Below are 141,581 nucleotides of genomic sequence, written 5' to 3'. Positions count from 1 at the left end.
GCAATATAATGCTTTTATTCCTTCCTCGATCAGTGTATACAGATAGTATCCTATCCACAGGCATACAATTAGCAAAAGGTAGATATGTTAATTCAAAATACACGTAAAATGATTAGTTCAAAATACATAAGCAAAAACTGATATATTTGCAAACAAACATATAAAAGGCGATCAGATCATACCTCCATGGGTAAGTACGTGGTTTAAATAGGGGATAACTAGTGAGAGTCTAATGATGCTACTAAGAGGGATGATACCCTCTTGGAATAAAGAAGAGGGTAAATATATATAAAAGGAGGAGGGTAAATGTACAAATGAGAAAAAGGAAAAGACGAAAGTGAGAAAAAGGGGAGAACAAAGAAAAAAAGGAAAAGATAAAAGGAAAAAGAGAAAAAAAAAAAGAGGACAAAAGGGGGAAAAATGAGAAAAAAAGGAAAAAAGAAAACGGAAGCAGCACAACAAGGACTGTTATGCACAGGAATAGCTACTCTGTAGAAGCTCTCATCGGACTAGCAAAAGCGCAGTCACAGACGCACTTTTCACAAGCCACCACTGCTAGGCAAGTCCTTAAGGGCCGGGATATTTTTCACCCACCTCAAAGGTGAGAGAGGCTTTACAGAGCCCTTCCCAGACTGCTGTCACAGGATAGCTGGCGTCTGGTGACATGGACGATGTGGAGACAGGTACAAGAGTAAAGCCAAAGCTAGTAAAAGGCCCAAATGAAAACCAAAGGTAAACCCAGAACAATAGCTAATACAGAGAAAACGATAATAACCATTAGTAACTACTGAGAAGCAACCAGAGCTCAACCAGGAAGCACTCGCCATACACCTACACAAGGGAACTGAATAAATAGCATTGAACTGAATTAGAGGCAGGATTTAAATAGCCAGCCCAAATCCAAAGACAACAATCAGGTGATGCATTCCTCCCAGTCATGTCCAGGGAGTTACTCCCTGCTCACCTGCACAGAAGGGTGTACACATTCACACCATTGCTAACACTAGGCAAGGCAGCATCCTGCTTTACCTGGCAACCGGGAAATACAGCGTCCCTTGTCTCCCGGGCCGCGAAATCACATCGTTCACCACACGAGGCAACATCATGTGCAATCGCACCACCCTAGCTATGCCCCCAGCGTGGAGAGATCGGCGGAGCAGTCAGGAAACCGGATGAGGAGGATTGCGGCCACGGCAGGTATTCCTAACACAGAGCAGAAATATTAAAGATAAATATGAGAGAGAATCAGATATTTCAGAATAGATAATGAGAAAAGTGCAACTGGAGGTACAATACAGGAACAAAAGCAAAAAGGATAAACAAAGGAGAGACATAGATACAGTATAAAGTGAATATCGGCATGCTAAAAACCGAAGATCCTAGAGGAGAATATCTGTCAGCATCAGTGGTGGTCAGCGTGTCTGGTGCAGAGTGGGATTCGCCACGCAATGTACCAATATGGAGGGCGGAAGCAGAGTAAGAGGCATAGGTGGAAGGGGTCAGTGCACGTCATATAGTTGCTGTGACGTCTGCTTAGTGAACTGTGCATGCGTTGGGCGCCAATAAAAGAGATGTCAAAGGGAACACTCTGCGCATGTGTCCCAACCTAAATGCTGTGGAAAAAGAGAATTATAAATTAAATGGCTTTTCAGTGAGGCCCAGAGGGAACATGAAAGACATAAAAGCACAAGGAAAATGATAGCGGAGGGAAAAGGGGTTATGGAAAGAAAACAAAGAGGATGAAATTGAATGAATGACACTGAATAGGATGTAAATTAAATGGAAGGAATGGAAAGAGAAAAAGGAGAAAAGAAAAAAGAGAAAAGAAGGGCAAAAAGGAAAAACGGGGGAAAGGAGAGAAAAAATTGAGAAAAAGAGAGGGAAAAAAGAAAAATGCATGAAAAGCTGGTACAAAAATGAAAATAAAAATGAAATAAAAGTTAAAGATAAAAGTAAAATGAAATATGTAAATAAAAATAAAATATGGAAAGTAAAAAGGAGAGAACAGAAGCCAGAACAAGGGATGAGGGATAAAAGGGGGGGGGGGGGCGAATGGGACTAGACCTGTACGAGTATATGGAGGGCAAATGAGTTACTATCGGCATGTTCTCTCATGTGATCTGAAAAGGACAAAAAAACCTTTTAGGGTAAGCTGGAAATTAGCGATGAGCGAGCACTAAAATGCACGGGTGTTTGTTGCTCGGATCGAGCAAACTGGAATGCTCTGGTGCTCGACCCTAGCAATGAGCCCAATGTTAGTCTATGGGATACTCAAGCATTTTTCCAGTGGCCCCCCCCCCCCAACCCACCTGAGGTCTGCAAGGGGCCTAAAAATTGTCCAAATCGATGGGAACAGTGCTTAAATGACATAGGAACAGCATGGGGAAGACCCCTGGAAGCATCTTTGACTCCCAGGTCTCTGCTGTCAACAATGTTGTCAGAGGTATTACGCCACTTTTACGGACAATAAAACAAAAACGAAACCAAAATAGATTTTCCAGGGAAAAACTTTTAAGGAACATCCTTTCCAGGGTAATGACTTGTATATAAGGCAAAATAAATAACCAGAAACAAAAATGATCCTCCACACCTTGGGCTATGTTCACACGTAGCATTTTTGATGAGTTTTTGCACTCTTGCATTGCTTTCAATGGTGAAAACTACATTTACCAGTAAATGTCATTTTAACATTTTACTACCTTATCTGCCCATGTGGTGTTTGAGACATGATCACACACATTCTATTTAATTTATGAAGGAGGGACTCTGAAAGTCACAAAGCTTATTTTTATAGGGCCATCAGGAGTTCCTTACTATTGTTAAAGGGCCAGCAGTCGGCGCTCACTATTGTTAGAGGGCCATCAGCTGGCTATTCTTTGTTTTTACTATTATTAAGGAGCAGGTCTCTTATACTGTTATAGTGTATGCAATGACTTCAAGGCCTGCCCAAAATTTGTAAAAACACCAATACCCCTTTAAAGAGACATAGAGGGCCTGATTTTAAAAAATAATTTCCCATTATTAAGGAGCGGATGTGCTGTACTGTTATTGCGTTATTGCTTATGCAGTGACTGCAACGGCTGCCTAAATTTTGGAAAAGCCCCAATACCAATTTGAAAACACATAGAGGAGGGCCTCAGTAAAAAAAATGTTCCCATTATAAAGGAGCGGGTCTCCTATACTGGTAATTCCAATGCAGTTACTGCAAGGGCTGGCAAAAAATTGGACGCACTCCAATATCCCTTTGAAGAGATGTAGAGGAGGTCCTCATTAAAAAAAATTGTTAACATTGTCACGGAATGGGTCTCCTATACTGGTAATGCCCATATGCTAAGTGCATGAGCTAAAAAACATTTACGCCTGGGGGGTATACATGAACATACTGTACAGTACAGGCCAAACGTTTGGACACACCTTCTCATTTAAAGATTTTTCTGTATTTTCATGACTATGAAAATTGTACATTCACACTGAAGGCATCAAAACTATGAATTAACACATGTGGAATTATATACTTAACAAAAAAGTGTGAAACAACTGAAAATATGTCTTATATTCTAGGTTCTTCAAAGTAGCCACCTTTTGCTTTGATGACTGCTTTGCACACTCTTGGCATCCTCTTGATGAGCTTCAAGAGGTAGTCACCGGAAATGGTTTTCACTTCACTTGTGTGCCCTGTCAGGTTCAATAAGTGGGATTTCTTGCCTTATAAATGGGGTTGGGACCATCAGTTGTGTTGTGCAGAAGTCAGTCCTACTGAATAGACTGTTAGAATTTGTATTATGGCAAGAAAAAAGCAGCTAAGTAAAGAAAAACGAGTGGCCATCATTACTTTAAGAAATGAAGATCAGTCAGTCCGAAAAATTGGGCAAACTTTGAAAGTGTCCCCAAGTGCAGTTGCAAAAACCATCAAGCGCTACAAAGAAACTGGCTCACATGAGGACCGCCCCAGGAAAGGAAGACCAAGAGTCACCTCTGCTTCTGAGGATAAGTTTATCCGAGTCACCAGCCTCAGAAATTGCAGGTTAACAGCAGCTCAGATTAGAGACCAGGTCAATGCCACACAGAGTTCTAGCAGCAGACACATGTCTACAACAACTGTTAAGAGGAGACTTTGTGCAGCAAGCCTTCATGGTAAAATAGCTGCTAGGAAACCACTGCTAAGGACAGGCAACAAGCAGAAGAGACTTGTTTGGGATAAAGAACACAAGGAATGGACATTAGACCAGTGGGAATTTGTGCTTTGGTCTGATGAGTTCAAATTTGAGATCTTTGGTTCCAACCACCGTGTCTTTGTGCGACGCAGAAAAGGTGAACGGATGGACTCTACGTGCCTGGTTCCCACTGTGAAGCATGGAGGAGGAGGTGTGATGGTGTGGGGGTGCTTTGCTGGTGACAGTGTTGGGGATTTATTCAAAATTGAAGGCATACTGAACCAGCATGGCTACCACAGCATCTTGCAGCGGCATGCTATTCCATCCGGTTTGCGTTTACTTGGACCATCATTTATTTTTCAACAGGACAATGACGCCAAACACACCTCCAGCCTGTGTAAGGGCTATTTGACCAAGGAGGAGAGTGATGGGGTGCTACGCCAGATGACCTGGCCTCCACAGTCACCAGACCTGAACCCAATCGAGATGGTTTGGGGTGAGCTGGACCACAGAGTGAAGGCAAAAGGGCCAACAAGTGCTAAGCATCTCTGGGAACTCCTTCAAGATTGTTGGAAGACCATTTCCGGTGACTACCTCTTGAAGCTCATCAAGAGAATGCCAAGAGTGTGCAAAGCATTCATCAAAGCAAAAGGTGGCTACTTTGAAGAACCTAGAGTATAAGACATATTTTCAGTTGTTTCACACTTTTTGTTAAGTATATAATTCCACATGTGTTAATTCATAGTTTTGATGCTTTTAGTGTGAATGTACAATTTTCATAGTTATGAAAATACAGAAAAATCTTTAAATGAGAAGGTGTGTCCAAACTTTTGGTCTGTAGTGTATATGAAACAGAATGTTAGAGGTGGGCCTCTAAAAAATAATCCTATTGGCATCAAGAACACCCTTAAAAAATTATGTGAGTGTTGCATCATGGTCACCTTGGTGATATGGTAGTGGAGGGTGAGGAGAAGGACAACAGAAAATAGCCAAAATCAGAAAGTGTATACCCATGTGTGGGTGTGAAGAGGTGCATGGGAATACACCTCCCAAAAAAAGCCACTGGATTTGACTTTATGTTCCGCCGCTATCATCCAGTGGTGTTGAGAAGTCTGGCCCAATCTAGCCCTTGTTAATTTTTATAAGAGTCAGCCTGTCAGCATTTTCAGTTGACAGGCGGGTGCGCCCATCAGTTATAATGCCCCCGGCGGCACTAAAAACCCACTCTGACAAAACATTAGCGGCAGGGTAGGAGAGGACCTCCAAGGCGTAGAGAGACAGTTCTTGCCTCGTGTCCAGCTTGGATACTCAACAATTATAAGGCACAGAGGAATCACGGAGGACGTTGGTATGGTCGGCAAGGTACTCCTTCAGCATCTTCATAAACTTTTTCCTCCTTGTCAAAATCCCCTGTGCATCAGAGTCTGGGCTTTTGAAGGTCTGAGAAAACTGTCCCACACCTTTGACAGTGTTCCCCTGCCTCTGATGTGTCGTATCTGTGTCTCCCTCACATGTACTCCTTGGTTGTCCAAGGAACTGTGACCTCTGCCTCCAGAGTTTTCAGATGGGAATTGCAACATTTTACTAGAACTTTCCGCCACTAGAATGAGAGTTATAAAGTTCTCCTTGTAGCGTGGGTCTAGAAGTGTGACCAACCAGTAATTACTGTCTGCCAAAATGCGTACAACGTGAAGGTCACAGGAAAGGCAGAGGAACATAAAGTCAGCCATGTGTGCAAGGCTGCTACCAGCCAAGTCTTCCCTGTCCTGAACAAGAGTACGACTGTCCATGCTCTCCTCCTCATGCTCCTCCTCCTCATTCTCCCTTTCCTTGGGCCATCCATGCTGAACAGATGGTATGAGTGTGGTGTGGGTAGTACCATCTGTAGCACAGGAAACCAACTCCTGTTCCTCCTCATCCTCTTCCTAGTCCTCCCCATTAGCACCCAATCCGCATTGGGATGAGATGAGGCTGGGCTGTGTGGCATCACAATTCACAGAGCTTGTACCTCTTCAAGACAAATTCTAAAATATAACTTTTAATATCTGTATTAAAATATTGACAACCATAAAATAACAAACCACAACATCAGTGCACAATAAGAGGAGGGGATAGTGCCTCACCCTATTTAGGCCCTATCTCACCCTACCTTGCCGTGGAGGTTGGCACCCTATTTTCCTGTGCAATGGCGTCCCCGCTCAACGATGACTCTCCCTGGGATCCCTATAACACCCTATATTGACGGCCAATGGCGTACAGGGATTCTTAGTGGAGAACACACAGTTTCTTGTGACAAAGAGAAACAATGCAAAAAATACTCAAAAAGTATTTATATATCTGAGGCCTTGATCAGTACAATTTGACCACTGATACAAAAGGGTGCATGAATATAATCAAAGCGCATAACATGGATCAATTCTTAAAATTTTTTTTGTTTGCTCGAAATCATGCCACATAGAAGGATAAATCTTAAAGTGCACTACTTATTTTCATGACATGGACAGAGGATCCATTTCAAGATAATACTCATGCCCGATCAGTTTATATATAACTCATGATCTCAGTTAATAAATTGTCCTTTACCAGGGATCCATTTAATACAAATAAATATTGCTTAGTAGATGTAACCACAATTAAATGCCAAAATAGCTCAAGGTAATTCATATGTAGCTCATGACCACTGTTTTCATGTCATGAATCAAAATATATTACCAAATCTATACATATATGACTTAATGCCTGCACAACTAAGATTACATCTCATGAATGAAAATATATTGTGCATATATGACTCAATGCCTGTATAACTCATTGTACATAATTGTGGTTACATCTACTAAGCCATATTTATTTGTATTAAATGGATCCCTGGTCCATCTCATCGTACTGTGCCTGCAATTCCTCCTCTTTAATTATGAGCAGCGAGTGTTTCAAAAGACAGAGAAGTGGGATGGTGATGCTAATTATTGCGTCAACAAAGATGTCTGACATCCACGCCCACTCATCAGTTCTTATGTGCGGAGGCTGACCTGAATGCCAAAGGGCGTGTTCAAGCTGGTACTCAACAACTGCCCACTGCTGCTCACAAATCCTTCCCAACGTCTGCAACGTTGAGTTCCAACGCGTGGTGACATCGCACACCAGTCTGTGAGCTGGAAGCTGCAAACACTGCTGAAGAACGGCGAGGGCTGCAGAAGCTGTAGGTGACTTTCCGAAATGGGCACACACGCGGTGTACTTTGACAAGCAGATTAGGCAGATCCGGGTAGGTTTTGAGAAACCGCTGAACCACTAGGTTGAGCACATGGGCCAGGCATGGTACGTATGTGAGGTTGCCTAGCTTCAGAGCCGCCACCAGGTTCCAGTCATTGTCACACACGACCATGCCTGGCTGTAGGTTCAGCGGTGACAGCCACAGATCTTCCTGCTCTGTTACAGCTGTTAACATCTCTTCAGAGGTGTGCGGTTTGTCCCCTTAGCTTCAACATTGCCTGTTGCCGCTTTGCTGAGGCAGTGCTTCAAGTGTCCAACTGATGTGGTCATTTCGGAGATGGAGGCTGAAGAGGAGGAGGTGCAGGAGCTGCAGAAAGTGGAGGCAACCCTGACTGACCCAGGGCCTGCAATCCTCGGTGTCGGGAGGACATGTTCCGTCCCAAGGTCCGACTGGGTCCCAGCTTCCACTATATTAACCTAGTGTGCCATCAGCGAGATCTACTTTTCCTCCCCACAAGCACTTGTCCACGTGGTTAGGTGGGCCTTTCCAATAACTGCATTGCACGGCTAATGTTCTGGGACACGTGCTTGTGTAATGCGGAGACGGCACACCGGGAGAAATAGTGGTGGCTGGAGACCGAGTACCGAGGGACAGCCGCTGCCATCAGGTTGCGGAAAGCCTCCGTCTCCACAAGCCTAAAAGGCAACATTTTGAGTCCAAGCATTCGAGAAATGTGTGAGTTTAGTAGTGTGTCCTGTGGGACGTTGGCAGCGTATTTGTGCTTGCGTTCCAAGGACTGGGGTAGGGACAACTAAACGCTGGGACAAGGATGTGGATGGTTGCTGATGGTGGTAGTTGCGAGGGTGTAATGACAGGTGCAGGGCGGGAGGCATCTTTGCATGCATCATGGACAGGGGATTGGCGTGCACGCACAAGAGCGGAACAAGCAGTGGTGTCACTCGCAGACACTGTTTCTGGACCCTGGCGTTTGACCCACCTAGTCGGATGCTTTGCTGTCATGTGCCTGAGCATGCTGATGGTGGTCAGGCTGGTAGTTTTGCTGCCCCTGCTGATGCTGGCCTGGCAGATGTTGCAAATGGCCTTTTGGGGGTTATCTGGACAGTCTTCAAAAAAGAGCCAGACTCAGGAAGACCTAACAGTTGTACTGGCAACTTCCGTTGTGTTGGTGTTCCAGGGAACAGTTGCCCACCTTGTGTCTGCTTGTTCCTGCCTGTTGTGGTGCTATGCCTCCCTCCCTCTGTGTGCAGCTGTCCTCGCTCTGCATGTCACCTTAGCAGGTTGGGTCAGTGACTTCATCGTCCACCACCTCGTCTTCCACTTCCGCACCCTGGTCCTCTTCCTGACTTTCTGGCAATTGTGTCTCATCATCATAATCCACCTTTTGCGACATTAATTGCACTTTCCCACCGTTACCTTTGTGTGACCGTGGTGCTCAAATATTTGGGCATCACTACATGGAATCTCCTCTTGCCCTGCTTGAAGCTGGCTGTGTGAGAGGCCCGAATCTATAAATGGAAAAGTGAACAGCTCTTTGGAGTGTCCAAGTGAGGGATCAGTTGTCTCCGGGCACTCGGCATGGTAGGAGGAACTAGGGTCAGGGTGAGGAATATGTGGTTCAGACTCACGGCTACTGAGACTGGACCGTGTGGAAGACAGGGTGGTGGTGGTGGCAAAGTGACTGGAAGCATTATCTGCTATCCAAAGAACAACCTTTTCCCACTGCTCTGGCTTCAAGAGTGGTGCTCCGCGGCCCCCTAGTAATTGGGACAGGAAGGTAGTGTGATATGATGTGGGTGTTTGTTGTGCTCCCTCAGTAGGCACAGTTTCATCATGCCCACGGCCTCGGTCTCTGCATGCAGTATCACGTCCGCTTCACCGTCCCTTGCCACGCGCCTTTACCATTTTAAATGGAGTGTAATATTTGGCACACTCCAAAAAATTTCTGAATTATTACCGCAGTAATATGTGATCGCGTGTGACGACCACGGTGTTTTAGGCTGTGGCCTTGTAGTATAGTATTGGTCAGCAACCAAGTGTGAATAGGTTCAATAAAACACAGATGGCTAACTTTAAATGGAGTGGAAAATTTGGCACGCTCCAAAAAATGTCACGATTATTACCGCAGTAATATGCGATCATGTGTGATGTGTTGTAAAAGTTTCTCTGCTTACACAGTACAGCAATGTGAATAAAATAAAAAAAAAATCTGCCTGTATTCTGCTAACAAGCAGATGGAGAAGTAAAATGGAGTACTGTATCGCTTTTGAAGAAATAATCAGGATTAAGAGCAAAAAAAAAATTGCCATAATATGTAGGGCTATGTAAATATGTAACAACAGCAGACAGAACCCTATTGTGCTGCATACACTGCCACAAACCCTGCCTAACTCTTGCCATCACCAGTAATAAATGCAGCTGGATTAGTCCTCAGAGGGACTGTTAGTTCATATATATATATATATATATATATATATATATATATATATATATATATATATATATGTATTGTGACAGAGTCACTGGTATGATTTATGAGGGGAGGTACAGTACAGACCAAAAGTTTGGACACACCTTTTCATTTAAAGATTTTTCTGCATTTTCATGACTATGAAATTTGTACATTCACACTGAAGGCATCAAAACTATGAATTAACACATGTGGAATTATATACTTAACAAAAAAGTGTGAAACAGCTGAAAATATGTCTTATATTCTAGGTTCTTCAAAGTAGCCACCTTTTGCTTTGATGACTGCTTTGCACACTCTTGGCATTCTCTTTATGAGCTTCAAGAGGTAGTCACCGGAAATGGTTTTCACTTCACAGGTGTGCCCTGTCAGGTTTAATAAGTGGGATTTCTTTAAAACGTCCAAGGCATGTTTATTATGCCTGCATAAACTGCACTTTTAGAAGTAAACAAAAGACAGCCTTGTCTGGCACGGTGTAACAAAACAAAAAATAAACAGTCCATACAATATGGCGGGTTCGCCCGCTCGCGGTCAGTATCCTGTAGCACAGACACGCTGGAGGTCTCCACACCTTCAGCCACAGACACTGAATGAGACACTCGGTCTCCATTTTATATACACACCCTGGGGTGGGGATATGTGAGCAGCCAATCCCCCCCGTCTCTTATGACTGCTCGAAAAAAATGGCCCTGATACGCCCTATTAACCCTCTCAGCATGATGTGTGCTGGAGCATGCTTTCCTGGTTTTACATCACTGAAGCTGCCAACCTTAGCGATACATATCTCCCCTCAAGGACATGTACGGCGGCCATCTTACATACCCCCCCCTCTGCCCAAAGGCGGGGGGCTTGGCACCTTCCGCTAACATACAGTGGACCCTTGACAATGCGTCAGCATTGCCATGCAGTTTCCCAGGCCTATGCTCTACCTGGAAGCTGAACTCCTGAAGAACTAGGAACAACCTGGTCACTCGAGCATTGTTCCCCTTCTTCTCGCACATCCACCTTAGTGTGGCATGGTCTGAAACCAGCCTGAACTTCCTGCCTAAGAGATAGTGTCTTAGAGTGTCTAGCACCCACTTGATGGCCAAACATTCCTTCTCCACTATGGAGTAATTTCACTCACAAGACGTCAGCTTCCGGCTTAAATAAATTATGGGTTGCTCCTCGCCGTTCATCTTTTGTGAAAGGACAGCACCCAGCCCGACATCTGACGCGTCTGTCTGGACCACAAACTCCTTTGAGAAAACCAGTGCCACCAACACCGGCTGTTTACACAGGGCTTGCTTGAGTTCCTGGAAGGCCGTCTCGGTTTCTGGAGACCACTTAGCAATAGTCATTTTGTCCCCTTAAGGAGGTCTGTCAAAGGGGCGGCTGTCATGGCGAAGTTAGGGATGAACCGGTGGTAGTAGCTCACGATGCCCAGGAACGCTCTGAACTGCTTTTCCGTGAGAGGTTGTGGCCAACCCCGGATCGTGTCAATTTTATTTGTTTGGGGCTTTATCACGCCTACGACATAGCCCAAAAACTGGCCTCCTTCATGCCCATGGCACATTTCTTCGTGTTGATGGAAAACCACGCCTTCCGTAGAGCATCGAATATCGCCTGGACTTTGCTCAGATGGATACCCCAATCCTGGCTGTAGATCATGATATCATCCAGGTAGGCTGTTGCATACTTCTTGTGGGGAGCTAGAATCCGGTCCATGGCTCTCTAGAAGGTAGCTGGAGCTCCTTGCAATCCAAACGGCATTCTGGTGTATTGGAAACACCCCTCTGGCGTTGAAAAGGCCGTCTTCTCTTTGGCCTCTTCGGACATAGGGATCTGCCAATACCCTTTTGTGAGGTCAAGGGTGATAATGTACCTGGCCAGCCCAATTCTCTCAATTAGTTTATCTTCCCGGGCATTGGGTATGAATCAAACTTAGAGACCTCATGTTACACGTACGCTGCCTAAATTCAGATAGGGCGAGACCAGTTACATGAATTCGTTGGAATCCTGAGAGAACAGTTACTCAGGGCGACCATAGGCTGCAGTTTCTCTCAGGCACAGGATAGATTCAATTGCTGACCAGACACATTTGACAAGAGTCCTCAGAAACGGTAGAACAGTAACATTTAATGAAGCACGGTCAGTGTAATTTAAGTGTCTCTTTGAGCAACAGGCTCCAGTAACAAAATACAATCTCCTTTGCAGCACAGTAGTACACAGTCTATCCAGTAGCACAGTACAGCACAATTTTAATGCATACACAACCACAGGCTTTTCCTTCACAAGGACTCAATAGTACACAGCATTCTTTATCCTGCATGGAGATGGAGGGGGGGGGGCTCCGATGAGGGAGATGATCCCTATGACAGGATTCCTTCCAGTCCTTATCTTTCTGCCCAATAATACTCCGCACTGTTAGATCAGGAAGTCTATCTGACCTGTGTTTAGCTTCCCTCCTGACCTGAATTCTGTTCCCCTGCCTTCTGTGAGATGCAGATCATACACCATCTTTCTCTTCGCCTCAAGCCAGACAGTAAACAACTTCCCCACAATCCCCCTGGGGCTCTGCTAAAACACTCCCTGTCTCCTGTAATTGTGTTAATCTCTCTAGTTGCTGGATGCTTCTGGAGCACAACACTTCCTGTCTCCTGTGCTTGTGTTACTTCTAATAGTTGCTGGATGCTTTTGAAGCAACAGCACTACTTCTGTATGTCACATTCTTCCCTCCTTTTTGAATGTCGTCCTCGACATTCGTCTTAATTGGTCAATCTGACCAATTCTGAGACAGTGGAGAAAGTTGAATAACTTCATATACAGATTGGCATTGTGAAATTGGTATAATGTTCATAAACATTGATAACAACCTATTCTTTTACATGTAGGACGCCTGTAAGAAATAAACAATTAACACAATTAAAACAATCAGCATCTCTTCAGCTGGAGCTTTTCGTACGTCTTCAACCAGCTCTCTTTCACAAGGCTTTAACAGTTCTTTGTTTCTGCAAAATCTTTTAAGGGAAATCAAAGCATGAAAACAAGTCTTTCCAGTAGGCAACATCTTCCATACTGCCTCTCGATGGTGAATACCACTCCAGTGGGCTTACCTGGTCCGTAGGCAGAGATACCTGTTTCCTGTCAACAGTCCTTGGTGTTAGAACCCTCCTGTTTGTTTTTTCCATCTTGTGTTTTGCGCTCACGTGACCATCTGCCTTTATATTCCAGCTCCACCCTTTTGGCTGTGCTGGACTTCAGTGTTGTTTGACTGTTTTGCTAGCCAGGTGCTTCTGTGCCTTTCTCTGTCAGTTTGCTTGGTCCTTCTGGGACCTCTAGTACCTTTTTGTCAGTTTATCTTTTTGTGTTCCGCAACAACTTCTCTGTTTAGGAGGTGTCCCATTTTTGTTCCAGTCCTTAGTTCTTTTAGGGACCCCTCCCCTCGTTCAGACTAGCTGAGGACTAAGGCGGGTCTGTTCACTAGGAACAGGCAGCCCGCTACATCGTAAGGATTCAGCTTAGCCTTACTGTAGGGAGAGCTTTCCCCTCTCTTTCCTTAGTACTTGTTGCCTTGTTGCAGATCAGAACAGTAAGTCCACCCCAAAAAAACAAAAGGAAATAAATTCGGGGATCAGTATGGCTTCCGTCCAAGTTTTGGCTCAACGCTTGCAGGGATTGTCTCTGGAGGTGGCCGAGCTCCAGCAGCACGTGAGTAGCTGTTCTGGAGCGCATTTTGTGGAACCTAAGGTAGGACTGCCTGATGTTTTTATGGTAAACAGCAAGATTTTTTTTCTTTTAAAAATGCTTGTTTGTTATATTTTTGTTTGAGACCAAGGTCCTCTGGGAATGAATCACAGCGCATTGGGTTTATTATGTCACTATTGCGCAATGAACCACAGGGGTGGGCCTTTTCTCTCCAACCTAATGATCCATGCTTAAGGTCTGTAGAAGAATTTTTTTCTGCTATGGGTCTATTATATGACGATCCTGATTGAATCTCATCTGCTGATGCAGAACTCAGGCGTTTGAATCAGGGGTCAGATGATGTTGAAAATTATTACACACACTTTAGAAGATTGGCTTCAGAAGTCAAATGGAATGATCCTGCTCTGAAATGTCTATTTCTTCCTGGTCTGAGTGAAAGGGTTAAGGATTTGCTAATTGCATTCCCCGCACCTGAGACTCTGCAGGATGCCATGCAATTAGCTGTTCGTGTGGATAGGAGGCTGAGATTTAGGCAGAATGAGGTAAAGACTCCTGTAATGCCAAGTCCTAGTCCCCAGAAAATCTGCTCAGACGGCGGAGAACCAATGGAGGTTGGGGTGAAGTCGCTCCCCTCTCAGGAAAGAGATCGGAGGTTCACCGAGGGATTGTGTCTTTATTGTGGTAAAGCTGACCATTTGATTAAGTATTGTGAGCTTCGTTTAAGTAAAGAAAAAAAAAAAGGTCAGGTACGCCCGTATAGCTTGTTTACACTTTGCAGGAGTATTTCTTTCAGGGAGTACTACTTTGCAGGAAAATTTGATTGAATGTCAGGTATTTGTGGATTGTGGTTCAACACTTAATGTGATTGATAAAGGGTTTTTGGAAAAACTTAAATTGAAATCCAAACCTTTGTCATCACCTATTTCTGTGATTGCAATTGATAACACTCCCTTGAAATGTATTACTCACAAGGTTGCTGCATTTCTTCTCACTATCAATGGACTTCACCAACAAATTTTGGACTTGGTTGTATTAGATAATTTACCCTCTCCGGTCGTTCTAAGATTGCCTTGGTTAAAACTGCACAATCCTTTGCTGGACTGGTCTACTAATATGATAAAGTCTTGGAGTCCGAAGTGCTATGATAAATGTTGTAATGGTCGCATTGCGGCAGTGGTAAAAGGGGAATTACCTGTACCTATTCAAGATTTTTGGAGGGTTTTTCGGAGGAGGAGTCACAAGTTTTATTTCCTCATAGGGATTATGATTGCGCCATTGAGTTTGTTCCAGGAGCTACTTTTTCCAAGAGTCGCTTGTTTAATCTGACCATCCCTGAAAGAAAGGGCTTGGAGGAGTACATACAGACTAGCCTGGCTGCTGGTCACATTAGACCTTCTAAGTCGTCTGTGGCAGTTGGATTTTTCTTTGTTAAGAAAAAGGACGGGGGTTTACGTCCATGTCTGGATTTTCGTGAAATTAATAAGATTACCGTACGCAATTCCTACCCATTGCCGTTAATTCCTGACTTGTTTAACCAGTTAGTGGGGGCCAAGTGGTTCTCCAAAATTGATCTCCGGGGGGCATACAATTTGTTACGAGTGAAGCAGGGTGATGAATGGAAAACTACTCTTAACACTCCGGTAGGTCATTTTGAGAATCTGGTGATGCCTTTTGGTCTTACCAATGCACCTGCATTTTTTTCAGAACCTTATTAATGACATCCTGAGACCTTTGATTGGTAAGAATGTGGTTGTGTATTTGGATGACATTTTGATTTATTCACCAGATCTAGAGTCCCATTGGCAGAGTGTACGTGAAGTTTTGCAGTTATTGAGTGATAATTCACTCTTTGCTAAGCTGGAGAAATGTGAGTTCGCTGTGCAGAAAATTAGTTATCCTTATGCAGCCTCATGAGACCAAGCCTTTTTTGGTCGAGGTCGATGCTTCATCGGTGAGCAATCCGACTGCCACAGGTGACTTAGAAGGTCTAATGTGACCAGTAGCCAACCTAGTCTCTATGTACTCCTCCAAGGCCTTTCGTTCAGGGATAGTCAGATTAAACAAGCGACTTTTGGGAAGAGTAGCACCCGGAACAAACTCAATGGCGCAATCATAATCCCTATGAGTAGGTAAAACTTGCGACTCCTCCTCCGAAAAAACCCTCCTAAAATCTTGAATAGGTACTGGTAATTCCCCTTTTTCCACAGTCGCAATGCGACCATTACAACATTTATCATAGCACTTCAGACTCCAAGACTTAATCACATTAGTAGACCAGTCCAATAAAGGATTGTGCAGTTTTAACCAAGGCAATCCTAGAACAACTGGAGAGGGCAAATTATCTAAAACAACCAAGTCCAAAATTTCTTGGTGAACACCATTGATAGTGAGAGGAAATGCAGCAGTCTTGTGAGTTATACATTTCAAAGGAGTGTTATCAATTGCAACCACAGAAATAGGAGATGACAAAGGTTTGGATTTCAATTTAAGTTTTTCCAAAAACCCTTTATCAATCACATTAAGTGTTGAACCACAATCCACAAAAGAATAGTCTATTCTCATCAGATCTATATCCACAGGTGTACACCACCAAAGTAGTCATATGAGATAGGGAAAGGGGAGAGTTGGAAAAGTGTGGATATAAGAAAATTAAATTAAAATACATAAACTTTATTGATTAGTTAAAATCCTATAAATGTGAAATTACTCATGCATCTATAGATGCATATAAGGTAACCACTTACTAGTTGAAAAAGTGGTACCCACTAATAGATCTGGCTGGATGTAGTGTAGGGCAAATTATGGGACACCTCAGTCAAGTCCCTCTAATGTAGGACCGAGGTTATATATATATGTTAACCCCATATATTGGAATAGCCTAAATATGAATGTCAGGTGGAACAACTAAAGACACATATAGTTGCTATAATAGCAAAATGTACATGTATCAATCTGCCATAGGCAGATTGATACAGCAATCTGCCTATGGCAGCAACTATAGGCAGCAACTATATGTGTCTTTAGTTGTTCCACCTGACATTCATATTTAGGCTATTCCAATATATGGGGTTAACATATATATATAACCTCGGTCCTACATTAGAGGGACTTGACTGAGGTGTCCCATAATTTGCCCTACACTACATCCAGCCAGATCTATTAGTGGGTACCACTTTTTCAACTAGTAAGTGGTTACCTTATATGCATCTATAGATGCATGAGTAATTTCACATTTATAGGATTTTAACTAATCAATAAAGTTTATGTATTTTAATTTAATTTTCTTATATCCACACTTTTCCAACTCTCCCCTTTCCCTATCTCATATGAACCACAATCCACAAATACCTGAAATTCAATCAAATCTCCCTGCAGAGCAGTACTCCCAGAAAGGAACACTCCTGCAGAGCGTAAACAAGCTATACGGGCGTAACTGACCTTTTTTTTTTCTTTACTTAAACGACGTTCACAATACTTAATTAAATGATCAGCTTTACCACAATAAAGACACAAACCTTCGGCGAATCTCCGATCTCTTTCTTGAGAGCGGAGTGACATCGCCCCAACCGCCATTGGTTCTCCGCTGTCAGAGCAGATTTTCTGGAAACTAGGACCTGAACTTACAGCAGTTTTTACATCATTGACGACCCTGGACCATATTCTCCTGTCCACACGAACAGCTAACTGCATAGCTTCCTGCAGAGTCTCAGGTGCAGGGAATGCAATTAGCAAATCCTTAACCCTTTCACTCAGACCAGCAAGAAATAAACATTTCAACGCTGAATCATTCCATTTAGCTTCTGAGGCCCATCTCCTGAAGTGTGTGCAATAAATTTCAACATCATCTGACCCCTGATTCAAACGTCTAAGTTCTGATTCAGCAGATGAGATTTGATCAGGATCGTCATATAATAGCCCCATAGCAGAAAAAAATTCTTCAACAGAACTTAAACACGGATCATTAGGTTGGAGAGAAAAGGCCAACCCCTGTGGTTCATTGCGCAAAAGTGACATAATAAAACCAATGCGCTGTGATTCATTCCCAGAGGACCTTGGTCTCAAACGAAAATATAACAAACAAGCATTTTTAAAGGAAAAAAAATCTTGCTGTTTACCATAAAAAACATCAGGCAGTCCTACCTTTGGTTCGACAAAATGCGCTCCAGGACAGCTACTCACGTGTTGCTGAAGCTCGGCCACCTCCAGAGACAATCCCTGCTGGCATTGAGCCAAATCCTGGATGGAAACCATACTGATCCCCGAATTTCTTTCCTTTTAGTTTTTTTTTTGGACTGGACTTACTGTTATGATCTGCAACATAAACTAAGGAAAGAAAGGGGAAGGCTGTCCCTACCGTAAGACTAAGCTGAATCCCTATGATGTAGCGGGCAGCCTGTTCCTTGTGAACAGACCCGCCTTCGTCCTTGGCTAGTCTGAACGGAGACCTATAGAATAAAGGAAGGGGTCCCTAAAAGAACTAAGGACTGGGACAAAAATGGGACACCTCCTAACAGAAGTTGTTGCAGAGCAAAAGACAAACAGACAAAAAGTACTAGAGGTCCCAGAGGACCAAGCAAACTAGACAGAGATAGGCACCGAAGCACCTGGCTAGAGAGACAGGCAAAAAACACTGAAGTCCAGCAAAGCCAGAAGGGCGGAGCCGGAATATATAGGCAGCTGGTCACGTGACCGCAAAACACAAGATAGCAAAAACTAACAGGCGGGTTCTAACACCTTGGATGCATCTCACAATGGATTTTATTATCGATCTGCCTGTGTCTGAGGGTTTTACTGTCATCTGGGTGGTCGTGGACCGTTTTAGTAAGATGTGTCATTTGGTTCCATTCATTAAGTTGCCCTGCGCCAAGACTCTCGCTAAGGCGTTTGTTAAGGAGATTGTCAAGCTTCATGGCGTTCCCACAGATATTGTTTCTGATAGAGGACCTCAGTTTGTGGCTCGCTTTTGGCATGCTTTTTGTGACAGGTTGGGAGTCCATTTGTCATTTTCGTCTGGGTATCATCCTGAGTCTAATGGACAGACTGAAAGAAAGAACCAGGATGTAGAGCAGTTTTTGCGTTGTTTTGTGGCGGATAATCCTGAGGTGTGGTCTGAGTTTCTGCCTATTGCAGAATTTGCTCTTAACAATCATGCATCCTCCTCAGCTGGGTGTTCTCCTTTTTTTGTTGTACTGGGAGACATCCGTCTTTTGGTTCGTTCTCCAAATTGGGGTCAGCGACGCCGGAGGAGGAGAATTTTTCCGGTGATTTGGAGAGAGTTTGGACTAATGTACGTTGCAACCTTCAAGAGGCTAACAAGAAGTCCAAGAAGTATTTTGACAGGAAACGTAAGGAGGTTTTGTTTACTGTGGGTGACATGGTTTGGTTGTCCTCAAGGAACTTGCAGTTGAGGATTCTCTCTAAAAAACTGGGTCCTAAGTTTGTGGGTCCATTTAAAGTGCTTCAGGTTATTAACCTGTCTGCGGTTAGGTTAGATGTCTCTACTTCCCGGAAGATTAATCCTGTGTTTCATGTTTCCTTGTTGAAAAAAGCTGATGTATCTGATAGGGATGCCACTGTCACAGTTCCTCCTGTGGTGGAAGACGGCGAATATGAAATTTCTCGTATCTTGAATTCTAGATGGCATAGAGGGAGATTACAGTATCTCGTCTCCTGGAAGGGTTTCGGTCCCAAAGATAACTCCTGGGTAAGGACGGATGATGTCTCTGCTCCTAGGCTTGTTAGAGCTTTCCACAAGAGGTTTCCAGATAGGCCTGGCCGTGGAGGATCCAGAGGATCCTCATAAAAGAGGGGGTACTGTTAGAACCCTCCTGTTTGTTTTTTCCATCTTGTGTTTTGCGCTCACGTGACCATCTGCCTTTATATTCCAGCTCCGCCCTTTTGGCTGTGCTGGACTTCAGTGTTGTTTGACTGTTTTGCTAGCCAGGTGCTTCTGTGCCTTTCTCTGTCAGTTCGCTTGGTCCTTCTGGGACCTCTAGTACCTTTTTGTCAGTTTATCTTTTTGTGTTCTGCAACAACTTCTCTGTTTAGGAGGTGTCCCATTTTGTTCCAGTCCTTAGTTCTTTTAGCGACCCCTCCCCTTATGCTATAGGTCTTCGTTCAGACTAGCCGAGGACTAAGGTGGGTCTGTTCGCTAGGAACAGACAGCCCGCTACATCGTAGGGATTCAGCTTAGTCATACTGTAGGGATAGCTTTCCCCTCTCTTTCCTTAGTACTTGTTGCAGATCATAACACTTGGCACTTGACTCGGTTCACCAAGTATCTCATACGTCAGCATCACGGGCCTCCTCACTTCTCAAGTCAACATCCTCCTGGTGGGTTGCTCCTCAGTTACCACGGGATCTTTGGTCATAGGAGTTTCTTCCGTCGCACTCATTTCCCCTGCTTCCTCAGATGCTCCTGGAACTGCCTCTGTAAGTTCCTGTACTTCTCCGGAATCGCCTGGTTCCACATGGTCTGGTAATTCCGCTTCTCCTGAGTGTCGATCGGTCTCTCCAGTGACCGGTGTTTGATCATCCAGTGACCGGTGTTTGGACTTCATCTGTACTCCTGGGTACAAACTCTGGAGCCTCGGGACTTAGTTCACTCTCATGAGGATGATACATCCCTCTCCTTGCCGGTCCGAGAAATACAACGATGTGCTCTTCTTTATCGGAACTTTCAAGGTCACTATCCACCACCAGAGTTTCAATCTGTTGTGGTCTCTTAGTCGATCTCAGTCTGCTTCTGGGAAGTCTTGTTGTGGTGGGAGATAATCACAGGGTAGTAATAAACTCTGATGGACTATTCTGGTTTTCTTGTCCCCTCTTTCCTATCGGATTTCATACACTGGACTGTCATCGGCTTTCCTCTTTACGTCCACATACACCTTGTCTTCCCAGTACGAACAAAGTTTTCCTGGACCCCCTTTCTCACGTACGTTCTTGACTAGCAGCCGGCATTCCGATGCCAATTCTGCTCCATAACATTTTCGATCATAGTGCTCCTTACTTTTGCTCTGTCCTTGCGTAACCACTTTGGACGCTATGTTGTATGCCTCTGCCATCCGTTCCTTCCATTTCCGAACGTACTCCGGATACGTTCTCTAAGTCTCTGACACCGGAGTATCGAACATGATGTCGATTGGCAGTCTTGGCGATTGTCCATACAATAGGAAAAAGGGTGAGTATCCCGTAGTATCGCTCTTTGTACAGTTATAGGCATGTACCACTTTTGACAGAGAACTCTTCCAGTCTTTCTTCTCATCAGCTGTTAAAGTGTGCAACATCGAAAATAATGTCCGGTTAAAAAGTTCCACTTGTCCATTACCCTCTGGTTGATAGGGTGTTGTGTGGGATCTCTGAATTCTACAGTACTTTCCTAGCTTTGCAAAGAGCTGGTTCTCAAATTCTTTTCCTTGGTCGTGGTGTAACCTCATAGGGAACCCAAACCTTAAAGCAAAATCATTGAAGATCTTCTCTGCCACTATTCGACTAGCTTTACTGGTGGTGGCATATGCTTGGGCAAATCGAGTAAAATGGTCCATCACCACCAATATGTATTCATAACCACCCTAGCACGTCTCGAGATGTAGAAAGTCTATTGAGACCATCTCAAACGGATACGTAGTTTGGATGTTACCCATAGGTGCCCGGGTTGATGTGTTGGGATGTTTATCTTTCAGATACCCAAACTCCCTGGTCACGAACCTCTCAATATCTCTCTGCATATACGGCCAGAAGAAACGTTCACGGATCAAGTTGGTTGTCCTTTCCACTCCCAGGTGTCCCATGTTTTCATGGAGTTCTTTGAAGACCAACCTACGGAATATTCTGGGTAGTACCAACTGCCGGTTTTGTCCTCCTTTACGATACAGGATACCGTCTTCACTGAGGTAGAGCTTAGTCCATTCTTTGACTTAAACAGATACTGCTGGTGACTCATTATCTCTCTCCCGTTTACTTGGAAACCGATATTGGTCCACATAAAGTAGTATTCTACTAATTATTTGATCTTCCCGCTGTGCTCTATGGATTTTTCCTTTTGGTAGTTGTTGAATGGACAGGGGGTGATCTTGTTCTCTCGCTTTTATGGTGTTTTCCACTGTCAATGGACACCAGAATAGTGTGTCTTCCTCTTGATAAGCTTGCGCTGCTTGGGTAGTGCTCTCAATTGCTTCAGGACTGACTTCCTCTGAGCATTCTTGCATGAACTCCTCTGGCTCTAGTGTCATTCTCGACAATCTGTCAGCATCAGCATTGCGTTTTCCTGGCCTTTACTTGATGCTGAAATTGAAGTCAGCTAGTTCAGCGACCCATCTCTGACCCGCTGCATTCAGTTTGACTGTAGTGAGGACATAGGTCAAAGGGCTGTATTTAGTGTATACCTCAAACTCTTTGCTGTAGTAGAGATAATCTCTAAATCGTTCACAGATAGCCCATTTCAATGCCAGGAACTCCAATTTTCCGGAACGTACAGTACAGACCAAAAGTTTGGACACACCTTCTCGTTTAAAGATTTTTCTGTATTTTCATGACTTTGAAAATTGTACATTCACACTGAAGGCATCAAAACTATGAATTAACACATGTGGAATTATATACTTAACAAAAAAGTGTGAAACAACTGAAAGTATGTCTTATATTCTAGGTTCTTCAAAGTAGCCACCTTTTGCTTTGATGACTGCTTTGCACACTCTTGGCATTCTCTTGATGAGCTTCAAGAGGTAGTCACCGGAAATGGTCTTCCAACAATCTTGAAGGAGTTCCCAGAGATGCTTAGCACTTGTTGGCCCTTTTGCCTTCACTCTGTGGTCCAGCTCACCCCAAACCATCTCGATTGGGTTCAGGTCTGGTGACTGTGGAGGCCAGGTCATCTGGCGTAGCACCCCATCACTCTTGTTCTTGGTCAAATAGCCCTTACACAGCCTGGAGGTGTGTTTGGGGTCATTGTCCTGTTGAAAAATAAATGATGGTCCAAGTAAACGAAAACCGGATGGAATAGCATGCCGCTGCAAGATGCTGTGGTAGCCATGCTGGTTCAGTAGCCTTCAATTTTGAATAAATACCCAACAGTGTCACCAGCAAAGCACCCCCACACCATCACACCTCCTCCTCCATGCTTCACGGTGGGAACCAGGCATGTAGAATCCATCCGTTCACCTTTTCTGCGCCGCACAAAGACACGGTGGTTGGAACCAAAGATCTCAAATTTGGACTCATCAGACCAAAGCACAGATTTCAACTGGTCTAATATCCATTCCTTGTGTTCTTTAGCCCAAACAAGTCTCATGCTTGTTGCCTGTCCTTAGCAGTGGCTTCCTAGCAGCTATTTTACCTTGAAGGCATGCTGCACAAAGTCTCCTCTTAACAGTTGTTATAGACATGTGTCTGCTGCTAGAACTCTGTGTGGCATTGACCTGGTCGCTGATCTGAGCTGCTGTTAACCTGCGATTTCTGAGGCTTGGATAAACTAATCCTCAGAAGCAGAGGTGACTCTTGGTCTTCCTTTCCTGGGGCGGTCCTCATGTGAGCCAGTTTCTTTGTAGCACTTGATGGTTTTTGCAACTGCACTTGGGGACACTTTCAGAGTTTTCCCAATTTTTCGGACTGACTGACCTTCATTTCTTAAATTAATGATGGCCACTCGTTTTTCTTTACTTAGCTGCTTTTTTCTTGCCATAATACAAATTCTAACAGTCTATTCAGTAGGACTATCAGCTGTGCATCCACCAGACTTCTGCACAACACAACTGATGGTCCCAACCCCATTTATAAGGCAAGAAATCACACTTATTAAACCTGACAGGGCACACCTGTGAAGTGAAAACCATTTCCGGTGACTACCTCTTGAAGCTCATCAAGAGAATGCCAAGGGTGTGCAAAGCAGTCATCAAAGCAAAAGCTGGCTGCTTTGAAGAACCTAGAATATAAGACATATTTTCAGTTATTTCACACGTTTTTAAGTATATAATTCCACATGTGTTAATTCATAGTTTTGATGCCTTCAGTGTGAATGTACAATTTTCAAAGTCATGAAAATACAGAAAAATCTTTAAATGAGAAGGTGTGTCCAAACTTTTGGTCTGTACTGTAGATGGTAATTCTTCTCAGCATCTGTCAGCGTTCTAGAACCGTAACCGATGACTCTCAATTTTCCATCTTGATGCTGATAAAGGGCAGCACCCAGTCCAACTTGAGAAGCGTCATAATGAAAAACAAATGGTAAGTTGAAATTTGGATATCCCAAGATGGGTGGTTTTACCAGGTAGTCTACTAGTTCTTCCATACCTCCTGGTGGTCTGCTTTCCAGAGAATGGGCTGTTTGGACGAAACGGCATTGTTTCTTTTAAGCCCGGTCCTACCCGTGTTCTTCTTTTTCTCCGTGAGTGTTGATGACTCTTTCGCCACCCCTCCCCCAAGAGGAGGTATAGCGGGGTGGCAATCCTGGAGAAGTTCTGAATGTAAGTACGATAGTAGGAGAGGAATCCTAAGATCAGCCTCAACTCCCCGACAGTAGAGGGCCGCTTGTCTTTTAAGGCCAGTACCAGAGCGATTTCTGCTGGGTCCATGGTATATCCTTCTCCGGACACAATTTTCCCTATGAATCGGACTTGCCTTTTGAACAGTTCACACTTCTTTGGGGACAACTTAACTCTGTGTTGTTGATACCGCTGTAATGCGGTCCTCCCGTGTTCAACATGCTCGCGGAAGGTTTTGCTGTGTACCACATTGTCATCCAAGTACGGCTGGCAGATATCGTCCCTCAATCCTTCCAAACAGGTCTCCATGCTCCTCTGATATTCTGCTTGAGCTGAACTGAGCCCAAATGGTATGTGGATCCACTCATATAATCCCCACGGTGTGATGAATGCTGTCAAGGGTCTACTGGACTCTTCAACAAACCCTTGATGGCATGCTTTACCCTGATCGAGAACAGAGAACTAGGTACTTCCTGATAGGCTATCCAGCATATCTTGAATCTTTGGTATCGGGTGTCAATCAGGTACTGACTTTCGGTTTAGTTCCCGGTAATCACAGCAGAGTCTCAACGTACCGTCCTTCTTCCTAACACAAACAATAGGAGAGGAATGAGACGACTTTGACTTTTAGACCCAACCTCTGTTGATTAGATCTTGTAAATACTCTTTCACTTCACGGTATAATGGTTTTGGCACAGACATGTAACTTCTGGTTACTGGGGTCGTGTCTTTCAAACTGATTTTCAATTGCAACAACGGGATACAGCCTATATCAGAGTCATCTTTAGAGAATGCATGACACTCTTCTCTCAGCATCTGTTTTGCTATCACTATATCTTCAGTACACAAGTGTTCCAGGGATACTGGGGGATCCTAGGACTCTGAGGTGGGTCATGCAATTTCCTCCCTTGGGCAACTCCTGTTCCTTGGTGGGGAGACTGAATTCACGGTAGACCTTTGGGCGGGTCTCACACTGGCTGAATATACCATTTTAACGGTTTCAATGTGACCTAACACAGTCTTTGGATCCAGTCTAATTTCGTGTATCGCAGGATTCATCACCCGTACTGTCACTCGAGCAAACCCACCAGTAGGAATCGTAAGCACAATTTCACCTTGGACTTGGCCTTCTGGAAGTTCTGAGGAGTCTTTTGGCATGAACAGTCTTTTCTGGGCTTTTCTTCCCGGTTCTACCTGGACTCCATTTGGTTTGCAGGGATGATGGTTGGGCGCCAGCCTACCTTGACTTCTTTTAGGTCCATTGTATTCTGTGCTTTCTTTGATCAATGAATCACATTATCCACCACGGCGTTGGGTATGGCAAGCGATGTGGAAATTGCATCTACCACCAGTGTTCCTGACTTGTGTGGACTTTTAAACTCATCTTCAGCTGTTGCAAGGTCAATTGACTCTTCATCTATAGGATACTACGGAGGTTCAGTCCTGGGCTGATCACTTTCACCACCCCCTCAGCTATCTCATCTGGTTGGTAGCCTTTCTGTAAGCCTGCATCAATCTGGTGCAACAAGTTCATATAAGATAGTTTCTCTTTCTGTTCACACTCTCCAATCTCTCCCAGGATCTTGAATTCTTTCCTTATGGTGATTTTTGTTGTTAGAGAGCACTGTCTCCCTGATTTATCTAACCCAAGCAGGTTAAAGGTTGTGTCTGAGTCTATCATCCATTCAGAAGTTTTGGTCAATTCCTGCAGGGCTGTTGTTAGGGCTTTGAATTGTTCTTTCAATTCCTGTAGTTCTGTCTGCGGACAGAGATTCCCACTTTTGGTAATTGGTGCCGTCCCTCTATCCTCCAACTTCAACCTGGTTAGAAACTGTGTTAGCTCCTGGAGGAACGTCCCTATAACGTCTTCAGCTTCTTTCTCCCCCAGCTTATCCATTTTTGCATTAATGGCAGCTAACAGTTGCCTGCAGTTGTGTGCTGTAGAAACAGCACAGATGTCTGTTCTTCTGACATCTTTATATGTTCTGCTACTGTTCTCAATTCTTCACAGGTTAACTGAAACTGTCCATTTGTATTTCCACATCCATTGCTGCTAGTGAGTTTTCTTTAGGGCTGGTCCCCTTTAACTGGTGTAGCAGAGTTGAATCGAGGTGCTGTGCTGCTGTGTTTTTCCAGACACTTTTTCTCTTCTCTCTCTACACGCTAATTCCCGCTCAGGACTCCCCATATGGGCCACGAATGTTACTCGTACGCCGCCTAAATTCAGATAGGGGCGAAACCGGTTACATGGAATCCTGGAGGAACCATTACTCAGGGCGACCATAGGCTGCAGCTTCTCTCAGGCACAGGATAGATTCAATTGCTGACCTGACACATTTGACAAGAGTCCTCAGAAACGGTAAAACAGTAACATTTAATGAGGCACGGCCAGTACAATTTAAGTGTCTCTTTGAGCAACAGGCTCCAGTAACAAAATACAATCTCCTTCGCAGCACAGTAGTACACAGTCTATCCAGTAGCACAGTACAGCACAGTTTTAATGCATACACAACCACAGGCTTTTCCTTCACAAGGACTCAATAGTACACAGCATTCTTTATCCTGCATGGAGATGGAGGGGGAGGAGGGTCTGATGAGGGACATGATCCCTATGACAAGATTCCTACCCGTCCTTATCTTTCTGCCCAATAATACACCGCACTGTTAGCTCAGGGAGTCTATCTGACCTGTGTTTAGCTTCCCTCCTGACCTGAATTCTGTTCCCTTGCGTTCTGTGAGATGCAGATCATACACCACCTTTCTCTTCGTCTCTAGCCAGACAGTAAACAACTTCTCCACAATCCCCCTGGGGTTCTGCTAAAGCACTCCCTGTCTCCTGTGACTGTGTTAACCCCTCTAGTTGCTGGATGCTTCTGCAGCACAACACTTCCTGTCTCCTGTGCTTGTGTTACTTCTAATAGTTGCTGGATGCTTTTGAAGCAACAGCACTACTTCTGCATGTCACACTCATTCAGTTTCCTATAGTCATTGCAGAACCGCCATTCTCCATCTGGTTTTGGCACTAAGACTATGGGACTCGACCAGCCACTTTTGGACTCCTCGATGACCCCCAGATTCAGCATGCACTTCACCTCCTTCGAGATTACCTCTCGGCAGGCTTCATGAATCCTATATGGCTTTAGGTTCCCTCGGACATGAGGCTCCGTTCTCATCTCATGTTCCACGATCTGAGTACACCCTGGTAGATCCGAGAACAGGTCCTTGTTCCGTTGCAGCAACTCTTGGCATTGTTGCTTCTGAGCACATGACAGCGATTCTGCCACCTTTACGTCTCCCATGTCAGCTTCCGACTTCGCCACCAAGCACAGAGCTTCAACGGGCTCCCTATCTCGCCATGTCTCTCGCCATGTCTTTATCAGGTTGACGTGGTACACCTGGTAGGGCTTCCTTCTTCCAGGTTGGTGGACCCTATAGTTGACATCGCCAACCTTTTCAACCACTTCATAGGGGCCCTACTACTTGGCCAGGAATTTGCTCTCCACCATATGTACCAGCACCCGATCCCCAGGGTTGAAGTTGTTGAAGTATCTCACCCTCGCCGACCTGTTGTATACCCTCGACTGCGCTTCTTGTGCTTTAAGGAAGTGTTCTTTCACAATGGGCATCACCTCTGCAATCCTCTCTTGCATCTGGTCCACATGTTCGATTACACTCCTGTAGGGTGTGGATTCCGCCTCCCAGGTCTCCTTTGCCAAGTCCAGGAGTCCACGGGGGTGTCGGGCCACACAAGAGTTCATAAGGGGAGAATCCAGTAGAGGCCTGTGGGACTTCTCTGATGGAAAATAGAAGGTACAGAAGTAGGCAGTCCCAGTCCTGGCCGTCTTTCTCTACGTCCTTCTTCAACATGGCCTTCAAGGTTTTATTAAACCTTTCCACCAAGCCATCTGTCTGTGGGTGGTAGACTGAGGTCCTGAGTTGTGTGATCTGCAGGATCTTGCACAACTCCCTCATTACCTTTCACATAAACTGAGTCTCTTGGTCCGTTAGGATCTCTTTAGGGAACCCTGTCCTGGAAAAGATATGGACCAACTCCCGGGCTATACACTTGGAGGAGGAGTTTCGGAGTGGTACAGGTTCCAGATACCATGTAGCATAGTTCAGTACCACCAGGATGTACTGATGTCCTCTGGCGGACTTGACCAGGGTTCCCACTAAATCCATGGCGATGCGATCAAACGGGACCTCACTGATAGGTAGAGGCACTAAAGGGCTACAGAAGTGAGCCACCGGGGAGGTCAGTTGACAGGTGGGACAGGACCTACAATAATTCACTATCTCTTGGTGACACCCAGGCCAGTAGAGCCTCTGAAGGATCCTTTCTTGGGTTTTTTCAACCCCTAGATGACCACTTAAGACACGTGCATGAGCCATATCTAACACCTTGCATCTGTACGGCATTGGCACTAGTAACTGCTCGAGAACCACCCCTCTGAGTTTGGTGACCCGATATAACAGCTCCCCATTTACGGCAAAGTGTGGATATGGGGTGTCAGCCCCGGCTCTTGAGCAACACCAAGTCCCTGAGCTGAGCGGTTCCAAAGTTTACTCCAGACACCTCCAGTTCAGGGGTGGGGTCTCAGATATGCTGGGTAGTCACCCCAAAATATCTGAGACTGCAAGGGCATTTAAAAAGGTAGATGACAAAGGACGGATAATATGTAAAAAAAGTTTTTAATTGGGAACCATTTACCTTCCGGGGATGAGTAAAGGAGTCACCCTTTGTCACGTTAGAGCATTGTAAGCAATGTAAACAGGGGAATGTACCGTTGCATTGGGGCAGCTGCCAATCATAAAAACCCGATATAAGTCTGGTATTCAGATAAAGTTGTCTAATCACTTATAACGCACGAGGGTCGTCGTAAAAAGTAAATAAAACTAATTCTTCACCTTCTGTTGATTTGTTCATTCTGCCTCCGAAAGATCGCAGTAAGACTCAGCTTAAATTTATCCTGCACTCTGCGCTGAACGTATACCGGGGTTTCCGTGTAAATCTCTGAAATACGTGATTCAGACAGAAACTCCGGCAGAAGATTCCCTATAATGAGGCAGATGGAGACACTGTGGACGCCATCTGGCCTATGATCCGGCGGTGTCTGTGTTTTTATTAGGTGTGCATAAAAGTGCCGTTGGCCACAGTTTTGTGCACTTCTGAAGAGAAGGATGACGCTGAACAGAGGCCAGACGGAGTCCAGAGTAACTCTGCTGCCTCATTATAGTGAATGTATCCCTCTGGGGTTTCATCTGAATCACGTCACTTGGAGATTTAGATGGAAACCCCCAGCATGGATTGCATGATAAGGCTGTGTGCCCACGATGCATTTTTTAAGCGTTTCCGTAGCGGCAAAAATGCTGCAGAAATGCTTAAAAAACGCATGGTAGAAGACCTGCCATGTCCCCCAATGATAATCCCCATGTGCTGTGCACATGCTGCGGAAATTTCCGCTGCGGATTATCATTGCGGAAAAAACGCTGCACTACCAATTATTTTGCGGAAGTGTTGCGTTTTCGCCGCCATTGACTTGCATTAGAACGCGCCAATTCCGCAAGACTGCATCTGTACTTGCGTAATTGACGCGTTCTAATGTGCTGATGGTACCCGGGTGTGGAGGAGAGGAGAGTCTCATCCACACCCAGGTACCATTAAAAAAGCTGTAAAAAAAGGAATAAAAGAAAAAATAAATGTATACTTACCTTCTGGCGGCCCGCGGTGCGCTCCTCTTTGCTTCCCGGCACTTCGCGATGGAATGAAGGTCCTGCGCTGACGTCAGAGTCAAATTGTATTGTGCAATTTCTCCTGCCACCCTAGTGAAAATGCAAAATTTGGGGCTAAAAAAAGACATTTTTGTGGAAAAATGTGATTTTTCTATTTTCACGACTCAACGTTACAAACTGCTGTGAAGCAACTGGGAGTTCAAGGTGCTCACCAGACATCTAGATAAGTTCCCTGGCGGGTCTAGTTTCCAAAATGGTGTCACTTGTGGGGGTTTCCACTGTTTAGGCATATCAGGGGCTCTCCAAATGCAACATGGCACCCGCTAATTATTCCAGCAAATTTTACAATCAAAAACTCAAATGGCGCTCGTTTTCTTCTGAGCCCTGCCGTGTTCCCAAACAGTAGTTGTCCCCCACATATGGGGTATCAGTGTACTCAAGAGAAATCGCACAACAATTTGCATGGTACAATTGCTCCTATTACCCTTGTGAAAGTAAAAAAAATTGGGTCTAAAGTGAATTTTTTGTGAAAAAAAGTTAATTGTTTATTTTTTTCTTCCACATTCCAAAAATTCCTGTGAAGCACCTGAAAGGTTAATAAACTTATTGAATGTGATTTTGAGCACCTTGAGGGATGCAGTTTTTAGAATGGTGTCACTTTTGGGTATTTTCTGTCATATAGACTCCTCAAAGTCACTTCAAATGTGATGTAGCCCCTAAAAAATGGTTTTGTAAATTTTGTTGGAAAAATTAGAAATCGCTGGTCATCTTTTAACCCTTATAACTTCCCAACAAAAAAAAATAGTTTCCAAAATTGTGCTGATGTAACGTAGACATGTGGTAAATGGTATTTATTAATTAAAAAGAAAAGTTTGAAAATTGCAACATTTTCTAAATTTTTCCCAAATTTCCATTTTTTTCACAAAGTAAGTAAGTCATATCAAATAAATTTTACCACCATCAATATGTCACAAACAATCTCAGAATCACCGGGATCCGTTGAAGAGTTCCAGAGTTATTACCTCATAAAGTGACACTGGTCAGAATTGAAAAAATTGGTCCGGTCAGGAAGATGAAAACAGGCTTCGGGGTGAAGAGGTTAATATGCAAATTGCCTCTTCAGAGAGGAAGAGGACTTGAACTATAGAACCACCTGTTGGAAGCAGCAATCCTACAAGTCACAATCAAACCTTTAATAAGTCTTTCAATATTACTTAGGATAATAGCCAAATCAGAATCTCAATTTGCAGATACAATGTTTCGGGCTATTGGCCCTCGTCAGTGCAAAGTTTGGGAACTGATTTGGCTAGGTGAGAGGCTCTGGACTGAGGTCTAAGGGGTAATGTTTCTCCATGTGGAGAGTGACATACCGACTGGCATGCCAAGGTAAGGGGGCTTATTCTCCGTTTGATGCTCCTCTGGGAAACTTAATATGCAAATTGCCTCTTCAGAGTGGACGAGTACTTGAACTCTATAGTGCCACCTGTTGGAAGCAGCAATGCTACAAGTCACAATCGACCCTTTTAATGAGTCTTGCTATATGACTTAGAATAAAAACCAAATCAGAATCTCAATTTGCAGACATGTTTTTTTCGGGCTATTGGCCCTTGTCAGTGAAAAGCATGAGAACTGATTAGGCTAGATGAGAGGCTCTGGGCTGAGACTCTATAGTGCACATGGTGCTGTTTTTTTTCTCATGTCAATTATTGAGGCAATTCTGTCTGGAAAAATCTGCAACATTTACCACTGAGTAAATTAAAAGCAGATACAACCCCCTTACACAAAAACAGCATGAAAGAAAACTTTAAAATAGTTTCAGGATTATGAAGCCAATGAAGCCAGTTTTTCTGTTAAAAAAAACCATATCTTCATAAAAGAAAACCCATCCATATGAAAATACCGTTATGTGCCCCAATTGATTTTCATAAATCAACGATATATGCAGCACAACACAATCACATAAGGCGGCTTTCATATGCCACGTTGTGGGGAGTTATGACATTGAACTTCGTGTTGGTAGCTGAGATCACTGACATTTGGAAGTTGCTTTGTATATTTTATTTATTTCTAATAATTTGGTAGCGGTTAAAGTTCTTTAACCAGACACATGTAAACTATCTTGATAATGGGATGCAGCTCATTCTACGTTAACCCTATATCTACTTCTGTATGTGATAGAAAATATTATTTTCTGTAGCCCACTCATAATTATACTTACACCCCCTCAATATTGCTGTAGAAAGTACTCAAACTGCAGATTGTCAATACTTTTCTAATAGAATCTCTATGAAGATTATCTACAAGTCATCTCTGATACTGATACATTATATCACATCATTCCCAGTTTCCTTTCATTAGTTACTTTGTGTGCATTGGCTGCACTGGTCGAAGTAAGGGAACAGCATAGTCTCAACCAACAGCCCAAATCCATTATTTCTAAAAAGCATCACAGACAGCTTCCCAAACAAGGGAGGTAGGAGCAGCCAGTGCCCATAGCTCCAGCATAGCCCTACATGGAGAGGGACCTACAATTTATCAATGAGCAGAGGGAACAACTGCTCAGCTCCAGGCTGAGGGCTGCAACCACACACAACTCATCTCAGAAGACTCCGAAGAGTGAGGAGAAGGCAGCTAATCTAGGAGATATGACGTCAGGAGGACCTCAAGGGGAGGAGGAGGTGTGGAGAGGAAGGATGAAGCAGAGCAGGGTTCTACACAGAGCAGGACACAGGCAGGGGGAGGCAGATCCCATCACTTGTGAGGAGTTCAGCACAGAAGTCTTCTCCAAGTCTCTGCTCTCTGTGGACTTTGTGGAGCCCCTGGATCAGTCCAGCTCAGAAGTTTCCTCCAGAGGACTAGGTGACATCCGAGCTGATGAGGCTTTCAGGAAGAGTTGCTGTAGGACCCACCACTCTGTGGACTGTGCTTCTGGTGGTCTTCTCTGGATGTCTCCTGATAGAAGCCACCCCACAACTCACCTACCACCGTCCTGCACAGAGGGGAAAGTAAGTGCTGCTCTCATGCCACTGTATTGTTACTGAGGAACGAGATATATAATGTCTCAGTCCTATAGGTCTTTCTACATTCTGTATGGGTCCTATAACTCACCCTGGGAAGCTTAGAACTGGATCGTTTTCTGTCTCTACCGCCCACAGAATCACTGGCTGCAGCTGAGAGCATTGTGAGGTGGAGTTCTGAGAAATATCACATGAAGGACACTGTATGACAGGATCACAAATGGGGCTGTGATATCGTTTCTTGGCATGATTCGCACATGTCCTATTATGTGACTGCAGATGATGAGTGGGAGATTTTTGTTAAAGTTTATTGACAGATGTAGGAAATATCTACATTTATCTATCTATCGATCATACATATATTTATGTTCTAGATTCAGTAGAAGCCTGTACATTACCTTTGCATGAGATTGAGATGTTAGAACTGTAGTCTATTTCATATTTCTGCCTAAATGTAACCTAGATTGCTCAGATAAAGGACCTCACTAATGAGGTATAGACTACCTTCATAAAATCTGTTAGATAGTTGACTGCACAAAGGTGTTTAATTCTGTTTAATAAGGTGTATTCCAACTTTAGACACTTGTAGACTATGCACAGGTAAGGTCCTCATCTCTGTTTTACAAGCTAAGGTGGTCATCAACAGTCATTGGAGAGGAAGTAAGTGCTTGTTCATGTGCGCAGCTCTTTCTATTGAAGTCTATAGCTTTTACAAAACAGCCAAGAAAGCACATTCTGTGTTTCTTTTTCTCCTCCTTTGGGCAGTCAGGTAAGGAACTTCAACTGTGCATATGCCAAACATATCTGGAACACACTTTTAACTTGAAAAAGACTACTAGTTTTCTTGTTCTATTTCACCAATCTCTAATAACTCCTAATGCCTCCTATTGCAGACATTGAACAGAAAAGGCAGCTCCATGGATAGATGTGCTGTCAAATATAAAGGAACTACAATAGGATGCATGTATGGGAATATTGAGCTACACAAAGCAGATTGTACTGTCAGACCATCCTAGAGAATGAAAACGATTAGTGGTTGCTAGCACATTTGCCAGTTGGTGACCTCCTTCGCATTATTTTTCCAGTCCGTGATAATAGTTGTTCATATTGTCCTGCTGAGGAGTTACATTATTTCTCCAGACTAGCCTCTTATGGAAGGTTCACCAGATCTATTAAGAAGGGCAGCACATTTGACTGTAGAATATGCAGGAGGTTAGGAGAACAATGAACTTGGTAAATTACTAATTGACTGCTCTTCAATAGTCGTGTTTGACAATGACTTTACAATGGAAGAATGTAGAAATGACGTCTATTGTTCACTGGCTGATCTCCTGCCTTTTTTTGGTTCTTTTCCATAGAAACTGGTGCGCTTACATCGTGAACAAGAATGTCAGCTGTACTGTCATGGACGGGAGTGAGAGCTTTATCCAGACTCAGTACAGATGTAGCTGGAACCAGATCCACTGTCAACCAATACTGGCGTAAGTGACCAGATCTTGGAATGGCTGATGACCAGTTCAGCTGATTTAAAATGTCTATAATAGATGATGGCGCAAAGTAGTCACACATAATCCGACAAGTGTGCAAATAAACGTGTAGAAGATACCAACTCCTGTATGGAGAGTACATTATGTAGCATTCTTAGTTCTGGTTGAAATACTGGAAGTTGTAAGTTACAGTGAAGACCTTAAGTTTCAGATATTTATAATTCTCTTGTCCAAAGTTTATCACTTATAATTATCGGGATCCTGACAAGGTGGTCCTGCTACTAAGGTAGCCATTGACCACAGAAGCTTCATGTACACAGGAGATTCTCCTTAATTGAGGTTTCTCATGGCTATAATTTGCTACTTTATTTGTCATAACTTCATAAATAATTATGTAAAATAATGATGTATATTCTCCAGTCCTTGGCAGCTAAAGTACATTAGATTATCTTCCTGATTTTACATATTGGTTATTCCCAAAAAAGTGACCAATTCAACGTAGACACTATTAGAAGCTATTAAACAAGGAGGGTCTTATGTTCTGGGCGGAGTACTATGATCATGAGTACAGTGCCTCTGAGCCCCTTATCTCTGATAGCCAAAGGGTGGTGAAATTTGCATATGACATATTTGCTTTGGGAACTGGAGAAATAAGGAAGGACTTTGACTACAAGTTCTGGGTAGATATTAGGAAGTATTATTCATCAGGCTTAATTACAGCCAGACTGAAAATATTTTTAGAATATGAAATGTCTTAATTCATTGCTATACATGAGGGCTTGTAATATATTGTTTACAGCGTGAGTACACGGCTTGCAATATATTATCAAAGTATTGAAATGGTTCATTCATCATCATTTTAAATGCTTTATCTCCTAAGGTCCCAAGTGTCACTTGAATCTTTGATATAATTCTTAGAAATATATGGCCATTCACATGACTTGTACTTTACAGGGAGGCACACTGAGGTTTTTTTTGCTTGCGGATTTTCTAATCATCCATGAAAAATCATGTGTGGCTTTGTTGATTGCATGATGTATTATAGAAGTATGTTCCCCTGGAAGCATTGCATGTAGGGGGGGAATATGTGCTGCATTAGACCGCAGCATACAGATTACATGTAGACCTATAAGTATTACTGTCCATAATCACACACACGCTTACTTAGTAGTAGGGAAGTAACTCATCACTTCCAATCTGAGGCTGAAATGTCACAACATTTTTCTTTTTGTCTTTTGTTAGTGTTTTGCGAGTCAGTAACTTTAGATATTGCTTTTCCAAAGTTTTTCATATAGGCTTCTGTACAAAAAATGGTCCCAAAACTACGAGTAGAAAATAGGCAATTATTGATGATTGTTATCCGGAGACAAGGACAATATAGAAATTATAGAAACGTCTGAATATAATATTAACCTGTTTCCCATAAGATGACTGTTAAGGGGATTCTCTTTCCAGGTATTGTTTGTTGCGGTGGAAATTCTCTTTCAACCACAATTCTTAAACATCCCAAAATAAGTTTAACAACTGGATATGATAGCCCTGTGGTACACACCAATCTGTAATACTGCTATCAGCTGTGCTATTTCCCAAGTTCAGGAAATGGTTAACATAGATTGTAAATGTAGTCTCACCACTTTGGCATGCTACAAGATATGTCTTTGTTTCCATGGATCTGGAGGGCGCTAGTCTCATATGGTCCTTTTTAAACACTCTTACAACATACTTGAAGGAGAAGATCCTGGGAGTCTTGTGAATGCTGCTCTGATTACTGGCTCTGCTGGGTTGAGCAATGTGATAATACTCTGCCAGCTATGCGTTAACCTACATTCATGCTCATAGAAATTCTACATCATGAAAGCCCCTCTCAATGGTAATTAGTGGGGGTTGTCTGTGTTTACCATGGCTGAAAAGTAAATTCACAAACACTTTACAGCCCTCATCAAGCAGGCACCATAAGCCATTGAAGAACTGCTATACAAGCGCTGTGTGTAACCCATATACAGCCCAAACATAACCCTCCATTAATCAATTACCAGCAGTTCCTTTATTTTTTTCTTTCCCTCTGTTTTTCAATGTTTCCATCTGGAGGAAATTAAAGCCATGTTCTATAGCTACATATACTTTAGAGAGCCACATCCCATACCTACATGTGCTATTAGGGAGCCATATCCCAGACCTACACGTCCTATTAGGGAGTCATATCCCAGACCTACACGTGCTATTAGGGAGTCATATCCCAGACCTACACGTGCTATTAGGGAGCCATATCCCAGACCTACACGTACTATTAGGAAGCCATATCCTAGACCTACACGTGCTATTAGGGAGTCATATCCCAGACCTACACATGCTATTAGGGAGCCATATCCCAGACCTACACGTGCTACTAGGGAGCCATAACCCAGACCTACACGCGCTATTAGGGAGCCATATCCCAGACCTACACGTGCTATTAGGGAGCCATATCCCAGACCTACATGTGCTATTAGGGAGCCATATCCCAGACCTACACGTGCTATTAGGGAGCCATATCCCAGACCTACATGTGCTATTAGGGAGCCATATCCCAGACCTACATGTGCTATTAGGGAGCCATATCCCAGACCTACACGTGCTATTAGGGAGTCATATCCCAGACCTACACGTACTATTAGGGAGCCATATCCCAGACCTACATGTACTATTAGGGAGCCATATCCCAGACCTACACGTGCTATTAGGGAGCCATATCCCAGACCTACATGTGCTATTAGGGAGCCATATCCCAGACCTATACACACTGTTAGGGAGCCATATCCCAGACCTACACGTGCTATTAGGGAGTCATATCCCAGACCTACACGTACTATTAGGGAGTCATATCCCAGACCTACACGTACTATTAGGGAGCCATATCCCAGACCTACATGTACTATTAGGGAGCCATATCCCAGACCTACACGTGCTATTAGGGAGCCATATCCCAGACCTACATGTGCTATTAGGGAGCCATATCCCAGACCTATACACACTGTTAGGGAGCCATATCCCAGACCTACACGTGCTATTAGGGAGCCATATCCCATACCTACACGTGCTATTAGGGAGCCATATCCCATACCTACACGTGCTATTAGAGAGCCATATCCCATATCTGTATGTGCTGTTGATAAGCAGGAATAGACTTTGTGGATTTTGTTTCTTTCATTGATCTATTCTGTATCACCATAACTGTTACGAGACACCATCTTTATGAATTTTTTGCTTGTATTTTCGTTACAATATGTTCCAGAATTCTAAACCTGAATATTATGTCTGCGGCGCAAACGTCAGAGGAGTTGTCACCAGATCTTTTATCATAGTTCACACTGACCTTTGCAATAAGCCTCAATTAAAGGCCCATTTTCACTTGGCAATTATCATCCTGATTCACTCTTTTCTGAGCAATCAACATAATCACTGGTCACTCTAATAAATAGAAGGCATCGTATATGCACCGTGAAATACACCCTTCTAAACCCGACGAAAGACCAAACTTTTATATCCAATGACTCACAAGACATTTCCTGATTGGAGATGTTAAATTTCCAGAATTTCTCCATCTGACCCAAACCCATATCACAACTTCTTTCAGCTATTACTCGGGTCTGCATAGTTCATAGGATTGTTCGTTGATGAAGTACGTAGAGAAAGGTGCATGAGGCCAATAACATGTAAGCATTGTATGGCAGTAATATCAGGACTCTTTATTTCAATATATACATTATATCCTGGTGTAATTTAGAAATGGGGTCTATTTATTGTAAGTGTGTGGTTAGGAGGGTTAAAGAGTAAGAAAAAGCATCACTGGCTGCAAAATATGCCCACTGTACAATGACTGTTCCAGCAAAGGGGACATCTCATCTGTGACATCATTGCTGTAGCCACTTCTCAGGTAACTTCTGGGAACTTTGCCATGACAGTTACTTTCCCGTCTTCCAGGGAAAGACACAGTTAAGGCCACCTCAGGCCTGGCGTCTCTGGTCAGCCTCAGCCAGATGTATAGCAGGGTACAGAAAAAAATCACAGTGTGAGCCATAAGATAGTGACATCCAGCAGCAAGGACAAGCGAGGCAAACTGGGCAATTGTCCAGGACTTCCATCCACAAAAGGGCCTCCAACCTTTTCAAGCCTGAAACTGCACTAAAATATGCAGACCTGTATTGTCAGTGCCAATTCTGAGGTTAGGAATGTAGAAGGACCTTTGATGACCTTATGGTCATGTGACCAAAGGTTCTTCATCAGGTGGGAATATTGTGGAACTGAAGAGAAGGAGAGAGCCTGAAGAAACTGAGGAGGAGGAGAGAGCCTAGTATGTCCTCCATGCTGTATATGTGAGTAACATGCAGCATATGTGAGCATTTAAAGGAAACTTGAGGGTATGATTTAACCCCATAATCAGTCGTATCGGCCTCTTAATAATGATTTTAATGATTTATTTGTCATAAATTAAAGTTCACACAGTTATTGAAAATTTTAAATGTAATCTCTGAGCAACTGTCCCGGGTGCACAGTCCGGGAGCACCGTCACTCATCCCTGTACTTTGCTGGTATCTCTCCCAAAGCATGGTGATTGACAAACTAGTGGGTGCAGGTAGGAGGAGAACAAGTTGTTTCTCTTCTCCTCATCCCTGCTCTCCCTGCACACGATGGTTTGTCAATCACGCCACATTGGGAGTAATATCAGCGAAGTACAGAGATGAGGGACAGCTCTATCAAACTAGTCCATGCAATAGGAGTGCCAAGATTGAACGTCAGTTTTGCAGTAAATAAACAATTACTTAGAATAAAGACACAGGAGGGTTATACAACACTGAAAACACATTATGAGGTACATCATGCTGTAATTGCTATGTGTATGTCTGTAGAATAGGGTGCGTGACTAACATACAGTGTGTATTATACAGATTTAAAAATCCTGGCAGCAAAACAAGTTTGTAGATGTAAACATGACAGCACAGTAGCTTAGCAGTGCTGGGGTCCTGAGTTCATAAATCCCAGCAACGACAGCATCTGCAAGGAGTTTATATGTTCTCCCCATGTTTGCGTAGGTTTCCTTTGGGTTCTCCAGTTTCCTTCCACGCTTCAAAAACATACTGATAGGGAATCTAGATTGTTAGCCCCAATGGGGAAAGTGATGATGTAAAGTGCTGGGAATTAATGGTGCTATATAAGTGAGTAAAATAAATAAGTCGCCCAACTAACGAGCAAAACGCTAATTCATCAGGTGATTCAATCGTTTATGCCGGAACAAAAATAATAGTTCTTGGTGGCACTTCACCCCTTGTAAACAGGAGATGTTCTGCAGATAACATGATTCTCTATGGGGACAAAACCATCAATCCAGCCATCGTTCTGTTCCCATCCTTCTTCATCAGCCTGTGTAAAATACCAGCAAACAAGTGCTGAATGACTTGAATATAGTTGGTCGGCTCTCTTTTAACAGTCTGAAATCGAATTGTATAAATGCAGTCTAAATATCTGTGTGATGGTGCAATATGTCATGTGTTCAGAGTTGGGGCCCGTTTTTTAAGTTATGTCCAACTATCATTGCGTTCATTACAAAAGCGGGACTCATCACTGAAAAGAATGGACCTCAGTTGTTCTATTACTGCCTTCCGTCTCCATCTGGAGACCATGTGGACGATACCATGAAGAGTCCTCACAAGCGAACATGACACTGGTCCAACTCTCAGTATTATGGTGTGGGATGGATTAGTGTACAGTAGCCAGACTCCTATAGTATTTATTCCAGGTACACTTATTAGCTTGATGTTACAAAGATTATTTGATTGTGGAATCATTGGTACGGCCACTTCTCCAAGGTGTCCTATGAGTAGTTGTTCAGCAAGACAATACCAGTCCACATTTATCTTGTGCTGTGAGCAAGCTGCATGGCCTAAATCTGCTACCATGGCCTGTAGCATCTCTGTGCTTGTCTCTCATTGAGCACATCAGGGATGTTACTGGTCAGCAATTGTAAAAGAGCTGCCAGCAGCAGATCTTGATGATTTTTGTGCCCAAGTGCATTCAGCGTGGTAGAACATTCTTTAGACAACCAATGGTACCAATCTCAAGATCGGGCTTATCATGCTTTACTGTCAGTGGAGAGATGGTTAGAATTATAATAGATGACCAACTTTGCAGCATGCCTCCAGGCTCCCGTCCTTGAGATTGGTGCATTTGGTGGGATCCGTGCCTAATAAACATTCTGTGGATATGCGATTATGTACAAGTTTTGGATATTGACCAAAGTTGAGAAAAGAGGATGTTTTTAGACATCTCCACGTTTCAGATATTGATTTGGTGGCTATGATCATGGTATTGTGGCAAATCTTGGAGAAAAGCTGAAACTTTAACCTGTATAGCAATGATTATAGTGATTTATTTTATTTTATATTTTAAGAAAAAAAAGTAAAGAAATTGCACAATGTACTTGGCATATTATCATCCAGACATGTTACTGTACTGCTCATAGTATGTGAGGAAGGATAGGGTCAGCCAGCCCAAACAGTCCAAAAGTAGCCTACAAAAATAGTCAGCACCCATTCATATACTAACAATAGTATCACACAAAATTACATAGATAAAACAATAACCTCATAAACTGCTTGACAATCTCCGCTCTCTATAATTTTCTAGAGGATTTCTCATCTCTCCTGATGTGTTTATTTTAGTAATTACTTGCATTCACATTAAAATAATTCTGGAACATCTCAACTTGGAACTTTTCATTGTGCTTTTCCTCTGTTAGTCCTCCTCAAAATGTCTGGATAAATTAACAACAAGGTGTTAGGGTGCATTTACATTAAATGAGCGCTATGTGACGGTTATGTGTAAGCCAGTTAGTGGTCATTTAATAGCCAGTTTACACAGGCTGACCACACTTCACATGCTCACAGAGCAATCGTTAAACCGATCGTTCTGTGCCTATAAAATACCTTTGTTCTCGGCAGCACTTCCTATTTACACACGACAATATGCTTCCAAGAACAGTGATTTTTTAATAAGCTAAACAATCATGTCACCTGATGAATGAGATTTTTGCTCATTAGTTGGGTGATTGGCAGCATGTTTACACCGACTACGAGCGTTGCTAATAACTGCAGCCTTACATTACGTGTTTGAAAATGTCAACACTAGATAGTGTAGTGACAACGCTATGATGATTTGCAAGAAAAGGAGCTCCAGTATTGTTTTATAAGGAATGTGAATATTTACTAGGCATGTCATGACAGGTGACACAAGTCCTCTTTCTTGAAAGGGCTAGTGATGAGCGAATCTACCAAAATTCTGATTCGGCAGTTCACTCTGATTTAGCCAGGAAATTAGATTTGTGTCAGATTTATTCGTTGTAAATCGAGCATTCTTTTAAAAGCTCTAAGGCTGGAGGGAGCTGCATGGAGGTTGGGATGAGGGGCTGCAGCAGTGGGACGGGTGAATATTTTTTTTTTACAACACTCTCCCTCTGCAAGTCAGAAAATTGCCTGTTGGCCGCGACTTTGCTTAATTTGCACAAAGCAAATCACAAAATATTTGGATTCAGACGAATCTGAATTTTTATAGGCCAATTTGCTCATCTTTGGTTTTTGTCAGCTTTAAAAGTTATCACCTTTCCTATGGATAGTTGAAAATTTCTGACCAGTGAGGGTCCGAATGTTAGGATCCTTACAGATCCAGAGAGTGGAGCTCTGCAGAGTCCCATCTGAATGGAGGCATGGCTGATCACGTGCACCACCTCTCCATTCATCCTCTTTGGGACTGCCAGAAAACTCTAAGCACTGTACTCAGCAATATATCTGCTAGCCCTGTAGAAGATGAATGGAGCAACGGTGCACGTGACCACTCCATTCAGACGGGGCCCTGCACAGCTATGTTCTCTATCCTCTTCTAAAGATGGGAAAAACCCTTGCAATCAGCTTCTTTATATTGCACTTTCTTGATTTTCTTAACCCTCGTTTAATAATGTTCTATTTAGAGCAACTAATGTTGCAGCCAATTTACTCGGCCCTGAGAAACAGCTAGAAAGGGAGGGGCGGCTTAGACTCATGTGGTTATCATGGGACGCCAACATCTGTCTGTTCGGACCCTCACAGTAAACCGTATGTGTGTTCTTCTTCTCTTCCAGCAAATCTATATGCAGTAGTGATGTTTCAATGTATTAATAACCGGTGACTTGCTTTACTCCTGTAATAGATTCTTACAAGAACAGACATTTGAGATTCTATAGGTGACTTGCATATCAATTGAAAGATGGTAAAAACTATTTTCTTCTAAATGCAATGGATGCCCCATTGTCCCATGTCTTATGTATACAGGACACATTTTTAAAGGGTTTATGCACTTTTGCAACCAATTTTATAGCTTCAATTAATTTATAATAATTAAACAGATCTCCAGGTTCTGTTTGTCGCATTTGCACCCGAATATGTGACAGTTATCTGATAATGATGTGACTTGTTAACTTTCTGACTTTTTTAGTCAGCAGCCAGTCTTGCAAAGCAGAACAAAGCAGGAAGGATAACATAGATGAAACATTAGGGAATATTGGCTAATAGTATGACACACAACCATGAATATATTTTGGCATTTTTTTGTATTTTGGTATACTATTCTTAACCTGTAATTCTAGTGCCCCTCTATAAATCACTTGTGAGGCCACATCTGGAATATGGGATACAGTTTTGGGCTCCACATTTTAAAAAGGATATTCAGAAGTTAGAGTCAGTTCAAAGGAAAGCAACTAGATTATTACAAGGGATGGAAGGCCTCTTCTATAATGAGAGTTTGGAAAAGTTGGGCTTGTTTAGCTTAGAAAAACGACGTCAAAGAGATCTCATTTATATGTATAAATGTACTGGCACACGACTTATTCCTTCCAAAGACCATACTAAGGACCAGGGGGCACTCATTATGTGTGGAGGAAAGGTGAATCCAGCAGAAAGGGTTCTTTACAGTTAGAGCAGTCAGACTGTGGAATGCCTGATCGGAAGATGTCCAGTAGTAATGCAAGATAATGTAACAGCTTTTAAAAAGGGGCCCGGATGTTTTTCTCACAACAAATGGCATGGGTTATAATCTAGCGATACACAATGTATAACTGGTGGAGAAAGGTTGAACTTGATGGACTTGCATCTTTTTTCAACATATTAATAACAACTATAAAGAAATATTACTAGCAATTTTACATCTATACAGATTTTCTATATCCCATATTGCCACCTTCTAACATAGTAACATAGTAACATAGTTTGTAAAGCCGAATAAAGACTTGCGTCCATCAAGTTCGACCTGTTAGTTCTGTAATTGCTAAAGTTGATCCAGAGGAGGGCAAAAACCCCAAATGATTTGGCCAATCTTCACCTGAGGAAAAATTCCCTCCCGACTCTGAAACCAGCAGTCAGAATAAATCCCTGTATCAACCTACTATTTTATTTTATTTTTAAGTATATGCTGAAATCTGCCTGGTATCTAGAAATGCATCCAGTCCCCGCTTGAACTGGTTTAGTGAATCCGACATTACCGTCGCCTCACTCAGTGAATTCCATATTCTCACTGCTCTTACCGTAAAGAACCCCTTCCTATGCTGGTGCTGAAACCTTTTCTCTTCCAGTCTTAGTGAGTGCCCTCTTGTTACCGTAATATCCCTCCTTTTGAACAAATCCCGGGCAAGATCTCTATACTGTCCCCTAACATATTTGTACACATTTATTATGTCCCCCCTCAACCTTCTCTTTTCCAGGCTGAATAGTCCTAGTTTTGCCAACCTCTCTGGGTATTGCAGTCCCTCCATTCCCTTTATTAATTTTGTTGCCCTCCTTTGTACCTTTTCAAGCTCATTTATATCCTTTCTATATATTGGGGCCCATAACAGAGCACAGTATTCCAAGTGTGGTCTGACCAGTGCTTTGTACAGTGGAAGAACAATGTTCTCATCCTTTGCAGCTATACCTCTTCTGATACATCCCATTACCCTGTTTGCCCTTACAGCAGCGGCCTGACTTTGGGCACTCCAATTTAGTTTGCTATCAATCAAGATGCCCAAGTCCTTCTCCATCTCTGAATTCCCCAATGATTTCCCATTCAGTGAGTACTGGTGACTTCCATTTTTCCTTCCCATATGTATGACCTTACATTTCTCCTCGTTAAACCTCATTTGCCATTTAATGCTCCACCTACCCAGCTTATCCAAATCCCTCTGTAGGTCTGCACTGTCCTCTTTTGTATTAATTGTTTTACATAACTTTGTGTCATCTGCAAATATTGATATTTTACTATTTATCCCGTTGACTATGTCGTTAATAAAGATATTAAATAACATTGGGCCTAGTACAGACCCCTGTGGTACCCCACTAGTGACGCTTACCCAATCTGAGTATATTCCATTTATAACCACCCTCTGCCTTCTATCCTTTAGCCAGTTAGCTACCCACTTGCAGACATTTTCCCCCAGCCCCATCATTCTCATTTTGTATACCAACCTATTATGTGGCACGCTATCGAACGCTTTTGAGAAGTCGAGATACACGACATCCACTGGTTCCCCCTGATCTACTCGAGAGCTAACCTCCTCGTAGAAGTCAATCAGGTTTGTTTGGCAGGAGCGATTCCTCATGAATCCATGTTGGTTCGGGATTAAAAGATTATTAGCATCAAGATGCTCCGTAATTGCCTCTTTAATGAAGCTTTCAAAAATTTTGCCCACGGACGTCAGACTCACCGGCCGATAGTTTCCGGCGTCACTTTTCGCTCCCTTTTTGAATATTGGCACTACATTCGCCTGTCGCCAATCAAGTGGCACAGACCCAGTCTCAACAGAGTCCTTAAATATAAGATATAACGGTCTGTCTATCACATTACTTAGTTCCCTTAGTACCCGTGGGTGTATGCCATCAGGTCCTGGTGATTTGTTTATTTTAATGTTACTGAGGCGTTTCTGTACCCCAGTTTGGGTTAGATTTGTCATACTTAGTGGAGGATTAAGTTTGTCACTTCTCATTTCTCCTGTTATTTCGATTTCCTTTGTGAAAGTTGTCGAAAAAAAATTATTTAATAGATTAGCTTTATCCTCATCTTTCTCTATGATTTTGCCTTCCTCACTTTTTATCGGTCCAATATTATCCGATTTAATCCTTTTACTATTTATATACGTAAAGAACAGTTTGGGATTTGATCTACTTTCCCTAGCAATACGTCTCTCTGTTTCCTCCTTCGCTATTTTTATTTGTTTTTTGCAGGTTCTCGTTTTTTCCTTGTAACACATTAGTGCTTCCTTACTGTTTTCCTGTTTTAATCTCTTGAATGCCTCTTTTTTGCTATTTAACGCCCCTTTTACGTTCTTGTTCAACCATATTGGTTTCCTCTTATTTCTGGCCCTTTTATTCCCATACGGTATATATCTCTCGCACTGAGTATTCAGAATTCTTTTGAAGGTTTCCCATTTACTATTCGTATTCCTTTGATTAAGAACTTTGTCCCATTCAATAAGATGAAGGCTTTCTTTCAGCTGATCAAACTTCGCCCTCCTAAAGTTTAATGTTTTTGTTGTTCCCTTATTGATAACCCTACTGAAGGGCATTTTGAAGTCGATAATATTATGGTCGCTATTACCTAGGTGCCCCCCTATCTGTACCTCAGTTATTCTATCAGGCCTATTAGTCAGTATTAAGTCCAACACGGCCTTCCCTCTCGTTGGTTCCTGCACTAGTTGGGAGAGATAATTATCCTTAATATTTGTCAAGAACCTTTTTCCTTTCTGAGATCTACAGGTTTCTGTTTCCCAGTCAATATCCGGGTAGTTGAAATCCCCCATTACAATCACTTCATTATGTTTTGCTACTTTGTCTATTTGTCCTAATAGCAGATTCTCATTCTCCTCTGTTATATTTGGTGGCTTATAGCAGACCCCCAGTAATATTTTATTATTATTTTTAGTTCCCTCTATCTCTACCCACATGGACTCGACCCCCTCTTCTCCCTCTCCTATATCTTCCCTTAGTCTGGGTTTTAGACATGACTTTACATATAAGCAGACTCCTCCGCCTTTCCCCTGTTTCCGGTCCCTTCTAAATAAACTATAATCTAATAAATTTACCGCCCAGTCGTAGCTATCGTCTAGCCAAGTCTCTATTATACCTACGATGTCATACCTCTCCTCCGATATAAGCGCCTGCAGCTCATCCGCCTTATTGGTCAGGCTTCTTGCGTTGGTCAGCATGCAAGATAAAACTTTGGGGTTATTTAGCATCCTATTCTTCTCTAACGATCTAACTGTACTATCCCCACCCCCCTCTCCACCCTCATTATATTCACTTCTCCCCTTCCCCCTTGCTTGCCTCACATCCCACCTATTTCCTTGGTTTCCCCCCCCCCCGTCTCTAGTTTAAAAACTCCTCCAACCTGTTAGCCATCTTCTTCCCCAGCACCGCTGCACCCTCCCCATTGAGGTGCAGCCCGTCCCTACGGTAGAGCCTGTAGCCGACCGCGAAGTCGGCCCAGTTCTCCATGAACCCAAACCCTTCTGCCTTGCACCAACTCTTTAGCCACTTATTCACCTCCCTAACTTCTAAACTTATTGTATCTTTCCTTTTTTTTTTGGGTGGGAGTTGTATTAAAAAGCTTACAAAAGTGACCTCTGAATTCTTTGATTTTGTGTAGGGCTAGGCATTAGACTGCATAGACAACAATATATGTGTTACATAATGTTCTCATTATTTGATACAAATATAGTCTAGTCACCCCGCACCATGTATTGCAGTTGGATGTTCCCCATTAGCTCACATTATAATCTGCTAACAGTATCTTTTTGTTTCTCTCTATATTAATATTTTCCACTTTCCATTGGTGCTTTTTGTGCTTCAGGCGCTGCATCTGATTTACAAATTATTTTCAAGGGAGTGAACTTTGTTTACTGGAATCCATTTCTTTAATATACAAGACATGAAATCCAAGCCTTCGATGTACAAAGGACTATTGTTTGTATCCTTTCTCCTTTCCATTACTCTTCCTTTTACATATTCACCAAGTAGTTTTAATAAACGTGTTTGTGTTTTACAACTGTTTTTTATTCACTTCTTTGTATTCTTGGATTTCTTTTTTAGATTTTGGCTCTGCTTGTTGTATATGTTGGCACTTTTATATACTGGCATTTTCAATATATTGGGTAAGGTTTGGCCACTGATTCCTTGTAGAAGGTTTTCTCATTGCTCCAGCTATTTTATATTGACCTGGCATTCCTAACGGCGAGAGCTTTCAGGAATTCTCTGAGGAAACCAGAGAAAATCGAATCCACTCTCCATTTTCAACTAAGCTATTTGGTTACTAAATTGATTATTTTGTTGAGCAAGCTTCTTGCATAAAATAACAGAAGTGGAGCGTTGAGCTGTAGATCATAACTAACAACTTGGGATACTGTAATGCACAGTCTCCAGAATAGTACCAACAGTGAAAAGCATTATGAAAATGTGCTAAATGGAAAAAATAAAATAAATGAAAGTGTACCTCAACTTTCAGAAGCAAAAGTGCACGGCCTTGCAGCATAATCATTTTTCTATATTTTTCTATATTTTTGTTAGAGTTTTTTTTGTATTAATCCACAGCACGGACTGCCTGAGGTCTTGTGTTTTTTAGTCTGTTGATGAGCTCATTACAAAGACAGAAACGGGCAATAAGGGCTCGGTAGAGACCATTGATTAAGGCCAGGTTCTGGTTCTGGAGTCCCCTGACAAGGAAGTGGTAACCGAAGTTAGAACATAGTTCAATTGCCGTCTCTCCCTTTTGAGGGCTAGGTGCCAATCCCTATATCTGGAGGACCACTCTGCATGAGCCCCTCTTATGATATACACTGGACCCACTTGGCTATGACAGAAGCAGTAAGACAGACCCAATTGACTTTTATGCCACTTAGCTGTGCTTTTGTTGCTTTTCTGGTGGACCATACATATGTTCAAGTTAATTACTGTGGTTTTTAGTGGTTTATAGCTCCCTTGAGTGATTACTGCATGTGTATGAGGATGATTACCTAATTATGGTGTTTTGGAAATTCTTATAATTTGATGGCTAGTGTTCTCCCTCATTGTGGAGACACGTGTGTCTACTGGTATTGTAGGTGTATTTCTGGAGTGGAGTGGATATTCTGCATTTTTTTTTCATCCAAGAAAGACATTCCACACATACCCTATTCTTAGACTGACGTAGAGTACATTACCCGAAACGTTGCTATACTTCACTCTGCGGTGTAATAACTTTTTTTGGACAGGAAGGTAGAAAATTAAAGGCACTGAAAAAATGCATTCAGTTTTGTGACTATTCTTGGTGTGCTATTCATTTATGCAATATTAATTGTCTGACGAAGTAAGGAATAATGTGACCTGCTCCTTTGGAATAAGCACCCAGTCTCTTCCATGCAACTGTCTGCTGCAAATTTTTTTGCATAGGAAAGAAGACTGCAATTCCCAATACTGTAGCCTACCATAAAATAATAGGACATATGCTGTGTCGTATCTTTTATTTTTAAACAGAGATATACCACTGTATGGCTATACAATGGCAGATGAAGCTTTTACTGAGAAGTAAATACTAAGTAAAAATACTGATATAGATGTGGGATGGAAGTCTTAAGATAGGTGCACACTATGGTCCCAAGATATCAAAGCTTTTACACAGAAAAAAAGCTTTGAAAAGTTGCAAAAAAGTTAACTCAGAGTTGCGCAAAAGTCTTGAGACTTTTGTCATTGAGAGACCAATTTCTCCCACAAAGGCGAACAATACTTTTCACACGCTCCTGATTCATTAAGAGGTGTGCAAATCGCTGGTCTTGTTGACTTAGGGCCAATGTCTTTTTCAAGCAGGTTCATTCTGAAACCCACCTGTAAAAGCACTCAGAAAACACTCAAAAAAATGTACACATACATTTCTATGTAAAAACAACTTTCTGTTCATTTGTTCAGTCTTTTGAGTGTCTTTTAACCACTGCAGGTTTCCAAAGATTCCAAGCTGTTAAAATAAGTGACCTGATCATTCTTCAGGCATCTTCTGCTCTATACTTTACAATGTAGGTCAGTAGGAAGGCTCAAAAGACTCCCCGAATATTCCCGGGTATTTTTTTAATGTTTTGACAGCATTTTTGCTACAAAAACTGAAAAAAACGCTGGCAGTCAAAAATGTGGAAAAAGTGTTTAAGAAAAAAACAAAGAAACATTAAAAAAAAAGATGCTGCTTTGTCTTTCTTTTATAACACTCTTATTTTTTTCAAGTTCACACCACTATGAAACTGACTATTGTGAATGCATCCCAAATTGTTTATTAAAGTATTTGTTTCAGGTGACTCCTATGAGCCTAAAGCAGCTTACCTCATAATTGTAGGTCTGAATTCTATTCTATGTTCAGACAGAGTTTTTGAAGACGTTTTTTAGGTTGAACAGATCTGCTCAAAAAAAGCCTTAAGGGAACATGACAGCTGATACGTGCCATTCGATCCACAGACAGCATGTAACTGACACTAGCTGTCTGATTTCAGCCAGATATGTTTGACTCTTAAAAAATAAACTTTAAAACTGGGGAAAAGCCATCGGGTACCGGTGTTTTCTACTATTCAGCTATGAGACTTGGTCTGCAATAGCATCTCCCCTCCCACTCCCCTTGAATGTCAGGTCTCTCCCTGCATGCGTGTGTAGGGACAGACCTGTCAGTCATTGTCAGGGGGCGGAGAGAGAGAGAGTGATTCAGAGTCAAACATACCTGGCTGAGATCATACAGCCGGTGCCTGATACATGCTATCGGCTGTCGGGTTCACTTTAAAAATTCAAATCCACTTTGCAGTTCATATGTTCAACTCCTGGTGGGCAAAAAAAAGCGGTTCCCTCCTTCAATTAGCTCGAAATTTGATACTTCAAGTCATGAAGCGTGAAGAAAAAAACAAAATAATTCTTATAAACCACTTCAGAAACCGCTATGGAAGCAAGAAATGGATCATTTATTCATCCTGGCTACCTCTATTCTGTGTTGTGACACTTTTGTGATACATGTTACACGTGACTATATTCTTTATATTCCCTCTTTGTCATTTAAGGAGAAATGTTAGCCTTTTTCTATAGACAATACGTATACATTCACCCCTACAAAACTCCAGAAAAGAAAAGCTGTGATCTTGTGATGCCGTTCCATATCTGCGATCTTGTGATGCCGTTCCATATCTGTGATCTTGTGATGCCGTTCCATATCTGCGATCTTGTGATGCCGTTCCATATCTGCTTGTGTTTGGCAGAGTTAGCTGCTTCCTGAGGTTTTGTTGTAAGTTGTTCTATTTCAGGGAATAAAAGCATCTGCTTGTTTCTCTATTACCAAATAAGGATTTGGAATATTGTAGCCAATCAGGAAATAGAGCAATAAGAATTGTTCTATGGAAAACTAGAAAATCCAATCTCAATTGCTAAAATGCTTGAAAAATGTTTTATCAGAACAAACAAATTATTTTTACTTAGTGTTAACATCATTCACAGTTTATACATCATACAAAAACAGGAGGAATAAAAGTTACATACACCCGAATCTTGGAGCATCATCAACCTGAAATTTGGAAATATCTGGTTCTTTTCTGAGGTCACTATCTCGGAGCCAGTCATGATGTAAATGTGTGCACCCGTACGGAGAGCCAGTCTTCAGCATCAACCATATGTTGTCTTCTATGCACATACTAGTTTGAGACAGCTCTACAATGGCCACATGGGAATAACCAAAAAGTAAACATTAGGCATATCAATTGTAGGGTGATGTTGGACTAGAAGGATGGCTTCTTATAACACTAAGTTCACACAAGCATTTTAAAATGTGTCTGATTTTCATCCCAAAAAAATTGATGATTTTTCATCTGTATTATCATTCGTTTGCCATCTGTATGTCCATTATTTTATATCCGTATGGCATCTGTGGCGCCCCTGCGGGTTCAGTCGCCACAGAGGTACTGCATCTCATCCAGAGGTGTGATATCCCACTCTCAGGTAAGGATGGAGTACTGCCCGGGACCCACACACTTGTGTCCATTACACTCCACTTCAGAGGGAAGGGCGAGATTGCTCCTAAGGAAGAGCACAGTCCCTGGTCCCTAGCTGGGGGGTGGAACCATGTAGTGGGTGTGGGTGGAGGAAGTAGTTTAGGGGAGCACTTCAGTAGGTGTATAAAAAGAGGAGCCATCTTGAGAGAGGGTGTCCAGTCAGAGAAGACAGCCTGAGGAGGAGGAGTGGGAGCAGGAACGCTGTAGGAGCTCTGCTCAGAGGAGCGGGCCTAGAGAGAGGCCCAGGAGGACTGTCAGGACGAGGAAGGGAGCAGGGAAGGCTCCAGGAGGAACAGAAGCGATCCTAGGGGCACCGGAAGTGCGGATGCCACCCGTGCGCCCGAATCTGCGGGAACGTAGAGGGATCAGGCCGCAGAGGGAACCATCCCCTAAACTAGTGGAGAACTACAAGGCTCAGCTAGAAACCGGAGACTGCTGTACTTGCAAGGTGCAGCTGCCAACCACCACAATTACATCGCCGAAAAGGTGGCCACAGAGGGTCCTGGGGACTGCAGGTCGCCCGACAAGATCCGAGGCTACTGGCTTAGGACACCGATTGTGAGGCGCAGGGCAGGAAGGTGAGAGCCAGCGCAGGAAGACGACCGAGGAAGGCACATAGAACGGGGTCCCGTTTAAGTACTCCTGAGTTACTTGAGAGATTGCTGAACCCCTTCCTTGGTGAACGCAGGACGACGTGGGAGGTTATCCTGGTACTGGTAACCTGGAGTTCAACAACTGTGAGTAAACCTTGAAGACTGCACCCCACTGTGTCCTGGAATTATTATCTGCTTCATCACCTGCACTACACTGCACAGCAACATCTACTTCATCTATAACATCACTGCACCGCCCTGGAGCTTAGCTCTACCTGTGGAGAGCTGTCCGAACTCTGCTGTGTCACCATCAGCTCCAGAGGATCTGCACCGTAGCGGTGGCTCCATATAGCCGCATACCACAGGTGGCGTCACAAACAAATTCCCTTTTATTGACCGCCCTGGGTCACGGACCGGGTCACTGCCACTGTGACATCCCCTGCACCGACCGGCCCGGCACGGAGTACCCCACGGCCCAGGGGGCGTGTCACATCCTTGTAAGTTACCTGACCCTAGTATTATACTTACCAGTCACCATCTTCCCGGCGCCTCTCCAGTACCGATCCGCCATCTTTTGACCGCAACTTATGACTGAGGTCAGAGGTAACGGTCACAAGCTCTCAATGCAAGTTTATGAGACACTCGTTGTGGCTCTTGTAGACCTACATTAAAAAGTGACTTGTGGCTTGCAGGTCACAACCTGCAGAAGATGACTGGAGCGGCACTGAGAACAAATGAAGATGGACGCTGGTAATTATACTAGGGACAGGGAACTTACATTAGTGACACCACTCCAGCGTAGTAAAATAAAAAAAGAATGCTGGAGTAGTGGTGTAATAAAATTTATATGACCAAATAGTTTCCTATGTTAAGAATATCAATGTATCTGATGTTATCATCGCTCCTCAAGCAAATTTTATTATTATTATTATTATTATTATTATTATTTTGACTAACATCCACACTAATCCATACCTCCCACTCCCGGCTCCAAGACTTCTCTCGAGCTGCACATCTGTTTTGGGCGTCCTATCACGTTCCCTAATTGAAGTCCTTTTATACATAGCCCTTTCACTATTTCTCCAAACATAATTCTCCATCAAACTCTACTGCACCCAAAAGCACTACAGATACTGGCTTGTGATGAGCTCATGCAGCCTTTATCTATCCTCCATTTCCTCAATATGGCTGGACCATCATTGTAAATAAGCCCCTGTACTTTGTGTCACCCCCACCTCATTGTAGATTGTAAGCTCTTATGAGCAGGGTCGTCATTATTTTTGCTTTAATTATTGTATTATCTTTAACTGTTACTTATGAACCTCTGAATTGTAAAGCGCTGTGGAATATGTTGGCGCTATATAAATAAAGATTATTATTATTCTAACAATGATCCTTATGAAATCCAATTTTTTTTTTTTTGCCCACGCATTACTTGAATAGGCAAATCTTGGGCAGCACGGTGGCTCAGTGGTTGCAGCGCTGGGGTCCTGGGTTTAAATCCCACCAAGGACAACATCTGCAAGGAGTTTGTATGTTCTCCCCATGTTTGTGTGGGTTTCCTCCGGGTTCTCTGGTTTCCTCCCACACTCCAAAGACATACTGATAGGGAATGTAGATTGTCAGCCCCAATGAGGACAGTGACTATAATGTATGTAAAATTGTCTGAATTGTAAAGCGCTGCGGAATATGTTGGCGCTATATAAATAGAAAGATTATTATTATTAATATTAAATCTCATATGAAATACAGAAGAGATTAGTGCTTACTGCTTTTTTCAATGTGTGTTAAAAAACTGTCATCTGAACAGCCCGATTGAATATCATTGGTCCTAGTGTTGTCTGTGTGAGGTTAGTTTTTTACACAGCATTAAGACTGAAAAACTGTCTACATTTGTCTCATTTTATCATGCACAGGTTAAGTAATTTTCCTGGCAGTATAAGATTCCCCATAATTTATTACGTTTTTTTCTCATATTCTAAATGTTTGAAGAATTCTAATTTTATGCCTGATTTTCAGTGCCTGGTATTTGTCACCACTCCTGTCATGTACCATTTAGTAAATACAGGGAAATGTATTTAAAAAAATTGCATTCAAACTGCAGGGTGGTCTCCTCCAAGAATATGGCCAGTATGCATAATATAGGGTGGAATTAAAAATGTGTGATCTGATCTAGATAAGTGACAAACATGGAAAGTGAGGCAGAACTTGAAATGAGACGAAGAACCAATTATTCTTCCGTTCGACTTTTCAGCTCTAGTGTGCTTTTTTCCAGCCTAAATGGTCTAGATAAATAGGTGGTCATCTTAAAATGGTCTAGATAAGTGGGTGGTCTTTTAAAGAGGTGGTCCTTTGGACTGGTTGTGCTGTACTTGTATACCGAAATGAATGATTATGAATCTTTTCTTAGAACACTTCATTGTGTTGTCCCTGTATTATTCCTTGTGGAAATATACATCTCAATTGACACTAGGATACAACTCCTTTTTAAATATCTGGCACACATTTCTTGAATGGTACCACTTTTTTTTGCCTTGAGACTCATAGGAATACCTTCAGTTTTTATCTACTGCTGGTTGTCTTTGGTACACCCTTTTTCTTGTTAACACACATAAAGTGAAAACATGACTGGTAATAACTTCAAAGTTCCTCCAGGAAGCTTTAGTCCTATAAATCCTGAGCTACTGCTTGTGTTCTTGCATTTCATGTCTATCTAACACCCCACTGTGTTTACTATGTGTTTTCACAATGGAGCAGTTACACTGTCTTATTTATTGTTAATGATGTGTCTTTGATGTTGTGGACTCATTTATACTGTATATGTTCTGTTCTTCTCTATCTCTTTCCATTAGGGCTTGTTCACACGTTACATTTTTGCAGCTTTTTCCCACACGTTATTGTGGAAAAAAACGTGCATTTTAATGTACCAGCAAAATGATTGAGAGTTTTCATATCTTATGCATATGCTGCTTATTTTCTCCTGGTAGATTTGACCCTTCAAAGAAGTTTTTTTTTGTTTTAACCTGCAGCATGTCATTTCTTTCAGCGTTTTTAACCTGTTCAAAAGAATGGGATAAAAACACTAGTAAAAATGCATCAAAAACGAATGCAAAAATGTGCATATTTTTCTCAGTATTTTTCCTGCCAATACTCTGGTTTTTGCAGCAGGAAAATATGCTCAAATACTCAACGTGTGCATATACCCTTATTTTATACATATGCTTGTTATATACAGCAGCACGCAGAAATTCTGTGAATACATCTACTCAAATGCCCTCCATGTGCCACCAATGTAAAAGCAGTGTCTGTTCTGGGGGACCTGGCTCATTCCTATATTTTAAGGATGACCAGCAGAGAAAATATATGGTTAAAGCTGACTTACCCGATCACATTGATGATTAAAAACAGGACCTGCGGCGACCCGCTACACTTATGCATATGGTATACATGCACATTGATGTTGATAATTTATCGATTCAGTTCAAGCCTTTACAATGAAATGTGCACTTTGAAGAACTCTTCTAGAAGATTAAGGGGTTATTCCCCAACCATAAAATTAAATTAATTCCTATCCACATGATAAGGGATAACTTGCGATCACAGTGGATCCGACCGTTAGGAACCCGAGCAATCCTGAGACTGGGAATCTGGAACCCTGAAAATGGATCTCAGATGCTCCATCCTCAATGGCGCACTATTGGACATGCTAAACGTCACCTTCATTCATTGTCTACGGGACTGCGGCTGCCGGAAAAAGATGAGTTCTGTACTCGGCAATCCCATAGACAATGAATGGAGCAGAGAGCCCCGCATGCGCACAACCGCTCCTTTCAGGATGGAGCTCCATAGCCCTGTTCTCAAAGTTCTAGGGCCCTGATATTGGAATTTAGGGGATAACTTGAGTCTTCGGAAATAACCTTTCAATATAAAGAATTTTTAAGTACGTAATCATAACATGAAACCTGTTTCCATCAATAACAACACATATACAAAATCCACCTCTTTAACTGTGTTTCCATTTTCCATGTTTGAAGAACACAGTGAGAGTGAATTCCTGTTGTGATGTTTGCTCAGTAGACATTCTTCCAGTTACTTCCATGATTGTAGGGGTCGGTAATCATGATCCAATGATCTCGTATCACAGCTTAACTACCATTTAGTAACAGTTCATCTGTTCCAGAATAGGTTATGTGATACCTGCTCTCAGCCTCACAGCACATATTCAATTTTTCTTTACGTAGTCATGGGTGAAGTTTTAAGTGCAGTGAAATCAGCCCCTAGTGATGGATGGGATGCTTGGCATTTAACCCTTTCATCACTCTGTGACCTGCACAGGAATTCTGAAATATTTGTAATAATCTCTGGATTGGGTTATAAAATTTAATTGTGAAGGGATAAACCACTTCTCTGACCTAGTGGGCTAATGTGACATGGAACTAACTTTTTTTCAGTTAATTCACCACAGTCTAGGGCTAGCCAGGGAGATCAGGGCATGTGCCTGAGGTGGTAGGAATCAGCAGGTTATATAGATATCTAACATGTGTAGGAGCCTCCAGACTGTCCCCCGACAAGTGATGTTCAGGGAGAGAAGGATCCACCCATTGGAATTTCACTGGCCGATCCTTTTGTCTGGTGTGCAGAAAAGCCATCGCCAGAGGAGTCTGGCAACTGGAGTTCATAGCCGAGTGTTCCCGTGTATGGAGGAGTTGGGAGTGGTAGCTGTCAACAAAACAATATTTTGGCTGACCACTATCTAACGTGTGGCTAGCTTAACAGCGGCTGTCCATCGTACTACAGGCTCCAAAGATCTTCAGGACAGTTGTGGAGCGTTTGAAACTACTTGCAAGTCTTCATTCATTTTTCCTATATGAAGTAAATCCAGACCTGGTGTTAAAAGGTACTAATCCATGCCCTCATTCTGTATCTAAATACCTCTGACATCTATCCAGTTGCCCCCCCGGCATGACTAGTTGCCTTAGTAAACCTAGAGAAGTGTTTAGGTCTGATCATCTGTGGTAACAAACCATATTGTGAAATCTTTTCTACCATATATTTCAAGGCGCGGGGAACATAGGAATTTCCAATTTGTGAGATAATTGACTTGCCCAGGATTCCTACATGCCTTATTGTGCAAAAAACGGAGGAAGTGAGTGCCTACTACTAGAGCTCTTTATCCATTTTTTTTTGTTTATTGCCATACTGCTGTTAATTTAGAAAGGAAATGTACTCAACACAACTGGCGAAAGATTGCTGCACTTGTAATGGGACATTTTTCCCACTTTTGGGGCAGAAGGTTGAGCCACCTATTTAGGCTAAACACTTTTAGATTCTCATAGAAAAAGACATCGGGATGATGAATCGAAAAACTGACTGGATTAGATAAAGAAGGTAAAATCCGGTGCCACATGCGATGACTGGATTAGACACTGTGGACCTGAGTGTAATGTAAAAATAAACTTAGTGCTTAATTAAAAGATAATGTACAGTTATTACTGTTAGGTTTACTACATAATCCAAATCATACGAGGACATCAAAACCTAAACTAGGATAATTGACATATTATTGGGTGGAAATAGCCATATTACTGATGTCATAAAATAACAGCTGTAATCTTCAAAGTAATGATGCCTTCAGTTGTCATCTAATGTCATAATTGTAGAGTGATTATATCTATGCCAGCAGCAAGTAGATGAGTTCTGTTATTGTACCGCAGCATGGCCTTTCCTGGAGTTTATGAGACATGTTACCCCATGAACTTCCAAGAGAAAAAAACATGTCTAGAAGCGAATGGAGATAATTTCTTTAGAACTGGAGGATCGGGATTTTTTTTTAACATAAATGGGGGAATTGCTCACTTTGAAAACTGTTACCTTCATTTTTCTTTTAATTTGAAGCTACGGTATGATTAAAGAAGAACTTCTGTTATTGAGGTTATTTTATCTGTACTTGATTTTGCATTTTTTTATTTCAATTTTGTTTTTGACCTAGAGGCCAGACCTAACCATGATGGCCTCCCTCAATTATGTACATTATGAAAAAAAGTTTGTAGTGTCATCTTGGGCTCTCTGGTTCTTTGAAATGTTCTAGATTCCTCGTAATAGACGTGACTGTACAAGTGGAGCTTGGTTCTTTATTTTAGATAAGTTAGTAAAGAACTGGACCCTTTCCCAAAATCTACTGGAATAAAGCGCACTTGGGTTATGTAATGTGATCTGCAGCAGCTCCCCTGTGAGTGGGTATAGCTGATATAAAAGCTGCTATATGCGCATTCCTGTGCTATACTGTAACAGGAGTGTCAAGTTGATTTTTGGAACAGATGACACACAAAGGAAGTAACATGGGAAGGCAATGAATAACAGCCCAGATCCATTTCATATTCTGACACTTCACCTCCAACATAACGCGGCTTGTGTAACAGTGAATTGGAATCTCTAAAGTAGGATATTCCTTTTACTGTAAATCTGACCTGGAAGCGCTATGTTAGTCCGTGTTGCTGGTCACTGTATTTCTGGTACTCCACGGTATGACACAATACTTAACTTAGGCGACGTGCACACATTCAGAATTTGATCAGTATTTTACCTCAGTATTTATAAGTCAAACCCAGGGGTGAAGCAATCAGAAGAAAAGTATAATAGAAACACGTCACCACTTCTGCATTTATCACCCGCTCCTGGTTTTGGCTTACACATACTGAGGTAAAAAACTCACCAAATACTCAATGTGTGCACGTGGCTTTAAAGAGGGGCTCAGATTCATTCAGGGGTGACTGGTCTAAATTGATGAACAGTATGTAGGAACATTTAATATCTGATTTGCAGGAGCATGAGCAGGTTATGGTGATCTGCAGGTATCTTCATTTTTCCATTCACAGTAAAGTGTGTTAATGTCTTCATGTTGGCATCATTTTTCAATCTGTCTGAAAAAACATAGATCATGCCTGAAAAAAAACAAAGCAAAAACAAGGTAAAATTCTGCTCTGATTGTGGTAGATCCAAGAGGTTGAACTGTCACCGTTTTTTCCAGAATGCCAACACAACGGATGCGAGAAGGCTTCTCCCAGATTTCTGTTGGTTGGTACTGGATTAATTCGGCAATTTCTCAGCAGAGATTTATCAGTCTCAGTAGTTTATCGGGGCTTGTATTTCGGTGCTTTATGCTGCTTTATTTTCTAAGAGAGGGGTTTTTGTACTTTTCTGTTCCTCCTTAGCTGAGCTACTTTAATACATTGGGACAATAAGTGCTTTTATATTCATCAAATCTGTAAAGACTGCTTTTCCAGAATGCAAATCTGCAGACATTGAGTAGGCCGGGAATGATAGGGTTCAGCTTAGAAGCCTGAAGCGTGCAGATGTGGGTAAATGTCACAGTGTAACTTTGTTGCACGGAGCCATGATATAGTTACCATATAGGTGTATAACAAGTTCTCTACTGTACCACCATAGTTTTTTTGTTTTATGCCTATAAATCTGACATTAAAAAAATTGTGACATTTTCAATTCAACTCCATTAATTCCGTTGAAGCTAGAGAACAACATTGCCACTCATTTGTCACCCAATGGAGCCTGCATGGCGGTTTGGCTTTAAGGAGAGCTGTAGACCACTGTTCATTGCCACATAGTCTTCCTGCTTAGTGCTCGGTTATGTCAATTAAATATTCTGTAATGTCATAGATTAATACTAGATGAGTTAATGAAAATAGTCAAATTGCTGCTCTACCTCAAGGATGATGTTTGACTGTGAACCTATGCTACAAAGTCCCTTTTCCCCGCTTGCAACCAACATTATCATGTAATTTGCTGCAATGGCAAACATTGAAAGAAAGCTAGTTAAAGGGAATATGTCAGCAGCTTTTTTCTATGGAATCCAACAACAGCATGATGTAGGGGCAAGAGCCTGGTTCCAGCAATGTGTCGCTTACTGGACTGCTTGATGTAGTTTTGACAGAATCCCTGTTTTTCCTGCTGTAGATGTAGCAGAGCTATGAATACTGAGCTGTGTATAACCGCCCACACCCCTGGTTGCAGCTTCCTGTGTAACACTGTACATTATCAGCCAACTGGCGTGACTGGCTTGCACGCAACACCTAGTCCAGCAATGATAAATTCCTGCTGATAAAATACGGATTATATTAAAGCTACAGCAAGATGCTAAGCAAGTGACACATCCCTGGAATCAGGCTCTGTTCCTCTACATTTTTCAGCTCTCAGATTAAATAGCAAAAACTTGCTGACAGATTCCCTTTAAAGAGTTACTGGATGGAATGAAAGGGTGAGGCCCCAAACTGGAAACATGCATGTCATAGAAAAGTGGTGGCTTCCCTATCTGCAGGTTTATGTCACATGCAGCTGTGAAAATACAATTATTATTAAAAGGAAAGTGATCAAAGTTATATAAGCATTGAAATATCCATGGTGTGTAAACTATGCATAAACATATCCAGCATTGTAGGGTGCTAAAAAGCGCATCCATGGATTTTACAGTACACGCAACTGTGAAAACAAAGAAGCTGTTTACAGCCACGGAGCAGAAATAGATTTGCAGGCCGCTTCCGTGATTGTTACATACAGTGCTGTCATTGGCCTGCTGTCACTGTACATTATTCTGTGTACGGTGATTATATTTGTCTATTTTCTTTTTGCTTGGCCAGAGGTTGGAGAAGATGAATTAAGTCATAAATTTCTCTAAGACCAAGGTCAACTGCCTGTTATTATCATCAAACTATACATCTTCCCTAAAAGCCTGGATACATACAGTTGAAACTAGAAGTTTACATACACTATATAAAAAGACACATATGCATGTTTTTCTCAATATCTGACATGAAATCAGAATAAACCTTTTTATTTTTAATTTCGGTCAATTAGTTTTACAATTATTTTTAATATTTGCCAAATGCCAGAATAATGAGAGAGAGAGAATGTTTTAAGCCATTTTTATATAGTGTATGTAAACTTCTGGTTTTAACTGTATACCCAAGTCACAAACACATAACTCGGCGATCACCCACGTTCCTTTCTACCATTAGTTCCTGCACATAACATGATCTGCAATAATTTACACCATTCCCTTTTTTAAGTCTTATTTTTTCTTCCAGACGCTGGTGTCATCTTACATTGGTGTTCCAAGTGATCTTAGATGGTCATCATCATAAACCCGCCAAGTATAAGAGGGAATCCAGTGCAGATCTGAATACTAGTGCTGATTAATTGGATATATTTTTTCCAAAAGCTAAAGCGTTCAAATCTAAGACAGCAAATATATTCCAGATGTTAGGCATTATATAGGAAGCGTGGTATGATACAGCTACATTTCCCTGACAGGATACTTCAGAGTCCAGGAAACTTGTGATGAAATTGTCTAATTCACTTTTGTTGAGAAATATTTGACTACTTCTTCTTTTAGTAATAACTGGCGTTTGGGCGCATATGATATGAAAATAAGCATGGTGACTATATAGAGCATTTCTAGAAAGATGATATCAGCTTTTAACGCTGTAAAATAGTCTGAACATGCACAATTGTGCAACTTACTGTATTACTTGAACTCGTAAATTTATTAAGGCTAAATTCCCACTTGGCGTATTTGGTGCGTTTTTGATGCTGCAATTTTTTTTGCAGAATTTCCGCACCATTTGCTGTAATTTAGACTACCTCGTATTTTATTGCATTTTTAGTAAGGGTTTTTTTAAAGTAATTTTTCACGTTTTTTTCAGCTGCGATTTCTGTCTCTTTTTTTTTTGGTAGCATGTTTTGGAAACTTCCTGTTGGCTGAGATAACTAGCTTTGATAAAACTTATTGATATGGTCATGTGGTAATTACATAATTTTTTTTCTGGTTTTCCGCTGTGGATTTTCTGTATCTCATTCAAGTCTATGAGAAAATCTGCAAATAAAAGAGAAAATTGAAATTGACATGCTGCAAAATTTAAAAATGCACAGCAGGTCAATTTCTGAAGCACTGAAAAACAGCACGGTGGGCATAGGATTGATATAAATCTTATCCACTTAATTAGAACTGTAATATGCTGCATTTTTTTTTACACACAAAAATACATAGCAGAAAAAAAATGCAACAAATACTCATTGTGTGAACTTAGCCTAAAGGGTCCACGGTAGCTTCACTTCTGGCTTCAGATTGAAACAAGAGAAAATTTCCTGTGTTGACCTGCGACCAATGTTGTGTAGCTAAGCCAACTACATTTTCACAGACAATAAATTGAAAGAGAAAGGGGATGGCTTTGCTTTGATGTGGTGACACAAGCAATGCTCTCCTATGTTGAGCACAAAACAGAAATAGAGCTTCTGGGGCTAATTTGTTAATTGCTTTGCATACATGTGCTTTATGTTTAAAAACACTTATAGTAAAGGGAATCTGTCTGCAGGTTTTTGCTACCCTGATTCCAGCGATGTATTACTTATTTTACTGGGTGAAGCAGTTGTGATACAATCAGAGTTTTCTCTGCTGTAGAGGTAGCATTGCTCAGAAAGCTTACCCTGCCCACACCAATGATTTTCAGCTTTCTATGTACATTGTATATTGACAAAAATCTGCTAATCAGTAATGGGGATGGGGTTGGACCAGGAGGCAGCGAGCAGCTAGTCCTGTAGTGATAATCTCCTGCTGATAAAACACTAAAGGTATTGAAACACGGCCTAATAAGTGACACATCGCTGAAATTAGTGTCTCAGCCCCTACATCATGGTGTTCTCTGGTTATATATCAAAAACCTGTCGATAGAGTCCCTTACCTAACTGGATTTTTTTTTTGCAATGCCACAATTATCTGCCAAGAAAGGCTGAGAAGTTATTCTTTCCAGTTTGTGACTTTGTGCTATGTTATTGCAATATTCCATGTACCTGGCATTCTGGGTATATACTAGTAAATTCCTGAGCTCACATAAATATTCAAACTTCTTGGAAATCTTTCTAAGCAAATTCCGCTCATTTCATGAAAAAAAATTCCAGTTAGAAAATCAAGTAAGAAAAAAGATAAATGTTTAACAAGATCAACCACGTATTGTAGGGATGTCTTCTACTTAGCTACCTCTTGTTCAAATTATGGCCTGAGGGTATTTTAACTCTGGGAATGCATTAAAAAATACTTTTCTCATTGTGATCCACTGTGCCCCTTCATTACCTAAACGTACAGTAGTGATCAGGGGTAATGCATTGAGGAAAAGTAGACAACGTCTAATTAGAAACTCCGGTAAATGTCACCTCACAGTAAAGTATCACTATGCTTCCTTTGTCCATCAGCCAATCTAACATCAAAGGGTCTCTGATCAGTCTCTACATGTAATTTGTTTTACCCTCATTGCAAACTTCAATAGTTCTTAGATATTCTATACCTGTGCTGGTAGTAAACACATATTTCCTTCCATTCCTTCCCAGTGCTTGTCTCCTCATACCTTGAATAGCTCAATATTTGATTGTGGATTTACTATTCTAGACGATTTAGGCAATAGCTGTAGACAATCAAAACTTTTACAGTCAATTGAAAAACATTAGTAATAAACAGAATCAAGGTTAAAAAAAGTCACTGATATATATCTATTTTTTTTTACTGCAGATACTTGTGGTCAAAAGAATTAATAACATTGCAATTGTTACTGACAATGAAGATCCTTACCATTATGTATTTGTCTATTTTATTTTGTAGTTCTTTAAGGATTATCACTAGTGTTGAGCATTCCGATACTGAAATATCGGGTAGCGGCCGATATTTGTGGTATCGGAATTCCAATACTTAATTCCGATACTTTTAGAATATCGAATTCCGGAATCGGAAGTTCACATAATGCCTGCGCTCTGCAGTGTCTCTGAAGGATGACAAGCTGGTTGGCAGCGCTCAGCTGCGATCCAGCCTGTAATCAGAATGCCATCCCAGCGTGGGAGAATTTTCCTGATTGTTTAAAAGCCGGCGGGCGGTAAAAAGCCGGCGGGCGGTAAAAAGCCGCCGGCTTTTAAACAATCACACAGCCCCATACTGCTTCCCCGCAGCCTCCCACACCGATCCTCCGCTCCCCCCATCCAGATCGTAAGTTAGGACCGATCGGGGAGCACAGCACCAAGGAGCGGGGAGCGAAGGACCCGGGCGGGGAAGCCGGCAGTGAAAACACTTCACCGCCGGCTTTCCCGTTCTGTGCTGCGCTTTCCCGCCGGTTATATCAAATGAAAAGCTGAGGTATCCGCTGGTGCCCTCAGAGGGTTCATGTGAGTTCATGCTTGACTGCATGAACTCACATAAACTTTCCCACGGCCACACAGGTCAGCCTCACCTCCCAGACCATCAGACCCGTCATGATTAGTGTGTGCGCGGTGTCTGTGCAATGTCTGCGAGTGTGTGCGGGGTGTCTGTGCGATGTCTGCGGGTGTGTGCGGTGTCTGTGCGATGTCTGTGCGATGTCTGCGGGTGTGCGCGGTGTCTGTGCGATGTCTGCGGGTGTGTGCGTGCAGGCAGACATAGGCCGATGTGACACTACTACTCCCATCGGCCTATGTCTGTCCCCCGTCCACTCGTGCCAGCAGGATCAGCTCGATGGGAGCAGTAGTTCCCATCAGCCTGATCCTGCTATTTAAACTGCCCCATATGTTATTTTGCCCCTATACACATCTTTTATTCTTTTAGGCCCCCATATATATTTGTTTTTGGTCCCCAATAAATTTTAAATACATGTCATTGGTGGCCAGTGGTTACCTAAAATAAATTAGTTTATACATTACCTGTCCCCGCCGATCGCCACCTAAAATAAAGTAAAAAATAAAAAAATACACCTATACTCACCTAGACACCTAATTCCCCGAAGCCATCGATCTCCTGTAATAAAATATAAAATAATAAACCACAACCTTATCCTTACCCCTCCGTAGTAGTCCACGAGTGTCCCACGATGATCTCCAGTTTAGAGCAGCCACATAGAATGTGACCGCTCTGAACCGCTGCCACCGCTAAAATGACGGGGCCGTAAAGCAGCCCCGTCATTGCATAAGTGGGTTCGCCGGAGTTCAGGGAGCGCTGCGCCGGTTAGCTCCTTTACGGCCCCGCTGACCGTGAGAAATTCCCACGGTACAGCAGTGCCGTAAAAGAGGTCTCCGGAGCTGCGCTGACTGAATGCACTCCGGTGACCTCAGTCAGTGGCTCCCGCTGCCAGGAGCAGACGTGTTCCCGGCAGTGTGAGCTTACAGCAGCCATGCACAGCTGTCACCATCTCCAGATGTGACAGCTGTGCATGGGAGATCAGCGCAGGAACGTGGACAGGTAACTATTTTTTTTTTAGTAAACTAAGAATTAAATAAAATGGTGTGTTTTATTTCAAATAAATTATTTTTTTTTCTGGGTGTAGTCTGTGTTTTTTCTTTTTAACACTTTGTAGGTTAGTAATGGGGGTGTCTTATAGACGCCCATCATTACTAACCTGGGCTTCATGGCAGCTGGCGCTGACATGAACCCCACCACTATTACCCCCTGCCACCGCACCAGGGCAGCGTGGAAGAGCGAGGCTAAGTGCCAGAATTGGCGCATCCTATGGATGCGCCATTTCTGGGGCGGCTGACGGCTGGTGTTTCTAGCCTGGGAGGGGGCCAATATTCATGGCACCCTTCCTGGGCTATTAATATCAGCCCCCAGCTATCTGCCTAGCCTTTGCTAGCTATTAAAATAGGGGGGACCCCCACGTCATTTTTTTGGGGGGTCTCCCATTTTAATAGCTAGTAAAGGCTAGGTATTCAGCTGGGGGCTGATATTAGTAGCCTGGGGAGCTCCGTGGGTATTACCCCCTTCCCAGGCTTCAAACATCTGCCCAAGCCATCTGCTTAACCTCCGCTAGAGACTAAAATTACGGGTAACCCAACCCCAATTTTGGGGCCAGACATTTTTTAAAGAATGCCTATATGGGCATGCAGGTCTGAGAAAGTTGAACTTTGATATCTGCGATTTGATGACTTTTTGCAGAGAAATTTTCATTTTTCTTTATATGTAAATGAGGTGTTTAGATCTCTGGGCGGGATAGAAATCTTCCCTAATGTCTGCCTCCAGAGTTTATTTTAATGCTCAGAGACACCTATGTATGTAAACTGATCCCCTCACTCCGTTCAAAAAGTCAAGTGTGCGCAGATCTCCACTGTCCTTGCTTCTACGCAGTGTTCTGCCCTTCTATGAGCACTGACTTCACCATCCTTTTGTGCAGGCACCGCCCGGCCATGCAGGAAGAAGTTGAAGCCAGTTCCCATAGAAAGGCAGAACACTGCATAGAAACAAACTCAATGGCAATCTGCTGCATGCTCAAGTGTTCATACACGAAGCATGACATCATACATGCAGTGAAGGGATCAATTTACATGTAGAGGCGTCACTATGCATTAAAATATGCTCTGGAGGTGGACACTCAAGAAGATCTCTGTCCAGCCCAGAGAGCTTAACAGCTCATTTTTATTTAAGAAAAACATGGGATTTCTCTGGAATAAGATATTGGATCGCAGACATCAAGGTATAATTTTATTAAGCTTCCTATGACCTACATGCCCATATAGACGGCTTAGGAGGATTGATGCTTCTGACAGATTGTCTTTAAGCACATCTTACTACAGTGCACGTTACATTAACCCCTTCTCGACATTTGACATAAGTTTACGTCATGGTAGGGAAGGGGTTCCTTCAAAATGACGTAAAGGGGTTGAAATATAGTGGGCTTCCAGGTTACTGGTAGTAGAAAGGCTCTTGAAAAGCATTATGGCTCCTCGCCTTTAAAGGAAATCCAGAAAATCTGTGTTCCCAAATCCAAATGCCCCCTCCCTTCTAAGCCCCACAGTGTGCCTAAACCACATTTAGCATCCACATGTTTGGCATTTCTGTGGCGCTGAGAGCCTAATTTGAGGATGCATATCTCTAGAAGCATGGACTGAGCATAATATATAGGCACTATAATTTACTGGGCACTACAATATACTGGGCACTACACGGGCAGATTTGCAATTTTCACTCGGCAATGTCCACTGATGCTTGTTTCTGTAAAAGTCAAAATTATCACTACACCTGTAGATAAATTTCTAGAGTGGTGAAATTTCCAAAATGGGGTCACTTGAAAGGGGCTTCTTCTCTTCTGGCACTATATATGGAGTCCGCAAACTGTTCTATGATAATTTGTTTTCCAAAAGTCAAATAGCGCTCCTTCCCTCTCAAGTCTTGTCATGTGTCATTAATGTACAGCCACATATGGGGTATTTCCATGTTCAGCAGAAATTTTGTGACACATTTTGGTGCCATTTTTACGCATTATCCCTTGTGAAAATGTAAAAAATTATGGATAAAACTGACTTTTTGTGGTAAAAATTTAATTATTTTTTTCTTCACCGCCCAATGGTATAAAATTCTGTGAGGCACATGTGGTGTCAACATGCTCACTGCACCACTAGATGAATTCATTGGGGATATAGTCATTGGGGATGTGTAAAATAGGGTCACTTATTGAGGAGTTCTGCGGTTCAGGGGCTCTGCCAATGTGACATGGCACCGTCAAGCCATTCCAGCAAAATCTGAACTCCAATATGGCGCTTCTTTTTACTGTGCCTCAAAAGTCACATATAGGGCATTGCCATACTCAGGAGAAATAGCGTAACAAATTGCACTATTCATTTTCTCCTATTATCCCTTTTGAAAATTAAAAACTTTTGGGCAAAGCAACATTTTAGTGGAAAAAATGCTGACTTGCGATTTACTCAGCCTAATGTTAAACAATTCTGTGAATGGCGTGAGGCTTAAAAATTCTCACTACACCCCAAGGTGAATTCGAGAGGTGTAGTTTCCAAAATGTGGTCACTGCTGACATGACAGGGCTCTTCAAATGTGACATGGCATCCCCAATCTATTCCAGCCAAAATTGAGCTCCAGAATTCAGTTGACGCTCCTTCTCTTTAGAGCAGGGGTCTCAAACACGCGGCCCGCGGGCCGCATGCGGCCCCAGAGGCTGCTTTATGCGGCCCGCAGGCACAGACCCCTTGACGATTCCGACCTGGTCCAGGAGGAGCCGCCGACAGCAGCGCTGCATTGCCGCACAGAGACTGTCTCCCAGCACTGCATTTCCAATGCCAGCCGCTGGCCAATCAAAGGCCAGCAGCTGATATCTGCGTGTCGGCGCAGCGAGTATGACGTCATTGCCATATGCAGATGTCAGCTGCTGGCCTCTGATTGGCCGGCGGCTGACATTGAAAATGCTGTGCTGGGAGACAGTCTCTGTGCGGCAATGCAGCGCTGCTGTCGGCGGCTCCTCCTGGACCAGGTCGGGATCGTCAAGGGGTCTGACTCTGTGGTGCCTGCGGGCCACATCTGCAGGAAGGCCGCCGAGGGAACGGAGGACAGGTGAGAATCATCTTTTTTTTTTTCTATTTTATGTGTGTGAAGAACAGCACAGGGGGCACATAGCCACAGGATGGGGATCTGGATGGGGCACATAGCCACAGGACGGGGACCTGGATGGGGCACATAGCCACAGGACGGGGACCTGGATGGGGCACATAGCCACAAGATGGGGACCTGGATGGGGCACATAGCCACAGGACGGGGACCTGGATGGGGCACATAGCCACAGGACGGGGACCTGGATGGGGCACATAGCCACAGGACGGGGACCTGGATGGGGCACATAGCCACAGGACGGGGACCTGGATGGGGCACATAGCCACAGGATGGGGACCTGGATGGGGCACATAGCCACAAGATGGGGACCTGGATGGGGCACATAGCCACAAGAGGGGACCTGGATGGGGCACATAGCCACAAGATGGGGACCTGGATGGGGAACATTGCCACAGGATGGGGACCTGGATGGGGCACAGAGCCACAAGATGGGGACCTGGATGGGGAACATTAGTACAAGATGGGCGCCAGGATGGGGAACGTTGCCACAGGATGGGGACCTGGATGGGGCACATAGCCACAGGATGGGGACCTGGATGGGGCACAGAGCCACAAGATGGGGACCTGGATGGGGCACAGAGCCACAAGATGGGGCACAGAGCCACAAGATGGGGACCAGAGCCACAAGATGGGGACCTGGATGGGGCACATAGCCCCAAGATGGGGACCTGGATGAGGCACATTAGTACAAGATGGGCGCCAGGATGGGGAACGTTGCCACAGGATGGGGACCTGGATGGGGCACATTAGTACAAGATGGGGACTTGGATGGGGAACATTACTACAAGATGTTTTCCATTATTACTATATGATGCTAATTGTAAGACAATATTACTGTATGTGGCCAATTGGGGGAAATAAAATTGTAAAAAAAATAAAAAATAAAATAAAGCATGAAAAAATATTGGGCACTAAAAATGCTGTTTTATATGTAAACTAAAGTAAACACAAAAAAGTGCACGTTTATTATCGCCACATCCATAACGACCCAAGCCATAAAAAAATAAACACGGCAAAAATGTTCAAAAGGTGTATACAAAAAAAATGGTATCACTAAAAATGTCACATTGAACAAAGAATGCGGCCCCCCAAATTAAAATTTTTTCCATGTGCGGCCCATATACCCAGCCGAGTTTGAGACCCCTGCTTTAGAGCCATGTCGTGTGCCCAAATAGTAGTTTTCTACCACATATGGGGTATTGGTGTCCTCAGGAGAAATTACACAACAAATTTTACAGTCCATTTTCTCCTGCTACCAACTTATATAGCACCATTAATTCCACAGCACTTTACATACATTATAAGGGGTTAAGACTGACTTCTAAGTAGTCAGTCGTAAAGGGAACCTGTCACCAAATTTGTCACATATCAGCTTCAAATATCAACTTATTTAGTGTCTGCTCTTCTTTCCCCAAATCCTTATGTAATGCCCTCACTCCCCTTGTATACCCCCGATTAAAAACTGTAGAATTTCTGCCGCTCTGTATTCTAATTGGGTCTGTCCGGTCTGATGGGCGTGGCTTCGGATTCACCACTCCTCCCCCCGGCTGCTGCTCGACATCCTTGACGTTGATGACACCTCCTGCTTCATTGGACCGGACGTACCCAATTAGAATACAGCGCGGGAGAAAGTAAAAAATTTTTCGGGAGTATACAGGGGGCATTACATAAGGATTTGGGTAAAGAAGCACAGACGCTGAATAAGTTGATATTTTAAGCTGATATGTGACAAATTTGGTGACAGCTTCTCTTTAATAGATTTTAGTTTCCAGTTGAACTTGTGTGGATACTCAGTATTATCATCTTTGGTATCCTGTTGCTTATATCTTACTATCTTAACAAAAAAAAATATGTACAGTATGTGCTCATTAGACAATAATTTGGTACTATCACTTGGTCCTGTGATTTTATACATTGGATAAATTGCCAAATTCAGTAAGATTGGGCAGCTTAAACCTTAAGCATACATAATAGAAAGCTGTCAGTTGAATGATGGTTCAGATGATCATTCAGCCGACAGCTGTTTCTCCCGACTTTTCCATATACAGGAGGGCTAAGCTCCTTTCCTGTGTTCTCTAAGACAGAGCTGCTGCCGGTCTCCTCTGACGACAGCTTCTCTCAATGAACATAAAAGGATTGGCAGTTCAAATTGGACATACCAAATCCTTATCTCCTCTGACATCTCTCGGATTAGAGTTGGGGGGCCATCATATATATTAAACTGACGGCCGAGCCCACTGATAACCACGGCTTTATCCAACGTCATTCTAATGTGTAATGGGGCCTTTATGACTGATGTGTCAGATTTCTGCAGATAATGGTTGCTTGCACAATTGGACCTGTATTTAAAGATGTCTCAGTAAAAAACAGTTAATCTTCCTGAATTGTCAGGGAGCCTAGGTTAACACTTGTGAGTGTATTGACTTTCGTGTTATTAGATATATTTGCTGATTTTTATTTTTTGATGCAGAGTTTTATTGGGGCCAGTGTAATCCAGTACTGCTTTATTATATAGGGTAATTCATAGCAGTTAATATTCTGGTATGCAGTACAAGCAAAAAAAAAGCTGCTTACGTATATATTCCCAGATGTGATTCAGATATTTCCTGTCGGTTGTTACAATGATGTAAAAACCAGTATTGGCATGAATGCGGGAAAGGTTTTATAAAAGAGGATGTGAGAAGAAGTTGTAACTGATAGATGACGTGTCGGGAAGTGGTTTTCATCTGTTTTATTGATAACGTAATAACGATGGAAATTAAACCTCTGTTCTGCACTGATATTCTGTAGAGATGGCTGTCAGTCAGTGCCAGGGCGTGCTTACAGTCGCCACTCACTGTATACTGAGCGGTGACTGAAGCTGTGCTGGTCACACCTCCATGACTGAAAGCCGGAGGCTACTGGGAAGAATAAAGTTAATTTCCTCCTGGTAGCTGTGCTTTCAGTGCAGGTGCCAGGCAGCTTTTAAGCTGCAGATTAACCCCATATGTGCAGGTTAATAGCGTTTGGGGACATGACAGGTTCCTTTTATTTATTTATTACAAGTGCTTCTTCAGTAAGTTAGAATATCATCAAAAAGTTAATTTATTTCAGTTCTTCAATACAAAAAGTGAAACTCATATAATACAGGTGCATCTCACAAAATTAGAATATCATCAAAAAGTTAATTTATTTCAGTTCTTCAATACAAAAAGTGAAACTCATATATTATATAGAGTCATTACAAACAGAGTGATCTATTTCAAGTGTTTATTTCTGTTAATGCTGATGATTATGGCTTACAGCCAATGAAAACTCAAAAGTCATTATCTCAGTAAATTAGAATACTTGATAACAACAGCTTGAAAAATGTTTTTAAAATCCGAAATGTTGGCCTACTGAAATGTATGTTCAGTAAATGCACTCAATACTTGGTCGGGGCTCCTTTTGCATCAACTATTGCATCAATGCGGCGTGGCATGAAGGCGATCAGCCTGTGGCACTGCTGAGGTGTTATTGAAGCCCAGGTTGCTTTGATAGCAGCCTTCAGCTCGTCTGCATTGTTGGGTCAGGTGTCTCTCATCTTCCTCTTGACAATACCCCATAGATTCTCTATGGGGTTAAGGTCAGGCTAGTTTGCTGGCCAATCAAGCACAGTGATACTGTTGTTTTTTAAATGAAGTATTGGTACTTTTGGCAGTGTGGACAGGTGCCAAGTCCTGCTGTAGAATAAAATTTCCATCTCCAAAAGCTTGTCGGCAGAGGGAAGCATGAAGTGCTCTAAAATTTCCTGGTAGACGGCTGCACTGACTTTGGTATTGATAAAACACAGTGGACCTATACCAGCAGATGACATGGCTCCCCAAACCATCACTGATTGTGGAAACTTCACACTAGACCTCCAGCAGCTTGGATTGTGCCTCTCCACTCTTCCTCCAGACTCTGGGACCTTGATTTCTAAATGAAAATTGAAACTCTGGGACCTTGTGGAGTGTGTCAATGACGGCCTTCTGGACATCTGTCAAGTCAGCAGTCTTCCCCATGATTGTGGAGCCTACTGAAACAGACTAAGGGACCTTTTTAAATGCTCAGGAAGCCTTTGCAGGTGTTTTTTGTTAATTATTTTAATTTGCTGAGATAATGACTTTTGTGTTTTAATTGGCTGTAAGCCATAATCATCAACATTAACAGAAATAAACATTTGAAATAGATCACTCTGTTTGTAATGACTCTATATAATATACGAGTTTCACTTTTTGTATTGAAGAACTGAAATAAATTAACTTTTTGATGATATTCTAATTTAGTGAGACGCACCTGTATATAGAGTCATTACAAACAGAGTGATCTGTTTCAAGTGTTTATTTCTGTTAATGTTGATGATTATGGCTTACAGCCAATGAAAACACAAAAGTCATTATCTCAGCAAATTAGAATAATTAACAAAAAACACCTGCAAAGGCTTCTGAAGCGTTTAAAAAGGTCCCTTAGTCAGTTTCAGTAGGTTCCACAATCATGGGGAAGACTGCTGACTTGACAGATGTCCAGAAGGCAGTCATTGACACACTCAGGTATTGAGTACATTTACTGAACATACATTTCAGTAGGCCAACATTTCAGATTTTAAAAACATTTTTCAAGCTGTTATAAAGTATTCTGATTTATTGAGATAATGACTTTCCAACACCTTGGACCACTGAGCAACAGTCCAGGTCTTTTTCTCCTTGGCCCAGGTAAGACGCTTCTGGCATTGTCTATTGGTCATGATCGGCTTGACATAAGGAATGCGACACTTGTAACCCATGTCCTGGATACGTCTGTGTGTGATGGCTCTTGAACCAATGACTCCAGCAGCAGTCCACTCCTTGTGAATCTCCCCCAAATTTTTGAATTGCCTTTTCGTAACAATCCTTTCAAGGTTGCCGTTATCCCAGTTGCTTGTGCACCTTTTTCCACCACACTTTTTCCTTCCACTCAACTTTCCATTAATATGCTTGGATACAACACTCTGTGAACAGCCACCTTCTTTAGCAATGACCTTTTGTGGCTTACCCTCCTGTTGAGTATGTCAATGACTGCCTTCTGGACATCTGTCAAGTCAGCAGTCTTCCCCATGATTGTGGAGCCTACTGAAACAGACTAAAGAACCTTTTTAAATGCATCGGAAGCTATTGCAGATGTTTTTAGTTAATTATTCTAATTTACTGAGATAATGACTTTTGTGTTTTCATTGGCTGTAAGCCATAATTATCAACATTAACAGAAATAAACACTTGAAATAGATTCCTCTGTTTGTAATGACTCTATATAATATATGCGTTTCACTTTTTGTATTGAAGAACTGAAATAAATTAACTTTTTGATGATATTCTAATTTAGTGAGAAGCACTTGTATATGAGTATTACCAGTACATTGTGTTTCATACCCAACTACTTCACATTACACATTTGTCACTAGTGTATAATTGTGCTGACCACCAAGAATCAGGATTTCTACCTTATGATTGTCAGTATGGCCTGTCAATGTGAAGATTATTAAAATTATTATCCATTAAGATTTATTGATACTGTTGAGAAGTTTTAGTCAATCTTTGTATTCATAGCCATAAAAACATCAATATTGCATTGTCTTGTATGTACAAATAAGAATATTATACATTATATCCAGGTGACAGCAGCACTTTTTCCTTAGTCTATAATGGTACTTGGTTATGAAATTGTAGAATCGCATGTGTCATTTGTTGCCAATGCTTTGAAGACTGGTGTTTTTAGGGGTACGAGGCATAAATATTTTTAAGAGATTTGGGAGGTATACAATCCCAAAGTTGTGAATCGGTAATCCCACATTTGGACCTGTTGAGGCATGCAATTTTCAAGGTTCATTTGAGGATCTTTTTACCATTTGGATAACTCTGGGCAGTAGCAAAGTTTCCTTATTTTTTTATTAGGCTAATGCCATCTATTACTGTTGTGATTGGAAATATCAGGCTGTTCTTAGAACCACACACACAGAAAGTCTGCACTAGTATCAAGCACGTGCCAGGACAAGCAAAGTATATCACTATACAATAAAGGATCACAATTGTATTGCCACAACTAATCTAGGTAAAAATACATTGACATACAACATGACATAAAGTGGAAGTTGAAAACTAAAAGAGATATACTCCATATTTATTAACCAAATATATGATTGAGCCAAATCAGTTGTTTTCAAAAACAATTTTACTGCCCTTCTTACATATATTTGCAATGAAAATACACCAGCCTCATCAAGTTTAAGAGATCTATTTAATAATGAAACTTGTTTTCCGAAAGCTGGTGACAGGTCGACTTTAAAGTCAGTTACCTTAAAATATAGGGAAAATCTAACACATTAATCTTGTATGTTATCTTTTATTAACATTGATAATTTCAGCTTGATGTATTAAACTGATCAAGTATTGTATCTTTTGTTCTTCTGCAGCTATAAGGTTGGCTTTAGACCTAGATATGTGACATCCTTCAAAGTTGTTACAGAGATGGAATGGAGATGCTGTCCCGGTTTTAAGGGTGAAGATTGCAAAGATGGCCCTGCTGACAAGGCCAAACAGACCCCAATATATACTCCTCGTCCAAGTGGGGGGAAGAAGGATCCAGGTAAGTAATATTTTAGAATGTACAACTTTGAAATGTAGTTACTTGCAGGGAATTAGATTTTCCAGTAATTCCAAAGTAGCCACCAAGTTCAAATATTTTGGTGGACTACAGTAGAACTTTACTTCGGGTATTGAAGGGTGGCCCTAAAAATAATATGGACCAATATATATTTTCACAAGTCATTCATTGCTTACTTGAAAACTGTCATGATGCTTTGAAAAGTTAATATATCACTGTTTATTATTTCTCCCTAGAATTAAATGGGCAACAGCACAAACCATTGGACTCTAAGAAAGATTTTCAAGAATTAAATGCAGCACAAGAGAAAAAGATTCAGACTCTCGAGGAAGAAATGCTCCGACTTACACAAACTGTTATTGACTTGCAGACCTCTTTGACGGGTGTAAATGAAAACTTAAAGATCACTGTTCAGGAAGACACCAGTAAATTTCTAAATACTTGGCTCAACAACTTGACACCAACAGCCAGTGCCAGGGGTGGTAAGACAGAATACTACTTACCAGGGTTCACTGGAAGTGCTGAGAAAGAGGATGGACTAAAAGATCTAGTGTCTGAATTAACAAGTGCCCGAGAAGAACTTGAAAAGAAAATTGATCAAATCGAAGAACTAACCAGAAAAATCAATTTGTATGAAGAACGCTTAATTGATGTTGAAGAGATGTCCCGTCAAGCACCAGCAACAGTAGCAGCACCTATATCTAATGATGATAAATTGGAAGCTCTAAGAAATGAGATGCTTGAGGGAATGGACAGAAAAATGGCTGATCTGAAAAACTCTTGTGAGTATAAACTGACTAATGTTCAGCAACAATGTGAAGAGAATGAAAGTAGCTGCTCTGAAGTCAAGGATTTTGTTCTTGAAAAAGAGGCTGAACTCCGTAACGAAATAGACAAGTTGAGATCTCAAGTCCTAACTGCACCAAATGGTGGTTCTGATTGTTGCAATAATGATATTGACACGATCCTGAAAAATTTGGGTCAAAAAGTTGATAGAATTTCTGAAGCCAACCTGGTTCTTAATGCCCGACTAGACAGTGAGGTACAGCGTTTGAGCACTTTAACACCAGACCAGACTTGGAATGAGAAACTGATTGATTTAGAGTTCAAGGTTAATGTCTCAGAAAGAAATGTAGAGGAGCATTGCTTCTATATTGAAGACACCTTGAGAGGTTTAATTAACAATAGTTTTGACAATATGAGTGATCTAATTGACTGGAAGCTCCAATTATTGGAGAATAGGTTGGGTGATGTTACCAGTAATCATGATCCTGCTGATTCTAGTAACACAGGTGCCAGCTCCATTTTTAACGATGTTAATGAATTGAAAGACGTGGTGCAGAAGCTGGATAATGAATTGAAAGCTGTTTTACATGGCAAGGAAGGATCTTTGGGCAACACAGATGGCTACAACAATAACTATGAAGTTTTGGTTCAGACACAGCTAGATAATGCTCTTCTTTTGAAGTCACTTACTGATACAATGAACGAAAAATTTGAGTTACTGCAAAACAAGACATCAGATTTAGAAGGATTGAAAACTGAGCTGGGAATGGTTAAATTCGATCTATACCGGATTGAAGACAGTGTTGATTTATTGAATAATAAGTTTGATTCCTTAAAAGACCAAGTTCAAGGTATTAACTCTACTGTCATGGATAACCAGCTTGGCCTATTAGCTAAAGTTGAAGTTGTCCAAGAGCATTTCGATGCTACCTCAGATGTTTCTACAATTGGTAACTGTTGTAATAATCTCCAAGACAATTTTGAAGTCCTGAAGCGTGAACTAACTTCTGATAAAAGGAAGTGCCCTGAAAATTCTCAGGGAGTTAGAAATGAGCTTTCAAATGTCGATGCCAGAGTTTCTAAATTGGAAAATGTATGTGGAAAGCTGGACACCATCTCTGGCAGCCTGCAAAGGATTAAAGATGGACTTAACAAACATGTAACCAGTTTATGGAATTGTATAAACAGGATAAATGGGACAATAAAATCGCATTCAACTGACATTTATGGCCTGAATAATTCTGTCCAGGTGTTCCAAACACAGATCATCAAAATCACAACTGATTTACAAGATCTTACCAAGAGCAAACCTGAAGAAGGTAGGAAATAAATGTTTTACAAAATAATCAGCACGTTGTTAGAATTCTAGGCTGAAAATGAAAATGTGAAACTTAGTTTAGTAAATACAGAATTTACATCAGGTTAAAAAAAACTTGGATATTTAATAACGTTATGCTTTGAATTAGTCTGAAATGACTCCTTTTCAGTTGACTGCACATTGCTATATTTTATTGTTTTTGCTAAATTAGATTTTACATTTTTAATTTCTACTTTATTTTTTTAGTGAAAGCAGCTGCTGTTAGTAAAAGCCAGTTTTACTGAGCTAAAAATTATATGCATCTAATAAACAAATATTAAAATTTTACCCAATTAAGAAGGTAATTTTTTCACATTCAGAACCTTCTTGCCAAAAGCTAGGGAAAATATATTTAAAAATAAAATGTGAAAGCCTATAGCAATGAGTTAGTTTTACAGCACCTCAGAGGTGCAATAAATAATCCCTTTTAAAGAAAAAAAATTACCGTATTTTTCGGACTATAAGACGCACCGGACCATAAGGCGCGCCTAGGTTTTAGAGGAAGAAAATAGAAAAAAAAATGTGGTCATGATGCCCTGTTAAGGGGGAGGGGTTCTGCTGCTGACACTGTTACAGGGGTAATGTCCTCGCATTCTGTTAATATCCCCCATCCTGGTATATATGGCCCCCTCCTTCCTGTTATATGTGGCCCTCATCCCCATCCTGATATGCATGGCACCCCTCATCCCCATCCTGGTATGCATGGCACTCCTCATCCCCATCCTGGTATGTATGGCCCCCCTCATCCCTCATCCTGGTATGTATGGCACCCTTCATTCCCATCCTGGTATGTATGGCCCCCTTCGTCCCCCATCCTGGTATGTATGGTCCCCCTCATCCCTCTTCCTGGTATGTATTGCACACTTCATCCTGGTATGTATGGCCCCTCTCATCCCCATCCTGGTATTTATGGCACCCTTCATCCCTCATCCTGGTATGTATGGCACCCATCATCCCTCATCCTGGTATGTATAGCCCCCCTCATCCCTTTTCCTGGTATGTATGGCACCCTTCATCCCTCATCCTGGCATGTATGGCCCCCCTCATCCCTCTTCCTGATATTCTTGGCACCCCTCCATCCTGGTATGGTTGGCACCCTCTGATCCCCATCACACTATAAACAAAAAAATAAACAATCATGCTCACCTCCTCCAGCGCTGCGTCCTGCTCTGCTGCCAACAGGGATCTCACTGTGTGAGCTGCGCATGGCATAACTGCCATGTGCCCTTACAATGTGAGATGCTGTGCCGGAATAGTCACTGCTCCCCACGCTGGGACTGTGTGCGTAGGGAGCAGTGACCATTCACTCTCCTTAATAGTGTGCACACTGTACCCGCAGCATGGCTCCTGCTGCCGCTCTGTGGTCTGTGTATCCGTTATTAAAGACCATGAATATTCACTACAATCCACTCCCATGGGTTGTAGTGAATATTCATGGTCTTTAAAAGCGAGCACACAGACCGCAAAGTGGCAGCAGGAGCAGCGCTGCGGGTACAGTGTGTGCGCTATTAAGGAGAGTAAATGGTCACTGCTCCCCACATCCACAGTCCCGGCATGGGGAGCAGTGACAATTCCGGCACAGCATCTCACAGTGTGAGGGCGCATGGCAGTTACGCCATGCGCGGCTCACACAGTGAGATCCCTGTTGGCAGCAGAGCTGGACGCAGCACTGGAAGAGAGACGAGGTGAGCATAATTGTTTATTTTTTTGTGTGCAGTGTGATGGGGATCAGGGGGTGCCAAGCATACCAGGATGAGGGGTGCCAAGCATACCAGGAAGAGGGATGAGGGGGCCATACATACCAGGAAGAGGGATGAGGGGTGCCATACATACCAGGAAGAGGGATGAGGGGTGCCATACATACCAGGAAGAGGGATAAGGGGTGCCATACATACCAGGATGAGGGATGAAGGGTGCCAGACATATCAGAAGCCTTGCTGCAGGTACAGTGTGCGCGCTATTACGGAAAATGAATATTCACTGCTCCCCATGCACATGGGCGTGGGGAGCAGTGAATATTAATTTTCTTTAGTAGCGGGCACAGTGTAGGCTACCGCAGATGGCTACTGCTTCCTGTGCCCCGCTCCTCTGTCGCTGCCGCTCTCCCTACACCCCCCACCACCCACAGCCACAGTATATATATATATATATATATATATATATATATATATAATCGGACTATAAGGCACACCCCCCACTTTCCTCCAAAATTTTGGAGAAAAAAAGTGCGTCTTATAGTCCGAAAAATACGGTACTCTTTTCAGTTAATACTATATTGTACGCTTTTAAAATATTCATCTAAATATCTTTAGATTAATAGGAGTCAAGCGCAGCGCTAGTGTTTCTTTTTACTTTTTAAATAATTTTAGTTTTAAAGGGGTTGTATGACATCAGAAAACATGGCTGCTGTTTTCCAGCTCTAGTCTTTTCCATTGCTTTTATCTATCATTGCAACTTAGCCCTATTTGCTTAAATGTGATTGAATTACAATATTCGCTTCAACTTATGGACCAAAATGGCGCAGTGCCTGGAAGAAAACAGCCATATTTTTTTAAATCTCAAACAAACCCTTTAAGGCTTTCTTTAGGTGAGAGCTACATATGGTATACTATATTATTATAAAACATGTAACCCTGCAAAATGTAGAAGGGAAAAAATGCATAGTCAACTAGTTTACTGAAATATTGTTGTTCTGTAACTTTTCATTTTTCAGTCATCTTCTTTTTCAAGATGTTTAATGATTCAATTCCATTGGAATTTTTGTTTGTTCCAAAAGCACAGATGACATAGAACAGAAGACATGGCTAATAAAATATTTGGTTATTTTCAATTCACACCCTTTTTTTGTGTAAATGTACTGTACAAGAGAGATTCTTTTAGTTTTTTTTTTTATACTGAAGTCTTAATACTGTTGAATATTGTAAAATTAAAATGTGTGAAGCAATATATGAGAATTGCTTGACCTGACGGAAAGGTTTGTATTCACACATAATACACCTGAAGAGTCTATAATAAGAAAATTATTATTATTAACAATTATATATTATTTCTTCTCATTTAGGGTCCAAGTCAAAACATACAATAAAAGTTGAGGTTATGCCTCAACAGCCACCAAGAGCCACTGAAATACCAAAACATCCGCAAGTCCCACAACAACCAATATACCCCCAGGTACCTATAGTTCCATCACTTCCTGAACAGCCTGGACAATCTCAAGATCCTCAGTATCCAACCAAGCCACAATCCCCATCCCAGCCAGGACAACCTCAACTACCTCTAGATCCTACCAGTACAAAGCCAAAGAAACCACCAATGAAACCAGAGCCACCTACCTCTTCAGGGTCTATTGTTATACCACTGGTTCCTCACCGCAATGGAGTCGTTTTAGAGCATGGTCAAGCTGGCCCTCCTGGGAGAATGGTACAGACTGGATCAGTAAGGCCACAAGGTGCTGATGGAGAGCAAAATATGGAGATGTCAAAAGGTTTTGCGGGAGCACCAGGCAAGTTAGATATTTTTTAGGGGTTTTCCCTTTTCAGGAAAGTTCCATCTCCAAGTGCTGTTTCTTATAAAACCAAACAAACTGTGATTTACTCACTCTTCCCAGGTCTAGCGCGGAGACTCCGCCGCTGCCCCAGTATCTGTTTTTGTCTACAATGCTGATGTCACGTCAACAGCGTTGTAGCCAATCACTGAACTTGACAGCTTTGCCAATGTAGTCTGTTTATTTATCTCTCTACTTGTACCTTTTAAACGATGTCGACTGTTTTAGTTTTCTGGCCGTGCAAACTTGCTAACTCTCTACTACTACTTTTTTTTTCAATATTCCTATCTTCACTTACAAATCGCCGATCAACAACTAGAATTCACAAGCTGTGTGATGGTCACATGTCACTGATTCTTTACTATGTTTATTGAAACAGTTTGTCTATTTACACAGATAAGATGGTAACATGGAGAAGATTGAGCTGTTAATGTAGAAAATTAGTCGAGAGACTCGTAACTGGAACTTAAAGAATTACTCAATGATGTTATTGTGTAATGATCTTCATTTTCTTATACTATACCTTGCCAGATATAAAGCCAGTGTTCAGCAGGCGTTATCTCTACGCCCCAATTGACACATAGCAGTAAATTGTGTTAACTGAGCCATAAAATTAAAAATATAAGGTAGTTAAATACATAAGAAATGAAATAATAAAGATGTGAGAATCAATTTAATGCAAATCCAATTTGCGTAAAAAATTAGCAGGTGAATTTGAGTACAAATCGCCAAAAAATGCGCATCACCATTTGCACACACATGACCTCAGGTATGACTGAGCAGGCTTTCCCCTTAATATCCTGCAGCTATTCCTTCACATGGTATAGCGCAACCAATTAAGAGGGACTAACATAGCCTGTATAAAAGCTGTGGCATGGAATGCAGCAGCCATTTTATGGTGATTTAGAGGACATTAGAGCTCATAACTCAGCAACAGAGGTAAGAAGAGAAAACCCTAAAACATTTGACAAATACTGCAGACAGTAATGTATTGTACAACTACAGCAGTGCATATGATAAAAGTATTAGTCTGTGAATAATACAGAGATTCAATTGATAATGCAAGAGAGAGATAGGAGAGGTGCAGCTGAAATGCCAGAGTCAGTGTGATTGATCAGTGATAAAATGTAGCTGACACCTGTCCTGCTGCATTTAAATTACAACTGCATTTTTTTCTTCAAGATTAATACAGTAGGAAGCATCAGCAAGGCAGCAAAATATTCTTTAAAGAAAAATATTTTAAATCAGTGTCAATTAGGGATGGTGTGCTTTCTTTCTTACCACAACTGATAAGTGACTGTACTTAGTTTTTGCATTTGTTTTGCAATCCTTTTTGTGAAAGTGTGTGTGTCGCAAAATAAAATTTTTGCACATCTATTTTAATAGTCAAATTTTACATCCAATCCGTACACAGCATGACAATATACTGCCCTGTTGCAGGTGCTGGCTTTTTGCATGTGTCTCATGTCTTGATTTTATTTAGTAGTAGTAGTAGTAGTAGTAGTAGTAGTAGTAGTAGTAGTAGTAGTAGTAGTAGTAGTAGACATTTAACTGTGCATATTTGTTTTTGCAAGCTTGTTTTACTAGTTCAAATTGATAACTATACATGATACATCTATAAAATGACCTGCTGCTATTTTTTATAGCTTTCTGTATATGTAATTACCTAGCTAGCATTTCTTGTTATGTTGTTTTTGGCAAGGGTTGAATAATTAGGATTGAAAAGATTGTCAAAAGTTAATTAAAGCATTTTACAAAATATGTGGTAAAGAAAAATGGCAGTGGATGGGTACTATAATGGTACGTGCCCACGATCAGGAATAGCAGCGTTTTGGACGCAGCACTGCGTCCAAAATGCTGCGTTCTACAGTACAAGCACAGTGGATGGGATTTATAGAAATCTTATGCCCACTGTGCTTATTTTTAACGTTGCGTAAACTCACCGTAGTGCTGGCTTACGAGCCACAGCATGTCAATTATCTGATCTGAAGGTGGATCTGACAAAATAAGTGCGGAATTAGAACGCAGCATTTTGGACGCAGCGAAAATACGCTGCGTCCAAAGCGCCGCTGGTTCCTGATCGTGGGGACGTGCCCTAAAAGATAAAAACCCATATCATTGCTAAGAATGTCAGAGCCGGTAACAGCAGCAGTAGCACCACCGCTACTGGCACCAGCCAGCCGGGCAGTAGTATTATGAAATGCTGGCCATAGTTGTCCTCCTTTGCCTCTGGCAAGCATATTAGTGTGAAGGAAGCTCAGGGCATTATGGAATTAATGGCTCATCACTTCTCCCAGTCACAGCAGAATAATGTTACCTCTGACAGCGGCACCATCAGTTTGAGTCAGTGTTCTGCACAGAATGGTCTGCCTTATCACAAATGACTAATAGGGATAGTTTTTGTACTGTATTTTAAATAATAAAAAAAATATGTAAAGTCTCTCAGTGCACCATGTTATTAAATGGGCTCTTGGTTACTACCGGTTAGCATCCTACTCTATGGTAAGGTCACTTTGACATTACTAAGGCTGGATCAAAGAGCTCTAAAGTGGTTGGATACAGTCCTAGGAGACCTCAGAGTGCTACACATCTCTTTTCAGGGCAATTGGAGGCTTTGCAGTTTTGAAATTCATAGTAAATTAATTTACTTCAAATCAAATGTGATTATCTCTAGTAAATAATAGACTGCAAATGTCCTCATCTTACCAGAAACCTGCTCTCTCTTACAGGTTACCCCAAGCCAACTAAGGATACAAAAGGTAACAATTCTAGTTTATATTATTTCTAAATATGTGAAATGCCCAGGTCTATAGGTCTACCTCATGGGGTCCCATGACAATTTTTCCTCCTTCACTTCTCTGTTTTGATATCTGTTAAAAAGGATTACTGGCTTGTCTGAAATAACATACATATGACTGATCTGACTGCTTCCGGGGTTTATGCATAATAATGAAGCAAAACTGATTTGGTTTATAATGCCAATCGGATCCTGGGTTTTTTTTCTAGAAAAATGCAATCTGTATGGTTGCTATGGGAAATCATTACATTATTTTTTTTTTATATTTTTGCATGTGGCCTGTGATGTTTTCTACTTTCCAAATCTAGTCGTCACTGCAGTATAATCTTTTTATGCTGATATTTGTGGCCTTTAACTGTGATCTGAAATGGGATTATCTAGCCTTGGATAAGGGCATCATTACAGTTTTTTTTTTCATTTACTTATATAACACAAGCCTATTTCACAGCGCTACATAAAGATTATCACCCTTCATCAGTCCTTGTCCCCCTTCATCAGTCCTTGTCCCCAAGACGCACACAATCTAATTTCCCTGTCTCAAACAGACTGGTTGACATCCTGTGAAATTAGTCCTGCTATCAATTTTGTAGTATGGGAGAAAAGTCATGAAAAAAACCAGAAAGAGGGAGTATATAAACTCCAAGCAAATTTTGCTATTGGTTGAGTTTGAACCCAGGACTTCAGGATAACAGTGCTAACCACTGGGCCACCATGTTACCATAATAAAAAAAACTAAACTAAACTTATTTAATCATTGTTTATATAAAGTAAAGGAAGTCTTGAACAAGTTACCGAAGTTTGGCTTGGTTTACACTACTCAACTGGCATCATTAAACAGTCACTGATCAGCTAGATGTTTGAAGATCGGCAGTCATTTAATGGTCTGTTTAGACATGCAGACCACAATTAATATTCCTGCAGACCAATCTGTAATAGATCGTTCTGTGTGCATAGGCTGCCATTGTTCTCAGCAGCTCATGTACTGTTCACACAGGGTGATATGCTGCCGAGAATTATGATCTAAAAGGTTTCACCCAGCATATGAACAAAACACAATTATTGTTTATGACAATCTTGCAGTGTAAATGCACCCTTATTCTTCAGATATAGAAGGTGCATATACATGTACAATATATGTGGTTGTCCCTCAGGCTCCATCATGCACTTACAACACATAAAATCAATATAATCATTCATCACCATCTAACCATACTACTTCCTCAATGGTGAAACTTACACCGACTAAATGAAAACAATTCATCTCTTAGAAATGTTCAACATCATTCACTTTTTCGGTGACCGCATGGTTGTATATTTATTTAACTTTTCGGTCAGAGAGCTTACCTCTGTGGTCACATGTGTAGGCTGTCATCCTATATTAAGCAGAGCATTTCTCAGAATAGCTGAGCAAGATTTTGCCAACATTCATCCAAAATAGAACATTTAAGTGGAGATGAATGATGTATTCACTATAATAAAGAACAATACTGCCATTTTACTTTCTTCTAATAGTGAAATTTTTCAAATTTCAATATTACTGGTCTCTAATTGAAATTGGTTAATGGTGTTATCCCAGAATAGATCATTTTTCTCCCTGTAGTTTAAACGGGTTATCTGGCCTTAGGGTACAGGTCTGCAGTGACTCTATGTGACTGCAGACTTGTTAATTCTCAAGAATCACGAGGATTCTCCAATGCTTGGAGCAGGCAGTCATGTGACCGGAAGTATGCAATTTGCATATTTCCGGCCACATTCTGACTAGACATGTCCGGCCTCACTCAATACACTTGCATTGAGCGAGCCTGTGCGCGTCTAGTCACCACATGACCGTTTTATGCAAATCACATATTTGGGTCACGTTCCCAGCGCCAGCATCGGAGAATCCTCGCGCTGTGAGGATTCACAAGTCTACAGTCACATAGACTCACTGCAGACTTGTACCCCAAGGCCGGACAACCCCTTTATTGACTTTACAGTATATAAATCACCCAACTGTACCTTAAGATATTCACTGGCTAATTTCTTACATCAATTTCTGAATTCAGCTCTCTGTAACTGTGTCTCTGCCCAGTGAGAAGCGGGCGGTCCTTCAGTGATGCCAGTGTGACCACTGTAAACTACGGTTCTCTCAAGCACTTTGCGTTCTTTCCCATACACAGATTACTCTAGTTACTCCTTCAACTGCTCTGTGATCTGCTATTGGCAACGGGAAGGGGGAGCTGACTAATGGAGACAGGGTGCTGTACATAGTTATATCAATAAATGCAAATCTTATCTGTTCCTACGTCACTATGTAAAGGTTTGCCCCCTTAAGGTCCGGGCAATTTTTCATTTTTGTGCTTCAGTTATTTCCTCCTCTTTTTTCAAGAGCTATAACTTATTTTTCTCATCTATATAGAAGTTTGAGGGCTTGAAGCTTTGAATGACATTTATTTTACCATAATAGCAGGTACAAATTACCAGGTAACATGATTTTCCATGTCTTTATGATTACGGTGATGCCAAACTTAAAAGGTTAATGTATATGTATCTATCTAACTTATAAGGTTACCTTGTGTCTTTATACAAATATATATGTATGTAGATATAAATTGGTTTGTGTCGTCTCTTTCTGAGACACTGAACATTTTTATTCTTCTCTTGATAAACCTGAGTGAGGGCTCATTTTTTCATCATTCAGTTGATGTTTAAATTACTAAAATTTTGGGATACGTACATTTTGATTCACTGTGTGGGAAAACATATTTTATATTTTAATAGTTCAGGTTTTTCACATTTTGCAATTTATATTTGGCCAAAAGTGGGCAATTTAAACTTATATGAATTTTTTATATTTTTTTTATGTTTTTAACATGTTTAATTAATCCATTTAGGGGACTTAAACCTGCGATTGCTTGATCACCCTTACTGTACAGTTCAATACTATGGTATTGCAGTGCATTATGAAATCATGTTTCATCTGATGTCCACAGGCAGAACATCATAAGAGAATTCACATGGCAGGCAAAGAAGCCTTTAAAAGCTTCTTGGCCTCCATGGAATCCGATCGGCACCCCTCAATCATGTTCTGTGGGATGCTAGTGGCCATCAGCAGTGACTGCTGTCATGTTGAAGACTCTTAAATGCCACTGTCACTTTTCACAGCGACACATAAGGCGTTAAGCTGATGCGATTGGAAATGGCTCTGATCATATTGATTTGATTTAGATGTTTCCTTTGTTCATTCACTTTGCATTTTGTTAATTGATAAAAATAAACTATTAACACTTCTATTTTTTTTAAAGCATTTTTACTTTGCAGCATTTTGTGCACACCTGCCTAAAACTTTTGCACAGTACTGTAGTTTGATGGATTTCTTGTTTTCTTAGCTGTATCCTTATTTTAGAAACTTTACTGCAAAATGGATAAATCTAAATATTTAAAATATATATATTTTTTTACTTTTCAGGTCAAATATCAATCAATACATTTTCAGAATCCAAAGGTAATGTTTATATAATAATCATAAATGATTTCAGAATCAAGTTTGGTGCAATGTGATATAACTTTACTTTCTACAAACGATATAATAATAATCACTGTACTGTCCTCCTGTTACTCAGAAAAGGCAGTTTTTTCATCATTACCATACAGTATTGGCTTTTATTCCTTAGAGCCACAATATTCATGTATTTCTACTGCATTTCGTGGCGAGCTAACATAACTTTACATGGAGATGTTTTGCTACGGACCACAACAAGTCTTTGTATGGTCTTATTTAACCCAGCTGGAAAGCCCTTTGTGGGATTAATTATCGGAGTTGATGTGAGCTTCCTGTTTTTCAGAACACTTGCCAGGTCAAAAACCTCTGTCACAAACATATCACAATACCCCCATATGTATTACTTTCAGACCGCTTGTAGTATTTTATCATTGTCATACATCACGCTTTGTTTTCCACTGGCTTTCAAGGAGTTTTGGAATTGTAAATTCCCATTTTAACTTTAAGTCAGTAGTAGCATACAGCTCAATTAAGAAATATTAGATAATCCCAGCCCAGATAAAATGCATGTAATAATCTATTTACCAACCAAAGCCTCTTAGAGAACTTTAATATATATTAAAGGGAGTGTTCGGTCAAAACTATTATCAATATATTATTATTATGTCATACTGATTAATTTTATTAAAATCTGAGTACCTTTGCTTTTACCCAAAACTAGAAAAAAGTCATGATTCTTTTGTCCTTACCCCAAAAACAATTTAAACTACTTTTGGTGCACATGCCAATCTAATATGTCCAGGAATAGTTCTGATGCTGTGTAACTTGTCAACCAGTCCTTTAGAGTCTGTGTTTTTTCTTTATCAGCATTTCTTTGTCAGCACAGCATTCTGTCAGCACTGTTAGAGCTGGAACTTCCATTCCTACACTTCTCAGGATTTCCTGCCCTTGTCCAATGTTTTGCCTGCCCTTAACTGAAAGCCCACCACTCAATGTTTTGCCTGCCCTTAACTGAAAGCCCACCACTTTGTTATACTTGTAGACAGTTTGAAAGATAGGAGAGCATTAGTCCCACCGACACTGCCTGTAATCCGCTTCAACATCTCTTGCTAAAGACGTAGCCAGCACTTTGGAGTATTTTTTGTTGGCTAAGACAAACGATATCTAATATGTATGGGGTTTTTAGTGTCTCAGAGTGATACTGCATCGGTATTCAGATATCAGACTGCAGGGTGCAAACACTGAGAACCAGTCAGCCATTATGGGGCTCAGTGTGTGTGGATTGTGCTATAATGCAGTGTAGTGTGAATAGACAGTGATCATCAGCAGGTCGAAGTATTTGCAGCACATGAAGGCCCCGATTTATCAATCAGTTTCCACCAGAATTTTGGTGTAAAAGTGTTTGAAATTTTGCAAAATTTTTGCACAGCTTGTAGTTGCACAAAAATATTGCGACTTTTTGCAGTTTTACAGAAGTCCTGGCCAGCTACACCCACTTTTAAAAACTACGCGGAGTTTGGCAAGGAGGGGGCATCACTGAGCACATCCAATAGTTTCATGATGAGATACACCACAATGGTACCGTATATTCCAATGGATTTGATGTATCTTACTCCAACGCACCCTTTATCAAGACTGGCTTGCAAAATGAATCTTTTTACAGGTGTGGTACACTATTACCTGTCAAGAGATGACAATGAAGCTTCAGATCTACACTTCAAAATGTTCAGTAGCCTTGTGTCACTGGAGATCATTTAAAGGTTCCGTTGACTTGGTGAAAGTTTTTGTAGGATTTCTAATTTAAAGGTCTGAGATATTGAAAGGAATACATGCCTCTGACTGTTATTTATTTGTTTCTTTGTCAAGGAGCGAGTGCTACAGCTGTACAGATATCCTTCTCTGCTGGACTGGCTGGAAAATTAAGCAATTTTGATGTCGGCTTCATTCCCTTTAATACTGTCCTGGTTAATGATGGCGAGCATTATAATCCTGAGACAGGTAACATTCTGGAACAAGACCTATAACGTTTATATGGACACTACCTGAGATTAAATTGTAGCACAGTATTCTTTTACACAGCTTCGCAAGATAATTATCACCAATATTCCCACATAAACACACAGGACTGTGAACAAGATGGTGACATTTGCAGCTTTGGGGTATAATCACACACTGCAGATTTATTGTAGAAACGTCTGTGACTGAATTCAGTGCCATATATGTGAATGGAGCTGTTGCTGCAGCGGGAGCATGGTTTTCTGCCAGCCCCATTCAGGTGACTGGAACAGTCTCAAAAAATTCTGCAACTAATATGCCATGTGTAAATATACACTTAGGCTTGGTTACAGTCTGCATTGAACTTTTGCAGAATTTTTGATTCCCTACTATTATAATAGTGATCTTTTCTACTTTTTAAAATCATGATGGAAATAATTTTTCAGATCTCAATACAGGCAGTCCCTGGGTTACAAACCTGATTTTCATGTAAGTTAGAAAAGTGTCTGCAAAAAAAACAGCAAAAACTAATATGTCATCGGTGACCTCTCCGACCGCCCCACCATGAAGGCCCCTTCTTTCCACCATAGCATCTTATAATGTATATTGAACTTCAAGGCCTGGACACAGCCAGAAGCCCTGGCCTACAGTGAAGAGGCCAGAGATGCAGCGTGCGTCAGCGGGGCAGCGCAAACAGCGAGGCAGCCGGAGATCTGAGCAATTAGGTGAGTATTGGGTTTCTTTTTTAATATCCTACATTGATAACTTGGCATCGCACACAAGTCAGATATTCATAAGTTGAGGATTGCCTGTATAATAAGATAAATTACATTGATAATTAGCTAGATCTTACAAGTTCTGACTTTTTAGCTTTATGGCCCCTTGCAGTTTCTATGTGGCTTCTCATTGTACTGTTCCACTGGTAGTATTATTAACGCAAGACCTTGGAGCCCTGAAGATCTGCCAATGGCCTTTGGCAGACTGGGCTGTCGTCAATGTACCTGTGCAGCTTCCTGCAGGATAGGCATTGTCGGCTGTGGTCCTACAGATACATTGTATTTCAGCTGTTTTCTCTAGCTTTGCTCAGAGATCTAAAATAATTATCATAGAATATACACTGTGTCCACAATTATTAGGAAAGTGAATATTATGACCATATCATAAGTTTTATGCAGATTTTCTAACATCAAGCTGTATAAACTTGAGTACTTATTGGAGGCGTGAGGATACAAGACCCTTTATCAAGGTGTGCAGAATTATTAGGCATCTTATTTTCCTCAGGCAAAATGGGCCAAAAAAGACATTTAACTGATTCTGAAAAGTCAAAAGTTGTTAAGCCTTACAGAGGGATGCAGCATTCTTAAAACTGCTAAGATATTAGGGCGATATCAGAGAACTATCACATTTTTTTTTGCAGCTAGTCTACAGGGTCACAAAAAACGTGTTGAGAAAAAAAAGATGCACATTAATTGCCAAAGATTTGAGAAGAATCAAACCTGAAGCGACCAGGAACCCATTATCCTCCAGTACTGTCATATTCCAGAATTGCTACCTCGGTGGAGAGCCCAGAAGTACAAGGTGTTCAGTGCTCAGAGACATGGCCAAAGTAAGGAAGGCTGAAACCTGACCACCACTAAAGACTGCACATGAGGTGAAATGTCAAGACTGAGCTAAGAAATATTTGAAGGCCAATTTTTCAAAGGTATTATGGACAGATTAGATGAGAGTAACACTTGACGGACCATATGGATGGGCCCATGGCTGGATCAGTAAGGGGCACAGATCTCCACTTCAACTCAGACACCAGCAAGGTGAAAGTGGGGTACTGCTATGGGCTGGTATTATTAAAGATGCGTTAGTTGGACTTTTTCGTGTTGAAGATGGACTCAAAATCAATCCCAAAACCTACTGTCAGTTTTTAGAAGGCACTTTCTTCAACCAGTGGTACAGCAAATAGTCTGCATCTTTGAAGAAAAACATGATTTTTATGCAAGACAATGCTCAATCACATGTATCGAAGTTCTCCACTGCTTGACTAGCCTGTAAAGGCCTTAACGCTGAAAGAATAATGACATGGCCTCCTTCTCCTGACCAAAACCCTGTTGAGAACTTGTGGGTCCTTCTTAAACGGGAGATTTACTGTGAAGGAAAACTGTACACATCTCTGAACAGTGTCTAGGAGGCTGTGGTTGGAGCTGCCCAAAATTTAATCGTCAACAGATTAAGAAACTGTTAGAACCACAAATCTCAGATACATAATCAGTGGAAAAACATCTGTAACAATATACAGATGAGTATCACTGAAACAACCACTTCAAAAAGCATGAGAACAAGAAGAAAGAATGAAGTCTTAATGGTTCATGCAAAGGTGTATCAACTTTATTAGTACAAAATATACATATAAAATCTACAAGTATAGAAATAGTGAGTGGTATGTGTAAGGGGGTAGAGATAAAAATAGCAGCAAGGGCACAAAGAGACCAAGACCCAAATGGCAATAATTAGAGTAAATGGGTGTTGTAATGAGACAATAGGGAAAAAGAAGGGGAAATTATTATCAACACTGCTGTAAAGCTCTGTAATGCCCCATAACCTAGTGGTACAGCGCAAAGATTAGGGATACAAAACCACTCTTAATAGCATTGTACACAGTGGCTGTTCTGTGACCCAGAAAGACATCCCAATAAGTCCTCAAAGGAAATTTTAATTGCCAAATAGTTTATCTCTAAAATGGAATTGCGCCCGGACAGATGGTAAGGAAGGCGAGTGCCACTTACCTCCCGATGCGCGTTTCGCTGGGAACAAGTCTAGCTTTCTCAAGGGAATGTCAAGATTAAGAAACTGACAGACTCCATGGATGGAAGGCTTATATCTGTTGTTGAAAAGAAGAGTGGCTGTATTAATCACTGATATATTTTTTTAAATGTCAGAAATTGAGTAGTGTACGCCAGTCTTAATGAAGCTATCGCTGGAGTATACTGACCTGATTGATTAAGCTGTGTGCACCACTTAATGAATCAGGCACGTCTGATACTCCACGTTTGTCGCAGCCAGAAATGTGTGCCAGCCATGGGTTGGCATACATTTCTGGAGTAAGTTACACCACTTTAGTGTTGTAACTTATGATGAATTTGACGGGAGGGCATGCCCTGTTCCTCCTATGTCCTGCAGAACTGGAGTGTAAACGCCAAAGTCGTGATATTTTTACGCAACTGCTGAGTTGCGCAAAAATATTGCAATTTATTAAGGTGTTTATGCCAGATGTCTGGGGTAAGCACTTTAATGAATTGGCCTCCTTGAGTTGTTTGGTTATATTTCTCATATTCACATATCAAAATAAACAATTGAGATGGAAAAATGTATATTTCTCATTTAGTTGTATAATAATTCTGTACACTAGTAGCTGCCCAATAATTAACTTCACTTTTATTTTCTTAAAAATTTAGATTTCAGGTTTTAGATTGACCAAGGGCAGTGTGGTTTTTCAACAATATCTTTAATCATCAAAAATACAAATTGAAGATCAACTGCCCAGGTTGTCCCCTCCATTGGACATAGTTGCTACAAGGGCAAATCTCAGTCCTATAGAACTTACTGTGACTATGTAGTACATGGTCATCCTTTCAATAGATATTACATTGCTCCTGCAGCTTCTCTGTAAGGAAAATGTTTTCCACCTGTAGCTTCGCGGACAGACTCCTCTTCTTTTCTGCATATGTTATGATATCAGGTAGTGCTGCTTCTGTTCATTCATCCTTGATTAATGTTATAGTTTTTTGTTGTTCATATCTTAAAATTATAAACTATTATAAAACGGCCACAAGCTCTACCCGATGTCTGATCTGCCACACATATACTGCTGTGATCTGTTGGTAGAACTTCATAAATGTAACTAGCTGTGACCACTGCACCTCGCAGTAACGCTCATCTTGAAAGACAAAAATCAAAAGCATCTTTGGGGAATAAAAACAATTTTGCAACTGTTTGAGGAATCTGGTACAGATCCCTGGTGACCATTTCCAGGAGCTCCATACACCAGATATGTATCAGTCCAGATGTGTCCAGGGGGCTTTTTCTGAATGGTGTATTGTATAATAGAGATGTGAGAGCTGCTTCTGGATTTCATCATTCCTAATAATCTATTTAAGTGTCAAGACCTCCTGACTTCTGAATTAATGGCTGTGTTTTTGCTTATTGTTACATTATTACATTTTGCCTTCCCTGTTAAATTTCACGAACCGAACTCTTTCTGATGTGTGACACTTTGTGCAAGGATACAATATGCAAAAGACATAAGGTTGCAATCTCTGTCCAAAACCCTGCAGGCTTAATAGTTGAGGAAACATATTTTATAGGGCTTGAGTCTAGTTAAAATTGTTAACTTTCCTGCAAACGTGGTCCTTCATGTGTCCAAAATGGGGTCATGTTTCTTTAGTAGCAAAAGAACACATGCCATCTCCTGCACTGCTTGTATGGATCGCATTAAGCCACAGCTTCGGCCACATGTCCCTAATGACTACAACGTGCAGCAGGCCCGTGGTTGGGGAACGTAAGTAATGTCAACCATAAATCATCCTGCGGTTCACGTTTGTAGATCAGAGGGTATTCATATAGGCCTGTTAGCGAGCAGTATGACATTACCCATTTTACAAGGACGTGTTGGTGATAGTGAGATACAGACTCCAATGTGACGGCCATATCATGCCTGACCAGGATGGTGGGAGTTGTTACACTAAAGGAATGGTATATAAATGCCTCTAACCGGTCAGTTACATTACCTCTGAGGCCCATAAATAGGAGTTTCCTGTGGAGTCACTTAGCATCAGTCATTATTACTTCATCTGTGTGAAGTGGGAGTTTGCCATGCTGGAACACTTAGCCAGATGCCTGAGCGTGAGTCACTGATTATTCCACTGCTTTCCCTCTGACTGCGGCTATATACACTATGTGTTGCCTCTTACCTTTATTTGCTCATTATGCAGAGTAGATGTGTATGATACTTCATCAAGAGGCAATGTAAACAGCATGTACGGGTCGGTCACTGACGCAAAACATTTATCATTCATATTTATGCATTGCTGATTTACAACTGACGTAAGAGACTCTTGACAACGTGTGTCCTGTTCCAGATTCCAGACCAAATGATTGTCTCATGGCAGATATTTGCAGAAGCTGCTAGACATCACCATTCAGTGGCTCTGCTGATTGCTAGAACGAAGAGGCAACAGCACAAGGAAAATGTTGTGCCACATCATTTCAGGGATGACAGACACATTTTTTTAAAAAAAGTACTGTTCCTGCTCTATAGTAATAAGCGTTTCTACAGGACACAGCGCCCCCACAGGCAGGAGGGGCAAAATACTCTGATCTGATCTTCTGAAGATTGGGGCAGCAGAGCACTATGCCTCTTAACCTATGGTGAGATGCCAAATGCAGGGGATCTCAGACACTAGCATAGTGAAAGATCAGTGCTAGTAAGAATCCTGGACCCCCTTGCAGTTGGCATCTCAACATTTTGGATAGTACATCACACGCCATGACACTGGCTTTTCTTTACAGTGTGACATCATTGTGTGCATTATCTCTGCACTGTGTCATCACTCCACAATGATGGTGGTTATGGTGTAGTAGGACCCTATTATAAATTCTACTATGAGGCTACATGGTTAATTGTTATGCACCTGACCTGCGGGTGACATAGTTGCTGGACCACTAAGCCTCCATACAGAACCCCCCTATTTGGACAATGATTGCACAGCTTATTGATGTTCTGAGACAAGACACAATTAATCTTTGCCTTTAAAAATGGCTCATTACCCCCAGCAGGGGCTACACATGGGCACATATTCACTGTAAACCACCATGTGATATTTTATGAAAATTGCAAGGTGACTTAAGTCCTTGTAATTACCAACATTAAGGTTGTGGAAATCTTGCAAAAGACTGTGATTCACACAACCAAATGTTATCATGTGGCCCCAGTCTTACAGGCATTCAGGTTGCATCTTGAAGAGACAATTCACTGACGAGCAAATCTTTAAATATTCCTTCCTGAGAAGTACTGAGATGAAGCCTATATAGTTATGATTTGTTGTCTTTGTGTATATACTATATGAAATAAAAATAGCTCAACTTTCCATTTTAATGATTTTCCTATTTTAATGTTAAATCTCATCTCCACAAGGCTGAAGAAGAAACCACCTTATCTGATTGCATATGGGTCATGTATAGAGCATTTCAGCCCATGCGTTTTTCACTGTGGAAAAAAAAAACATGGTTCTTTCCATAGTCAAGTACGGGCCTTATGAAATAGGTTTGGTTGGCAGAGAACTCATCTGCAAACTATTTTCTTTCAACGCGCACATTTAATGAATCATTCCTTAGAATCCTCCATGAGCAATATGATTTCCATACAAAAGATTTTATCGTAAAATAAAGACCGACACATTGACGTTAACCCTTGTAAGAATTGTGAGACAATTATGAAAAGACTCCCCTTTTAGACAAAGACAAATTTTTGTCTTTTCTTAAAGTGTAGCTATTATTTGAAATGAGTTTTGATATGCTTTAACCCCTTATGAATTCTGTAGATCTCCACTGACCACCCAAAAGACTGCTCAGAAGCGCGCAGCTCGGCAAGCAGAAGTGCTGAGCTATTGCATGAGAGCAGGCAGAGAGCGCTGTGAAAGTTTGAGACATGCATGCAATAGATGCACACTCTTGAACAGTCATTTGGGTTGGGGTCTGCAGAATGTTTAAGGGGTTATAGCATATCAAGTATAATTTCAGATAAGCTCATTTAAGAACATATAACATATTCAAAATTATTTTTAATTATGGGAACACTTTAAATTGTCTCTAAACCCAAGAATATCCCTAGATATATAACAAAATGTTAACAATTGTGACTGTATTTTGGGCTTGACAAAAGCCATTTGGCCGAAACATCGCTCTAGTTTGTCTCCTCACTGCTCTGATGTTTTAAATATTCTGGAATAAAGGTTGGATTTTTGCAAGGATCTCTATGGTGCCTCGGATATCTTTGGACTTGCTTCTGTTTTTGGACCTAGTGGGAGGCCCTGCCGAGTAGCACATACTCAATGGTGCATGAGAATTCTATACTGGACTGAGTAGATGCCGCAACATATTTATTTATTTTACTCACTTATATAGCGCCTTACAGACATTATCATGACTGTCAGCATTGGGGCTCACAATCTAAATCCTTATCAGTATCTCTTTGGAGTGTGGGAGAAAACCCAGGGAAACACAGGGAGAACATAAACTAGTTGCAAATGTTTTCCTTAATGGGATTTGAAGCCAGGACCAAAGTGCTTCAGAGCATCAGTGCTAACCACTGAGCCATTGAATACTTGTTTTTACTGGATGGTGTGAAAAAATTTCGAACTGGTATCATGCAGAACTTATGACCATTCAACAAAATTGACACTAAAGTTGAGCAAAAAGATTTGCACTGCCAAAATCCGGCATCCAGTCCTGTCCTCCATGGCACCCAGACCAGGATAGTTGAGGATGCCAGTTGCAGAAGTGTAGACTGCCCTGGTCTGGCTGCCCCGGAGGACCAGACTGGAGTCAGACCAAAGCAGCACAAATCTACTTGCTCAACTCTGGTGGACACATCTGCATGGTATCTGAATGTATCTCATACACAGACATTACTATTCTTAAACAGAAGCCTAGCAGTCAGAAGATCAGACAGACTCGGCTTGTAATGTCTTAGAGGTCTGCATTTACCATAGTGATCCCTGTTCATTGTGACTGTCTCTACTGGCTGGCTCATAGTGTGGGGTTCCAACTGGGGAGCCCTCTATGATGTTTATATGCTCTTCTTTTGTTACTTGTTTTCTTTTTTTATAGCTATGTAGTTTATTACTTTTATTAAGGGTCAAGTAAATCAAAATGCAGTTAAAAAATAGTTTTTGCTCGCAGTGTAGCATGAGCTGGTGGTTTGACTCTGCTAGTGAAGACAAATGGGCAGTAAGTGGTGACATGACAGCACAAGTGTTATCAGAGGTATATTTAAGGAAAGGCCAACCACGCCATGCCCTAGGGCAACCCAAATGAGAATGCTGAAATTGGTGTACTGGCTACTTTAAAAAGTCATCAGTAGTAAAGTGCCTTCACTATAGATGTTATCTGGTAGTGTTATATCCAGCTAACTTAGGATGTCACAAATTTCCACTAATCAGTTCCAGATACCATGAAAACCTAGAGACCCCATGCTGTGGAGAGAAGGTCTGTCTCTTATCTAGTGGTATTCTTTTTTCCCCCTCCTATTGATTTGTTGCTTGTAAATATGATCGAGAAGAAAGCATTTGCATTTCATTTGCACTTAAATACTTAATAATAGGCTTTGAACTATTATGACCACGCAAACTTTTACTGTCACCACTTGGAATTTACCACCATGCTTCTTTCTTTCAGGTATCTTCACTGCTCCCATTGAAGGTCGTTATATGCTTTCCACAGTCCTTACGCCAGAGCATAACCACTATGTGGAAGCTGTCCTGTTGGTGTCCAATGTCAGTGTGGCACAGCTGGATTCTTCTGGCTATCGACGTGAACTCCTGGAGTATCACAGGCCTAGCGCCAGTAGGCCGGTTTGTAGCGGGATAGGCACATTCAATCTCATTTTGAACTTGAAAGCCCAAGATGAAGTTGCCATTGTCCTGACAGGAGGCAAACTGGCGAATTCAAACTCTGACGAAATGTTCTCCACATTCAGTGGTGTCTTGTTATACCCATTCATCCCCCTCAGATAGCCAAATACCTAATGAAGAGACATTCAGAAGAGACATTCAGTGCAAATGAATTTGAAGTGTTAATATATACTATCTAGGAATAAGTCCTTATTGTGAGTGAATGTATAATATATTCTGTACGTCATGGTATGCACACTATATAAGAAATTACTTTTGCCTTTCCGCTGACTTTTTTCCTTCAGATATTTTCTAAATATTCCTTAAAAATGCATCTTTGTACACTGTTCAGACTTTTATACAATTTTTTTAAAATTTTTATCACTGAGATGTTCCTTGGCGTATTTTAAGATTTTTTTAAAAAACCTTTTTTTTATTGTCCTGCGCTTGGTAGGTCAGGACCCTTAAATGCATTATTTAATGTTCTGCATGTATCCAATTTGTCTTTATTTAAATGTGGTACTTTTAGGATTGTGTATTCTGTAAAATGTCCATAAAAAGTAATGAAGAAACTATACCCAGTTAATTATCAGGCCCGCAACGTAAAGGCATCTGTGATCTAAATGGCTCATGGTGGGTCGAGGGCATGGTAACATATTTTGCATTAGAGTGCTGTCACTACAGATTAAAGTTCTGAAAAAGGTCGGATTCATACATGTGTGAAACATGGATCATTTTACTTTGGAAAACTCTGCCCAACCGCTGGATCTTTCAACCTGTTTCATGGGCAGATATGAAGCAGTTAGCTCAGGTAAGGGGACCTGACAGTTGGCCCAGGTCTTCCCATGGGAGAACAGTCTGTGTTTCAGGGATGTGTGAAACCGACCTAGATTATTGTATTGTATTGCAGAGGAGTGAAGAGGAAGTCGTGCGGCACAACCATTCGGTAATAAAACTTCTTTATTCGAAAATCTTTAAAACCAATGGATCCATCCAGACAACCATGTTAAAAACCTGAGGCATTTCTGGCAGCAAATGCCCTTACTAGGATCCTATGGTTGTGCCACACGACATTCTCTTTACTACTCCGTTTTGCTGTGCTTCACCAGCGGGAATCGCACCCAAAGAATGCAGGTCTCTCATCTCTTCATTAATAGACTAGCGTGTGAGCTTTCACTCCTCTTTTATTGTATTGTATTATTTGAACAGTTTGTATTCTGGATTTGATACTCAAATTCCTAGTGGGTAAACTGAACTAAAGTAACACCATCATAAGGGTCTATGGTGCCTGGCAAGTTGGGTTCAGTAGACTTTTCAGTGGTCTGTGGGTTGCATCTGAAATACAGACTGAGGCCTTAATATCACGCAGCCCATCAGGTTTTCTAGATTTCTTTATTTTTGCTATTTTAGTTATTATAACAGAAATCTGAAGAAATTAGATAGGAAACAGTTTTTTTTTCACTGAAGAAGTAAATTGATAATAAACACAGAGGGTAAAATTTAAAAAAACTGCTTCTCTCCACTAGGTAACACTGCCAAATCACGAAGTACTTTTTTTTTTTTTAAAAGGGAGTCTATCACCCCCAAAATGCATATTAAGCTAATTAAACAGTTATTTAGGGGATTTAGCTCTATAAAAATCATATAAGCCGTATATATTTCATTGCTGTAATTACTTTTAGAACTTGAAGGGGCTTCAGTGCACCCTTGGCAGGGTTAAGAGCTCCACAGTTTACATACCAAACAGTTCCCTATTTCTGATTGACAGTGCTTGTTTGGTCAGAGCCCTAACCACGGCGCTAAGCATGCACAATGATTATGAAGGTGTCAGTGGCACGCACACAGTGTAAAGCCCCCCCTTTCATCATTGTTTCCTGACAGCAGCCACCCCTCACTACATTCATACACCCATTGAACTATTCTGTGATGCAGTGAAGACAAGAGCAGCATGTATCCGATCCTCTTATCCTCTCTGAAGCCACTCGCTACACATCTGGGTGTATCAGTGTAGTGAGCGGTGGCCATTGTCAGAAGGCAATGATGAAATGGGGACGTACCCCTACATTGTGTGACTCCTTCACTGTCAGTGTGCAAATGCAGCTCCATGGTTAGGGTTCAGGCAGCACTTGCTATGGCCAAGCAAGTGCTATCAACTAGAGTCAGGGCACTGTTCAGTAAGGAAAGTAAGGAGCATCGAGCTGTTGACTAAAGGTGCATTGAAGACCTCTCATTTGCATATGGAATAAAATGAGTTTTAAAAGAAATTGCAGCAATGAAATATTTACTGTATAGTTTTTATATTGGCTATGTCCCATATATAACTACGGTATTTAGTTTAACCCTGCTATTCTTTTCGTATTGGCTATACATTTGTACTGTTCGGGTCAATACGACCTGACCTACTAAAGTCTGTTACTTTGCTGGCTTACTCTGTATATATTTTTTGAATGGCACCTACCTCGGAATGCCACAAGTTGTTTATTCAGTGACATTTTCACCAGTATTTTATAATTTTGGAAGAATCTCTAATAGTGGCTACTTATTAGAGAATTATCTGATGTTAGCAGAGGACAATTGTACTGCCTGGGCAGAAGGCTGCAAGTTCCAAATTACATTTTTGTTTTTAGACTGAATTGCTTGCATCGGACTAGTTGTCTGGGTATCGTGCCTCATCAAATTCAACTTCAGAATCAGAATTCTCTTAATTACCTTCCCAGACACTTATGTAGTTCTCATCTTCAGACACTTCCTTCAGTTGGATAACTTCAGAATCTGAGGCGTTGGCAAGCGTTTACAGTTTAGCTTCAATCAATGGACGTCTTCGCCACATTTTTATTCAACCTTCCATATAATGGACACACGACTTTCACGGGGTTAGAATCAGCGTTGTGCAGTAAAATATCACTATATGAATAAACAATAATAATAATAAAATTGCAACAAACACTAACCAGTGTAGCAACAATAAGAGCTTGTATACTATAGCAAAACAGACCTGCACAGATGGCAGACCTGTACTCAAAGCTCATCCACCTGCAGTAAGTTGCAAATGTATTGAACGCACGGACCTGTAGGAACTCGAGAAATCAATAAACAATAGCACATGCAATAAATAATCCACAATGATATTAGAAATAGTTTATATGGCGGGAGATCTGTATAAAACACTATCAGGTCATATTGACCCGAACAGTACATATGTAACAATTATTATTTCATATAGAAAGAGTTAAAATAATAAAAAAAAAAACACTCATAACAACACCCATCCATAAAGAAACTTGCCTACCCGCGATTTGCAAATCCTCATAATAATTAATCTGCAGTTTCACAAACTTTTTTTCAGGTCAAATAGACCCGAACAGTACAGCAGGGTTAATTTGCATTTTAGAGGTAAAAGACTCCCTTTAAGTAAAAGCCATTTATACTGTAGGTTCTATAAAATAAATCTCAATTCAATCATCGTTGAATTGCTTACCTATGTGGGTTTCACGTACAATAGTTGTTTCCTTCACTATTTCATTAGCTCTCAGTGTTTTCCATTAGTTGTCTTTGGTCACATGATATAATTTATAGTATTTTCTATGTATTATTTAGGTGATTCTATTCAGTGCTCATTCTGATGATCCACAAATAAATGTTTACTGTATACCGATGTCAAACATTACTGTAGAGTCATTTTATACTGTATGTGGTCCGGAGGTCTGAAGTCTTGACCATTGTTTGCTTTTGCTAATACATGATTTGTTTTTACATTTGTGGTTTGTGTTATTAAATTAATTATGCTAAAAATTGAGGAATATTTTATTAAGTTTTTGAACTTTTTTTGTACCATCATCTAATATAAACTTACCTTGTAATGTCTTCACATCCTGTTCCGTCCAGATGTGTCCGGATCCCAGAATTCCATGCGGTGGAAGTTCGTCGACCGCCATATTGGGACACCCAAGTGTTGGGTGTCTCAATATGGAAACCGCTGGTGATACCACGCAAGAGGCTGGAACATCGTCGCGAACACGCTGCACACGTTGCCGCCCAGATCAGCCGAATGATTCACTGACCGACGCCATCTTTGTACAGGAGGAGCGTATGCGCAATTTTAATGTGACCGTCACTATCTGCCTGCACAAAGATGGCGGCAGTCTGATTTTCTGTGCCTGCGCGAATTCCACGCTTAACACAGGGGGAGGTTTGAGTGCTCATAGGAAAGAGAGGACACACAGGGGGGAGACAGCTCAAACGAGAGAACATATGAGGGAAGAAGACAGCACAGGGGTGGAGAGAGAGAGCAGACAAGGGGGAGAGCACATGGGGTACACAGGTCAAAAAGAGATCACATGAGAGGAGAAGACCGCAGATAGGTGAGAGAGAAAGAGTACAGGGGGGAGACAGTTCAAATGGGACAGCACATGAGGGGAGAACACCGCACAGGAAGGAGAGAGACAGCAGACAAGGGGGATAGCACATGGGGTAGACAGTAGAGATGAGCGTTGTTCTACTCGAACTGTTCGCCAATCTCAAATTCGAGCTGTTTTGGGCGGTGTTCGAGCCGGTCGGCGAACACGAACAATTTGAGAAAAATTCGGCTGTTCGAGGTTATGTTCGATAACTGTTCGTGCAACCAAAATCATAACTGGATTTTTTCTCAGTAATGAGGAAAATTAATGTTAATACGCAGTTTGAGTGTACAGCGGGGCGGGGGGAGGGGCAGGGGATGGATCTCTGCAGGAACAATGAAGATCTCCATTTTTTTTTCTCTTTCCCGCATTTGCAGTGGGGAGGTGCAATCTGTCAGCCTATCAGCAGCGCACACACGGAGCGAAGTGCTTTTTTTCACACAAGCAAGGGCATGTGTGATTGGCAGTGTATGTCACATGTCCTTGCCCTATAAGACCAAGCCATTTTCCCCGTCGCCACCATTTTCTCACTGCTGCAGCTGCGTGTTAGACGGCACCGCTGTTGCTGTGTGCGCTATACCTTGTTAATTTCAAGCCAATTTTCGCACAAATATACAGATAGCTTGGGAGTAGGGAATAGTTGTGATTGCAGTCCTTTTAAGGACTAGGTTACAGCATTTCCTACGACTTTTATCAGGCAGGTCTGTGCTCTTAAATAGATAGATTGTGGGAGTAAAGACTAATTGTAATTGGAGTCCTTTTCAGGACTAGGTTACATCAGTTCCTATCAGTTTTTGCCAGGCAGGTCTGTGCCAGTGCTGTGCAAGTTTTTTTCACAGCATTTGGCTGAATCTAGCAAAGCTAATCCTTTTTGGCCTATTGCAGAGTGTGTTAGTCAGTGGAGTAGCCTATCTGTGTTGCAAGATATACCACCTGTGTATAGAATACCAATTTTTTTACTGCACCTAGTGAAGTAAAATCTTTTGGGCATAGCATCATTCTATTAGTCCATCTATACTGACCTCCATCAGGTTGCAAACTGAATATAATTTTTTTCTGCATCTAGCTCTGAAAAAATATTTGGGCTTCTAGCAGTGTGTGGGACTTGGTCTATTAGTCCATCTATACTGACCTCCATCAGGTTGCAAATTAAAAATAATTTTTTTCTTCATTTAGCTCTGAAAAAATATTTGGGCTTCTAGCAGTGTGTGGGACTTGTTCTATTAGTCCTTCTATACTGACCTCCAGCAGGTTGCAAATTGAATATAATTTTTTTCTGCATCTAGCTCTGAAAAAATATTTGGGCTTCTAGCGGTGTGTGGGACTTGGTCTATTAGTCCATCTATACTGACCTCCATCAGGTTGCAAATTAAAAATAATTTTTTTCTGCATCTAGCTCTGAAAAAATATTTGGGCTTCTAGCAGTGTGTGGGACTTGGTCTATTAGTCCATCTATACTGACCTCCATCAGGTTGCAAATTAAAAATAATTTTTTTCTTCATTTATCTCTGAAAAAATATTTGGGCTTCTAGCAGCGTGTGGGACTTGTTCTATTAGTCCATCTATACTGACCTCCATCAGGTTGCAAATTAAAAATAATTTTTTTCTGCATCTAGCTCTGAAAAAATATTTGGGCTTCTAGCAGTGTGTGGGACTTGGTCTATTAGTCCATCTATACTGACCTCCAGCAGGTTGCAAATTAAAAATAATTTTTTTCTGCATCTAGCTCTGAAAAAATATTTGGGCTTCTAGCAGTGTGTGGGACTTGGTCTATTAGTCCATCTATACTGACCTCCATCAGGTTGCAAATTGAATAAAAAAAATTTCTGCATCTAGCTCTGAAAAAATATTTGGGCTTCTAGCGGTGTGTGGGACTTGGTCTATTAGTCCATCTATACTGACCTCCATCAGGTTGCAAATTAAAAATAATTTTTTTCTGCATCTAGCTCTGAAAAAATATTTGGGCTTCTAGCAGTGTGTGGGACTTGGTCTATTAGTCCATCTATACTGACCTCCATCAGGTTGCAAATTAAAAATAATTTTTTTCTTCATTTAGCTCTGAAAAAATATTTGGGCTTCTAGCAGTGTGTGGGACTTGTTCTATTAGTCCTTCTATACTGACGTCCAGCAGGTTGCAAATTGAATATAATTTTTTTCTGCATCTAGCTCTGAAAAAATATTTGGGCTTCTAGCGGTGTGTGGGACTTGGTCTATTAGTCCATCTATACTGACCTCCATCAGGTTGCAAATTAAAAATAATTTTTTTCTGCATCTAGCTCTGAAAAAATATTTGGGCTTCTAGCAGTATGTGGGACTTGGTCTATTAGTCCATCTATACTGACCTCCATCAGGTTGCAAATTAAAAATAATTTTTTTCTGCATCTAGCTCTGAAAAAATATTTGGGCTTCTAGCAGTGTGTGGGACTTGGTCTATTAGTCCATCTATACTGACCTCCATCAGGTTGCAAATTAAAAATATTTTTTTTCTTCATTTAGCTCTGAAAAAATATTTGGGCTTCTAGCAGTGTGTGGGACTTGTTCTATTAGTCCTTCTATACTGACCTCCAGCAGGTTGCAAATTGAATATAATTTTTTTCTGCATCTAGCTCTGAAAAAATATTTGGGCTTCTAGCGGTGTGTGGGACTTGGTCTATTAGTCCATCTATACTGACCTCCATCAGGTTGCAAATTAAAAATAATTTTTTTCTGCATCTAGCTCTGAAAAAATATTTGGGCTTCTAGCGGTGTGTGGGACTTGGTCTATTAGTCCATCTATACTGACCTCCATCAGGTTGCAAATTAAAAATAATTTTTTTCTGCATCTAGCTCTGAAAAAATATTTGGGCTTCTAGCAGTGTGTGGGACTTGGTCTATTAGTCCATCTATACTGACCTCCATCAGGTTGCAAATTGAATAAAAAAAATTTCTGCATCTAGCTCTGAAAAAATATTTGGGCTTCTAGCGGTGTGTGGGACTTGGTCTATTAGTCCATCTATACTGACCTCCATCAGGTTGCAAATTAAAAATATTTTTTTTCTGCATCTAACCCAGCCAATAGTTTTGGCCTAATACCACAGTTTGGCCACTCAGCTCTGCTCGGTTACCATCCATTGTTTTTTTGTGCAAACAACTCCAGAGTTGTGAATTAGTTAACCACCAAAATGAGTGGAAAAAGGCCTGCTGCTGGTGGAAAGGGGAATAGGCATGTTGGGAAGGGGAAAAAAGGTTGTGTCCGTGGGGTAGGTGCAGAAGAAAGACCATCTTCCAGCCAAACTAAAATGTCTACTTCTTTTAGCGGACAATGTGATAAGATCCCTTTCTTACGGCCACGCCAATTGCTACAAATTCCAGATGAGGCACAAAAACAGCAGGTGCTTCAACGGATATCAAGTGCTCCTTTAAGTGGGCTCTCCTCCACATCAACTTCAACATCACAAATACTCCAGTCCTCAAAGGTGTCACCCAAATCGCACTTGCTTCCTCACAGCTCCAAAATCTCCAGCTGCCCGTCTGAGTATGAGGTAGAACAGATGGTTGAGTCTGCAGAGCTGTTTACTCATACTATAGCCTGGGAATCAGAGGTCGACTCCAGCGCTTCTGTGAATCCAGACGAGGAAATGATCTGCACTGATGCCCAGAATCTTTATGAGTCGGATCCAGGACCAGACGCAGAAGGTTCTGACCATAATGTAGACCCTCATTCCCAAACTGTAACTCCTGTTGGTGGAGAGAATGAGGAAGACGATGATAAGACTCAAATACCTGATTGGAGCGACAACTTTAGTTTTTTGTCAGGGCAGGAACAGGTTGGCTCTGAGGACGACGGGTGTGATAACGCACAGGGTGATGATGATGAGGTCGGAGATCCCACTTACTGTCAACCCACAGTCAGCCAAGAGATGAGGTCAGCAGAGGAGGTGGAGGAAGATGCTAGTGACGACGAGGTCAGGTTGCGCCTTCCTGGACAGAGAAGTAGTACTGGAAGCACGTCAACAACTGCATCCTCAAACACAACTCTGCCTCTCACCACAAGTCGTGGTGGCTCTTCAGGTCGCATGGGTGCTAAGCCTTGCATAGCCTGGGCATTTTTTCAGATCGATAAAGATGACCCAACTCGTGTTATCTGTAACATTTGTCAGCAAAAGCTAAGTAGAGGCCAAAAAATACATAGTTTGAGTACTTCATGCATGAACCGGCACATGGACATGAAGCATAAGTTGCAGTGGGAAGCTCAGTGTGCTACAATGCGGTCTAGCCGGCCGGGCCAACCACCGTCTGCCATATCTTGTGCATCCGCGGCCTCTTCATCCTCTGTGACTGGGGGGACAGCAGTCACACCTGTTTTGGGGCGCAGACCTGCCACCTCTTTACCCGCAACAGCCAGTGTGATTGGCAGGTCATCATTTTCTTTGGAGGTGGTAACACCAGCTGGTCTTGAGCGCTGTCCGACATCGATAGCACCACCTTTGGATCAAGGCAACCTAACATGTCCGCCTGCATCTTCCTCACAGACCGGCAGTTTGCCGGGGACACCCTTATCAACCCCGTCTAAGCACAATAGCCAGCCCTCGGTCCCTCAGATGTGGACAAGTAAAAGACCATTTCCTCCTAGCCATGAGAAAGCTAAGAGGTTGAATTTCACCATCTGCAAGCTCTTGGCTACAGAAATGCTGCCTTTCCGCCTGGTGGACACAGAGGATTTTCGAGACCTTATGTCCGTCGCAGTGCCCCAGTACCAGATGCCCAGTCGGCACTACTTCTCAAAGAAAGGTGTGCCTGCGCTCCACCAGCATGTCGCACACAACATCACCGCTTCTTTGAGAAACTCTGTGTGTGACAGGGTGCATTTCACCACAGACACTTGGACGAGTAGGCATGGACAGGGGCGTTACATGTCGCTGACTGGGCACTGGGTAACTATGGTGACAGCAGGACAAGGGGCTGCTGTCCAAGTCTTGCCGTCCCCACGAGTTGTGCGTCAATCCTCTTTATGTCAAAGTTCCTCCACTGCTTCTGCCTCCTCAACCTCCTCTCGGTCTTCCACCTGCACCCAAAGCCTGTCTGGTCATGCCACAAGCTTTCTAACTGCGCAGAAGGGATCCTGCACACCTCCTTACTATGCTGGCAGTAGGGCTCAACGTCATCAGGCGGTTTTTACATTGAAATGTCTGGGAAATGTGAGTCACACAGCTGAGGAGTTGTGGTCAGCTCTGGAGAACCAATTTCATGAATGGTTGTCTCCACTGGACCTGAAACCAGGGAAGGCCGTGTGCGACAATGCTGCAAACCTGGGTGCGGCCCTTCGCCGGGGCAATGTCACACACGTGCCTTGTATGGCTCACGTGTTGAACCTGGTTGTCCAGCAATTTTTAGCCCACTATCCCAGACTAGATGGCCTTCTGCAGAGGGCACGGTCGCTGTGTGCTCACTTCCGCCGTTCGCATCCCGCAGCTCAGCGACTTACATCTCTACAGAAGTCGTTGGGCCTGCCACTTCACCGGCTAAAATGCGATGTGCCTACCCGGTGGAATTCAACTCTGCACATGTTGCAGCGACTGTGGCAGCACCGACAAGCCCTGGTGCAATACGTTCTGACGTATAGCCTGGGCCAACGAGATTCAGAGGTGGGGCAAATCACGCTGGAGGAGTGGTCTCAGATCAGGGACCTATGCACCCTTCTGCACAGTTTTGAAATGGCGACGAAGATGTTTAGTGCTGACGATGCCATTATCAGCATGACTATTCCGGTGATTTACATGCTGGAGCACATGTTAAACAGAATTCGGAGTCAGGTGGTGGCACAAGAGGAGGTGGAGGAAGTAGAGGAGGAGGAGTTGTATGCGGAAGGGCTAACATCTGCAAGGTCCAGACGGTCGGCAGCACCAGGGCGGCAGGCATGTGAGGGTGGGGGAGATGATTTTACCAGGGCGCATGGTAGCAGCCAAACTAGTGAGGAAGGTGCAGGAGCCCAGGAAGAAGTGGAGGACGAACTGATGGAAGACTCATCAGATGAGGGAGACCTTGATCACATTTCTGTTGTGCGAGGTTGGGGGGAGAGGACAGAGGAAGGAAGCATGATTGTTACCTCGCCACCAACACAACAGGGACTTGGTGCTCCTGGATGCGCAACACACATGAGTGCCTTCTTGCTGCACTACCTGCAACATGACCCTCGAATTGTGAGAATTAGAAATAATCCTGACTACTGGGTTGCCACACTGTTAGATCCCCGGTACAAAAGTAAATTTGCAGAAATTATTCCTGCCATAGAAAGGGATGCACGCATGCAGGAGTATCAGCAGAGACTGTTGCAGAATCTTACATGTGCTTTTCCACAAAACACCAGTGGTTCACGTAGTGAATCTTACAGTTCTAACTTGCCAACCGTGGTCTGTATGGAATTGTTCAATAAAGGGCCCAAAATTAAGATAACATAGATGGGAGAGGTCTCTATGAATAGGAATTCCTAAGTATTTGATACCCTGTGAGGGCCAGGCAAAGGGAAAGTTGGACTGGATGGAATCCTATATGGATTTAGGGAGGGAGACATCGAGGGCCTCAGACTTCGCTGCATTGATTTTAAAATTTTACCATGTAACAAAGTGATCTATTTCAGCCATAACAGCAGGGATGGATATATGTGATTGAGTGATATATACTAGGACATCATCAGCAAATAGAGAGCACTTGTACTCGGTGCCTCCCACCTCAATCCACCTAATATTGGGGTTATGGCGAATTGATGAGAGCAGGTGCTCCGTCACTAGGATGTATAAGAGAGGGGACAGAGGACATCCCTGCCTTGTCCCATTGGTGATTGTGAAAGGTGATGAAAATGTTCTGACGCACCCCCTGGGCCTTGGGACACCCGGAGCCGGACCCTTTTTGGTGGATGCTGGTGGTTGTAGTCTTCGTGGCGGCGATCCGGTTCCGTGGCTCAGGGCGGTCAAACCAGTGGCGGAACTATTTATGTGGTTTTGATGTTTAAATGTCCGACTACGCCACCCGTGGATTGCGGTCAGAGTGAACCGCCGCTACAGGGCAGACCGCTAAGGCTGGTGTTGTGGGTGCAGCAGAGCGTAGCATAACTCCCCACGGGAGGAGTATAGCCTCAGGGCAGTGTATGCGGAGGATGGGGGTGATGGTGCAGGGCAGCAGCAGTAACGACACGGAGTCAGTGATGCAGTTCAGGGCCTTTACTCACAGTTCTTATTATCCAGACCACGTCTGCAGGTAACGGCTGCCCACGTCGTACTGTGCTCACCAGGTGAGGGGCTCAGACAACTCCCAGATAACTTTGGAGCGCTTCACAGGACCCCCTTTGTGTGTCCTTTGTCTGGCCTTTCTTACCAACACTTCTGTCCGGCTGCCTCGGGCCTCCTCTTGGTAAACTTGGCGCCAGTTTCCCTGACCCTATGTGGTGCCTTCCTAGCGGGTGGAGCAAGGGGCTGCGCCACATAAAATGTCAGAGCCTCCGGTTTCTAGCTGAGGGTCGTTTCCTGCCTCCACTAGTTCGGGGACCGGTCTCCCCCTTTGGCCTGACCCCTCCACGCAGGTGGATTCGGGCGTGCGGTGGCGACTCGCCCGTCCGCACCCCTGGGATCCCTTCATTCCTCGTTCCTGGAGCCTTCTCCGCTCCTCTTCCTTCCTTCTCCCTCTTGCAGGCCTGGGCCTCTGTTACTAGGCCCGCCTCCGGAGCAGAGCTCATGCAGAGCCCCTGCTCCCTGCCACTTCTGCTCAGACTTCTCTGCACTGAACTAAGATGGTGCCCACCTTTTATACTCCCTTCTCAATGCACCCAGGAACTGCTTCCTCCCTGCTCCTGCACTGCAGGGTTCCCCTTCCTCAGTGTTCCCTCCCCCCACTCCAGCCAGGGACAGGGACTGTCGTGCCCATCTCAGGGGCATATTGGTCGCCCTGCCCCACGGCAATGTGGTGTAATGCATGCAGGTGTCGGGTCCTGATCCACACTCCATCCTTATCTGAGAGTGAGATATCACACCTCTGGGTGAGGTGCAATACGTCTGTAGCAACCGAGCCCTCGGTGCTACAGTTCCATTTATCTTCAGCCTAGGTGACGTATTGTGATACAGGGCCGTGATTTTGGCTATAAAAGGGTCCCCTAGACCCCTACCCCAAGCTTTTTAAGAGAATCATATATGGCGTGCCAGGAGACTCTATGGAATGCTTTCTCAGCATCCAACGAGAGTATCTACTTACAAATTTTTAACTGCATCTAGCCCAGGAAATACTTTGTGCCTAGTAGCAGTGTCTGCTAGTCAGCGGATTATCCCGGCTGTTAAGCAAGCTACAGCTGTAGTTTGGACACTTAATTTTTTCAAAGGAAATGCTTCGGGACCACGGGATACTTAGTGAAGAGCATCAGGAGGCACCCCAAGGCATAGGGGCTGGGACTGGCACTAGGATGCCTTGCGGTGGACAGCCGAGCTCGATCCTTATAAAAGCTTTTTAACTGCAGCAGCTTTAGTGGACGCTACTGGAGCTGGAATTACGCGGCTGCTGGCATGAGACATGCCCTCCAATAGATCCTTGTAAATGGATTTAAAGTGTATTCATTCAAATTAGAGGGACAATTTAAATTAAAAAGCTTAGAGCTGCCTCCACCACAGGGGGGCTCTCTCGACCCACCAGCGGACAGGCACCAGTATTGGGAGAGGGGGGCTGGCCGTCAGGGTTCACCGCGGCTCTGGCACAAACCCGGCGACACGGAGGTGGCACGGGCAGGAGCGGACTGGCCGTCTCGGCTTCTCACTTTTTGGATTTTAGAAGGGCATGACATGCCTATATCTGTGTCTCCCCCTTCTTTTACTCCTCCACCTCTTTTCTTTTCGCATGACTATATGTACTTGTCACTTTTCCATGTGTTAGTTGTGTCTTCTGAGCAGTTTGTCAGCTTTTGGACACCTTTGAAGGTGTTTTCTATGTGTTTCTATGTGTTTTTGTTTGCCTGCCATTGGTTTTAACGGTGTTCGAAGGTGTTCGACGAACAGTTCGACGAACAGTTCGGCGAACACACGGGTGTTCGACGAACCGAACCGAACTCGAACACTACGGGGGTGGCTCAACACTACTTAATACCTCTGACCACGTTGTTGACAGCAGTGACCTGGGGGTCAGAAATGCTTCCAGGGGCGATCCCCATGCTGTCCCCATGTCATTTGAGCACTGTCACTATCGTTTTGGGCACTTTTTAGGCTTTCTACAGACTGCCGGGGGAGCCGCCGCAAAAATGTTCGGGTCTCCCATAGACTAACATTGGGCTCGTTGCTCGGGTCGAGCACACGAGTATCACAGTGAGCTCGGCCCGAGCTTCGAGCACCCGAGCATTTTAGTGCTCGCTCAACACTATTAGTATTTTAAAGAGTCCACTGAATTTGAGTTTCGTCCTGCCGTGGACAGCACCATTGTATCAAGTCAGATCATCAATTTTCTTCCATTTTTCAGTTTCTTCCACTCAAATTGACTGACCCACAAAGAGCCCTGACCTCTACCCCATTAAGCCACTTTGGGATGATCTGAATGGAGATTGTGAGCTGGGCCCTCTCATCCAATATCTGCGTCTGACTTCAGATATGTTCTTCAGGATAATTGGCCAAATATTCCCACAACCACACTTGAAAATCTTGTTTAACCTAGTTCCCAGAAGAGTGGAAGCTGTTATAGCTGCAAAGAGGGAAAGAACTCCATATTAATGCCTATGGATTTAGAATGGGATGTCAAAAAAGCTCCTATAGGTGTCCCAATACTTTCATCCATATAGTGTAGTTCCAACTTGATTACTCAATTAATAATTGCAAAATTTTGTGACAGAGGTTGACAAAGTTGTATAAAAAGTAGTGTTGAGCCACCCCCGTAGTGTTCGGGTTCGGTTCGGTTCGGTTCGTCGAACACCGGGATGTTCGAGGAACTGTTCGTAGAACTGTTCGTCGAACACCTTAGAACACCGTCGAACACCGTTAAAACCAATGGCAGGCAAACAAAAACACATAGAAACACATAGAAAACACCTTCAAATGTGTCCAAAAGTTGACAAACTGCTCAGAAGATGCTCTCTTTAAAAAAGCCGGCCGGCAATTCAGCAGCGGCATACACCGGTACCCGACAATTTAGACAAGAAGGAATAGAGCATCACACATAGATTAGATAGATAGAAACATGTCAGTCACATATATAAGAAGTACAGTGACAGTGTTGGTTACTGTACTTGTCATTTAGTGTAAAGGATTTATTAAAAAAAATAATAGTGTTTTCGTGCACCGTCTCTTTAAAAAAGCCGGCCGGCAATTCAGCAGCGGTACCCGACAATTTAGAACAGAAATAATAGAGCTTCACACATAGATAGATAGATATAAACATGTCAGTCACATATATAATAAGTACAGTGACAGTGTTGGTTACTGTACTTGTCATTTAGTGTAAAGGATTTATTTAAAAAAATAATAGTGTTTTCATGCACTGTCTCTTTAAAAAAGCCGGCCGGCAATTCAGCATCGGTACCCGACAATTTAGAACAGAAAGATAGAGCATCACACATAGATTAGATAGATAGAAACATGTCAGTCACATATATATGAAGTACAGTGACAGTGTTGGTTACTGTACTTGTCATTTAGTATTAAAATAAAGGATTTATAAAAAAAAAAATTGGCGTGGGGTTCCCCGTAATTTTAGTCTCTAGCGGAGGTTAAGCCGACGGCTGGGGCAGATGTTTGAAGCCTGGGAAGAGGGTAATACCCACGGAGCTTCCCAGGCTACTAATATCAGCCCCCAGCTGAATACCTAGCCTTTACTAGCTATTAAAATGGGGGACCCCCCAAAAAAATGACGTGGGGTACCCCCTATTTTATTAGCTAGCAAAGGCTAGGCAGACAGCTGGGGGCTGATATTAATAGCCCAGGAAGGGTGCCATGAATATTGGCCCCCTCCCAGGCTAGAAACACCAGCCCTCAGCCGCCCCAGAAAAGGCGCATCCTATGGATGCGCCAATTCTGGCACTTAGCCTCGCTCTTCCCACTGCCCTGTAGCGGTGGCAGTGGGGTAATAGGGCTGGGGTTGATGTCAGCTTATAATGCCAGCTGACATCAAGCCCAGGTTAGTAATGACACCCCCATTACTAACCCCATAGTAATAGTTAAAAAAAAACACAAACACCCAGAATAAAGTCCTTTAATTGAAATAAAGACACAATTCTTTATTGTTCTAAATTAAACCATACTTACCGTCACGCCCATTCCAGCTGAAGCCAACGATCTCCTGCAATAAAAGTAAAATAATAAACCAACCTCATCCTTACCTTTCCATGGTTCCCACGACAGCTTCAGCTCTGCTACATCGAGATGACAGGCTGGACCGCAGCAGAACGCTGCCATCCAGCCTGTCATCCCGCAGACACTGAGAAGCGCAGGCTTGCTTGCGCTCCTCAGTGTCTCGTTGTGACGCATAAAGATGAGCCGAGGTCATGTCCAATGAACTCGGCTCACCTCATGCACGTCACTGACAGCGTGGGAAAATTCTCCTGCACTCAGCGCTTCAGCACTCAGCGCTGTCAGTGACGTGTATGAGTAGCACAGTAGTTTTTAACTTTGGCGGCAAGATCAGTGAATGGTCGCGGGTCAATCACCATGGTGTTACAAAGGTCCGGACATTTGTGTTAAAAATCGCTGATTGGCCGCTGGCGCTGCCCGCGACCAATCCCCGATTTGGGCGCCAAATTTAAATATCGGCCGCGACCAATCACCCATCTTGGCTTCACATTTAAACACCGCTGTACTGATTGGTCGCGGACGCTATTTAAATGTGGCGCCAAAATCGGTGATTGGTCGCGCCCAGCGTCGGCGACCAATCAGCACAGCGGTGTTTAAATGTGGAGCCAAGATCGGTGATTGGTCGCGGCCGATATTTAAATTTGGCGCACAAATCGGTGATTGGTCGCGGGCAGCGCCAGCGACCAATCAGCGATTTTTAACACAAATGTCCGGATCTTTGTAACACCATGCGGATACTGTGGGGACATCAGCGGCTAGGGTGTCAAGGGAGGACCGGGGAGCGGAGCTGCGGGTCGGGATACTTCTGCTGTGAGCAGTCGCTCATCTCCCGGCTTCTCGCAGCAGAAGTATCCGACCAGGCAGCGGCGCTGCCCGGTCCTCACCAATACGATTCGCTGATTTGTCGCGCTCTCCGCACACGACCAATCAGTGATCTTGGCGCTAAAGTTAACCACCGCTCTGCTGATTGGTCGCGGACGCTGCCCGCGACCAATCACCGATTTGGGCGCCACATTTAAATAGCGGCCGCGACCAATCAGCGAGCTTGGCGCCAAATTTAAACAACGCTCTGCTGATTGGTCGCGGACTCCAGCCGCGACCAATCAGCGAGATTGGCGCCAAATTTAAACCCCGCTCTGCTAATTGGTCGCGGATGCCGACCGCGACTAATCAGCATTATTGCCGCAAAATTGAAACACCGCTCTGCTGATTAGTCGCGGTCGCCGTCCGCGACCAATCAGCAGTATTGGCGCCAAATTTAAACCCTGCTCGGCTGATTGGTCGCGGTTGCCGGCCGCGACCAATCAGCAGTATTGGTGCCAAATTTAAACCCCGCTCTGCTGATTGGTCACGGTTGCCCACCGCGACCAGTTAGCGATTTTGGCGCCAAATTTAAACACCGCTCTGCTGATTGGTCGCGGCCGGCGATTGCGACCAATCAGCATTATTGGCGCCAAATTTAAACCCCGCTCTGCTGATTGGTCGCGACCGCCGGCCGCGACTAATCAACATTATTGCCGCCAAATTTAAACACCGCTCTGCTGAATGGTCGCGGTCGTGACCAATCACCATTATTGGCGCCAAATTTAAACACCGCTTTGCTGATTGGTCGCGACCGCAACCAATCAGCATTATTGGCGCAAAATTTAAACCCCGCTCTGCGGATTGGTCACGTTCGCTGGCCGCGACCAATCAGCATTATTGGCACAAAATTTAAACCCCGCTCTGCTGATTAGTCGCGACCGCCGGCCGTGACCAATCAGCGATATAGTCGCCAAATTTCAACACCGCTTTGCTGATTGGTCGCGGTTGCTGGCCGCGACCAGTCAGCGATTTTGGCGCCAAATTTAAACACCGCTCTGCTGATTGCGCCGGGTCTGCCGCATACATATTCTAGAATACCCGATGCGTTAGAATCGGGCCACCATCTAGTTTCATGAAATAATTTTAAAAAAAATTGACGTGGGGCTTCGCACTATATTTGTGTCCAGCCAGGTACAGCAGGCAGGAACGGGCTGCCCCCAACCACCAGCTGCCTATTTGTACCTGGCCGGACACAACAATATAGGGAAGCCCTTTTTTCTTAATTATTTCATGAATTTCATGAAATAATTTAAAATAAAAATACGTGGGGCTTCGCCCTTTTTGGGTCCAGCCAGGTACAACTAGGCAGCTGGGGGCTGGAATCTGCAGCGCAGGGAGGCCCAAGCTTTCTGCCCCCCACCCCCGCTGCAAATTGCAGTCCGCAGCCACCCCGGAAAATGGCGCGTTCATAGAAGCGCCATCTTCTGGCGCTGTACCCAACTCATCCAGGGCCCTGGTGCGGTGGCTCACTGGGTAATAAAGGGGTTAGGGCCAGCTTGGCATTATCAGCTGGCCCTAAGCCCGAAATTCATGGGGTCACGCCAATATTAGACATGACCACCATGAATTTCTAGTAAAGTATTTAAAAAAAACACAACACCCAGAATAAAGTCCTTTAATTGAAAAAAACACACAATTCTTTATTGTTCTAAATTAAACCATACTTACCGTCACGCCCATTCCAGCTGAAGCCAACGATCTCCTGAAATAAAAGAAAAATAATAAAGCAACATCATCCTTACCTTTCCATGGTTCCCACGACAGCTTCAGCTCTGCTACATCGAGATGACAGGCTGGACCGCAGCAGAACGCTGCCATCCAGCTTGCCATGCCGCACAGACTGAGAAGCGCAGGCTTGCTTGCGCTCCTCAGTGTCTCTCTGTGACGGCATCCAGATGAGCCGAGGTCATGTCCAATGAACTCGGCTCACCTCATGCACGTCACTGACAGCGTGGGAAAATTCTCCTGCACTCAGCGCTTCAGCGTGAGAATTCTCCCACGCTGTCAGTGATGTACATGAGGTGAGCTGAGTTCATTGGACATGAGCTCACCTCATGCACGTCACTGACAGCGTGGGAAAATTCTCACGCTGAAGCGCTGAGTGCAGGAGAATTTTCCCACGCTGTCAGTGACGTGCATGAGGTGAGCCGAGTTCATTGGACATGACCTCGGCTCATCTTTATGCCGTCACAGCCTGACACTGAGGAGCACAAGCAAGCCTGCGCTTCTCAGTGTCTGCGGGATGACAGGCTGGATGGCAGCTTTCTGCTGCGGTCCAGCCTGTCATCTCGATGTAGCAGAGCTGGAGCTGTCCTGGGAACCATGGAAAGGTAAGGATGATGTTGCTTTATTATTTTTCTTTTATTGCAGGAGATCGTTGGCTTCAGCTGGAATGGGCGTGATGGTAAGTATGGTTTAATTTAGAACAATAAAGAATTGTGTGTTTATTTCAATTAAAGGACTTTATTCTGGGTGTTTGTGTTTTCTTTTAACTTTGACTATGGGGTTAGTAATGGGGGTGTCTTATAGACGCCTCTCCATTACTAACCTGGGCTTGATGTCAGCTGGCATTATAAGCTGACATCAACCCCAGCCCTATTACCCCACTGCCACCGCTACAGGGCAGTGGGAAGAGCGAGGCTAAGTGCCAGAATTGGCGCATCCTATGGATGCGCCATTTCTGGGGCGGCTGACGGCTGGTGTTTCTAGCCTGGGAGGGGGCCAATATTCATGGTACCCTTCCTGGGCTATTAATATCAGTCCCCAGCTGTCTGCCTAGCCTTTGCTAGCTATTAAAAAGGGGGGGACCCCACGTCATTTTTTTGGGGGGGTCCCCCATTTTAATAGCTAGTAAAGGCTAGGTATTCAGCTGGGGGCTGATATTAGTAGCCTGGGAAGCTCCGTGGGTATTACCCCTTCCCAGGCTTCAAACATCTGCCCCAGCCGTCTGCTTAACCTCCGCTAGAGACTAAAATTAAGGGGAACCCCACGCCAATTTTTTTTTAAATAAATCCTTTATTTTAACACTAAATGACAAGTACAGTAATCAACACTGTCACTGTACTTCATATATATGTGACTGACATGTTTCTATCTAATCTATGTGTGAAGCTCTATTCCTTCTATTCTAAATTGTCGGGTACAGATGCTGAATTGCCGGCCGGCTTTTTTAAAGAGACGGTGCATGAAAACACTATTATTTTTTTTAATAAATCCTTTACACTAAATGACAAGTACAGTAAGCAACACTGTCACTGTACTTCATATATATGTGACTGACATGTTTCTATCTATCTAATCTATGTGTGATTCTCTATTTCTTCTATTCTAAATTGTCGGGTACCGCTGCTGAATTGCCGGCCGGCTTTTTTAAAGAGACAGTGCATGAAAACACTATTATTTTTTTTAATAAATCCTTTACACTAAATGACAAGTACAGTAAGCAACACTGTCACTGTACCTCATATATATGTGACTGACATGTTTCTATCTATCTAATCTATGTGTGATTCTCTATTCTTTCTGTTCTAAATTGTCGGGTACCGGTGTATGCCGCTGCTGAATTGCCGGCTTTTCATGTTTCACTGTGGGCACTGTTCCCATCGATTTGGGCAATCACTGTAATGCCACAACCACCATGGCTGTGGCATTACAGTGAGTGGCAGACAATCCCTGCATGATTGGTGCTCTAAATAGCGCCAGACATGCAGGACACGCTTTTGGTGCACGAACAGTTATCGAACATAACCTCGAACAGCCGAATTTTTTGCAAATCGTTCGGGTTCGTCGAACAACTCGAACACCGCCCAAAACAGCTCGAATTTGAGAATGGCGAACAGTTCTAGTCGAACACCACTCATCTCTAATAAAAAGTCACATTAAATTCTCCATATCTATCCTCTTTCTGCTTGTTTCTGTGTGGCATCTTAGGCTGCCTGTGCACATAGCAGTTTATAGCGTGTCTGAGAATGGTAGTGATTTGCCACTTGTTTGGAAGGCAATTTTAATCCAAAAGGCTTGGACAAGTCAAGTACATGGTTAACCGCAGGTCACAAACTGCTATATATATTGCCACCCCAAGTCATAATGATTAAAAATTCAAAACACATTAAAATCAGTTCATATTAAGTGTGTCATCATAGCTTTTGCACGTATATGAAAGATCACTGTTATCATGGAACGTATCTGAACACCAATGGTGTATGGACTTTGGAATTTTTTTGAACTCCTTTCCAGTGCATATGACTCCACAACAAATAGTATAGCAGCTGTTTCCTACAATGATTAATGTAGATAACAGTAGTAAATAGGATTTAACTGAGGAAAATATGGAGAATATGTAAGATTCATACAACAAAAAATGCAGGACAAATGCAACTGTGTTGTCAAATATAGATCCGCACTTGAGTGATTGAGTCATTATTGAAGAGTTAGGGTGCTTTCACATTGGACTTTTCTTTACATTTGTGGGTCCCTTCAGGGCTTGCATCTGAACCCCCTCGCAAAATGGAATTTGGACATACAGTACAGACCAAAAGTTTGGACACACCTTCTCATTTAAAGATTTTTCTGTATTTTCATGACTTTGAAAATTGTACATTCACACTGAAGGCATCAAAACTATGAATTAACATATGTGGAATTATATGCTTAACAAAAAAGTGTGAAACAACTGAAAATATGTCTTATATTCTAGGTTCTTCAAAGTAGCCACCTTTTGCTTTGATGACTGCTTTGCACACTCTTGGCATTCTCTTGATGAGCTTCAAGAGGTAGTCACCGGAAATGGTTTTCACTTCACAGGTGTGCCCTGTCAGGTTTAATAAGTGGGATTTCTTGCCTTATAAATGGGGTTGGGAATATCAGTTGTGTTGTGCAGAAGTCAGGTGGTTACACAGCTGATAGACATACTGAATAGACTGTTAGAATTTGTATTATGGCAAGAAAAAAGCAGCTAAGTAAAGAAAAATGAGTGGCCATCATTACTTTAGGAAATGAAGGTCAGTCAGTGCGAAAAATTGGGAAAACTTTGAAAGTGTCCCCAAGTGCAGTTGAAAAAACCATCAAGCGCTACAAAGAAACTGGCTCACATGAGGACCGCCCCAGGAAAGGAAGACCAAGAGTCACCTCTGCTTCTGAGGATAAGTATATCCGAGTCACCAGCCTCAGAAATCGCAGGTTAACAGCAGCTCAGATTAGAGACCAGGTCAATGCCACACAGAGTTCTAGCAGCAGACACATCTCTACAACAACTATTAAGAGGAGACTTTGTTCAGGAGGCCTTCATGGTAAAATAGCTGCTAGGAAACCACTGCGGAGGACAGGCAACAAGCAGAAGAGACTTGTTTGGGCTAAAGAACACAAGGAATGGACATTAGACCAGTGGAAATCTGTGCTTTGGTCTGATGAGTCCAAATTTGAGATCTTTGGTTCCAACCACCGTGTCTTTGTGCTACGCAGAAAAGGTGAACGGATGGACTCTACATGCCTGGTTCCCACTGTGAAGCATAGAGGAGGAGGTGTGATGGTGTGGGGGTGCTTTGCTGGTAACAATGTTGGGGATTTATTCAAAATTGAAGGCATACTGAACCAGCATAGCTTCCACAGCATCTTGCAGCGGCATGCTATTCCATCCAGTTTGCGTTTAGTTGGACCATCATTTATTTTTCAACAGGACAATGACCCCCCAAACACACCTCCAGGCTGTGTAAGGGCTATTTGACCAAGAAGGAGAGTGATGGGGGGCTACGCCAGATGACCTGGCCTCCACAGTCACCAGACCTGAACCCAATCGAGATGGTTTGGGGTGAGCTGGACCCCAGAGTGAAGGCAAAAGGGCCAACAAGTGCTAAGCATCTCTGGGAAGTCCTTCAAGATTGTTGGAAGACCATTTCCGGTGACTACCTCTTGAAGCTCATCAAGGCAATGCCAAGAGTGTGCAAAGCAGTCATCAAAGCAAAAGGTGGCTACTTTGAAGAACCTAGAATATAAGACATATTTTCAGTTGTTTCACACTTTTTTGTTAAGTATATAATTCCACATGTGTTAATTCATAGTTTTGATGCCTTCAGTGTGAATGTACAATTTTGATAGTCATGAAAATACAGACAAAATTTTAAATGAGAAGGTGTGTCCAAACTTTTGGTCTGTACTGTATGTGATTAAAAACAGACTGGCTAGATCCTTCTAAGCTCCATGAAGAAATAGGAAGTTTCTTTTCCCTGAATGAGTCATCTCCCTCTTCAACTCCTGACCTAGCTGCTCCACTCCTCCTCCCTGTCAGGAATTTTGCAATGATGTAGAATTGTAGTTCTAATGATGACTCATGCAGGGAATAGAGACTTTCTGTTTCTACACAGAGCTTATAAGCATTCAGCTAGTCTGTTTTTAATTACGTGATGTTATAAACAGAAGAATTAACTGGGTAGAAGGGCAAAATGAGCAATTGTAAGTGCACAGTGTTATATAATATGATGACTGAAATATATAAAAGAGGATACAATTTTTGATGGGGGTGCTTCTTTAAGGAGACTGTATGTATAAATAAGCATGGAATAAATTACCTTTGAAAGTATAATGGCTATAATTATAGGAATTATGTTATAGAATAATCACAGTTCATGGGAGTAGCCATCTTGACATTGGCAACTAAGCTGGCTGTATTCTAATGGGACACGGCACCAGATTCCAGGCTGGTTGATATCCAGAGTCTGAGCAAAGGCCTACAGAGTAAAATCCACCATGTAAATATAATACATATAACTTGATGCATAGTGCTCCAGCGTACTTGTCATCATGGATGATGTATAGTATCTAGTATTTATGAAGTGGAGCCATTATTTTTTCTTTGGGTTTGTTTGACATTAGTGGACAGAGACTATACTAAAATAGCTTCTTTAGCAGCTGACATGACCATTATACTTAGCCTTCAGTGGCTGAAACAGACAGAAGAGGGCCCCTGTGCAAGAACAGCATATGAGCCCCTCTTTGTGGCTGTGACTAAAGCTGCTTTCTACTTTTCAGCTAGAATTGGGCCCCTTACCTCTTGGGCCTCTGTGCGGCTGCATAGGTTGCACCAATGGTATGTCCACCGCTATGTAGTATCAATATGGTTTAAAGGAATAAGTGTACTTACTACGAGGGATAAGCGGCACTGCTTTCCCCTTATAATAGTGAGGAGACTGATTGCTCTGCTGCTGATTAGCAAATAGCACCGGAGTAGTAGAGGGCTTTCCTCTGGGAATCTCTCTACCAGTCCAGCACTGAGCCATAACTCCCAACTTCAACAGAAGAGAAGAGTGACAAACTATATGGCAATTTTGGCCACGCACCTAACCATCCCTGGCCACAGTGGCCATGGTGGTAGTTATTGATATTAAGCAGGATGCCCAGGACAGTATAGACCCAAACCCAGAACTGTCCTGTTGTATCTGGAACAGTTGGGATTTATGGATTTATTTTTTGTCTATTCATTCATAGTTGTAACAGTTATAACTTTTTAATTTTTGCATATGTGTCACTACATGAAGTCTTGCTTTTTTGAAAGACAAGCGGTAGTTTTTTTAAGTTCAATATTACTAAACATGTTTGTAAAACTGTGTTTACTTGTAGCGTAAATGCTGTATTTTTTCTGCATGTTTTCTGCAGGTGTCTAGGGAATAACAATCTTCTTTAGTTATTACATTTTTACAGCATTTTTATGAGTTTTCCCCCTTATTTGATGCATTTTTTATGCAAATTTGAATCCGCGTTTTTAATGTGTTTTTATAGTGCAGAAAAGCTTTGATTCTGCAGTTAAAAAAGCAACTGCATTTTTTACATGCTTTTGACGCGCCCCTGGGCCTGCTGTGTCGTGCGGCATCGTGCGCACGGGGGCTTACCCGGAGCCGGATCAGATGGGGGTAGTAGTCTCGTGGCGGTAACCCGGTCCGTGCCCAGGGTGTCAAACTAAGTGTGTGGCAGTCTTGGTACATGTTGTTTCTGTGTCGACTACGCCACCCGTTGATTTGCGGTCACAAGGCCGCCGCTGCAGAACAGTCCGCTGAGGCCGGTAGTATGGGTGCAGCGATGGTGGTATAACCCCCAACGGGAGGGGTATGGCCTCAGGGCAGCTGGTGCGGATGATGGGGGTAGTGATAGTGCAGAAAGGAGAGTCAGAGACGTGAGATGCAGTTTCAGGGTTTTTACTCACAGGTGTTCCTTCAGTCACTCTGGCCTTGAGTGACCACCCGAGCCGTGCTGCATCCACCAGGTGCTGGACTCGGCCAACCCCCAGGCAGTTCCGGAGCGTGGTCCTGAGCTTCCCTCTCTCTCTCTTTCTCCTGGCCGTCCCCACCAGGGATCCACCTTTGTCCGGTTCCCTTGGGCCTTCTATGGTAAAACCTTCTCTGGCTTTCCTGACCCTACTCTTGGTGTACCTTCCTGGTGGATGTGGTGAGGGTCGTGGCAAAGCTTGCCCACGACCTCCGGTTCCTGGTTAAGGGTTACTTTTGCCTCTGCCAGCTTGGGATCCGGTGCCCTCTTCTGCCAACCCTTCACCCTTTTTAGCTCACTCGTGGGATCTCAGGGTTCCCTCTTGGTCTTATGCCTCTGGGCCTTTCTTCCTCTTCCTCTCTGCTTCAGGCCTGGCCCTGGAGCTGGGCCCAGCCGGAGCCACAGCTCCCTGTCAGCCCTCCTGGCTGAACTCCTCCTCAGCACCCTCCTGACAGACTGACCCTATCTCTAGATGGTGCCCACCATATATACTCCCTCAATGTGTGAGCCCAGGTGACCAGCACCCAATGGGCTCCTATCTCTATGCCCAGAGCCCCTCCCCTATCTGCCCCTACACTACTGGGATGTTCCACCCCCCCTCCCACTCCAGCCAGGGACAGATGCTGTCGTACCTGCACATCTACTTGGTGGGAGTACCGTAGTTCTGTCCCCTGGAAATGGGATGTATGTAGTGCATGCAGCCTACTGAGCTCAGTCCCACACTCCATCCTTACCCGGGAGTGGAATACCACACCTCTGGTTTGAGGTGCAATACCCCTGTAGCAGCCGAGTCCTCAGGGTGCTACATTCCCCCCTGGTAAATCACAGCACGTCCTCGGGCTGTAAAAGAATAAAACATACCAAAACATACAAACTTTTTAAAACATACACCAACATATAAAACATTATAAACATTATCAGATTCTAGCAATATAAACTTTTTCATATAAAACTCTTTTATATAAAATGTTCTTAAGCTTCTGGCCACTGTGCAAATTGTGACCAGGTAAAGTGCCACAGTCACTGGGAGGAAAACAGTAATCCTCCTATAAAACCGGTAGGGGGCGCCTTAGGAAGCGCAACTATTTACAAGGGTATGGCCGCTCTCAGTCCTCGGCCAGTGGGAATAAGGGATGGCTGCTCACAGTCCTCAGCCTGGTTAGGGATAGGGACACACGGGTAACAGTTTGCTGGTCCCTACGGGGACTATACTTTACTGGTAACAGTTCTTGTACCCTTACGGGTAACTATTTACAGCTTCACTGTACCGTACTTTAATAACGGCATCCTCCTGCTCCTTCTTGAGGGTAATCTTCAGACCCGTCCGGGTCCTCTTGACCTTCCTCAAACCGCAGCTCCTCCTCAGTCAATCTGTGCACATGGAGAGCATATGGACCTTTGGCACATTGATGCCGGGTGAAGGTGACCTCATCACCCAGGTAAAGATCACGTCCTCTGTGTCCCTCCGGCAGATGGCTCTCGACGTCCCTGCAGGTGACAAAGACGTCGCCGGGGGTTCTGTGGTCCCGGATAAAACCCCAACCGTGCTGCAGTTGAAACTTGATTACGGTCCCGGTGGCGCGGGGACCATGGGCTGCACGGGGGTTTCGTCTGGTCCGGCTTTTCTGTTCCGCACTCTGTACTTGCAGCCGCTCCTCGCGGACCCGCCTCTCTCGCCGTTCCCGGTCGAAGACCTCCAGCTGTTGCCAGCAGCACTCTGCTCGCTGGGCTGCGGCCGCCCGAGTCTCATGGGTGAACTCAATGAGGTTTTCTCCGGTGGGGTCCCATTCGAACTGCGCCTCCTCCAACGGGAGTGGGGTGATCTTGGCGGGCGCCGGAGCCGGAATCAGGGGCTCACACAGAGGCCTTTCCTTCCGGAGTCGGGGATGGAGGTACTCCGGTGGCCACTCAAAGGGCTGCCCATCCGGGCAAGTGTGCTGGGCGAACAGGTCTTCACCCAAGGGTAGCACGGTGGAGGTTGAGGGCGCGATGGTGGTAGCGGCGCCCGGATTCACCAGGCCTTGCGACCAGGCCGTTGGCACTCTAAAGGTAAAGGGCACTGTGGAGACGGCGGCGCCCGGGGGCACTCGACCTTGCGACCAGGCCAGTGACTTGGTGGAGATAGAGGGCTCTGTTGGAACTGCGGCGCCCGGGAGTACTCGGCCCTGCGACCAGGCCGGAGGCGTCTCCTGCTTGGCTGCGCTCAGGGTCAAGGCGTGTGACGTCACAGGGGGCGTGGCCGCGGCTCCTGCCGCTTGAGGCCTAGTTTGGAGCGGTGGCGGTGTAGCAACAGGAACGATCAGTGGGACTTCGGGCTCTGCGACGGGGAGCTGGGGCAGGCTTACGGCTTCTGGGCTTGGGGTGATGACGTCCCCTTTACCTGCTTCCATCTCTTCAGCTCCTTCCACGGCGTCGTCTCCGGCCTTCGTCCCTCCTGCACCATCCTCAGAGGCAGGCGTGCTCCTCGTTGCGGGTGGCGTCCTATGCTGGCGGGTTCCAGCCTGCAGGGCCATTTCTCTGCTCCACTCGGCCAGTACTTCTTGCTGCACTCGGGCCATCTTCCGAGCCAAGCCCTCCAGCGCGGTCTGTGCATGCTCCCGATCTTTGGGGACCTGTGCCAGGATCTCCACCAGGCCTTCTGGGGTGGCGGCCTGCAGCAGGCTCCTGACCATCGGGTCGGTGCTGCCTGACTCTCCCTCCATCTCCGGGTGCGTTCTCTCCAGACTCCTCCAGGCTGCACCCATCCTCTCTCTTTTGTTCTTGATCCGCCCATACTGAGGGCGGTCCTGGGGCAACTTGGTGATTGTCAGTTCCAGGGGCAGACCCCCCACTCTGATGGACATCTCTATCATTGCAGTCTCTGCTGGTGGGGGCGGTCTTTGCTTTTGGCGCTCTTCTGGGACCAGGCCCACGATGGGAGGTAGTCTCTTGCCACCCTCTGGCACGCCCATAATGGCGTCCGCTCTGCCAGGGCGGGAAATCATCTCAGATGGCGGGAATCGTCTCCTAATGGCGGGAAACTCCGTGGATGGCGGGAAAAGGCTGCAGATGGCGGGCAAACGGCGGGAAACGATCCGAGATGGCGTCCGATGGCGGGGACCCTCTGGAATTGGCGGGAGACTTCTTCTTACGGTAACTGTGAACTTTTCTTCAGGCACGCAGTACCCGGTGGTTGCGGGGACGAAATCCTGCCGACTACGCCAAAGTTGACGCGCCCCTGGGCCTGCTGTGTCGTGCGGCATCGCGCGCACGGGGGCTTACCCGGAGCCGGATCAGATGGGGGTAGTAGTCTCGTGGCGGTAACCCGGTCCGTGCCCAGGGTGTCAAACTAAGTGTGTGGCAGTCTTGGTAGATGTTGTTTCTGTGTCGACTACGCCACCCGTTGATTTGCGGTCACAAGGCCGCCGCTGCAGAACAGTCCGCTGAGGCCGGTAGTATGGGTGCAGCGATGGTGGTATAACCCCCAACGGGAGGGGTATGGCCTCAGGGCAGCTGGTGCGGATGATGGGGGTAGTGATAGTGCAGAAAGGAGAGTCAGAGACGTGAGATGCAGTTTCAGGGTTTTTACTCACAGGTGTTCCTTCAGTCACTCTGGCCTTGAGTGACCACCCGAGCCGTGCTGCATCCACCAGGTGCTGGACTCGGCCAACCCCCAGGCAGTTCCGGAGCGTGGTCCTGAGCTTCCCTCTCTCTCTCTTTCTCCTGGCCGTCCCCACCAGGGATCCACCTTTGTCCGGTTCCCTTGGGCCTTCTATGGTAAAACCTTCTCTGGCTTTCCTGACCCTACTCTTGGTGTACCTTCCTGGTGGATGTGGTGAGGGTCGTGGCAAAGCTTGCCCACGACCTCCGGTTCCTGGTTAAGGGTTACTTTTGCCTCCGCCAGCTTGGGATCCGGTGCCCTCTTCTGCCAACCCTTCACCCTTTTTAGCTCACTCGTGGGATCTCAGGGTTCCCTCTTGGTCTTATGCCTCTGGGCCTTTCTTCCTCTTCCTCTCTGCTTCAGGCCTGGCCCTGGAGCTGGGCCCAGCCGGAGCCACAGCTCCCTGTCAGCCCTCCTGGCTGAACTCCTCCTCAGCACCCTCCTGACAGACTGACCCTATCTCTAGATGGTGCCCACCATATATACTCCCTCTATGTGTGAGCCCAGGTGACCAGCACCCAATGGGCTCCTATCTCTATGCCCAGAGCCCCTCCCCTATCTGCCCCTACACTACTGGGATGTTCCACCCCCCCTCCCACTCCAGCCAGGGACAGACGCTGTCGTACCTGCACATCTACTTGGTGGGAGTACCGTAGTTCTGTCCCCCGGAAATGGGATGTATGTAGTGCATGCAGCCTACTGAGCTCAGTCCCACACTCCATCCTTACCCGGGAGTGGAATACCACACCTCTGGTTTGAGGTGCAATACCCCTGTAGCAGCCGAGTCCTCAGGGTGCTACACTTTTATAATGTTTTTTTTTATTTTCAGGTTACCCACAGAAGCCTACAAAGAAAAAAAAGGGATCTTAAGGCATACAGCGAACAGGAGTTTTCATGAAATAACATCCACTTTGTTTGGCCAGTTGAGCACAACAGATTTTCTGCACAAAAAGTAATTTTATAGGAAGGAAGAAAATCTCTGGCCTCTATTTTTTCTTTAGAATTAGGTACATATATAGAAATGCACTGGTATATAAAGACATATCTCTATGTACTAGTATTGAAATGCACTGGTATATAGAGACGTATCTCTATGTACTAGTATAACGTGCCTGTAAGAAAGAAGAATACCGCGCACATTCCAGTACAGAAAATTCTCCACTTGACAGTGCAGCCTGTGGCTCATAGCTATTCCTGCTGCTTCCAATGCAACAGGTTGGGAATTTAAATCCCAGGGAAGAGCACAAAAAAAGAGAAGAACACAGTAGATAAATGAATGTAATTATGTACAGAGCACAGAGATTCCTGCCTCTTCCCCCAAGGAATGGAAACTACTGAGCAATAAACTCAGGAGAGACAGAGTAAATGAAAGTCTGGACGTAGCCTTGACCTCCCGGGACAGAGGGATTTCTCCCCCAAATCGGGATTGTCCTGCTGGACCTGGGACAGGTTTAGCTACAGCACAGTAGTCAGTCATCCCTTACCCTAGGTAGCAGCGCCACTTATCTGTACCAGTAATTGTAAGCCGCACTCAACGTATACAGTATTAGAACATTCACAGAATGGTGCCAGCCAGGGCTACATATTAACTGCATGGTGCAATATTGATGAATGCTCAGCGCTCATCAGATTAACAACAGCACAGCAGTCAGTCTGCTCTCTGCCAGCATTGTGACTGCATTAATACTGTATGTGACTCGCCCCCTGGGCCGTGGGGCACTCGGATCCGGGCAATAGGGGAACGATGGGGGTAGTAGTGGCAACCCGGTTCCGTGGCTCAGGGTGGTCAGACCAATGGTAGTCTGCTATGTGCTGTTTATAATGTCCGACTACGCCACCCGTGGATTGCGGTCAGGGAGGACCGCTGCTGCAAGGCAGACCGCTGAGGCTGGTGTTGGGGATGCAGCAGGGAATGGTACAACTCCCCACGGGAGGAGTGTAGCCTCAGGGCAGTGTGATAGGATGCTGGGGGTGATGGTGCAGGTGCAGCAGTAACCACACGGAGTCCAATAATGCAGTCCAGGGTCTTTTACTGATCTTATCTTAGACCCAACAGGAGTACAGGGTAGGAATGGACCTGGGTGTCAGGCGAGCTCCGCTGGTCAGGGTGAGTAGGTAGGCCTTCCGTTCTCTCTCTGCCTTTGCTGACTATCTCCCCCCTTTAGTGGTATGATAGCCCACGTCCCTGAGCTTGCCGTGTACTACGCCTGTATGGCTTGCGACTCGGGCCTTAGGTACCTGTAGCTTCTCCGTACTGTACCGGTCCCTCTGTGTGGCGGAACCTCCAGGCTTCTTGGCCAAGGGACCTGAAATCCCTTGCGGGTTGATGATCTGCTGCAGGACTTGCAATCCTGACAGCCTCGGACCCCAGTGTCCGGTATGTGGTTTCTCTCTGCCAGGACCGGCTCTCGTCGCCTCTGTCCCTGGCTTTCTGCTCCTACTTTGCCTCCTGGACTCCTCAGCTGCGCTGACCTGTCCCTCTGCTTCTGGGAACCCTTCTGGATACTTCAGAAGCGGGTCCTGGTCTCTCTAACCCTGCCCTCAGTACCAGTCTTTATAGGGGCAGCCTGCTCCCCCTACTGGCCTGGGACAGGAGGTGCGGCATGCAAATGGTCCATGACCAGAGAACCTCCCTCCTGCTCTCAGACACAGCCTTACAAGTTTGTGGCATCCAGGCCTGGGGTGACACATATGCACTGAGCGCTGCTTATAATTTCTGGCAGAGATAAGTGGTACTGAAAGTTAAAGCAAGGGACTGACTGACTGTGCTGCTTGCTAATTTATTGAGGTCTCAATGATGGACAAGTAGAGGGATTCCCCCAACCATGCCAGCACTATGCACTTTTCAGCCTCCTGCACTAGAAGGCAGAGCCGTATAGCCCTTATAATAGGTGGCCTGTAACTCCTAGCAGCGCATAGCCCATGCAGTAATTGGCTAATTCACAAGGAGTATTACTAAGGCCAGGGTGACCTGCAAGTACTGAATCATTGGATTCTTGTAGGACCTGCAGATGGATGGGTGAAGCGCCCCCTGGGCCGTGGGGTACGAGGTGGGGTACCCGGTGCCGGGCCGGTAGATGCTGGGGGTTGTAGTCACAGTGGCGGTGACCCGGTCCGTGAACCAGGGCTGTCAATCCAAGGGAAATTATATGTATAGGTTTTATTAAAGAGTCCGACTACGCCACCTGTGGAATGCGGCTAAAGGGGCCGCCGCTGCAGAGCAGTCCTCTGAAGCTGATGTTACTGCAGCAGGGATGGTGTGGCTCCCCACAGGAAGCTAGCTCCAGGGCAATGTAAAAGGTGTTGTAGGTTGTGCTGGGCGTTGTAGTGCAGGGAATGTTGGTGCAGCAAGAAACACAGAGACAATGTGGTGCAGTCCCAGGGTCTTTACTCACGGTTATTGCAGTCCAAGTTACAGAGCACAGGGTAACTGTCCACATCGTGCTGCGTTTACTCAGTGAAGGGTTCAGTCCACCCTCAGATATCTCTGGAGTACTTAGCAGGACCCCCTTCTGTGTCTCCTCTCTGGCTGTCTCCCTGAACCTCATACCAAGTGTTCCAGTCCAGTATCAGCGGGCCTTGGCGGGCGACGTCTGTTCCGTCCCCTGGGTCCTATGTAGTTACCTTCCTGGTGAGACTTGTATGGAATGTTGGCTACAGAACTTGAAATACTGCAGCCTCCGGTTTATAGTTAAGATGTGCAATCTTTTACTAGTTGAGGGATCCGGTTCCCTGTATGCAGCCTGACCCCTCCACCTCCCGGCAGATGCGAGTGTACGGGTGGCCTTCTGCATGGCCCGTACCCCTAGGGTCCCTTCTTCTGTTCCTGGAGCCTTCCTACTCCCTCTCCTCTCTTCTCTCCTTCTCCTCTCAGACTTGGGCCTCACCTCGTACAGAGCCTCTGCTCCTGTCACTTTTCCTCCTCTGACTAGTCTGACTTTCTAAGATGGTGTCTTATTTTATATCTTTCTTCTATGTGCTCCCCTGTTCTACGTCCTACACCCACACCCACTACATGGTTCCCCCTTACTGTGGTTCCTCTCCACTCCAGCCAGGGACCAGGGACTGTGCTCTCCCGTAGGAGCAATCTTGCCCTGCCCTGCTGAAGTGGAGGTGTTGGATGCAGGTGTTAGGGTCCTGAGCTGTACTCCTTCCTTACCTGAAAGTGACATACCACACCTCTGGGTGAGATGCAGTACCTCTGTGGCGACTGAACCCTCAGGGGCGCCACATGGGGAACAAACTATTTTTGAGTGAGAGTATTGATCGGGGCTAGATTTTGAGATCTACAGATCTCTTCAGTAAGGTCTAAAAAAACAGAGGACTCAATTATTCCTTCAACAAGAATAATAAATTCATATTCCTCCGACTGAGACAGACAGAAACTTCAAGACAGCATGTAGGTTTGTATGCAGATCGCTAGGTCACCACAAAATCTAATCTATCAAACAACAAAGCCATCTAACTTACGTGGGGTTGAGTCCTTTGGCTGATTCTAAATAAGACAGATTAGTGTGGACCATGATCACAGTGATCTTATGTTTGGCATCTTCTACGAAATGACGCCATTCCTCGAAGGCCCACTTGATTGCCAAAAATTCACAATTACTAATATCATAGTTTCTCTTGGCAGATTAAGTAAGCTCATGGATGTAGTGAGAGACAGTGTACCTTGTGATATCATCGCTCAAACTTCAACCTCTGAGACATCGACCTCAACTACGAAAGAAAGCCCTAAGTCAGGCTGCACCAATACAGGGTACTATGAGAACCGTTCCTTCAACTCACAGACTTCCTTAATTTTCCACTGACTGACATCTGGCCCTAATGATGAGTTGATGTCAGTCCGTGCTGGGGGTGCAGTTACAGTCGCTGCTTTCTATACACAGTGCGGTGAATGAGCCCACGCCAGCGTCACCCCCGTGACTGAAACCGGAAAGCTGCCGGGGGTCTAAGTGACAGCGCTAGGCAGGTTCACAACGCTTTAACCTGCAGATTAACCCCATATCTGCTGGTTAATAGCGTTTTTTAAAGTGACAAGTTTCCTTTAACAAAATTTAAAAAACAGCTACAGGATTACTTAGCCTAAAAGGCATCATATGATACTTATACTGATCCTCGGATATATTCAACGCTGTCTTCCACTCATCTCCTTCTTTTATATGGATCAAGTTATATGCCCCCTGAGATCAAGCTTGGTGAACCAACAGTCTCCCAACAGCTGTTTAAGGGGTCAGGGATGAGTGGCAAAGGATACTGATTCTTTACAATTATTTTGCCAAGTTCCTGGTAGTCAATACATGGTCTGAGACCACCATCAAAGAAAAAGAAGGATCTGAAGAACCCTTATTGCAAACTGTTTGCTATATAATCTTTGATGGCCTGATGTTCTGGACCAGAAAGACTATGTATTTTAGTCATAGGGAGATGGGTGTTTGGTACCAGATCAATGGGACAATCATAAACTCTTGTGGGGAAAGTTTTCAGATTCAGAAACAGAAAAAACATCAACAAAATGTCCAACTATTTCTGGTAAAACTAAAATGTTCACAAAGAAATACATTTGCTTCAAATGCATTTGCTCCAGTTTCCAGTGTAAAATATCACCCAGGAACCATTCAATAATCGGGTTATGTTTTCGTAACCAGGGCATACCTTAGACCACAGCCGCAGACAGGTTTTCAAGAGCAAAAAATAGAATTAAAATGTAAGATATCAATACGGTAAGTAGGGACACTTCTTTAGTGATATGCTTCACCACACCCTGTCTGAGAGATTAATTATTATTATTAACATTGACTTTCATAGGAAAAATTAATTAATTTTAACAAAGGTAAACAAATCTTTTTTGCCACTTTGGCATTAACAAAATTTGCTGTTTAACTGCAATCAATAAACTTTTTAGGTTACACAGATTTCTCAAGGTGAGATAAACAAAAAAGGGGCAATAATTTTGCAGAATCATAAGGAAATACCTGAGCACCTAGGTGGGCATGATCGGATCCCCATATAAACTGATGCTTCTCTGGCAGCAGTTGTCTTGGGCAGGTATGTATTTGATGACCAGACAGTAGCTATGATAATCCAGCTTTAGTCACTCGTTTCTTTATTGGTGATGAGACTGAGTCACCCCAATCAGCATGGTTTCCCCAGTAAGTGGCATATAAGTCTTAGGTTGAAAGTGCAAATTAGGCAGTGCAGTGCTGTCCATGTTCGTGCAGCCGCCTATAAAGACAGATTGCAAGGGGTATATCTAAGTCAAGGGAGTCAGGAAGAAGAAACTGTACTAAGGCTATGTTCACATTGTGTTTTCCAGGGTTTACGTCTGAAGCCCTGGAAAGCAAGATTCAGATGTTTGACTGTTGAGGCCTTTGACTTTAATGATGCATACGGAGTCATATTGTGCTCTGACGGATAACATTTTTGACAGTACCTGTTTGAAGTGGGCACCAAAAGGAAATCGACTATGTTACTTCAAATAGGTGGGTATTGCAAAACTTGATGTCCTATAGAGCACAATGTGACTTCATCTGCATCTTTAAAGTCAATAACCCTGTGAGGGCAAATGTCCAAATAATGTTTTTCAAGGCCTCAGACCTAGGCCACATCGGAGCCATTGACAGTAGCCTAAGACACATTGTGAACATAGCCTAACATGTTCTTGACTTGATCGTGAAGTCCAGTATGAAACCGATGACTAAGGGCCTGGTCATTCCACTGTGAGTCAATGGCCAAACACCAAACTCAGAACAGTATTCCTTAGCAGAACTTCGCCCTTGGCAAAAGACTGCTAATTTACTTTCTGTGAATTCTACTTGTCAGGGTTGTCATAGAGGAGCCCAAGGGTGTCAAAGAATGAGTCACCAGAGGAGAGTTATGGAGCATAAGGAGTAGGCCCAAGTCTGGAGGTCACCCTTAAGCAAGGAAATGATGAGTCCCACACACTGGATCTCAGTACCGGACATTTGTGGGTGGATCTGGAGTACAGCCAACAACTTTCCCTAAAGGTAAAAATAAAACATTTTGGTCGTTAGACAAACAGTTTGGTGAATCCACCTTAGTTTTGGAAGTAGTCAGTGATGCTGCATTGGCTTGGACCTGAGTGGTTTCATAATGCAGAATCTGTACTGCAGTGCTGCCTACAGAATGAAAATGGCAGCACCCGGTGACAGATGTAGATGCAGTAGGAGCAGATCCAGGTGCAGGTGGAACATGCTCATTCTGGGCTTAGGATTCCTGTGGGAGCTCTCACTCAGTTATAGACAACCTTTTTAATTGAAATTAAAATATGATGTTGTGCGAAAATATTAGAAACCACGTTGAACATGATAAGTTCCCTTTAGTGTTCTTTGCCTGCTGTTAAACATAGAATCACTTTATGACAGTATAAATGAAAACTTGTCTGTTTTTTTTTCTGGATGAAAAATGGACAATTTTGCATAGACTTTTCTGAACCCAGCCTTAGAGTGGCAGTGGAAGATTGGGACCCCTGAGTCGGGACCCATGCCTTTGTGTTTAGGGTGTATTCTTTGATTGTTCTCTATTAGCCAAGAAGTACAATATTATTGGTGCTGTTCTGGCTAATGGCAGAGCAGACCTGTCCCTGTACTATAGAACATATATAAATCCTCTATAATAATGAAATCCCCTCTGAAAAAACAATAACACAGAACCTATCAAGAACTCAATCAATCAGAGTATAGGAATAAAACTACATGATTTTTATTAAATATATAGTATACAAACATAACAACAATTCATTATATAGCCAGTATTATACTGTGATTCCCCCATAACTCTGCTAGCTGTATGATTTGGTATGAAACCCAGCTTTCCTCTTACTGTGATTCCTCTTTCATTGCCCATAAAGTATGATGCCAACAAAAGTGTCCCCCAAACACAGTATGATACCCCCATGGTGAATTCCTCCACATGCGTAGTATAATGACCCTACTGTACCCCACCTCATCTCCAAGGCAAAGTATGCTGACTCCAGCCCAGTATGATCCCCCAACTGTGAGACCTAGAGCTAGAGAGGATGGTAGGTAATAAGGGAGGGTGTTATACATAATAAAAGATAAAACTATAAAACTAAGGATGGCGCTATACATAATAAGCGAGTACACTATATACTAGGGGAGTATGCTATACATAATATGGTTACACTCCTGCATCTGTGTGCAGTGTCGGTGTGCTGCCCTGTTTTACAGACGCATTGAGCATGTCCTATTCTAATCCTCAAAATCAGATCAGAAAATGACATTCTCTGACGCTCACAGATCTCATTCTCAGATCCGTGATTTTCATGGATGTGTGAATGGATCTATAAAACTCTACAATACGTGGACCATCCGATAAAAAAATTCTGGCAGCACACGGACATTACACAAATGTGAGAATGCAGCCTAAGGGATCTTACAGATAACATTATCACTCCAAGTCACACAGTGCAGATACAGAATAATACTTACATCCAGGCACTTACCGCTGACGTCTCATCTGATCAGAGCCGGTTTCTGCTGCTTCTTCTCCATCTGGTCAGACCTTCATGTCGACATCTCCCAGCCACGACTCGTCTTGTCACGATGATCCTCCAGCCTAGAAAATAACAAGGTCACATATATTGTATATATACATATCTCCCCCACACTGCGGCCCTGAATACAGATATGTACCCCCCCAAAATATAAAGTGATAAGCAGCACTGTGCCCCCCATTAACTGTAATCGCTACTGGCCAATAATATAAATTATTCCGTCTCTGTAACTCTCCCCAATTAACTGTAAGGCTATGTGCACATGGAAAATATACAAGCACCCCTATCATTGCTCTGTCCCAGCACCCCCATCATTGCTCTGTTCCAGGACCTCCATCATTGCTCTCTCCCAGCACCCTCATCATTGCTCTCTCCCAGCACCCCCATCATTGATCTCTCCCAGCACCCCGATCATTGATCTCTCCCAGCACCCCCATCATTGCTCTCTCCCAGCACCCCCATTCTTGTGCTCTCCCAGCAGCTCCATCATTGATCTCTCCCAGTATCCCCATCTTTGCTCTGTCCCAGCACCTCCCGTCATTGCTCTCTCCCAGCACCCCCATCATTGCTCTCTCCCAGCACCTCCCATCATTGCTCTCTCACAGCACCCCCATCATTGCTCTCTCACAGCACCTCCATCATTGCTCTGTCCCAGCACCCCTGTCATTGCTCTCTCCCAGCACCCCCATCATTGCTCTGTCCCAGCACCCCTGTCATTGCTCTCTCCCAGCATCCCCATCATTGCTTTCTCCCTGCAACCCCGTCATTGCTCTCTCCCTGCACCCCCGTCATTGCTCTCTCCGAGCACCCCCAACATTGCTCTCTCCCAGCAACCCCCGTCATTGCTCTCCCAGCAACCCCATCATTTCTCTCTCCCTGCACCTCCATCATTTCTCTCTCCCAGCACCTCCATCATTGCTCTCTCCTAGCACCCCCATCATTGATCTCTCCCAGTACCCCCATCTTTGCTGTGTCCCAGCACCTCCCGTCATTGCTCTCTCCCAGCACCCCCATCATTGCTCTCTCCCAGCACCCCCATCATTGCTCTCTCCCAGCACCCTCAACATTGCTCTCTCCCAGCAACCCCCGTCATTGCTCTCCCAGTACCCCATCATTTCTCTCTCCCAGCACCTCCATCATTTCTCTCTCCCAGCAATCCGTCATTGCTCTCCCCATCCCCATCATTGTTCTCCCCATCCTCACCATCCCCATCATTGCTCTCCCCAGCCCCATCACTGCTCTCCCCAGCCCCATCATTGCTCTCCCCAGCCCCATCATTGCTCTCCCCAGCCCCATCAGTCCCATTATTGCTTTCCCCAGCCCCATCACTGCTCTCCCCAGCCCTATTATTGCTCTCCCAGCCCCATCATTGCTCTCCCCAGCCCCATCAGTCCCATTATTGCTTTCCCCAGCCCTATTATTGCTCTCCCCAGCCACATCATTGCTCTCCCAAGCCCCATTATTGCTCTCTTCAGCCCCATCACTCCCATTATTGCTTTCCCCAGCCCCACCATTGCTCTCCCCAGCCCCAGCATTGCTCTCCCCAGCCCCATCATTGCTCTCCCTAGCCCCATTATTGCTCTCCCCAGCCCCATCAGCCCCATCATTGCTCTCCCCAGCCCCATTATTGCTTTACACAGCCCCATCATTGCTCTCCCCAGCCCCATCAGCCCCATTATTGCTCTCCTCAGCCCCATCATTGCTCTCCCCAGCCCCATTATTGATCTCCCCAGTCCCATCATTGCTCTCCCTAACCCTATCAGCCTCATTAGCCCCATTATTGCTCTCCCCAGCCCCATCACTGCTCTCCCCAGCCCTATCACTGCTCTCCCCAGCCCCATCATTGCTCTCCCTAGCCCCATCAGCCCCATTATTTCTCTCCCCAGCCCCACCATTGCTCTCACCAACCTCATCAGCCCCATTATTGCTCTCCCCAGCCCCACCATCCCCAACATTGCTCTCCCCCACCTCCCCTCCCCAGCGTTTCAGTAAAAAAAACAAAAAACACTTACCTCTGTGCCCGTTCCCCCGCAGGCCGCTGCATCCTTGTTGTCAGCAACTTCCTCCCTCACATAGGCCCGGGCTGCATGATGACATCATCAAGCAGCACGTGCCTGTGTGAGGGAGGAAGCGGCAGGCAGGAAGCAGAGGACGGATCTCTTCAGCTTCGCTGCCATTCTCTCCTGTCAGCAGCGGAGCTGCAGGGATCGCTCCCTGCCCTCTGCGAGCAGAGAGAAGCTGCACCGGCGGGCCCCCCGTGCAGCTGCACCAGCGGCAGTATGTCCGCCCCTGGACTGCTATGGGGCCCCCCGGCTCACGGGCCCCATAGTAGTCGCGTGGCCTGCCACCATTGGCGGTACGCCACTGTCTCTTAGCTAATCACTGCTCTACTCCCACCCTTATTTATGACCTCCTTGTTTACTCTGCCTTAAATACCCTGCATGTGGCTCAGTGTTAACTATCTGATATAGATGAGCAAAGGCCACTCCCCTCTGGTTCACAGTTGCCTACATTTTGTAGCAAATGTATTGAGAGCAAGGAGTCTGCTTAAGACTTTATAAAGTCTATTAAAACCCGGCACTCAAAGAGTGCTGGGTTTTAATAGACTTTATACTGGCTTGGCACCTTACCCGAGCACCAAGTTACCACGAATCAGGATAGTGCGATAGTTTTGTATACAATGCTTAAGACTTTAGTCTGTGTCCATTGCCTTAAGTGTGAGATATGAATTATACCTGAATTGAACCTGAAGGGAACTGGATACTTGGACACTGTAAGCAATGTTTGTGTTTGTCTTCTCGCTCACCCTCTTAATCCTTCACTTCTTACAACCACCCCTAATCCCTACACCTAGCAAGGAACTCTTCTTCTCTCTCTCCATCCTCCCCATTCACCTCACCTCTTCCTCAGAACTATTCCTCAACATTCAATCCTGTGTCTCTAAGCACAGACAGCCACCTCATGCTCTCTCCTGCTTCCACCTACTAACACTTTCTCTGCTCCTCCTCACTGATGGCAATTTCTCCTCAAATCCTGGCCCTCCTCACCACATCCCCACAGTCACTTCCACCTTCTATCCACGATCTATCACAAACGCTCACAACCCTTCTAACCTCATACAGCCCCCGCCTCCCCAGTCCCACTAACAGGAGCTCTCTGGAAAGCTCACTCCGTCTGCAACAAACTTTCCTACATCCATGATCTCTTCATAACTAACAAACGTTTTTTCCTCAGCATCACCGAAACCTGGCTCACCCCCTCTGACACAGCCTCTCCAGCTGCACTTTCATATGGTGTATTCCACCTTTCCCACACCTCCTGCTCCATGGGCAAGCATGGTGGAGGAGTTGACATTCTCCTGCCAGATAACTGCTCCTTCACCCAAATGCCACTGCCACCCTCTGTTACTCTCCCCTCTTTTGAAGTGCACTGTGTGCGCATCTACAACCCCTGGCAAAAATTATGGAATCACCGGGCTCGGAGGATGTTCATTCAGTTGTTTAATGGTGTTGAAAAAAAGCAGATCACAGACATGGCACAAAACTAAAGTCATTTCAAATGGCAACTTTAGGACTTTAAGAAACACTAAAAGAAATCAAGATAAAAAATGTGGTACTCAGTAAGGGTAATTTTTTTCAGACCAAGCAGAGGGAAAAAATTATAGAATCACTCAATTCTGAGGAAAAAATTATGGAATCACCCTGTAAATTTTCATTTCCAAAACTAACACCTGCATCAAATTAGATCTGCTCGTTAGTCTGCATCTAAAAAGGAGTGATCACACCTTGGAGAGCTGTTGCACCAAGTGGACTGACATGAATCATGGCTCCAACACGAGAGATGTCAATTGAAACAAAGGAGAAGATTATCAAACTCGTAAAAGAAGGTAAATCATCATGCAATGTTGCTAAAGATGTTGGTTGTTCACAGTCAGCTGTGTCTAAAATCTGGACCAAATACAAACAACATGGGAAGGTTGTTAAAGGCAAACATACCGGTAGACCAAGGAAGACTTCAAAGCATCAAGACCGGAAACTTAAAGCAATATGTCTCCAAAACAGGAAATGCACAACAAAACAAATGTGGAACGAATGGGAGGAAACTGGAGTCAATGTCTGTGACCGAACTGTAAAAACCGCCTAAAGGAAATGGGATTTACGTACAGAAAAGCTAAACATAAGCCATCATTAACACCTAAACAGAAAAAAACAAGGTTACAATGGGCTAAGGAAAAGCAATCGTGGACTGTGGATGACTGGATGAAAGTCATATTCAGTGATGAATTGCGAATCTGCATTGGGCAAGGTGATGATGCTGGAACTTTTGTTTGGTGCCGCCGTTCCAATGAGATTTATAAAGATGACTGCATGAAGAGAACATGCAAATTTCCACAGTCATTGATGATATAGGACTGCATGTCAGGTAAAGGCACTGGGGAGATGGCTGTCATTACATCTTCAATAAATGCCCAAGTTTACATTGATATTTTGGACAGTTTTCTTATCCCATCAATTGAAAGGATGTTTGGGGATAATGACATCATTTTTCAAGATGATAATGCATCCTGCCATAGAGCAAACACTGTGAAAACATTCCATGAAAGAAGACACATAAGGTCAATGTCATGGCCTGCAAATAGTCCGGATCTCAATCCAATTGAAAATCTTTTTTGGAAGTTGAAGAAAATGGTCCATGACAAGGCTCCAACCTGCAAAGCTGATCTGGCAACAGCAATCAGAGAAAGTTGGAGCCAGATTGATGAAGAGTACTGTTTTGTCACTCATTAAGTCCATGCCTCAGAGACTGCAAGCTGTTATTAAATCCAGAGGTGGTGCAACAAAATACTAGTGATGTATTGGAGTGTTCTTTTGTGTGTTTGTTTTTCATGATTACATAAATTTTCCTCAGAATTGAGTGATTCCATAATTTTTTCCCTCTGCTTGGTCTGAAAAAAATTAGCCTTACTGAGTACCACATTTTTAATCTTGATTTCTTTTAGTGTTTCTTAAATCCCTAAAGTTGCCATTTGAAATGACTTTAGTTTTGTGCCATGTCTGTGATCTGCTTTTCTTCAACATTAAACAACTGAATGAACATCCTCCTAGCCCGGTGATTCCATAATTTTTGCCAGGGGTTGTACTCCCACTCCAACCTCCAACTGGCTGTCATTTACCGCCCCCCAGGTTCAGCCACCACCTTCCTAGACCATTTCATCACCTGGCTACTTTATTTCCTTTCCGCTGACATCCCCACTATCATCATGGGCGATTTCAACATCCTCATTGACACTTCTCTCTCAACTGCCTCTAAGCTTCTATCCTTCACTTCCTCCTTTGGCCTTACTTAATGGTCTTCTGCAGCCACTCACAAAGAAGGCCACACTCTGGACCTCATCTTCACCCGCCTCTGTTCCCTGTCTAATCTCTCTAACTCACCCTTCCCTCTTTCTGACCACAACCTACTTACATTCTCCACCCTCTCCTCTCCTGGGCAACAATCCCCAGTCCGCAAACTAACATACCCTCACAGAAACCTCAAACACCTTGACATACACTCACTCTCTAAATCCCTCCTCCCTCTTACAGACATCAGTTCCTTACATGACACAGATGTTGCTGCCGCATTATATAACACCCATCACACATACCAAAGCTCGCACAATCAACAGGCAACCCTGGAACACCAGCCTAACTAAGGAACTGCCACAGGCTTCCAGGGTTGCTGAGCGTAGATGGAAAAGGTCCCACTCCAATGAGCACTTCATCGCATTCAAACAGTCCCTCACTACCTTCAAGTCCACACTCACTGCAGCAAAACAAACATACACTGTGTTCCAAATTATTATGCAAATAATATTTTCTCAGATTTTCCAAAATTACCTATATGAATTGCAGTCATTGTAATTTTCCAGTCAAATAACTATTAGAGTACAATTGAAAGGTTTTTGTACAAACTGCCTATGATAACAGTATATTTTTAAAAAAATAAAAAACTCATACTGCACTCAAAATGCATGTTCCAAATTATTATGCACAGCAGAGTTTTCAACCTTTTCATTTTAATAAAGAACAAAAAATTGTCATTTTTGAAATTATAAGAATTAGCAGGTTATTACAAACTGAAATCAAACAGTTTTCAACTCAAAACTTTATTCTAGGTGATGTTACATTTGCACATAGGACCGCTTGTTCGAAAGGAGCTTCTGAACTCTCTCGTCCATTGAATTTGTCAGGTTTTGGATGGTTTCTGCTTCAATTGTTTTGCATGAGGACAGAATACCCTCCCAGAGCTGTTGCTTAGATGTGAACTGCCTCCCGCCATCATAGACACTCCTTTTGATGATGCTCCAGAGGTTCTCAATGGGGTTGAGGTCAGGGGAGCATGGGTGCCACACCATAAGTTTGTCCCCTTTTATGCCCATAGCAGCCAGAGATGCAGATGTGTTATGTGCAGCATGAGACGGGGCATTATCATGCATGAAAATGTTCTTGCTGCGGAATGCACGGTTCTTCTTCTGAACCATGGAAGGAATTGCTGTTTGAGAAACTCAACATACATTATGGAGTTCATCTTTACCCCTTCAGGGATCCTAAAAGGGCCGACAATCTCTCTCCCCATGATTCCAGCCCAAAACATTACTCCACTTCCTCCTTGTTAGCGCCGTAGCCATGTTTGCATGGGGTGTCCATCAACCAGCCATCCTCCACTCCATCCATCTGGACCATCGAGATCATTTCATGCATGATAATGCCCCGTCTCATGCTGCACATAACACATCTGCATCTCTGGCTGCTATGGGCATAAAAGGGGACAAACTTATGGTGTGGCACCCATGCTCCCCTGACCTCAACCCCATTGAGAACCTCTGGAGCATCATCAAAAGGAGTGTCTATGATGGCGGGAGGCAGTTCACATCTAAGCAACAGCTCTGGGAGGGTATTCTGTCCTCATGCAGAACAATTGAAGCAGAAACCATCCAAAACCTGACAAATTCAATGGACGAGAGAGTTCAGAAGCT

General features: G+C 43.3%; 1 protein-coding gene across 1 annotated transcript; it reads left to right on the top strand.

The window, feature by feature from the left end:
* The first annotated feature begins 32,424 nt into the window (after positions 1 to 32,424).
* EMILIN2 (elastin microfibril interfacer 2) lies at positions 32,425 to 100,856 on the top strand. Its single transcript, XM_073679118.1, has 9 exons — positions 32,425 to 32,758; positions 34,129 to 34,251; positions 74,778 to 74,950; positions 75,205 to 77,073; positions 80,173 to 80,613; positions 83,385 to 83,414; positions 86,901 to 86,936; positions 88,800 to 88,931; positions 97,374 to 100,856. The coding sequence occupies exons 1-9, from the start codon at positions 32,628 to 32,630 to the stop codon at positions 97,709 to 97,711; spliced, it is 3,273 nt and encodes a 1,090-aa protein (XP_073535219.1). The 5' UTR covers positions 32,425 to 32,627; the 3' UTR covers positions 97,712 to 100,856.
* The last annotated feature ends 40,725 nt before the right edge of the window (positions 100,857 to 141,581 follow it).

The sequence above is a fragment of the Phyllobates terribilis genome, unplaced genomic scaffold (genome assembly GCF_046119375.1).
Source record: "Phyllobates terribilis strain yellow unplaced genomic scaffold, ASM4611937v1 Scaffold_4__5_contigs__length_816908805, whole genome shotgun sequence".
NCBI classification, from domain to species: Eukaryota; Metazoa; Chordata; class Amphibia; order Anura; family Dendrobatidae; genus Phyllobates; species Phyllobates terribilis.
This window is presented reverse-complemented; position numbering and strand designations above follow the sequence as displayed.

Coding starts and splice junctions, on each gene's coding strand:
- EMILIN2 (XM_073679118.1), top strand. CDS start 32,628: ATGAGGCTTTCAGGAAGAGTTGCTGTAGGACCCACCACTCTGTGGACT. Junction 32,759..34,128: donor CGTCCTGCACAGAGGGGAAA/GTAAGTGCTGCT, acceptor TCTTTTCCATAG/AAACTGGTGCGCTTACATCG. Junction 34,252..74,777: donor CACTGTCAACCAATACTGGC/GTAAGTGACCAG, acceptor GTTCTTCTGCAG/CTATAAGGTTGGCTTTAGAC.